General features: G+C 38.9%; 3 protein-coding genes and 1 non-coding gene across 5 annotated transcripts; 1 reads left to right on the top strand and 3 right to left on the bottom strand.

Annotated features, from left to right (window-relative positions):
- Positions 1 to 9,101: 9,101 nt before the first annotated feature.
- Ccdc25 (coiled-coil domain containing 25) lies at positions 9,102 to 47,941 on the bottom strand. Its single transcript, XM_047551262.1, has 9 exons — positions 47,814 to 47,941; positions 43,127 to 43,174; positions 37,901 to 37,940; positions 33,144 to 33,195; positions 27,934 to 28,009; positions 23,523 to 23,626; positions 23,106 to 23,308; positions 15,411 to 15,456; positions 9,102 to 10,740 (listed from the first exon to the last, which is right to left on the bottom strand). Exons 1-9 carry the CDS (start codon positions 47,839 to 47,841, stop codon positions 10,711 to 10,713), a joined length of 627 nt encoding a protein of 208 aa, XP_047407218.1. The 5' UTR covers positions 47,842 to 47,941; the 3' UTR covers positions 9,102 to 10,710.
- Positions 47,942 to 50,098: 2,157 nt separating this feature from the next.
- Esco2 (establishment of sister chromatid cohesion N-acetyltransferase 2) lies at positions 50,099 to 83,472 on the top strand. Of its 2 annotated transcripts, none has more exons than XM_047550310.1 (11): positions 50,099 to 50,217; positions 51,362 to 51,425; positions 52,623 to 53,448; positions 54,513 to 54,591; positions 57,834 to 57,891; positions 60,893 to 61,019; positions 62,040 to 62,171; positions 64,333 to 64,422; positions 65,318 to 65,461; positions 70,898 to 71,073; positions 81,208 to 83,472. In XM_047550310.1, the coding sequence occupies exons 2-11, from the start codon at positions 51,373 to 51,375 to the stop codon at positions 81,338 to 81,340; spliced, it is 1,818 nt and encodes a 605-aa protein (XP_047406266.1). In that variant the 5' UTR covers positions 50,099 to 50,217; positions 51,362 to 51,372; the 3' UTR covers positions 81,341 to 83,472. The 2 variants fall into 2 exon arrangements, with proteins under 2 accessions (XP_047406266.1, XP_047406265.1); XM_047550309.1 differs by having other exon boundaries at positions 54,513 to 54,606.
- A 3,724-nt stretch (positions 83,473 to 87,196) lies between these two features.
- Pbk (PDZ binding kinase) lies at positions 87,197 to 106,685 on the bottom strand. Its single transcript, XM_047550377.1, has 8 exons — positions 106,563 to 106,685; positions 104,850 to 104,927; positions 100,695 to 100,788; positions 95,953 to 96,095; positions 95,163 to 95,332; positions 93,440 to 93,569; positions 88,667 to 88,843; positions 87,197 to 88,073 (listed from the first exon to the last, which is right to left on the bottom strand). The coding sequence occupies exons 2-8, from the start codon at positions 104,905 to 104,907 to the stop codon at positions 87,874 to 87,876; spliced, it is 972 nt and encodes a 323-aa protein (XP_047406333.1). The 5' UTR covers positions 104,908 to 104,927; positions 106,563 to 106,685; the 3' UTR covers positions 87,197 to 87,873.
- Positions 91,320 to 91,393, bottom strand: Trnai-uau (transfer RNA isoleucine (anticodon UAU)). Its single transcript has one exon. It is a non-coding gene; the product is annotated as a tRNA-Ile (tRNA).
- Positions 106,686 to 121,114: the final 14,429 nt, after the last annotated feature.

Here is a 121,114-nt window from a genome sequence, read left to right as displayed (position 1 = left end):
CCCACGTCTAGGCTTGGACATTTAGCTGTCAATCTTAGGCAATATCATGGAGATCAAAGGGTTGCCTCGTGTTGTGTAGAGTCCATATAGGTTCTCTAAGCCTCATTTCCCTTTTTTGACAAGGTTGCTGGACTCGTAGATCACAAAGATGTCACAAATACATTTTATCTGGATTTCAAGTGAAGTATGTTTTGATAAGATAACCATGTGAGCAAGAAGGAAAACTCTGTCCAGATTAAGATGAAACCAGGAGGGCTCAAAACTGGTTAAATGTCTCTCAAGTGTGAAATAACAGGCTGAGTTCAGTCAGAGGGATGTTTGCTGAAGATACTACCCAAGACCTATCCCATTCAATATTTTCCCAAATTTCCATGATGACAATATAGAAAGAATGTTTATAAACACGGAGATAATATTTATATCAGGGGTTATGTCAGAGGAACAGTTAGAATGCCAAGTAATTCCAAGGGCAGTTTCTAATGAGGTATCTTTAATAGGAAAAATTCATCGAAACAAAATATTGAGTGAAGAAGTCACAGAAAAAAAAATTATAGTAGGATTCCATATAGATAAAGTTCAAAATAGGTAGACCCAAACAGTATGTTTGGGAGGTTATGAAAAAGCAAGGACATGATTCACAAAAATCAGCAGAGGTGAGGATGTGATAAGGGAAAGGTACAAAAGGGGCTTTGAGGGGGTGGCTGTCATTCTTTTTCTTGACCTGGATAATAGAAAACAGGAATTTAATATTATCATCCTTTAAGTGAACTGTTTTCATACAGTCTTTTATGTGTTGGCTACAAAAAAAATTTAAAGAAATAAATTTTAAGTCCTATACACAGTCCAGGAAACACTGAAATAATCTAATCAGTGTGAAGTGCAGTAAAGACAGGAGATTTAATCAACAATATAAATCAAAGAGTCAGGTGGTCCAGGCTACATTTGTAGAATATTCTCTACTCTGCTCCTGTGCTACTGCTGGGGTTCTGGCTGGAGACTGCACAGCTCTGGGGGCTGTTCTCTCCCTGGAAGGAAGGCAAAGAGGAGGGTTGTGGGGTCTCACTATATATGACATGAGGAGCCTGCTCTTCCTATTGGGTCACAATGGATCATAGCGAATGGGGTGTTCAGAAACAGCCACAAGCAGCAGCTGCCACCATCTTCACACCTTGCAAGCCGTTAATTGAGAGCACTGTGTGGCTCCAGTGGACATAAGCCACTGTGAGGCTCAATAAAGTAACTTCCTCACAAGCAAACAGCTGTAGGGAGTCATGAGTATCTGCCTCTGGACATGTTCATGCCACACTGAGGCCTCCTGGTTAGGGTGTTGTAAAGGGTATAGGGAAGTAAGATGGGTTCTAAGGTTCCTTCCAACCTCTATCTATAAACCTGTACATTATGTATGCGAAGGAAAGACAGAAGCTGATTCCAAAACAAGAGATGCATTTTTAAAAACATGAGCATTGTTTTGATAGTAATTTTGTTTTTAATCCAATACATGGTATTGGTTCAGACACCTTCCATCCCAAACTTCTATAATTTCAATGGCAAAGAACTTTGAGACACTACTCCCCATTTCTAAGAGCAGAGCTTTTCCATTACAAGGTCCTGTGTCCTAGTCTAAGCCATCTGCAGCATGAGACAATTGGGATGCATGAGACCTGGGTTTACTCTCTCCTGCCACCTACTGGCCCTTCCCTCCATCTCTAGTTTCTCCATGACTGGTGTTCAGAAAGCCTGTTCAACTGAATTCCATTTAGCAGCTTTTACTAGGTCCCAGAAAATCATAAATTCCCAGATGACAAGGGCTGGAAGCGACCTCAGAGCTCAGTCTAACCAGAGCCCTCAAACACTGAGATCGTGGACAGCTACAGCCCAGACAGGACTTGTTTAGCTCATGGGGAAGTTTTGAGCCAACATATACAATTTGGAAATTTTACCTAAAATTCCAGATGTGAAATGTCACATTATTGAACATACAAACAAGAAGTGGCGAGTACACCCATATTCTGGTTGCAAGACACCCCAATGCTTTTCTTGCCCAGGGATAGCAAAACCAGTCACCAGGTACTGTACAAGGAATTTCAACTCAAAAGGGCTACATGGAAGTGAATCCACAGGCCTGCAGGGAGAGCTTCAATTCTTCCCTTCCTGGGCCCAAAGCCTCATGAGAGGTCTTCCCTGGGGCGTGTGAGGGGTACAAGTCAGGAGGAGAAACAGGTATCTCACACCCCTGCTGAAAGTGTACTGGGCCAGTGGCCCATTTTGGTCTTCCCATAGAGACTGATCCTGCTTCTCACCTGGGGAAGTCTAAACCCAGGAAGTTAGCTACAGCTGTCCATGACAGCAGGATGAAGTGACAATGTTAGCAGTCTACCAAAGTGGACTGGTTTCATTTGGCAAGTGGTGTTTCTCTCTGGTCAAATGAGAGCAGAGGGAGAAAGTTGGGTTCCAGGTGACAGCCTAATTGACACTTTGTTGAAAAGCCAGCCCACCAAGGTGCGGACTCCAGTCTGAGAGGCTTGGGCTGGGCAAGGTTGCAAGGACCTGGCTAGGAAGCATATTCCGTCAGGGAACTGTGGCACTGGTGACCCTCGTAAGTAAGCCAGAGGAACCCATGAAAGGACCCTGGGAAGAACCAGCATGTGGATTGGGGTGTGGCTCAGTGCTAGAGTACTTCTAGTGTGTCTGAGACTCTGGGTTCCATCCCCAGGGCAACATGACTAACTAGCATTGTGGTACCTGCTGTGGAGCCACCAGAGCCACATCACGACAGTGCCTGTCACTTAGACTTGGCCCCTTTTCTCTAACCCCTATCTTCTACCCCTGTCCTGGAACATGCAGCAGCCCACCCTCCTTAAATTTACCTTCTCTAGCCCCTTTTTAAATCCAAGAGGAGCTGGCTCCTGAGGAACAGAGTAAAGATGCAAAGCTGAACTAGGAGGCAAGGTGAAGTTTTGATTTGAACAAGATGAGTTTTTCTAATCTACAAGGAAGACACTATTTTTAAATGGAACTGTTTGGGGATCAGAAAGTAAGAGAATCTGACTGGTTTCTCCAAGATATTATCAGAGGGTAGGGAAAACAAATCAGAGCCTAGTTGAAGAATGGGATTGGGGGAAAAGCCATTTCCCTCTCCTGTCCCATCAAGCTCAGCTTCTTCAATGTACCACTTATCCATCGGCTTCTCTTGTGAAACTACTTCCCTGTGGTGATGCCTGGCTCAGCCGTGCAGCTGCCTCTTTAGGAGAGCTCTGTTTTGCCCTGTTCGTCACTGGGATTCACAGTGGGATTCTCTCTCTCTCTCTCTCTCTCTCTCTCTCTCTCTCTCTCTCTCTCCTTTCAAACTCTCAAACACAAAATAAATAAGGAGATTTCTTACTCTCTGGTTCATTTTCCACTGAGCTCAGATTTCAATGGACGCAGCCTAATAAGAGAAAGTCCTTCCCGTAACTGGGTGTCCAAGCAGAGGCTGGTTCATAGGTAGGGATGCCAAAGGACGCCTAATCCTCTTGTTCTGTCTCTTTCTGAACTCATCATCTGCCCTTACAGCCCAGCAGCCAAGTGTGCAGCCTGGGAAGGCTCAGGGCATTTTCTCCTGGATTAGAAGCAGGAGGTAGGGGAGGGAGAACCCCACCAAGGCAAGACTGCTCCAGGCAAGAAGCAGGCAGGATTCCTGGGCTCAGCTAGTCCAGATCAAGGACCTTCTGCATCTTTAAAAAGAAGAAAAAGAAGAAAATGAAAAAAAAAAAAAAAAAAAAAAAAAAAAAAAAAAAAACGGGCAGCACCTGTCATCCCAAGAAGGGGAACTGTTCACCATTTATCCTTTATACCTTCTGAGTACTGACTCAGGTAAATTGGGTAAGTTTAGCAATTCTTCCTGACCCTGAGCCCCAGGAGGCCCTCTGTAGGGTTAACAGAGGCTCTGAGGGGAGTAGGCAGCTGAAATCAGGGGACACTAGGCTGCCTCTGCCCTTCAGTCCAGATAGGGGAGCTCCAGCCTCAGTAGCTGTCTTGTTTTGATGCAAGTAAGGGAGAAAAATGGTCTGGGTAACTAAGGTTTTGCAGTTTCACAAAGCACCAATCATGGGCAGCACAAAACTTCTATTCTAAAAGGAACAAAACAGGGAGCAACTTACCTTGGGCTAGGAACAAGAGCTTGGACCTCTTTTTTCTTCTTGCTCAAAACAGGGTATATTTTCTATGTCAAAGAAAACTCCTTTGGGGATCAAATTTCAGTATTGTCTATTTCCGACTGTTTTAGTCAGTATTATGTTGATGTAACAAAATACCCAAGACTGGTTCCTTTAGAGAGAAAATAGGTCACTTAGCTCACAGTTCTGAAGGTCCAAGATCATGGCACCAGCTCCAGCTCAGCTCAGCTCTGGTGAGGAACTTCTGGCTAAATCACAAGGTGATGGCATCATGGCAGGGTGTATGGAAGAGGGAGAGATTACAAGGTGAGACTGGAAGCCAGAGAGACTCAGGGGCCAGAACCACTCTTAAAGAACTAACCAGGGCCCAAGAGAACTGCACCAATCCTTTCTGAGGCACCACGCCAACAATCTAACCAGCTTCCACTGGGCCACACCTCTTAAAAGTTCTGCCACCTCTTCACATGGCCACATTGGGGACCAAGCTTCCAGCACAAAAGGTTTTTGGGGAAAAACTCAAACCACATCTAACCACAGCACAGGCCTTCCATTCTTTTCCAGACTATTCTAAAAGCAATTCTACCACACAGGAGAAATAGGTTCCAGCACCCCACAGCACAGCAGGGTAACCACAGTTTACAATCACCTATTACATTTTTATGAGGAACTGGAAAAGAGGAACTCAAAGACTCTAAACATACAGAAAAGACAAGGAAATGGAAATGCTAATTACCCTAATTTGATCAGTACACATTTATAATACACTGCATCCTTAGAAGTATGAAATACTAATGTGTTAATTTTTAAAAATTAAGTTAAGAGAATAAGAGCAATTTTGGCTTTGAAATAAGTTATGTGAGCCTCACTGAGTACATTAACCATAAAATAAAATTTTCAGAGTTTTGATGGATGTCACAGTATGAAAGCTAAGGACTTCACAACTGAAGGCAGCCTGGCAGGACTGGGCTGGTGAAGGGGCACTGCACAGCTCCCCAAGAGCACTTTATCTTAAAGTCTGTAGCTGCGACCTGTTGACCCTGGGCTGTCTTCACCAAGGGCTAAGAAGGTTCTGTCTCTACCACCTAGCAGATCCCAGTCCTCTTAACTCATAAGCTAATGCTAACCTTCTCCATGTGAAGCAAATTGCTAAAGCAGAAACCAAAACACCATCAGGAGCCTGGCAGTGAGGCCTCTGGGCAGGATGTGAAATGTCAGGCCATTCATCTGTTTTTACTAGCTGGGGCTGATGTGAGGAGGAAACACAATACTGACTTTGGAGAATTTCTTTTTTCCAGCCTAAAATATTGACACCCACACACCTGGTTTGAAAACTAGAGAAAGCTACATGGATTTCTAAAATGAGCACTCACATGCCCTAGCTGCCACTTCCTGGCTGTCCACAAATGCAGAAAATGCTGAGTCAGTGCCAATCAGGGCATGCCAGTACAGGGACCAGTTTCTTCTTTCATGTGGCTACAGTGCAGACCTACAGTCACCACCACTAAGGTGGAGAGCCTGGAGTTCCTCCACAGCCACGAAATCAGAGACTAAAGTAAGCAACCAATGTGAGATGGGTAGGGATAACCATAATAGCTGGGCTACATGGCATCAGATAGGTACTGTATCTGTAATATACTGGCAAGTCCACCCAGTACGTACCTGGATCTTTACTGTTCTGTATGAAAAATTCTGATTTCAACCTACATTTGCCTTATATTTTACTCATTCAAGTCCCTGAAATTCTAGTAGCTAATGCAGCTAAAACAAAAGGGTGTTACCTGCCTAGAAAGAAAAATAACGCTCAAGTCCTTTATAAACATTTAAATATGGGGCTGGGGGTGCAGCTGAGTGGTAGAGCACTTGCCTAGCAAGCTCAGGGTCATGGGTTCAAATACGCCTTTATTGTTGGGAAAAACCCCAATACCTCCCAACAAACACCTCAGGAGTAACATTAGGGAAGCCTGGCAACGAGAGGGGGACAATTAACGAACAGAACGCTAGTCCAGAGCCCTGTTCCAGTAAGCCTTCACACCTGCAGTCTTACCCCAGCTGCCATGGTTTGGATGTAGTTTGCCCCCTAAAGGTTCATGTGCTAGAAGCTTGGTTTTGCTGATGAGGTGGTGGGACCTTTACGAGGTGGGGCCTAATGGAAGGCAATTAGGTCACAGGGCTCCGCCCTCAGGGATGGATTAGTGGGCCTCAAAGGAGCTGGTTCTGAGAGCAGGCTGTTGTAAAGCGAGCCCACTCACATACCTGGCCTCTCCAGCACCCACTTCTCCCATGTTGTGGTGCAGCTGAGGAGGCCCTCACCAAGACACCAGCACCATGCTGTTGGGACTCTACAGGACCAGAATTGTGAACCAAATAAACCTCTTTACATATAAAATACCCAGCCTCAAGTGTTTTGCTACAGTAACAGGAAATGAACTGCTATGCCAGCCAAAATTTCAGGCAGAACCCTAAAAATTTGGGGAGGGCAGTCAAACTGTAAACTCCAAAATTATATATTTTATACAAATACCATGGCCTTTTAGCTCCTGGTTCTTCAGTCTTCTTCCTGAAATTCATGGGTGCTCTTCCCTTATCTCTGCTTTGCTCCTCTTCTCCTGCTAAGGAACAAGCCACTGTCTGAAAGGCATCCTTCATCTTATGTAGCACACAAACCTCCTTCCCCCTACATGCCTAAAATCAGCATGCACATCCCACTAGAAGAGTCCTGGAGGACAAACACAAAGTATCCCAAACACACATGGTTCTATAAGCTTTTATTTTAGACATCACTCATCCAGGTCAGTGTCTGTGGTTGGCATCATATCATTTTTTAAATGAAAGAATGCACATAAAAATCTCTTGTCCATGCTGGCCTCACTTATGCCTGGCAGAGAACTCTATGTGGAGCTGGAATTGGAACTTACTGGGGCCACAGTCACACTGTTCTAGTTCCTAAGCAACTCCACACTCACCAGAGCAATGTGGGTCCAGACTGACATTTAGCCTGAAATTTAAGTTTCTAATTTTATACTTTTGATTACAGTTGGATCTTTGATAGACTACTTTAAAATGAAAAATTCACCCCCTCACTCTAATATGATCATACTGACATAGGAACTTGTTATTCACATGCTGTACTTCAAACAAAGAAAAAGAGGGCTTCGATATGATGACTCAGAGAAACTTGAAGAGTATTCCATTTCTCTGCCTTGCTACCTACCCTGTTCAGTTTTCCCCATACATTAATTGCTCCAGTTCAGAAAACAAGAGCCTCCCCACTCAGACAGACATAAAGTGGGATAGCTTCAGTCTTAAACTGGAGGCAGGAACTGAGTTCTTCCGTTCTGATCTTACTTATGTGCGTCTCAAGTCATCTTTCCTAAAAGGAGGAAAAAATTGGCACTGAAAATTACAAGGCTCACTAGACTCTTGTTTCCAGCAAGAGTTAAATTACAACAACATGCAAAAAGATACCGAGCCTACTCCCCTGTTCTTCCAATGTCAAAATCCTTGATATTTTCATAAACTTTCCAGTATCTGTTCCAACACAAGCACTGTGACCAACTTCGCTTGCCCGAGGATCATGACCCTAGACAAAGGCGGGTAAGAAACATCAAGTCTAAAGCTATCCAAATATAACAACAGAGCAGTTTGTGAAGTTAATTAAACCATAATTCAACCTTCACCTGCAAGAAGATCAGAGCGGTGAAACTGGAGACGGAGTTGGCCAAGGGATTCACAGAGAAGCTCTAAGGATGTACGGATTTCATCAAGGGCACAGTTCATAAAATCAGTAACAATTTGGAATTTTCCTATCAAATGTTTAGGAAATATGCCAATAGCAAGAAATGAGATGACTTCAATGCCAACAGTCTGACCTGTCAGCAGCAAACTTGTATGTCCTCAAAGGAAAGGTCCTTAGCCAGGCAAAGCAGTGTAAGCCTGTAATCCTAGCTACTTGGGAAGCTGAGGCAGGAGGATCACAAGTTTGAGTTCAGTCTGTACAATTTTGGAAGGGGCTGGGGATAGAGCTCAGTGTATAGTGCCCCTGCATTCAATCCCCATTACCTGCTCCCCACCACACCCAACACATACACACAAAGCCAGATGCAGTGGCACAAGTTTGTAATTCCAGCAACTAGGGAAGCTGAGGCAGGAAGACTGCAAGTTTGAGGTTAGCCCCACCAGCTTAGGGAGGCCCTAAGCAACTTGGTGAGATTGTCTCAAAATAAAAAGGGCTGGGGATGTGACACAGTGGTTGAGTCCCTTGGTTCAATCACTGGAGGAAGAAAAGGAAAGAAAAGAATCCTTGTTTTTTTCCTGGGACCAAGGGAATGGGAAGAAAAATGATATGGGCGGAGAGAGAGGCAAAGGGGAATCAGCAGAGCACAGCTGGAGGTGAGGGCCAGGAATTCAACGAAGAATTCAGAAGAGGCCCTATAAGACAAGAGTCCCAAACTGTTGAAATATTGGGACTCTGGACCTCTATTAAAGAGAAGAACTCCTCAGAAGCTCCACCTGCACTTTGCAGTGTGGGGTAGACAGGTACTGCAGAGGCAGAAGGCTGTGGGGACTAGCAATGCTGGAGGATGCTGGAGGCAGCCTTCTCCGAAGAGCCTGATGCCACGTTCGGAGTGCTGTACTGGCCAGCCAGGAGCTCTGAGGATGGCTGCAGCACAGTCACTAGTTCCCTCAAACCAAAGTGTCTGAGAAAGGTCATCTCTTCTGACCCAGTGGCATCTGGGGGACACAGGCATTTACCCATGGACAAGGATACCCTTACAGAACTTGCCAGAATCAGTCTGGGGGGGTCAATGCTGCAGCTCAGCAGTAGAGTTCTTGCCTGGCACACTCAATTAATGCTTTTTTTTTTTTTTTTTTTTTTTTTAACAGCAAATCAACCTCATAATCAGCCTGGGGATGGGGGATGCCCCCTTTATAACAAGCAAGTCCTTCCAGATTTAAAAAAATGATACTTTATTATAATTTTTTTAATTGCAGAATTCCAGTCTAAAACATTAGACACACACTCCCACACACTGACGTCTGGTGCTGTCTTTCATACCCCTCAAAATTTGGCCAATGAGTTATGCCTCAGGATTTTTCAGCTCAACCCCACACACCAACCTAGAACAAAAGGAAATGTCTTCTGGTTTTATCCACACTTCCAGAGTGCTAGACAGCTACAAGGTTTGCCAAGTCACTTTTTGTTAGGTTAGAATAACAGCACCAGGCAGGGTTCTGGGTGTTACAATCTGCAAGCGGGCTATCCTACAGGCTCTTTCACTGTTTTAGTTTGTCTCTTCCTTCAGGAGTTGCCTCACGTGCAGCAATAAAAAGGTTATCTTCCAGCTGGGCGCAGTGGTGCATGCCTGTAATCCCAGTGGCTCGGGAGGCTGAGGAAAGAGGATGGCGAGTTCAAAGCCAGCCTCAGCAACAGCGAGCAGGTGCTAAGCAACTTGGTGAGACCCTGTCTCTAAATAAAATACAAAATAGGGCTGGGGTTGTGGCTCAGTGGTTGAGTGCTGAGTTCAATCCCAAGTACCCAAAAAAAAAGTATCTTCTGGTCAGAATCACAATGGATAGCAAGTGTTTCAGATGAGTAATAATGCTAGCTAAGTTAGTAGCCTATAACTGAGAGATCCAACCTCAGGGGTTACAACTCAAAAATAAATATTATTTCAAGGTAAGGAAACAAATTACTTGGCTGGCTAGGGAAATTCTTGATAATTCAGTGTGCACTTTTGCTTCATGTTGTATTTCAAGACAAAAATCAGATAACCTATATCTCCCATTCCACTCAGAGCAGCCTTCCAGTCTCCCTCAGTATAGCGAAACGGCTCTGGAGCCTAGAAGTTGTCACCCTGTAGCTTGGGTTACTTGGTGCTCAGATAACAACCTCCACAAGGCCCAAATCTTATTAAGACCAACTACTTCTTTCAATATGATGGTACTAAGATAAAGGCCTTTACTCCAAGAAAGGGAGGACAAAGAAGCTGGGACAAGCTGAGGATAACTACACTATTAGACTCCACAACACGAGGGAACAAGAATATTGAAGCAAGCAACCTTTTCAAATATCACTATCATCTTCAAAACCCTGCTTTTGTAATCAGGAAACCAGGGGAATCTTGGCCTGAATTGCCTACCAACACATTCTTCTTAACAGAAGTGAAGATATTTTAGGATATGAAAAGCATTTCAAGACATCTGTTTTCAGGGATGGACCACAGCCACAAAAATACTTTTCAGAGTTGGTTCATTCTAAAGTCTATCTCAAGAACAAGGGCAGTCAGCTTTCATGAGGTACTGAGACGTGTTCTGGCAAAAATATTTTTGTTTTCCTAAAGTTATAAGCTGTCTTTAAGTTCAACTATAATATATATATCTGTTCTTTTTCTGTCAGCAAAAAAAAATGATTTTTTTAAACTCCAAAATGAATAATATCTCTGTAGAATGAAGGCAGAATTTTGGTTGCTTGTTTTTTATAATTTAGAACACAGATGAAATCACAAGGTCCGCAATGGTCTCTGCATTCATGTCTTTCAAAAGTCCTTTTCTCCTCTCACATGAACTCATCTGAATCATTGCCATCCTGTAGGAAACAAAAAAGTGAAACCATAACATTCTCAAAAATAAGTAACTCAACATTTCAAATTCACAAGTATAATCTTAACTGACAAGCCTCCTTCTTATCTCCAATCAATCTCAGGGTACAGAAGTAAAATGTAAAATAACTAAATTCACTCATCACTTCTTGTCCATCTTTATTAGTTCCCTGGAACAGCTGCATTAGCAGGCATACTTGTTAAGGTGTCACTGCATGGACTGATTCACAGCAACAAGTTACCATGATTTCCAAAGTATGAAGTAAGGCCAATCTGACCTAGTACAGGGTGTAATGAATGTGAAGATAAAAAAATGCAATTTTTGTGTAAGAGAAGCTAAAATCTATTCACTTAGCATGAATCCCATATTTTAAAAAATAGGTAACTGAGATGACAGATACATTAATTTGTTTCACCATAGGAACTTTGCCATCTATACATATCCCATAATATCTCATTGTATATCTTAAATACATACAATAAAATTTAAAAAAGAGAACATATCTAATCCTTCAACAAATATACAAATAAACATGCTTTGAAACCTTTACGCCAACAACGCTGCCACTATGCAAAATAATTGTGGCCTAAATTCCAGGTATTTTGAGCCTCAAGATTGTCAGATCTGTGATTTTCCAAAATGGTTTTGATTTTTCCCTTTTTTCACAATAAAAATCCACAGGAAGTCATATATAAGTTAGTTACCAAGTTAGCTGGCTTGCCAAGTTATTAAGAGAACCTTATGTGATGGCATACAGAGTACAGGATCAATTTTCTTGTGTGGTGCAGACAAGCACTCCAGGCCACGCCCAGAGGTGGGCTCTGCTCCTTTACTGCCAGTCTCACTGACAGCCTGTCTTCTGCTTGTGTACCACCTGGGCACCAAGGCTGTTTCATCTCCTGCCCCTTTGTTGCTTGACACCAGGATTGCTAGAGACAAGGACAGGACGGAGGCTTACACATGCCCTTCTCTTCTCTGACATCCTCTGTTAGAGACAGTGGGGATGTAGGACACAGGTGGAAAACAATGGTTTTGGTGCAGTCTGGCTTTATTTTCAGTTTCATTCAGTGGCTCTTTCTGTGCTTTTCTTCCATTAGCATAAGAAACTGAGGCCACAAAGTGTCTCAGATAACTGTACAAAGAGCAGACAACTGTTTGTGTTCTATCTATCCTAAAGAAGTTACTGCAGCAGCAGCAGCAGCAGCTATGTCTGAAAGGGTCATCATACATCTTCAGGCTTCAGCTTTCCAACCCAGCCACTAAGGATGAGCAGCGCAACAAAGGGATCCAGGTCAGTGACAATGAAAGTGCATTAGTCCCTCCTACAGGCTCTGAGTCAGGTCTGCAAGAGTTCCCATGTATCTAAGAGCCCATGTCTGCGATCATAGTAATTTTTAACATATACCTGAGTTCCAAGACTTTATTTGGACAACTTTTCCATTTTAGATTCCTTTTACTTTGAGTCAATATGCTTTTCAATATAACAAATAGGTTTCTTAGATAGACACAGTGGCACAAGCCTATAATTCCCATAACTCAGGAGGCTGAGGCAAGAGGACGGCAAGTTCAAGGCCAGGCTAGGAATTTAGTGAGACCCTATCTCAATATTTTAAAAAAGGTCTGGGGATACAGTTCAGTGGTAGAGTGCCCACCCTGCATTCAGTACCCAGTACAGCAAGGAAACAAACAAACAAACAAAAAAACCCAAAAAAAAACCCAAATACGTTTCTCATCACTAAAATTGATAAACGAAATAATGTTAAAAGTAATTGTTTTTAGTTCCCAATTCCAAATTTATGAAGATTTAAAAGAAATTATAAATTGGTGAGAATTATTCTAAACAGAGACCAAAGATTCAAAATAAAAAACTTCATGGTGAAAGTCTACATTCTTCCTGATGAACAAGCTAAGTTAAAAATCCAGTTCTAGCTTACACAAACACCCAGCTTTAACTCAAAATTAACAGATCATGCTGCCAGAGTTGATCACAAGAGGCCTGTATCCTCCAAGAGGAGACAGTTTTAAGGAGAACCAAAGCCAATCCTTTTGAAGCGTGGGGAAGCTGCAAGAGCCCTCCCCACTAATAGAAAATAAAAATAACAGTGCCAGTTTCCTTGGGCACCTGAACTTAATTAAAACCAGCTCAGACACAGCAGTAGACGATGAGGAGGGCAAAGGGTTAATCTTTTGGTCTACAAATCCAATTTCCTAGCTCTGCTGCTCTTAACATTTGTTGTTAATCAGATGGTATTTGTGTATCAATGTATACAGTTGGCTCTCCATATCTGTGAGTTCCATATCTGTGTATTCAATCAATGCAAATGGAATTTTTTTTTTAATTCAACTATACTGAAATGTTGAACATGTACAGGTATTTTTTTCCCTTATTCCCTCAACAATGTAGTATAACAACTATTTACATAGAATTTACATTGTATTAGATATGAGTAATTAAATCATATGGGAAGATTGCATATGTTATATGAAAATACTTTGCTGTTACACAAGGGACCTACGCAACTCTAGATTCCAGTATCTGCAGAGGTCTTGGAATCACTGTCCCACAGATTCCAAAAGACACCAATGTGTATATGCGTGCGTGTGTGCATGTGTGTGTGTGTGTATTTCTCAACTCCACAACAATATCCAAATTTAAAATCCATGATGATGGGAATAAAAATGTCTAAGATCATAACAATGTGGGGGTCAGATTTCTAGTAGAAAGTGGCCTCTAACTAATAGAAAACTAAGTAGTAGCCTCTAACTAATATTTTAAGTAATAATAACCACAGCAAAGATTAGAGTATTATATTTAACTTAAGGACTAACAATGACTACTTAAGCAGTGATTAAATCCAGAAAGATTTTCACACATATATACTTGTTTAAATTTAGAACAGCCCCATGAGCTAATGTCTCCATTTCACTGATGAGGAAAACTCCTTTAGAGAGGTTAAATAACTTTGTCAGGTTTACCCAACTAGTAAATGGCAGTTTAAATCTTCTGCAGTGTTCTGCTGAATTATAAAATGCTATTCTGGAATTGTTCAGGAATAAACTATAAAGATACATCTCAGATTCAAAGGATACTCATAAATTTAGTTCTTTAAAGAGGTGGGAATAAGGATGTTGCTTTCATACATGCCTGAAAGAAAATTAGATACAAACAAAATCCTATCCATTCCAATTCATGCACTAAATCTGAGGTTGGACTAGTTGGTCTTTAAGGGAAGGAGAGCTGCTTAGCAGAACTTTCTGCAACAATGGAAAAGTTCTGTCTGTGCTGACTTGGTAGCCCCTAGCACAGGTATCTTGTATTACTATGGGCCTCAAGTTTTAATTTAATTTTAATTCATTTAAATTTAAATAGCACATGCATTTAGTGGTTAGTGTATTGGATAACATAGATCTAAAGCATGCTTTTTAAAACTATGTTGTAATACCCAGAATATCTGAAATACATCTGGATGGTTTCATTTTCTGCAAAGACTGTTCAGTAACAGCTAAATTACGCTACCTCTCTGGACACTTCAACATAAATTTTGAGAAAGACAGTCCTCAAGGACAAGATATCTCTGATGCAGTTCCAATAAAATAATTAGATGTGGATGTTAAGAATATTCCTCTAGGCTGGGCGCAGTGGCGAACACCTGTAATCCCAGTGGCTTGGGAGGCTGAGGCAGGAGGATCGAGAGTTCAAAGCCAGCCTCAGCAAAAGCGAGGCACTAAGCAACTCAGTGAGATTGTCTCTAAATAAAATACAAAAAATAGGACTGGGGATGTGGCTCAGTGGTTGAGTTTTCCTGAGTTCATTCCCTGGTACCCTCTCCCTACCAAAAAAGATTTTTTTAGTATTATGCTATGGGTCGACATTTTTTGTCACTTAGGCTACAGTGAAAGATCTGAGGGTCAGTACTTTTTATCTTTAATTGAAGGTGATAATTTTGTTTTAACTCAATTACAATATAGAATCTATAGTCAAATTAACAGAAAAACATTAATAAGTAAAGGCACTTTTGCAGTCCTACAAACAGAAAAGAAGGGGGAAAAAAAAGTCCTGCACTGTAGTAGGCATGTCCCCCAAAAGCCCATGTGTTAAAGGGTTGGTCCCAACCCATTGTGCTACTGAGAGGCAGTGGAACCTTTAAGAGGCAGCACCTCATGAGAAGAAGTTAGGTTATTGAGTGTGCCTTGAAAGGGATACTGGGATCCCAGGCCTCTTTGCTTGTTCTACCACCCACTCCAACCATTAAGTACTTATGCCAACCAATCATGGACTGAAACTTCCAAAAACTGTGAATCAAAATAAACCTTTCCATATTTTAGGTTATCTTAAATATTTTGTTATAGTACTGGAGAGCTGATTAATATATCATATAATACTAGTAGACCTGCACTTCACAGTAGATAAGGTATAACAATCTCTTATCATGAGGTAACTTAACAATCTCTTATCATGAGGTAACTAAACCAAACAAAACATGAGAAGGTCTCCAAGGGAGGAGGGGCAATGCTTAACAGATCCAGCCCAAGTGAGCACACTAGTTGGCAATCACAGTGAACAATCTGCAACACCATAAAAAACTCACTACACCTTATTAAAAGCCTCAGTGAATTATTTCAAGGCACACATTAGTGCAAATAACTTTAACATACCTGATTTGAAGACATATTCTCAACTTTCATTAATGATGAATAGCTCCTAGAAGAAAACATTTAAAATAAGGTTACTGAGATAACAAGCATTTTATTAACATTTACCACATATCAAGCACTGCCAAGGGGCTTCAGAAAGAAACAAAATAGTTTTTAGATATAATCCTTGTCCTCAACAAGATCGCAACATTAAAAGGATGAATGTCTATGAACAATAACTAAGATGGACACAGCATTTCAGTTTACCAAGAGCTTTCTCACTTGACTCATGTCACTTCCACAACTCTGTGAAGTAGATGGTATTATTCCTATTCCTTAGAGGGGGAGATTCACCTATGGTCAAGAACATGTGTGATGCACTGCCAAAATACACAGTCCAAACTGTAAATGCTACAGAAATACAAAGGAGAGAACACACAGAGTGGGCAGGAACTGTCAGGGTAACCTTCACAGTTGAGGCAGAAGCCTGATGAGTAGGCAGGTTGAGTGAGGGGGCATTACAGATCTAGAGACGGGGATAAGCTAAGGCAAAGAGGTGGTATTTATAATGACACGTTGAGGTTCAAACTGACTCCAGTGAAGTCTGGAAACAAAGCAGTGGCAAATCAGGCTAGACATAGGGGCCCAATTATGTTGTCCTAGGAGTGTGAGTAAACATGACGTGATCAGCAAGAAGCCATATACAGGACTGAGCAGAGGAAAGGCATAACAAGATTCAGCAAGTACTTATTAAATATTCACAGTGTGTAAGACCCTGCGCAAAGTCTCACTGGAGAACGGGACAGGGAGAACACACAAAATGATGACTGCAATAAAGTCCAGCCCTGAAGGAACTTACTGGAAGGAGAAATAAGTTACCTCAAAAAGGTCACAAGGAAAAGTGTAACATATAATGCCAGTTTTTAAAAAAGGAATCTTCAGGAAATAGAGTGGATGGAGGAGAAGAGATGTTAAGGCAAGAAGACCAGTTAACAATACAAGTATTTGCCATTTACTAAATATCCTCTTTCTGTTAAGAAATGAATTAAGTGCTTCGTAAGTCAGAACTAAGCCCACAACCATATTATAAGGCAGAGAGTATTACAGGAAGCAGAGGCAAGAAAGATGAAGATGGGTTTTGAGCCCAGGTCTGCCTCCCAAACTCCCACTCATCCCATCCAGCCTACTGTAATACCTCAAATGGATGGAATGATCCACTGTTGTAATAGCTACAAGGGCAAGAAAAGATAAATAGGAGAGAAATGAATGAAGACATCAAGGTTTCTAGTGTGGGTGACTTGAAAAAAGGATCTTGCAAATGAGAGCAATGAGAAGATGTGCGTTGTTTGGGACATGCTGCCCCTCACCTGAAGTGATGGTGACACACAAGTCAACACGAACTGCAGACAGTGAAAACTGGAAACCAGAAAGAAGAACTGGTTACAACATGGTTAAGAGAATGAGCTGGGAGGCATTCAGAGAAAGATTAGCTGAGCCTGTAGAAGTCCATGGTTTCCATATGAATAAACAAAACAGGCAAGATCAACAAGAGCATGAACACAAAGAGAAAGACACAATGATTTAAAGAAAAAGTGGTTAGAGCAGAGAAGCTCAATCCTGGTTGCATTTAAAATCACTGTGAAGATCAGAACATACCCAGGTGCCAGGCTGAAGAACTTCTGGTTACAAATCCCATCTCTCTGAAAGTAACACATACATTCATTTCTCTGAGCTCCATCACATTAATCCAGCTGCCTCTCTGATACCTTTCTGCACGCCTCAAAGGTATCTTCAGATTCCTAAGTCTATATCTAACTCATAATCTGCACACCTACCCAAAACAATTTCTTTCCATTGGTTCGTAGCTCCAAGAATGGCAGTATTTTCTATTCCACTTCAAAACAGAAACCTAGGAATCATTCTGAGTCCCTCCCTTCAACCCAACCTATAATCCAATTCTATCATTTTACCTACTCTCTTACCTCTCATTGCTCCTCTCCACTTCCATATCACCACCACAGTCCAAGATACCAACCTGTGATGCGAACAACTGCCAATCACTTGACGCCTATCCACACCTGTTGGGGGTTATGCCATGCGAACTCGCCGAAGATGGCGCCTGGCAGCTAGCCAGAAGCTGTTTTGATCACACTGAAGGTACGCGTGCACAGGTGTTCTCAAGTGCTCCTGCTTGCGCCTGCTCATGATTGGGCAGCTGGCTCCTCCCCTGATCTCAACTGGCGTGGCTCCGCCCTCCGCCTCTTGGAGGGAATATAAGCGGACAGTAGGTAGTAGAGAAAGAGCAGCAGCAGGCAGAGAAAAGTGACAAGGAGCAGCAGCAGGCAAAGAAAAGTGACAAGGAGTAAGGAGCGACAGTAAGAGGAGCAGCTAGCAGAAAGAAACAGAGAAGCCATTAGCAGAAAGGAAGAAGAAGCGGCAAGCAGAGAGAAACAGCAAGTAGGGGCAGCGGTGGAAGATAGATCGAAGAGCGGAGAGCGGAGAACTGAGAACACATCTTTAGGTTGCAGATCACAGATTGCAGTACGCGGGACACATCCCTAAGGCACCTTAGGTAGACGGACCCTTAGTTCACAGGATGCAGGACGCACCTTTAAGAAGCAGCAGTAAAACTGAGAAGACATGGATTTCTGAAAGTGTAGTCTCTCTCTTAAGCAAAGTCTTTCTCTCATGCAAAACCTCTCTCTCTCTCTCTCTCTCTCTCTCTCTCTCTCTCTCTCTCTCTCTCTCTCTCTTAAAGCAAGCAAACCTCAGTTCCCTCTATGCTCTATACCCGCGCAAAGTGTTGCTGCAGGCAGTGACAAATTGCCTTGGGCGGCGACACACACCCACTCTGGTTCCCTTTACAATCAGATCAGTAAAGTGACCTCACCAATAATCACTGTATTACCTGTCATGGTTTGGATGTAAGGTGTCCCCAAAAGCTCATGTGTGAGCAAGGTTTAGAGAAATAACTGGGTTATGGGAGTCTTGACCCAATCAGTGAATTAACCCCTGGATGGGATTAACTGAGTGGTAACTGAAGGCTGGAGGAGGTGGGAATTGGGTGCGTGCCTTTGGATATTCTGTCTCTGGCATGTGGAGTCTCTCTCTGTTTCCTCTTCCTCCATGATGTTCTGCCTCGCCTCAAGCCCTGAGGAATGGAGCTGGCTGCCTATGAACTGAGACCTCTGAAGCCATGAGCCCCCAAATAAACTTTTCCTCCTCTACAACTCTTCTGGTTAGGACTTTTAGTTACAGTAGCAAAAAGGCTGACTAAAACACTATCCTTGCTTGAAACCTTCCAATGATGTCACATGGCCAAAGAGGCCCTCCATGGAATGGTGCCTTGCTCCACACCCCCTTTCATTACTGCTGCTCTAGATATGGGACTTTGGTCCTGTGTTTTGCTTTGCTGCCTCCCATACAGGGTCTTTGCACTAGATGTGAGTTCCCTGGGTCTAGAGCACTCCTCCCAGTCCTTCTTAACTAGCTAAGAAAGTTCTGATCTCAGCTTTAAGAATCACTGTTTTAGGTATGCTGATCTAGGTTACTTGTTCCTTCACTTTATGTGCAAACCACTGTCCTGCACCAGGGGATGCAGCGATGCACAGCACTTCTCAGATGGAGCTTATGATTCACAGGAAGAGGTAGTGCATACAGTGTTGCTCACAGAAAGCAGCAGCAGTGCATATGAGACAAACAAAAGGAAGCACAAGCAAAGCAGCCACGTCTTCATGAGGCTGAATCATTCTTTTAATCAGCAGCCTCAATGCTTCCTCTTCTGCAAGTTGTTACTGATCTCATTCTATAAGTCTACTACTTCTCCATATCCTAGGAACCTATAAAGGCCCCTTATCACCTACAACATTTTGTATCAAATGAAATCTTTTAAGTTACTCTACTATGTACTTAATTTTTCATTCTTTTACCTGACCCTGACTCTGGCCTCGCCAACCTATTCATCCTTGCCTCAAAGGCAAGTGGTATACAATGGATTTCAGAATTAGACTTGAGTTTGAATTCCTACCTTGTCACTTATTAGCTGTGACGACTCATTGTGGTTTGGACAGGAAATGTTCCCTGAAAAGCTCCTGTAGCAGTGCAGGAATGTTCAGAGTTGTGAAATGATCACATCATAAGAGCTGTAATTTAACTGGGGGGGGGGGGGGTTTGATCCATTTGATGGGATTAATAATCTGAATGAATTACTGGGTTGTTATTGTAGGTAGGGTGGTGGCTGGAGTAAGAAGCAGGTCACTGGGGGTGAGCCCTAGTCCTTGGCTCCTTGTGCATGTTCTTTCTGGTTCTTAGGTGCCATTAGCTAAGCAGTTCTAATACATACACTTCCACCATGAAGTTCTGCTTCTTCTCGAGCCCAAAGCATCAAAGTTGACTGACCTTGATCTGAACCTCCAAAACCATGAGCCCAAAATAATCTTTTTTTTCCCTTAAGTTGTTCTTATCAGGTATTTTAGTCATAGCAACAAAGAGTTGACTAACACACTATTCACACATTAATCTCCTTGCAGAAGTAATCTGCCTGAAAACCAAGTTCAAATCAACGTTCAAACTGATATATTTACCTGTGACTTATTTATATGGGTCCTGTACTTCTCTCACTTCAATCTCTAGAGGTTTGAGTTCAAATCTGATCTCCCAAACTCCCAATTGATAACATCTCTATCTCAGGTGCCTATAGTCCGCACTCTTTGTTGCAACTGCTTCAAAGTCTGATCTGCTATCCATTTTTCATTAATTATGTTTCCCTGTTAGTTCTTTCTTCTGGTCATGATATCTACATGGTGGGCTTGATTTTCAGGTTAAAAAATATTTGGTACAATAACACAAAAAGCCAAATAAGAAAATACAAGATTAAAATAAAACAAGTAACATACAGAATTTGATCTCTTGGTTGGAAGATTCAAAAACAGAAATTCAAGCGCTAGTAGCACTACAAATGTATTAAAAGGCAGAGGCTTAGAGCCTGTTGCTGCAACTTCACCAAAGCTGCAGAGTGAAGTGTGCAGGCTGCAGCTCTGCATGTGCCCAGCACAGGACCCCTGGCTACCGCATCCCACTCCCACATTGCAGCACTCCTCCTCTCCTCCACCCGTGCAGCCCGCTACTGGAAGCTGTTTGTGTGGCATGTTTAACAGAAGTAAGGATGCCAAGTGTTTTTGGTTTTCTGAGGTCCATGATGACTATCAAAAAATACAAGTGACTAGTGACTAAGCAAAAATGGGACTGATGAAACTTTTGAGCAAAAATTTTCTCAATATGACTAAGAATCTACCTCCCCAACTTCATATAAATGTTTTAAATGTTGTTGACACCATGGAAGAGAGCCCAGAAAATACAAGGACTACTTTTAGTAGATAGATTCTTTTAATTTTTTGCAACCACTGAAACTAGTAAAATCACTAAATGCCCTAAATTTTAGTAGCATATACCTTGGGTCAAAGGAAAAAAAAAAAAAAAGAGTGTATTTTTAGGCAAATTATAACATCTATAAATTAAATGATTTATATTGAATAAATATTGCTTTAAAACTGAGTTGGATAGAGAGCAGAAGAATGTAACAATGTATGCAGGTTGGAAAAGAAGACTGAAACCAACTCCCTATGTGACCTTGAGCAAGTTACTTAATTGCTTCTCAGACTGTTTCCTTTTCTATAAAATGCAGATAACAAAAATATCTACCTGATAAATGAGACAATGCAATGAAGCATTCTTAGAACAGCACTGGGCAGAAGGTAAATGTTAAAGAAGGTTAGTGATCCTTTCTTACTGAATGTTAAAAATAAATTGATACTACATTTCTTATAACATCACTGTCTCTAAACAGAATGATGATAGATCTTAAAGGGCACAAAAGCCATGTTTTCGATTTTCCCCATTCCAAACTAAGAATTAACTACTATAAATCCTGCATCACTCAGAATTCAAATTTTTTCTACACTGATGGAGTTAATCATTTTTCTTTTCTCACAACTCAAAGACGGCTCACAATTGCAAGTCATATCATACATTTAAATTTATGCATTAGTTTGCCTCATGTTAGCAAATTATAATTCAGGATAACATTTCCAGAATTCTCCATTTGAAAATTCTATTTTAAATGAAGCTTATCATCCTTTCTTAGCAGAACCCCCAACAGGAACACATGCAACTAATGAGTAATGGTACATGATGACAATACTACATTCTGATGCAATAACCTAAGATTGCATGATATTCCAAGGAACTGGGTGAGGACATGGCAGGACAACTGGTTTCTGATTTATACCATTCCCAAAGGCAACATATGTTCTCAATATCTTTTATTTTTTTATTTTTATTTTTTGGTATACATATCACAAATAATACCTATGGAAAATCTACCAGTTCTATGACTTGATGTCAGAAGACTAATTTCCTTTAACTAAGAAAAATGAGAGGCCTATTCCGGTGTAGAAGCATATATTTATATAGATTCAGGGTGGTAGGCAGGATGACATCCCTCCCAGCAAGGTGCAGTAACACATGCTTAATCCTAGCAACTCTGGGACTGAGGCAGAGGATAGAAAGTTAGAGGCCAGCCTGAGCAACTTAGTGAGATCCTGTATCAAAATAACAAATAAAAAAGACTGGGAATGTAGCTCAGTGGTAGAGCACCCTGTTTAATCCCTAATATAAAAAAAAAAAAAGAGACATTCCTTTCCGGATCCTTATCCCAGAATGTCCACACCCTAATCTCTAAAACCTTGTATGGCAATAGACTTTGCAGGTGTGATTAACAACCCTAAAATAGGGAGATTATCATGGATTATATGGGTGGTCCAATCTAGCTGCATCACGCCTTCAAACCAGAGAAAGCAGTGGTCAGAGAGGAAAAAGTGACATTGGCTTTGAAGATGGAAGAAGGGGCCATAAGCCATGGGAATGAGGGCAGCTTCTAGAAGGTAGAAAAGGAAGGAGATTCTCCCCTAGAGCCTCCAGAAAGAAATATAGCCCTTGACACCTTGACTGGTTCAATGAGAACTTCACTGGACTTCTGACCTATGGGATTATAATGTAGTAAATGGCTTTAAGCAACTAACTGTGTGGCAACTTGTTACAGAAACAACAGAAGACCAATGTAGTAGTATTCTTATGGCCTTGGTACTTCAAGAGCCAAAGTGTATTCTAACTATTGTTTTAAAATGCAGACCACTGGAGCAGTCTCATCACATTAATTAAACTTTAAAAATGTAGAAAAAAATTTTAAAACACAGTTTTCAGAGTTTCTAGTGCTGGCCTTTAGAGCCAAGACAACTGTATTTGAAATGCATAGTCAATATTAAATACTTCTTAAAGGCTGGGGTTGTAGCTCACTGTTAAAGAGTACGTGCTACATGTGTAAAGCCCTGGGCTCAATCCTAGTACCACCACACCCTCCCCCAACCAAAAAAACATTATATCATCTCTTCTTTTTTGAAAAACTTACAAACTAAACTCTAAAGAAAACATATGATTGATTACTTAATAAAATGTTATTCCTTTCATATACTCTCATATCCTACCTCCATAAAATGAAATTCATTTGACCAACATGTAAATATAAATGCTTTCATTCATTTAAGGCTCTGAGTTTGCTATCCTTCTTTCATTCACCAATTTATCATTTTTAACAGTTAATCCATGATCAAAATCAGCAACATCTTTGAGGTCAACATCAATGAGAAAGCTCCAACATACCTAAGTTCATCCATCTCCCTCTTCTTCTTCATTTCTTCTTTCTCTCTCCTTTTCATTTCCTGAATTTGGGCTTTTTTCTCATTCCTCTCTTCCCGGTCTCTGCCTTCCTTCTCCGCAGCTAGGTCTGGAAACCGCTCCAACTTGGTCTTTTCTAATCGGTTCAAGATCTCATTCACTTTTTTCTCCACTGTCATAATTTTTACCTGTGAGAGAGACAGGGGGAAAAGGACTATTTATTTATTTATTTATTTTTTCCTACCAGAAGAGGGGTGGTTTTCCAGGGGTTTGGCAACCCAGTTTAACTCCCTTAGGAAACATACATCATGCTCAGCCCTCAACAACAGTGGAGTCAGACAGAATAGGTGGGTTTCCACTCCGCGCCAGGATGCGCCTTCTGCAGTGGTGCCAAACACTTACATCCTTCTGCCTGTGAAAGCCTATCTGCCCCACATCCATGTCAGCTGTTTTCTTCAGGTTAGACCACGGCGTATATACCACATTAACGTTGTTCATCTTGCAGCCTGCCAAGAGAGACTGTCTTCAACACGCAGGCAGGATGAGACTGAGCAACGCACCCCCTTACCCACTGCAAACTGCCATCATCCAACCCAGGAAATGGCTTAGGATGAATAAGCTTTCCACTGTTCCAAACCACAAAATGCTTTTCAAAAACCACCCACAAAAGGCAAATGGTATTAAACAAAACACAACCGTAAATATTACCATGGAAAACAAGGGTCCATGGATTAGCTTCAAGGACTTGTGAGAACTTCCTGGAATTGACAGCAAAATTTATCATGCGAATTTTTTGAAAGAAAAGGACCCAAGTAAACTTCCTCAGATTCTCAAAGGAGTCCTTGAGTCAGTAAAGGTTAGGAAACAATACATGGACATGGCATGGGATTCCAGAGACCTGGATTCTATCCTGGCAATACTGCAAACTAGTTGTGCCACTTTGAGAAAGTCCCCATGGCTTTCTGAATCTCTTCTGAAAAATCCCACCACCACCTCCACCACAGGTGCCCTCTATCCCAGCAGCTGCCCCAGCAGCTATGAGAATCACCTGTGATTCTCTGGTCTGCTGCTTTCCATCACCCTTCCACATCAGATAGCTGTACACTTTAGTGTTTAAATCCCTGCATTCAACTGGAGAAAGCTGATGAACACCACCTTACGAACTGATCAAAGTTAACATCACCAAAAATGGGGCAAAATGAAATCATGTTCTACTTCACTGGAACATGCAAAACTTTACTTGTGCATTATTCCTGCTCAAAAATACAGACTGTGCCTTGAAGTTCCTTGCTGCCCACCCCCCAAGTGCACACTGTAATTCTAATCAACAGAATGCATCAGACAAACCCAAACTCTGGGATACTACACAACATTCCCACTCATTAAAAGTACTGATAGACAAAGAGATACCTCCAGATTAAGGGAGATCAGAGCTATAACAGCTAAATACACTGTATGATCCTGGATCAGAAATTTTAAAAAATGGCTATATAAAGGAATAATAGTAAAACTGACAAAACTTACATATGGACTATATGTCAGGAAACAGTTGTGTGGTTTTTTTTTTTTGTTTGTTTTGTTTTTTAGTACTGGGGATTGAATCCAGGGCCTTGAGCATGCTAGGCAACTGCTCTACCACTTAGCTATACCCCCAGCCCTTTTTATTTCATTTTGAAGGGTCTCATTAAGTTACCCAATCATGCTATGAACTTGCAATCCTCCTGCCTCAGTCTCTGAGTAACTGGAATTACAGGCATGCAACCCCACACCCTGTATGCTATCCGTGTTAAAATTCCATGAATTTGATCACTGTAATGCAGCTATTTAAGATGATGCCCTTTCGTATATATGCATACATGTATCTATTTATTTATCTATTGGTACCAGGGATTGAATCCAGGAGCACTTAACCACCGAGCCATATCCCCAGCCCTTTTTATATTTTTAGAGACAGAGTCACACCGAATTGCTTAGGGTCTTGCCGAGTTGCTGAGGCTGGGTTTGAACTCATGATCCTCCTGCCTCAGCCTCGAGTTGCTGGAATTACAGGCATGCACCACCATGCCTGGCAATGTCCTTGGTCTTAAAAGATAACATGTTGAAAGGTCATAAAGTCTGTAATTTTCCTTCAGATGGCCCAGCTATAAAGTCAATGATATGCCAGGCACAGTAGTGCACATATGTATCCCTAGCAACTTGAGAGGCCTAGGCAGGAGGATCACAAGTTTGAGGTCAACCTCAGCAACTCAGCAAGACCCTGTCTCAAAATAAAAAATAAAAAGGACTGGGGATATAGGTCGGTGATAGCATATCCCTGGTTCAAACCACAGTACCACCAAAATAAAAAGTTGATGGTAAAATTATATATATATATAGAAAGCAAATAAATATGAAAAATTTAAAAACTGGTGAATCTAGGTGAAGAGCATATGGGAATTGTATTTTTCTTGCAACTTTTCTGTAGGTTTGAAAAAATTGTTTTCAAAACAAAAAGTTAAAAAAAAAAAAAAAAAAGAATTTCCATGTGCCAGGCACATGATACAAACATGAATCAGGCAATGGACCACCTTCTGAGACCCTAAATGCAGGGAGATAAGTACATAAATAACTTCAAGGCTACCAAGAGCTGAAGAGGGGATAGACATCACCACAAAGGTAACCAGAGCTCCGGTCTAAGACAAAAGACTCAAGTCTTTTGAGAGTCTTATTACAGTGCAGAGCTCTGAGATCTTTGACAAATTTCTTATTATTCTTTAAGTTCAGTTCTCTCATCTACAACATAAAAATAATCATCTAATTCAATAAGGTTGATAAATAATCTGTCAAGTTTTCAGGGCAGGATCAGTCCTATAACTAACAGTCCATCAATGCTAGCAATTATACTATTACTACGACTGCTGTATGCCCCTTGAACCTTAGCTGGGATCTGATCGTGTGATGCTGAGAAGGAGGGATGCCTGAGGAGTCAGAAGGAATAGCATAACAAAGGCAGGAGGTGGGAAACAGCAACTATCGTTTCCTGTGACTAGAGTGTGAACCTGTGAAAGGAAGAAGTCTGTGGTCGACCAGAGATGCTCAGCCGCCAGCTGGAGCCTGGACAGAAGGGGCGTCGCAAAGACATTCTAAGCTTTTAGGAAGTTTAACCTGGTAGGATTTGCCAGGTGATATAGAACCAGCTGACCTATATTCTAGAGCTAGGACTCAGAACAGGATGATTCTATGATAACAAAGAAGTTTAATTCCCACTTCCTCCTTGGTGTTGAGCAATGAAGGCAATTAACAAGGGACAAAATACCAGTATCACAAGAGAAATGTCCTCAGCAAATCTTATAGCAAAGACCATTTCATTCCTTAGCAAAATCCTCTGCTACTGACTTATGAAAGCGAGGTCCTGGGGCTTAGGTTCTTTTTCTGCTAGCCGAACTATCACTGTGGAAGACTGAGGAGGAGACAGAAGAGACAGTGTCACGACCTCTTTCTGTTTTCTCTACAACTAGTAAACTATAAAGAGACTAAGAAAAAGATGCTGAGCCAAGAATAAGGAGTCCACAGCCTTTTGAATAAAAGTTCATCTGCTAGCCCAGGATATGAGGAGGGACAAAGATTTGTGAAAAGGTTGGAATACAGAGGAAAGAGGTAATGACTGTTTTTATTCCAGTCCCTGAAGACCTAAGAAAATTCTATTCTACTTATAAAATGGAATGTCCTCAAACTCATTACAATTTGTTGATTTATGGAGTTGAAAATCAGTGGCTCCATAAGGAAAGAATTCTACCTCCTTTGGCTAGGTGGCTAATTGTTATTAAGGCTGCCCAAGTTAAGATTCAAGAAATACAGTCTCAGTGACAGGGAAGGGGGATGGTTGACAGCGCTTGTCCTATAATCGCCAACCCCTGGTACCAGTTACCAGCTATACAACTGCCCCATGTTTATCTTTCACCCAAACTGTATTTCTTTCCACCTGTACAGATCATCCCTCAATTTCAGATCAAACCAAAGTTACCTCTACGCTATCTAGGTCTGTGTCCCACTCCTAAAATCTGATCGACGAGCTTAAACATGCTTAGCAGACCACCACCCTCCCAGTTCACCTTCTTAACTGCCACCCTTGCCAATAATCTTTCTTTTATGGTCTTTACTAACCACTACATTAAATTTTATATAGTAGAAATAAAACAAGTACCAAGCATAGTACTCCAGGCCATCCCTAAAACATTTAAGCTAACTGTCCCCAGCAGGTGCTACAGAAAGTTTTGTAAAAAATGGTGATATTCAGGGATCATTCCAGAACAACTAAGTAAGATTTTCTGGGGAGAAGTGGTAACAAGATCAATTGACTCGACACTTTCACAACTTAGAGAAAGAAAAAAAATATGTCACAGGAGGAAGACAGAAAGAAAAAGTAGGGAAGTATGATTTAGAGATTCTAGTTTCAGAATCTAATGACAAATGAAGGAAACAAACATCCACCTTAAAAATAAAGCCACAAGACACATCACTCTTGCTTAGCTGTCAACAATTCCAAATTTCCAAAAGTCTTTTCACAAATAATCTTTGGGGTAGGCAGATCCAGACATCCTTCTTTCTATCCAAGGCAAGGAAAACAGTAAAAAGAGCTGACTTGGAACAGTGAAAACTTGAGGGGTGAGAGATAGTTTAGTTCTTTGACAGAGAGCAAAACTGTACCCACTATAAAGATATCATCTGCTAGTCCTTTGATGCAAACCAAGTCAACTGCATGTTCTCTGAGGTGTAATCTATTTCAGACACAGAAAGTCAGTGCTGATTCAAAAAACACCTTAGGAAAACTGACCTTGAATGCTATTGGCCTTCACAAGGTGGGCACAGTCCATCAGTACTTCCTTTGGAATGTCTTCTATTTTCTCTCCCTGAAACACAAAAGTAATCAAATGGTCCACTTCCTTGCTGTTGACAAATACTAGCACTTAAAATAGCCTTTCTGCCTTGCTTGCTAGGTGTGAGTTTACTACAAGTAGGGGCTCTTGAGTTATATTACAGAACACGGAAAAGCAAAGTCAATTTATGATGTCCATCAAGGGAATATTTATTTAAATTTGAGAAGATAGTAATATGAAAAAAAATCATATGTCGAAAATAAATCAATAAAATAAAAAAAAGTCAGATGTCGAAATATTAGCTGTAATTATATCTGAGTAATATTTGTTCTCTTCTTATTCTTACTTCTGGCAACTGTGGGAAAATGATGCCTATTTTTGACAACCCAAACTCTTGCTGGCTGAGTGAGGTCTCCACGACGTTCCTCTCAAAGAGAACTCAAGAGTTCTGGGTCTCAAATATCTGGTGGGTTTTCTACCCTCAAACATAATTAGGAACAAAGCTTCTGTGCTACAGCTTAGCCAGTCACTGTGAGGGAGAAGTAACAAAGATAATCTTTCCTTTTTCTCTACCTGTACTGAAGAACAATTCAAGAAAGCAGAAGTATGTCAGAGGTAAGCATAAGTGGATATCAGTTCAGTACTGGTTCCTATTTGGTATGAGATTAAAGAAATACCTGTTTGAGAATGAATGTTCCACCTAACTAAATATGGAGATAAATTAAGCTTATTCCATTATGTTACTCAAATATTCATTTTCTTTCTTGGTCCTAGGGATAGAACCAGAGGTGCTTTACCACAAAGTTACATCCCCAGTCCTTTTTACTTGAGACGAGAACTTGCAATCCTCCTGAGTTGCTAAGATTACAGGTGTGAGCCATCATGCCTGGCAAACTTTTTTCATTTTAATTGTTTTAAATGGAAACTTCTTAAATATATAAATTTTGACCCAAAATAAGTGATCTGATTTTACCACTACTTTCAAGTCATCTCATTCCATTTCAAGACCATTTAAATAGAGGATTCTGAAATAATATCTTAGTGACACAGTGTCTTCATTATGAATATCGATCATTACACTGGGTTATAGTTACTGATTAAATACACAGAAGTTGACTTCATAGTAAATAAAGTCAAGATGATTTTTTAAAAAACGCCAACAGTTTGAGTGTTCACTATGTTCTAGGTAGAGTAAACAGTCCTATGAAATAGATGGAATATCCTCACCCTGCCAAGAAGGTGTGAAGTTAAGTAGCAAGGCCAAGGCCGATCATGTCTGGTAGGTGATGGAGCTGAGAGATGAATCCAGTTTAAAAGCCATGCTCTGAAAATGAACCCCAGGATTGGGTTGCTTATGGAGTTCTAGCTGTACCATATAGTTTCTTGGTACCTGATATCAAACTATGTCCCAATATGTCTTCTTACTATCTATGGTTGTCCACAGATAGTAAAGCCATCTCCTATCTTTATTTTGCTACTTCCAATATAATATGAGCAAACAGAAAAAAGAAAAAATCATCCAGCTTAGCACTCCACATAAAATCAGAGGAAGTGAGCCCAAAGTGTCCGAGGTACTTTCAATATGTGAAGGCCAGAATTTTGATGGTAGGTTCTGTGCCATCAGTTAATGGGATAAGAAACCTTTAAACTTTCTCTATGGGTTTCAAAATCAAAGGAGACGATAAAAGAGCATAGCTGAATATTCCTGATCTTCAAGGTGTGGAATGAATTCAATTAAATTCAACAAAAAAAAACCCAATGAATGCATACAGTGCCATGAAACATTCCAAGTGCCTTAAGAAAGGCTGGGCCATTTAGTCCCCACAGTGATCCAACAGGATAGGTAGTAGGCCTCTCCCACAAAGGAGGAAACAGGAAGTCAAGTAATGTGCTCAGTCACAAGGGTATAAGCTGTACAGCCAGTATTCAAATCCAGTATTTTGGCTGCAGCTGGGTTGCAACCACTTAGTTTTGAGCATCTCCAACACATACTTGGTATCTACTAAGTACCAGGGACTAATATGTTTATGGCAGGAAATAAACTAAGTAAAAGTCCCTCAGGGAACATACATTTTCCAACTGAGCACATTATGTGTTTCTAAAAGAAACTGCAATTGAACCTCGATTCAAACAAGAAAGAACTGGTGGTAATGTGGATTCACCTAATTATTTCCACATGGAAACAGCAGAATCCAAAGGGAAAAAATAATCTGTACCAATAAGAGACACAGTAACACCACCGCACTTGATTCTTTCAAAATTTCATAGTTTCAGATCACAAAGAATTACCTAGGAGAATTCAGAAATTTGCTCCAGCATGAAGTTCACAATCCTCCTCTTTTCCTTTACAATACAGTCCTCAAAAACCTCAACAGTGTGGCTGGGGCTGGGCCTATTGCTCAGTTGGTAGAGGGCTTGCCTTGCATGCACAAGGCCCTAGGTTCAATCCCTAGCACCAAAAAAAAAAAAAAAAAAAAACAAAAACCTCAACAGTGCTAGGCAGAGTGGTGCACACCTATAATCCCAGTGACTTAGGAGGCTAAGGCAAGTAGATTAAGGCCAGCCTCAATAACTCAATAAGACCCTACCTCAAAATAAAAAATAAAAGGAGCTGGGATGTGGTTCAGTGGTTAAGCACCCCTGGATTCAATCTCTGATACCAATAAAAACCAAACCAAAACAAAACAAAAATCAACAGTACAAGTAAGATTGGGCATACAGTTTAACCCTGCTACTAAATTCAGAAGTTAATATTGTAGCCAGCATGTTCTTATTAAAATGGTGTGTGTGTATATATATATATATATATATATATATATATATATATATCTTGTTATTGTTGTTATTAAACCTAAAGTTTTTGGAAAAAAACCTATGGATAGCAATCAGCATTTTAAACTAGTACAATACTCTGAGGACCATCTAGCAAAAAGGGGTTTACGGAAATATATATATCTTTTGACCCAATAATTCCATTTTTAAAAATTACTCTAAGAAAATAATTCAGAAGAATAGAAAGTGGTTCATGTGAAGGCATTTTTTATTAGGAATTCATAATGCTAACAAATTGTAAATAACCAATATTCTGATAAAGGTTTCATATTATAATTGTGGCATATGATCAATACCATGGAGTCAGTCAAAATAATAAATATGAAAATAATACAGAAACATGAAAAAGTTCATAAGCTATCACTTAAAAAGTAATACAATCAGCCAGAAGAAGTCAGGAAAGATGCAGACAGGAAAAAAGAGTAGGATATCACATTACTGGAACGGCAGCAGGAAAAAAGCAGCTTACATGTAACTTAGGAAAGTGATGTTTTGATGAAAACCACAAGAAAAAAAAGACAAAACTACCAGCGCACCAAGTACTCTAGCAGATAGTGCTGCTTCTCATGGGGATACAGGTTAGTAATTCTGAAATGATCTGTGCATACACTGGAATGAGTGAATGAAGTGGAGGCCAGGTGGTGGTGGCCAGGCTTCACTGGTGCAGAGGGAAACGGTGGATGAGCTGGCAGGGAAGGCTAGAATGAGCCTAGGATTAACACATGCGTCACAGGCATCAGTATGAGCTCAGGTTTAGCTTAATATGGACATGATGGAGAGACAGAAAGACAATGACAGCAGATATGTGTACATACATAGGTTCACAGACACACGTTTCCTAGTTTTGTCAGTTGAGAGGGTCTAGAGAGCAGTGACACTCTAGAAGCAACAGGCACACCCAGAGCCCAGATCTTCATTTTGAAATACCATTCACCAAGAAAAGGAACCAGGTTCCTGTAGAAATGGCTGATTCTACAGCTGAGGCAGGAATAATACAAGATGTGCCTGAAGCATCTCAGAGGGACAAAAGATAAGAAAGAACTCAAAAAGGGAACACAGGAGCTAAGCAAGCATATCAAAACCAACAGAGTAATACAGCACTGAACTCTAACCCAAAGTATAAAAGAAACATGAGTCCACACTGATGCAAATAAATGGGGAAAGAGACAAATCTTCCTTTCAGAACTCCAAATAAAATACTCAGATGCTCTGCACTCTACAAAGTGAAACTTAATTCTATCCTCTGGTCCCTTGAGTTGGAGCTGGGTTTAGTGCATTGCTTTCTAATAACCAAGTCTAGAAAGGGAGAGAAAAGCAGCTTCATAGTGGAGCAAGCTGGCAGACACTATCTTGGCAGGTGACCAAGGCTCACAGCATCAGTGATAAGTCCTGTCAGTGAGTGTACCCGGAGATGTGATGTTGAGCAGAGCATTTCCCTCTGTGGTTCTCTTACCCCCAAACCCATAACCTCAGTCTAGTCTTGAGAAAAACATCAGATGAACTCAGATCAAGTGACATTCCACACGATCCCTGATCAAACTGTCAAGGTCATGAAAAACAGGTTAACGAGTGAGAGAATATCACAAACCAGGAGATAGAGCAGATGTGACTACTAAATGCAATGTGGTACCCTAGACTGGATCCTAGAAGATGAAAACAACATTAAGGGAAAAACTGATGATGTTCAAATGAAGTCCAGAGTTTAGTTAATAGTTATGTATCAAGGTTGGCTTCTTAATTTTAACAAATGTACCTTGGTAATGCAAGATGTTAGGTACAAGGAAAACTATATGGGAACTCCCTGCGCTATCTTCACAATTTTTCTATGAATCTAAAATTATACCAAAGTGAAAAGTTTACAAAAACAAGAATATACATACATATGTGATTCAACTATTCAAAATACATGAATAAAGACAGATCGGAAAAATAGTAGTACTGTATTACTAGGGAATATTGAATCTCTTTTCCTTTGTATTATAAGGCAGGAGAATCACATGAACCTGAGAACCACTAGAACAGATAGAAAGTCTGGTGGTGTCCAAATAATGGAAAGACAGAGCATGCAAAGGGGACACTCAACACACCTGAACTATCAGGACAAGGCAGTGCTTCTACCTGGGAAACATGTAGTATGGCCCCTTCAAAGTCTCAGAAATCATTCAGAATTTTCCAGTAATTTTCTGGGTCATGGGGAAGGCCTTCCTTCATTTACTAATGTTTAGACTTTGAAACATATTTATTTTTTCAAGCAACTTAACTGCAGAAAAAGAATAAAGAATAAGATATGATGCTGAACACTGAAGAAAAAGTAATGAATCCACATTTAAGTTACCTTATGTAATCGAAGGTATACATGCGCCGAAGAGAGTTTGTCCACATGAAACCTACAAAGAATGAAAATCACTTTTAGCAAGAGGTGTAAGACAACCATTTACTTGGTCATTTGCATTTAAAGCATTCTATTCCAAAAAAGTATTCACTCAGGGACTATCACATGCTATGGGAGTTATGCCACTGTGTGTGGTTAAGAGCCAACATAAGGAAGATAATAAATATTAAATGCCCTGAGAAAGGTGATTCTTCAAGTGATAAAAAGAGCTTTCTATGATCAAAGTCTTTGCAGAAGAAATAAGATTTGGCTGGCCCCTGACTGAAGCACACACAGGACTAAGAGGAAAAACAGAAAAAGAAATTTCAGATGAGAAGAGAAGGGAATGAAAGAAGCTGGTGAGACTCCAATGTTGCCAGCCTGGGAGATCTGCAGGACCACAGACTGGAGCAGTTTGGAGCCGATAGTAGCTTGGAGCATTCTGAGTTTCAAACAAACAATGGCAAAACAGCTAAAAGTGAATGTCAAGTACATATTCAGGAAAATGAGGTCAAGGTCTAAAGTCAGTAAGCTCAGCCTAACAATTCATCTATCCCTACATTCTGACAATGACACCAACGTGTCTTCAGGATGAACACTATCTTTATGGCATTGTCCTAAAAACACTCAGGATACCTCTAACCACAATGTCATAAATCTACCTTTCATAAGGCTCTATAATCCATCAATTTAGTTAAATTCTTTAAAAAAACTGATGTGACATTTTGGGATATTGTATTTTTCAAGTTTACAAGTCAACAACGTTGATTCTCTCTTTACAACACCCAGAGATGCCTCCGCAGTCCTAATATCAAACAATGAACAAGGTAATGCATGATTGACATTTTGTGATTCTGTTAACTTTAGTCCTTACTTTTCCAGACTAAGTGTTCAATAAAACCTAAGGAGATACCATTAAATCCCATTTTATATTTTGCTAGACATTTTCTTAGCATTGAAGTATTTTTTAAGATGTAAAAATGGTCACATACATTCACACTCAGCACAAGGTGAAGACAACTTAGAGATTACGGTTGTTTCCAATGCTCTCTTCAAAGAGGTTAAACATTTTGTTATTTTTAGATAATGCATAATATTAGGCATTTCTGGCAGTCTACACTGACTCTAGGTTTTATTCTCATCATTACTAATAGCAGAAATGGATATTATATCATATTTGATTCACATTTCTCCAAACTGTTCATTTACTCATTTGTATTCCCATGACAGATTTATATTACTACCTAAAGGGTATTCTCCATCAAAATAAATGTTTTGTTTTGATTTGTTTAGAAATCTAGACATCATATACCTACTTGTCTTCTTTCAGAATCTTAGGAAAATCTGTACTACTAACCAAGTTCAACTGAGAAACACCTTCTCCCATTCCAACAGTCAATAGCTTTTAAGTCAGCTCACTATTTACAATTCCTTCCTACATACTCAGAACAGCTAGATTGTTTTCTGATTTTTCTTCAAGGTCTCTGATGTAAAATTTTCTCAAAAGAAATACCCAAATAATTCAATATACAATTAGTAAGTTCATACATAATAGTCAAAGTACCAAAAAATACAAATATATACCAATTTATATCAATATATACCAATTTTAGGTTTTACACAGGAGGTGCACTGCTACAAAGGGTGGGGGAGTAGACAGAACTTTGGGGCTTTGATGAAATGTTGAAAAAAAATGATTTTGAGCAAGTTTTCTTTAAAAATCCTTCTCAAATGCTCACTTGAAGTTTAAATTATGCCCACTAGTTCCTCTTCTTATCTTCCTGTCCCTGATTAATTCCTGTTACCCTTTACCGAATAGACTAGAAAAATTTCACTGAAAGAGCACCAATAACCCAAGGGAAGCACAGATGCAAAGCCCCACAAGCGGGGATGCTAAATTGCTTACAGCGAGGTCCGTGAAAACCCTACTCAATAGGCAGTCTGAAGGCAGAAATGCACATCATTTCTATTTTCCTCATTTAAAAATTAATCTAGTTCCATTCTTAATCCTAGGAAAATTCTTTGCTTAAAGGAACCTCAGGTAATTTTCTGGGATAGATTTAGATAATGACAGCCCAAATATTTCATCAAAGTGAACCAGTTTTAAAATCTACCCTGGAACGTAGAGCAACACAGAATCATTCTTGGCACTCCCTGGAAGATTGCCAGGCTGACAGCACATGAACCAGAATGAGTCCTGAGGTTGGGCCTATTCCAGCTCACATCAGTTCTCAAATCACTTATGAAAATAAAAGTCAATCATGTCTAACCATAGCCACTAATCTCTAGACTATTAAAGAGGGTCAAAACGGGACTCTAGGTATCTATAGATACCAATTTGACACCCGCACACCTTAATGAAATTAAACACTTAAGTCATAATTTATTGGATGTCAGCTGTAAACTAGAATTTTCTCTTCACTTCATTTTAAAAAATGATAAAAATGTTGTGAAATGACTTTTATGTTGTATATGAATGTATAACCTTTTCTATACTGGTATTTTTGTCTCAGATTGATATGCTAAAAATGTACAGCAGGTAAGCTACTTAACAGGCACAGTCATTCTTATCTACCTTGAGAAAGTCTGGAGAAACTTTGAGCTTTAAGGACAACAGGAACTATTCCAGCTGGGAGTGACAGGTGCTCAGAGTAGAGATAACAAGAAACTGGTTGTAGTGCAGAAATATCTGGGGGGAAATCACTTCTAGAACGGTAGAGGCCTAGTCAATTAGGAAGTCAACAAATATTTATCAAACATCTACTGTGTGTCAGGATCTATGCTCTGTACTGGGAACACAGTAGTTAGCGAAGCAGGTAGATCACTGTCCTCATGGAGCTCACAGTCTAGGGTCCGTGGAAGGCAACACTCAACCTAAAAGTTCTCAGCAGTGTGAACCACCCACTTGAGGTAAGGGGCACTAAGCAGAGTCTAACCTGCTGACGTATCTGAGTTCAGATGACAGGGTATTGTGCTGGGATGGATTTTTCTTTTAAGTTTTTAAAATTTCTCATATTTCATGCACCTCCTGGATTCTTGGTGTGAATTTTATAGAAAGTAGAGATAAAGAAGAACATATCCACCAGGGACATGAACTAGCCTCTTCATGAAATCAGAGAGAAGACCCCTTAGGGAGTCCCTACACACAGGCTGGGGATCTGAGCATAGCCACATCTGGGAGAAGCCCGAGTTAGACTATGCAATATTTCTGCTGTTAAATACTCAAAGCTACATACCTTATTAAAATTTCAGCCAGGCATGGTGGTACTGTAATCCCAGAGGCTTGGGAGGCTGAGGGAGAAGGATTATGGTCTCAGCAATTTAGTGAGGCCTTAAGTAACTTAGCAGGACCCTGTCTCAAAATAAAAAGGGCTGGGGGATGTGGCTCAGTACTTAAATGCCCCTGAGTTTAACCCCCAGTACCAAAAAAAAAAAAAAAAAAAAAAAAAAAAATCAACTCTTCTAAAACACAGCTACTACCTAAACACTATCACTCTAGGGAATTAAATGAAAAGTCTAGCTACATTTACAGAAAAAAGATCTGGAAAGAGCTATAGCAATGGTCTGGGGGAAGAAAGAACCAACCAGAAGCCAAAAGAGTGGCACCCTGAGGGACGAAAGAAGCAATGATTTTGAACTGAGCTGGAGCTAGTCACGACCAGGACAGACCAGTTCAATTCAATCTTAACTCTGATTTCCTCATCTGAAAAATGGGTATAATAGCAATATTTATTTCCAGTATTGCTGAGAAATGAATGTATTAACAGAAGTAAACACTTCACAGTATTTAGCATATAATTATGCTTGAAAAATGTCTATTATTATTATCATATCAAAGTAAAGAGGATCTGAGAACTTATCTTTAGGGTCAACATTTGGTAGCAGGTATTATACACTGGGGATACCTCTCTAAACAGGCACAAGCGGGTTCTAAGAGAGATTATGAGGGTCAAAGTGAGTGGTGGAAGTTGAAGATGCAAAAGAAAAGCAACTGAGTAGAAGAATGTTAGGAGACAGAAGGAGAGAGCACCAGGAGCCCGTGTACTCCATTTGTGTACTACTCAGAAAAAGTACTCATGGGATTCTAACAGAGAAAGAGAAAATTCAGCTAAAATGAAGGGGTCCTTTTGTTCATTTTTATTGTTGTGCTTTTTTTTTTTTGGACTAGGTTTGGAGAGCAGCAAAATGAATGATCTTGGAGAGAAGCTAAGAAAGCACATATTATTTAGACAGTTTCCACAAATTATTTTAGAAAGAAGGGGTAGGGGTAAATCAAAACAGGGCTAAACTCATCGGGGAGTTTAGAGGACAAAGGGAGACCCATCTGTTTCCTCCAAAGCTGGACCAGGTAAGACGCAGCTTGCAGTCCACCCACATGGATGCCTCTTCCCTTCACTGCTTCTTGTGAGGGTTTCATCCCTCTACTTGAGGGGTCTGAACGTGTGTGGTGTCCTCAGTAACTTGCTATGGGGTGACCAACAGGCAGTAAAAGGAAGCCTACGTTCTGTAGGCCTTTGCTCTCAGGCCTGAGATCAAACCCCAGGACATTATAGCCAGTTCACATGGTCATATAAATGAAGGAAACCAGCGATCAGCTCCTTGCCATTGAACACCCATAAACAAAAATACAAAGCACAAATTCTAGTGACAGGAGTCGGGTGGCAGGCTGCACCTAAGAAAATAAATGATGATCCATAAAGCAGAATAAAACTGTTACTTACCAAATATCTTCGGGCCAGCCATACTTTATCAGATCTTCATCTACAATAAGATACAAGAGAACACAGAAAAGGTGAGAAAAATCTGACAAATGAAGATATGCCAGAATTGATAAACTAGAAAGGGGAGAAATGCCAATCACCCCCACAACATTTTTTCTCCCTTAATGGAGAAAAGAGTAATTCAGAAAGGCTTTAAAGCTTGAAAATGCAAAAAATAAAAAACAGTTTTTACAATTGGACAATATAAACTGCATAATTTTTAATACTTCTAATCCAAAATTCAAAGATATTTCTATTAGAAGAAAATGAAACTAACACTAGGAAATCAGAGTAGTTGAGAATTTAGACAGTACTCTGGAAAACTAATTCACTATAATAATACCTATAGCTTTCCTAAAACTTCAAAGAACTGATTGCATTTTAATTAAGAAAAAATAACTTAATCATATAAATATAGAAAATCAGTAATAAAACATAAAAAGTGTAAAAATAAAATAAAAATCACCTGAAGTATGCAACATGTGGAAATAAAAGGAAAAAGGTGGAAAGGTGAAAAGTATTTGTTTTAGGTGAGGGTTGGAACAAGGCTTTTGGACTTACAGGGTGGGGAGCTGACATTTTGCTTTTTGCTTTATGATTAGAAGAATAAATATTTATTTATTCGTTTAGTTCAATTTTTTTCTGCAATGCATAAGAACATAGATAAATGAAGAGAACATGAAAATAAAAAGAAACTGAAACACATGATACAAATAAAGGAATGAGAAGCTGACATTTTTATCACTAACATTCTACTACTATTTTGACTTTTAAAATTAAATATTTGGTAGATAAAAAAATAAGATTCAAAGAACTTCTTGGGAAACAACCACTACAGAAAGGTTGTCAGCATATACTTCTAACAGTCATATTGATAGGAATAACTGTGTTTCATACATAAGTATTTAAATGTTAAATAATTTAAAAATTATAAACAAAAATGATTCATATGTGATGATTTAAAAGATATTCAAGAAGGTAGAGGCCACATAACTTGAGTAGGGTGCAAATCCTGAATGAAGGCACTCTAGCTAGAGACTGCTGACACCGTGGGCAGACAACCTGAGTCTGGGCTTTCTAACAACTTAAGTAGAAAGTTGAACAAACAGGCAATAGAAAAAGGCAGAGACAGGAACCCAGTGCTCCTCAGTAGGCAATGTGTGACTCCCTCATGACACCTGCTGGCTGTGAAAGGAACAACCCGGGAGCTGTTCATGGAAATACATCTTTCATTTAAAGTTTCTTTACACTCACTTCAGTTCTTTGGTCTAAAATCCTCAGGAATATTAGAAGTAAGTGTGATGTACTGGGAGAGCTGACAACAGGAGGCTTTGAAAATGCTGCTCCCTCTCTCACAAGGCAGACTGGGAAAGGCTGACACCTCCAAATGACTCAAAGATTCCTCGGGAGAAAATGTTCTATATATGTATGTATGTAATGATGGCAAAATGCCATTCTAAAGGGCTCTAGATATCATCCAGATTTACATCTGTTGACATAAATTCTACATGTAGCTGTATTTCTTCTACTGCAGTCACTTAAAGGATTCCACAATCTAGCCCCCCAACCCCTCCTCTGCAAAGCTTTCTCAGCTCCCAGGGCCCAGAACTACACTTAACACCTCTGATCTCTCTACTTCTACAGCACATGGTACTAGTATGACTTTTTTTGCCCACATTTCTTTGGGGGTAGTTATTATGAATATTTACTGAGCAGTTATATTATGCTTTAAATTCTATCTATTCTTGCTCTTTATTTTTTTAAGGTACTGGTGATGGTACCTGGGGAACTCTACAACTAAGCTACACTGACAGCCCTCTTATTTTTTTATCTTTATGTATTTACTTACTTTGTCCTCACTTTTAAAAATCAATTTTATTTTTTAGAGGAGTTTTAGGTTAACTGCAAATTGATACATACTTTAAAAAAACCTTTATTTTATTTATTTATTTTTTAATGTGATGCTGACGATCAAAACCAGTGCCTTACACATGCTAGGCAAGCACTCTACCGCTGAGCCAAACCCCAGTCCCAACATACACTTTTTGTGTGTGAGATCACCTGAATACTGTGAAAGTTCAGACCAAATCTTCAGACATCTCACTCAGGGTGGCATGTGGCCCCTCAGAGAGAAGCCCCCAGTGAATAGTAAACCAACACAGAAGGGAAAGAGACTGGGTGGGGATGTCCCTAGTAGAGCTGCCTGAGGTCAGTCCACCTGTGTAAACCAGAAGTAGGGCAGGCCTTCACTGTAAGAAATGTGTAAAGCCACGCCCTCCACAGTTGAACAGTGCAAAAACTGCACAACTGTGTAGCTGCTTGGCTGTGTTTCTCAGTAACCCAAGTCTCAGGTTTCTACCTCTGATGTGGTAGAAAGAAGAGCAGATTTGGTCAATAAAATCTGCATTCTTACCTATTATAGTCAACCGTGACGCTTTCCTGTGTTAACTCTTGTTATGGTGTTAATGTAACACAGGGAAGGTAGCACCCCTCCTGTGCTCCATCAGGAGGACGCTAGGAGAACAAGTCAAAGTTACCTAGGCCAAAGTAAGGGTTGCCACCCTTACATTGTTACAATGTTTCACCATTACATCATGCTCAAAGTCAATGTCTTAAATCCATTACAAGGAAAGATTGTTCCAAAATGTGTTATTTTATTTTGGTTTTGGTTTTCTCTTCTTTAAAATGTGACAGTTTTGCTTGCACCAACTCTGACTTAAGGTAAACCTGGTGGGTCTTGTTTATTTTATTACTGTCAAATGCCTCATCATGAAGAATGGACATGTGCCTCTTTATTTATTTATTGTTTTGGGGGGGGGGAATACCAGGAATTGAACTCAGGGGCACTCAACCACTGAGCCACCTTCCCCAGTTCTATTTTGCATTTTATTTAGAGACAGGGTCTCACTGAGTTGCTTAGCACCTCGCTACTGCTAAGGCTGGCTGAACTTGAGATCCTCCTGACCCAGCCTCCTGAGTCACTGGGATTGCAGGCGTGCATCACCACGCCCAGTCATGTTCCTGTCTTATGGCACATGAAGCATCAAGTTCAAACTTGTCAATTTCAAACTACACCTAGAACAGACATTAGTATAGCTTAAAAAGGGGAAAGGAAAAGAAAATAAGCAATTAGTACGTTTAGATTAAAGGCAGGTAACTGTGAAAGCCAGCTCTTGACTACTGAAGCAGAGTCATCCAGCCCAGGAAGGCAGTATCTGCAGCAGGCTGAAGAAGGACCTGCAGAAGATCCAGTGGTACCAACTGCCAGTTCCCTGAGTGCCTAGTGTGGCCATGACTCAGGACCTCACCCAGTCTTCACACAGTGGCCAGCCTTTGCAACTCTGCAAGCTGGCTACCAGACCATAAGCCTCTTCTTACATCTAAGAAATCTGAAGTTCAAGGAGGTTGAGTAATGACAGCTAGTTTGTTAAAGGGCTGAGATTTTAGCCCAGATTGGCCTGACTTCAAAGCTGTCTTTTCCAAAAATATCACAGCACCCCAGGAGGAAAGAAGCTGTCTTTTCAAGCTTAAAGCACACCTCTGCTCTTTCCTCTAGGTGCTTTGCTGTGGTACCATCTCCCTCACCTTGATGTTCCACACACTGAGGACCAGCGCTATAAACTCACTGCTCTCCTGATCATCAAGAAAGCTTAACTCAGCTGAGTGCAGTGACGCACACCTGTAATCCCAGAAGGTCGGATGGCTGAGGCAGGAGAATAGCAAGTTCAAAGCCAGACTCAGCAATTTAGCAAGGCCCTATGCAACTCAGTGAGTTCTTGTCTCTAAAAAAAAATAAAAAAGGCCTGGGGATGTGGCTCACTGGGGATGTGGCTCAGTGGTTAAGAGCCCCTGGGTTCAATTCTTGGTACTCAAAAAAAAAAAAGGAAAGCTCAACTTAGTGTTGGGGGCTTAGCTCAGGGCAGCGGGTACTTGTGTGCTCAGCACGCATGAGGCTCTGGGTTCCACACCCAGCACAACCAAAAAACAAACAAACAAAAACACCAAAACCAAAGCTCAACTTCTCTTTGGTCTCTCCCCTCTCTTGTGAAGACAAAAACGCTATCTCCTAAAGAAAGGTTTTTCTTTCAAACTTAGGTTTAGATTCATTAGTGAGCCAAAAAATGAATTTACTAGGTTGAGACCAGCTTTTTAAAAATGAAATAAAATAAATAAAAAATAGAGGGCTGGACTTGGTCTGCAGATCAGTGGCAGAACACCTGCTAAGCACATGCAAGGAGTTGGGGTCCATCCCCATCACCAACAAAGAAATGAGAAGGAAAGAAAATAGGGGGCACAGCAAATAGTAAAGAGTACAAGTAATTCCTAGTTAAAGGAATGTGTACCTCAACTTAAAATGTACTTCATACTGAGGAAAGTGGTCAACAAAGTTTGAAAAGACTTAACATTTCATGACTGAGAAAGAACATCTTCAATCAACAGATAAGTTTCCATGAATCTTAAAGCTGTTTAAAAAAAAAAAAAAAAAAAAGGCAGAAAATGCTCCCTTCAAACTCCAAATCACAAGTTTTTCATTTGCTCTTAGTACACGTTAACCTGATTCAGATTACTTTAAGCCAAATGACACCATAAGACTGTAAGTTTCTAATCAGCACTACGGTCTAATTAATTTAAATATTATGTTATATAATTAAATTCTAGGAGGAGTTCCTTATAATGAGTGTGATTAGTTCTCAAAAGCTTACTTATCAAAGTAGTTGAAAACTCATACCCTGTGCAACCTAAAGAAAGTTCATCTCATAGTAGCAGAGGTCACCACAGACTGGGTAAAATAGGAGAGGTCGGTCAACAGGTACAAAGTGACAGGAAAAATAAGTCCTGTTGATCTACTGCACAGTAGTTTGAATACAGTTCACCTACTGAAGCAATGCCTACTTCAAAATAACTAGAAAAGGGAATTTTGAATGTTCTCATTTACTGCCAAGAAATGACAAATGTTTGAAGTGCTGGATGTGAGGTGATGGATATGCTATGTATCCCTATTTGAACATTATACAATGTATACGTGTATTAAAACATAACACTGTGCCCCATAAATATGCACATTATCTGTCAATTAAAATTTTTTTAAATTAATTAAAATTAAAAAAGGAAACTTATCCAATAAATGGGGGAGGGACAACACTTACCTGCTGGAAATTTCAAAATCAAATGCTTTTGAAAACTTACTTTCATATTTATCCTTTCCCATGTAAATAGTGTAAGCAGATGAATTAACTACAACAAAACAAAAATTATAAAAAATTAGATAATTTTATCATTAAAAACCTGTTTCATGGGAAAAAGAAGTGACAAATGCCTATATTAGGGGTTGGCAAACCACGGTCCATGAGTCAAATCTAGCCCACCACCCATTTTTGCATAGCCCTCCAGCTAAGAAAGACATTTTTAAAGGACTGATAAAAAGGAAAACAAAGATTAAGTTCTAGAAACTGTATATGGCTCACAGAACCTAAAATATTTATTATCTGACCCCAAAAGAAAAAGGTTATCAAGTATTATTAAATGGTTACTTTCCTACCTTCTAAGGGACATAGTTCAATGGTAATGTCCTGTTCAGTCCCCCATCTTCCTTTGCCTTCCTCAAGAGTTAAAAAAATAAAAACAAACTACACCACAATCCTTTTAAGACAGCTTCCTATACCTGGTCAACTTTTATTTAGCATAATATTATTTAGCAAATATTGGTTATATTTCAAGTGTGCTGCAAATTCTAATGGGTTCCCTATGCAGGAGAACCATGGCTTCTTTAAAACCAGTCACTCCATTTAACTGTATGTTAGAATCACCCAAATATGCCCCAACTATGCCTCAGCCAAATCAAATCCCAGCACCAGGGCAGGATGGTGGGTGATTTTTTTTTTTTTAAAAGACTTCCAAGTGGATCCTAATATGAAGACAGGTCAAAAACCATTATCCTAAATCAAACAGAATATTCTGGGTAAGTTTAGGAATGACATTTTCCTTACTGAAGTAATGTGATTTCATATGAAGTTTCCTATTGAAATTGTAACTGGATGCTGGGTTTCTAAACTTGTTTGACCCCATTGGATCTAAACCTATAAAGTAGTATTTAGTCTACAAAGCTTGAGAGACAGCTGCAGGTTTGGGCTGGATAATTCAGAGAACAGAACACAAACATAAGGGATTGTTTGTACTTTGGGTAATGAGAAGCTTCTTAAATTATCAATTCTAGTTGCCTTTCTTGGGGAGGGAAAACTCTGAGTTCCACTGGTTAGCATTTGTAAAGACTACAGTCCATAGTAGCTGAAAGACAACTTAAAAGAGGACAGTTTGCATTGACTAGTTGTCAGGAATACCGACCTGTCTGATGAAGGATTATATAGTGTAATAGCATATCTTGTAACAAATGCCTGAAGACTAGGAATAAAACTAAACTGTTGCAGGTTCTCTCTACACAGCATGGCATAATTTGATGTGTACACTCTTAATTCCACAATGTCAGTGCTAGGAGTACATTCTACTGAATACTCCACCAGACAATGATGTTCATGTTACAACCTAAGACCATTAGCAGAGACTGCTTAAATAGACAACAGAATGCCCATTAAAATGCCCAGTAAAGAAGAAATGAAGTGGCAGAATAATACTTCTGTGACACTAGATATAAGATTTAATTTACAAAAAATAAAGGAATACATCATGGTGTCCACAAATACATGTTCACAAATATATTTTTATACACATTTTGCTTATATATATGAATATACATCAGTTAATAATAGTTACCTTGGGTAGCTTGCTTATAAAGTATACAGATGGCTTTTGTAATTGGAACAATTACAGACAAAATAAAAGTTGCAACTTAGGCCAAGCTAAGTAAGAAACAACAGAATGACAGAGGAATGTCTTCATGGTTCATCTATTAAATGAGGTGATTAGGAATATGACTGCAACAAATTCATACTACACAGCATTCTACAAAATAATTCTTCAATTCAAAATTCAAGACTATCTGATTAATGGGCCCACAGACTACCTACACTTGGCAGGACCATGGAAATACAGTAAGAAAAATGTTCCATCATTCCATTATAAAAGAACATATAAAGAATAAAAATCACATAGACTCTAACCAAAGACACAACTGTTAGAAAAAATTTTAAAAATCTTTCTATAGAGACCTCCCATTTTTATGCAATTAACCTTTAGTTGGTTGAAATATTTGCTTTATCATACCAATTCATTTCTGACTATTCTGTATGTTCAAGTATTTTTCTATATTGCCAATATGTAAAGTTTCACTACAATTTTCCTGGAAAAGTTACTTTCACATTAACTTGTCAATTTTTAAAGGTCTGCTACACAGTTACAATTTTATTTAAAATTAGGCCAAATATTTTTCCAACAGGAAGCAATTCTGACCTTAAAATGGAAGTTGCTGACAAAATAGGATCCACAAATATGCCAAAGTATGCTGTTCTACTAAGGGAACTTGTGAATGCATGATTCGCACTTAAAGAATTAAGAATATTTTTAAGAAAATAAAGTAGCTAGCATGAAACATATTTACCAACCTTTATTCACTGACTATATTGTTTATTGCACTGTGGGTCTAGAATGGATGTCTACTGTGTTGTGGAGTCTCATGAGTGAAAAAACTAAGAGTATGAACTTATGAAACGTCAAGCAGAAGGATGAAAATGCCTAGCAACCTATAATACTAGCAAGGGGTATATGATTTTTCACACCAGCTTTTTTTTTTTTAAAGGGTTTAAAATAATAATAAGGTTCAAAAGACCAAATCTAGGGAGGCAGAGAAATAACTTATGGTAAGCATACCATGGAAGTCTGAACTGTGAGAAAAGTAACAATGTGACAATATGATGGAATGGGAAGAGCAGAGGTCTGGAAGCTATAACTTACCTAGGCTTCAATTTTTCTCATCTCTTAAAACAAAGTACCACCCTATCAAAACCCACACGAAAAAGGTAGTGCTAATTTAAAGCTCACTTTTTAATTCAGGTGGGAGAGAAGCCTTTATATGTAAGCAACATGGGAAAGCTTCTGGTTGTTCCACTTACTATCAAAGACATTCATGATGGCTGGGGTTGTGGCTCAGTGGTAAGAGTGCTTGCCTAGCATATGTGAAGCACTGGGTTGAATTCTCAACATCACATAGAAATAAATGAACAAAATAAAGGTCCATCAACAACTAAAAAAAAGAAAGACATGCATGAACTCATACTGGAGAATGTAAGTAATGTGGGAAAGTCTTCACTCAATCCAGTCCTTTCACATGCTCAAAAGAATTCACACTGGAGAGGAAGCCTGAACATAGAATGTGGGATGCTTCACTATCACAAGACTTTTCCAGCACTCCTGAGAATGCCAAGGGGAGAGAACTTATGTTAACAGGAAGCATGTGGGAAGCCTCTAATCATATCTATTCAATTCACAGATATAAAGGAACACACTATGGTGAGAAACCTTCAACAGAAGAGAGAGAGATGCAAGTCTTCAGTCGGAACACATGTAAAAATGCACACTATATGGAAAACTCAGAATGTGAACAATACAAGAAAGTTGTCAGTTGTAACAAGTAGTTTCAGTATCTCCTGAAACTTCCTAATGTAAGGAAATCATATTGAATGTAAGTGGTAGGAAGAGCCTGATACAAAGTAATTCGTGTAGAATTCAGAAAATACCCATCTTGAAAGAAGTGTTTTGCAAGTTATAAACATATATACTGTGTTTAGCAGTGGCTCATTCTTGAAGTGCATTGAGAATGCATTTCCTCATTTTCACTCATGAAAAGAACCTTGCAACTGGCTTAATTTAAACAAGAGTGGTATTATTTAAACAAGAGTGTATGACTTTTATAGGTCATCTTTATTTTACTCAAGGCAGGTAATAAAATTGGGATTAACCCAGAAAATAAAAAGCTCACCTTTTAGAAGTAAGCATGGGGGGTAGCAATAGAGTGCTATAAGTAAGTCACAAAATGTCATTAGTTTACTCAACAAACATTTATTGAGAACAATTATGAGTCAGACCTATGCTAAGTCGGGCCCCTGTCTTCAAGGGGCTTACACTCTAGCTCAAACGGATTACATTTAATACAGTTTAACAAACGAGGTGCTAAAGGTACGCCTGGGACGATAAGGGGTCCCAGAAGAATTAAACAATTCTGGTGTGGAAGCTACGTTAGGAAAGGCATCTTGGAAAAGGTTATCTTAATGGAATAAGAGTTAATGGGGGGGTTCGCTCTAGACAAAAGGAACAATATGTGAAGAGAAACTAAATGAAGATAAAATATTTTAGCAAGCACCCTTTCCTGACATGCCCAAAACGAATCAGAAGTACTGTGTCACCTTTCAAGAAGGGGAACGTCACCTCTTGCCCAGCGAGGGGCCGTGTCGACATTCCAAGTCGGACTATGGCTCCGCGTCGCGTCCCAGGACCTTCCTGGAAGGTCAGGTGCAACTCCTCTAATAGTTACTGACCCATGTCTCCTTCCTCAATGTGAGTAACTGCCGGACTGCGGCCAGGACAGAGGCCGCAGGAGCACGGAGGGGCTCGGGGTGCGGAGGGCGTGCGGGTGCCTCCGAACTCTGCCCAATTCCGGGGCGCACGGGAGGTCTCGGACTGAGGGAGGAGAACGATTTCGGGACGCAAAGATGGCCAGGGCACACCCTCTCCGCGCCCTCCAGGCCCTGACCAGGCGACGCCCGGGGACTGCAGGGCAGCCGGAGGGACCGACGCTCAGGGGAACCTAAGGGGCGCGGGAAGAGGCGCCGTCGCCGAGCAGGCGCCACAGAACCAGGTCCAAGCAAGCGGCGACCTCCACAGCCAGCTGCCCGCAGGGACCCGCGAAGGCGCGGCGCCCACTCACCGCTGCTGCTGGTAAAGTAGAACACCATGATCCCGACGCCTGTGCGACCACCCCAGTGCCCTGCAGCAGGACTCAAAGCCCGAAGCTCAGGACACCAGAAGCGCGGCGCCCGCCTGCTCCCCGGAACTCCTGCGCGCACTTCCGGCGGACGTAAGGTCGCGTCACAACGCCGTCCTGTCGGCGCCATCTTTAATCCTGGCGCGGCGTCGCCGTATCAACGGGGTGCCAGTCACCGAAGAGTAGAGGAAGAGAGGAGGGAGCCAGAAAAACTTGTGCTTGGAAAACTCTGTCGTCCTTAAAGTCGTAAAGGAAAAAGGCTATTGACAGAGCTTATTTTCAGAGCTTACATCCGGTGCGCAGGCGTGTCTAGAGGAATAGTTATGGATTTTATCTGCCGCCCTGGACTCCACGAAAGCAGAAACTGCCTTTTTTTCACAGCAAGGGGTCACTATGCTGATCACACAGCTTGGTGCCTAATAGGAGTTCATTGCATTTTAAATGAACCCACATTCCTTCGCCAAACTTTAAATTTCTGAATCCTGGTAGCCCATCTGTGCACTTCCTTACAAAATCCAGATTTAGAAAAGACCTCTTTTTAAGTCAGTTTATTCGGAACTTCCTGGCCCCCATTCCCAAAGTTGGATCGGGTTCCTCATCCTCCACCATCTCCCAGATGATCTCTGATCACCCAGGCCTGTCTAGAGCAAGAATCCTATTAGGGCAGTTTGGCCACAATCCTCCCTACCTCTGATGTGCCCTGTTAGTAATTTTCTGTCCGCTGACCTCCACCCTGCGTATTGGCTATAAACTCTCACTTGCCCATAATGGATACAGCTCATGCTATATTTGGAATTGAGCTCAATCTCTCTGCCACAGAGCATAACCTCTCACAACTGTCCTGAATAAATTCCTCTAGGCTTTGAAAAAGATAATTTAACAACTTAACTTCAAATCTCTTTCTAGCTCGACTACTTGTAAGGTGCATGTTGGGCATGTTAAACTCTGTGCTTCACTTTCATCTTCCAAATAAATGTGATTATAACAGAGTAATTAACTAGGGATATTTTGCTAGGGTTTAAATAAGTTAATAGGGATCAAGAGTTTAGAATGTGGTGATCACTCAAATGAATTGTTATTGATACTCATATTGCCTCCTGAGGTTTGGACTTAGATTATTCTGCATTTAAATCTAAAGTCTGTCATCTGTTACCTATGAGATTGGGCAAATTCCAAACCTCTGAACCTCAGAAGTCCTCTTACTTTAAGTGGGGATAATCATTTATGTAAAGCACCCATAGAATTCAGTTTTGATTTGATTAAATTTATTCTCATATAAGCAAAAATTCTGAAAGGCCATTGTTTTGGGCTAAGCTTCTTCACTAGGCCCCAAAAGACGGTATCAAGCCAAAATGAAGTTACACGTGCTAAATGCCACCGGAACTGAAGCTTTAAGGAAGCAGATCTCAAAACACAGGAGTCTTTCCTGAAAACAGGAGAGCCCTTCTACCTGATTCTGCATAAAGAATGTTCCCTCTACTTTAACCCTTACAAAAAAGAACTTGAGGTAACCTGGTGTTCACCAGTATTTTCCTCTTGTTCTATATCCTTGTTTTTACCTTTCAAAACCCATTATTCTGCTACTACCCAATGATAGTCTTCATTCTATTTTGTAGGATGGAGGCTGCCCAATTCATGAATCATGAATAAAAGTCAGTAAAATTCATAATTAAATTTCTTGTAATTTTGCTTTTTGACAATTCTTCACATTACTTAACTAAGTTTACGAACTAATGACACAAACATTTAAGAATGCCTGGGAAGTAGATATTCATACCTTGATCGGATTTTGTAAATTTAACTTGAATAAAAAAGTGAAATAGGAACCTCGACTTTTACTAATTTTAAAAAAGGTAAAACTAATGCTCAAACTTCAAGTGCGAAAAATATGTGCCTCAAATCTTGGAGCGATTACAAAAGCTACTTCCACTAAGTAACCCCAGGATTTTTTTTTTTAACATCGCGCTCAACGGGTCTAAAACTACAACTCCCACAATGCATCTCGCTGAGGCCCGAAAATGGAACGCCCCGTTGCCTCAAGGGATTGAGGGAGGCGTGGTTTCCCTGAGAGGAGAGCGCTTTGCTTCCCAAGGGCGGGAGAATCCCGGAGACAGCCTCCTTGGCGGGCGGGGCGAGGGCTAGAGAGCGACCAATCATCGAGCCGGTCCTGGCGGCGCTGAGCGGCGACGAATCGGAACGCAGCAGCGGCTGCTGCACGGGCGCGCGTTAATTTGAATGCGCTCCTGGGACCACTGCCGGGCTGAGGAGAGGTCTCCGGGCTTGGGCGCGGGTCCCCGCTGCGAGGGTAGCGGCTGAAGGAGAGCCGGGAGCTCTACGGAACACCGGGGTGAATGTCGAAGAGCCTTCGCTCTGGGCCGGGCGGGTCGGCGGGCTGGAGGCCGGAGGCCCCGGCGTTCTCCGCGCCGGCGGGCGCCGGCCTCCCTCTTGCGACGCCTGCGTTTTCGGTGGCGTTGCGGGGCAGGACGCGGAGAGGGCTTGCTTACCTTTCCGCGCTCGGCCCCGGAGCGGCGCTTCTTGGAGCGCACCGGGCGTGCGTCCGCGGACTCGGTTCTTCTGTCTTCCGGCTCTCGCGTCTCGCAGGTGTAATTGGGGGGGTGGCTCTGCCTGGTGCAGAGGAAGGGGAGGCAGGGAGCCTCACGCAACCCCGAGACCTCCGCTGCAGAGGTCGCACGCAGCACTCGCGGGGTCGGGGCCTGGAAGCCGGGGCGCGTGGCTTGCCCGGGTTCTCGGCCCGCAGACGCGGGAGGACCGCGCTTCGCCCCACCCCGCCCTCGGCTGTGGGGCTTGGCCGCGGGGCGCTTTACCTCCGAGCCTCACCTCCAGTCCTCTAAATTTTAACAGGAATTTGAGACAGGGTCTAAATGAGCGGAGAACCTCGCTCATTTGCCCAGTCTGGCCTCCAACTTGAGATCCTCTTGCTTCAGCCTCCCGAGTCGGTGGGCCAGCTTCACTCAGTTCCTTACCGGGCTCTGATGAAAAATGACGGTCGGTCTCTGCCCTGAGCGAACGCATAGGCTGTTGGGATGGTTAACAGGAAATGGGATAAATGGATTATTAAAGGAGTATACGGTGCAATGGAAGCAGAGAACTAAACAGTGGGAAGGGTGGAAAGAGCACTGTCAGGGAAGGCCTAGGGTGTTTAAATTTTATGAATTAATCAGATGACTTAAGGGAGAAAGTGCCATGAATTAGAGTAAAAACTTTTCTACTTGGTAGGTTCCAGCTTGAAACATGATCTCTATTTCCTACCGTGGTGTAATATTCTCTCTTTAAAATTCATGGTTTAAACCTTTATTAAAGTAATTTGCCTTTTAAAATTCATGATTTAAAAAAAAAAAATCTTTTTGTTGGATTTTTCTAGATCATTGCTTACCTGAAAACTTTTTCAGACTTTTGAAGTTTAATTTTGACAGTGATTGATATGCTCATTTGATGAATTTGTTTACTAGAATTGACTTCATTGCTTTTAGGTTCAATTAAGATGGCAACTTTTACTCCAAGGAAGAGGAAGCGGCATTCTTTGAACTGTGACAGGTGAGTCTCATCCTATGGGTAGAAATTCTTAAAAAAGAAAAATCCACTCTGTATTGTTCTCCTATTCCCCAAAATTTCCATCCTTCTATTAATCTGCCCTTTTTCATTATAATAATATTTTCTATCCTAATTCTGGTTTGGAAATACAGTGAACTTTTAAAACGAATTATTTAGTTCTTTTGGAGGGACTAGGATTGTTTTGTTTTTTTTTTTTTTTTTTTTTGAGGGGGTGGGGTGCTGGGGATTGAACCCAGGGCCTTGTGCTTGCGAGGCAGGCACTCTACCAACTGAGCTATATCCCCAGCCTGAGAGAGTATTGTTTTCCGTGGCTAAAACGTATGATAAATCTTCTATTATTGTTCCCTTCCATTCACTTCTAACTAATGTTTTGCTCAAAGTAGAGGCTCATCTGTAAACTGTGCCAGAAAATCTGTGTACAGTGATTCTTCCCCCCTTGTCTGTGGCTTTGCTTTCCAAGATTTTAGTTACCTACAGTCAAGTGTTGTCTGAAAATATTAAATGGAAAAGGTGAGCACAGTATAGTAAGATGTTTTGAGGGAAGGTCCATATTCACATAAGTTTTATTATAGTATATTGTTATAAAATTGTTCTGTTTTATTGTTAATCTCTTATTGTGCCTAATTTATACAATAAATTTTTTACAGATATGTGTGTATACAAAAAACATGGTATATACAGAATTTAGTACTACCAGCAGTCTCAGGCATCTACTGGGCATCTCCCTGTGTGTAGGGGGCGATACTGTTCTTGGTACTTATTTAAATGCCATATCAGAGATACAAATTATTCCCCACAGAAAATGCAAGGGATTGCTTATTAAGAGAAATAGTTATTTGGGGTGGAGGGGGACTCATAGCAATTTCAGTAAAATATATGGGCTATAATTTGTATATGACCTAAACATAGAAAACAATTTTGAAACACACACATATGTACATATATATCAAGGCTTCTTTAGAAACAAATTTATTTTCATGAACATTTGGGAAGCTACTTCAATAGTGTAATAATTTGAGAATCCTACTGTTAATCTAATAAATACTCTGTATGAGTGGCTTAGAGGGATTTATTTTTTTTTAATATGACCTGTAGGTACAAGTTTATTACTTAGCAGTATTTATGTAAGTTTTGAAGCAAAATAATGAACTTATCAATGAACTTTGTTTCTTTTCATAGCTTATCTTCCTCAAAGAAATTAATTATGGACTTTACTGAACATCTGTTTCCATCACCAAATAAAAAGCACACTTGTCAAAACAGTGATAAAAATGAAGAAAAGCTATGTTTTGCTCAACATGGCCATTTCATTTCAAGTCCACGCAAGACAACTAAAAAAAGTAGATTGCCATCTGCAAATCACAGCTCACCATTTAAATCTGCTGTATCCACTGTATCTTTTTACAATAAAGATAAGTGGTACCTTAATCCACTGGAGAGAAAGCTGATAAGAGAGAGTAGATCCACTTATCTAAAATCTAATGATGAAGATAAATCTTTTCCCAGAATAACAGAAAAAATGCAGGGAAAACCAGTCTGCACCAAGAAGAGAAACAAAAAAACACAGAAGAGTCTAACTGCTAAGTATCAACCAAGTTATAAGCACGTCAAGCCTATATCAAGAAATTCTAAACATTCCAAGCAAAATCGGATATCCTATAAGCCAGTTGTGGAAAAAGAGAATAATTGTTTTTTAGCTGAAAATAACCCAAATGCTCCTCGGGTTCTAAGCCAAAAAATAAAGCCTCAAGTTACACTTCAGGGTGGAGCAGCATTTTTTGTTAGTAGAAAAAAACTTTCTCTTAGAAAATTGCCTCTGGAAAATAAGCCATCGTTGGAACTTACCCCAAAAAATAAACCAGAAGTGGTTAAAGAGTCTGAGATTGAGACTGTATGTGAAAGAAACACTTCTGTGAAAAGTCAAGAGCCAGAGTGCTTGTTACTAGAACAGAAGTTGAATATGGAGCTGAGTGCAAAAAGTAAAGAGAAGGAGGATTTAATGAAGGTAAAGAAAGCTAAATATATCACTTTTAAAAAGAGCTGGCTTTTAAACAAATTGCATTATAAATAACATGACATCATTAAACAAAATTTGATTTTCTTTATGGTTTGGAAGGCCCCCTGCTGCCCCAGTAGTGGAAAGTGAACCCAGAGGCACTTTACCACTAAGCCATATCTCCAGTCCCCCCACCACCACCCTTTTTTTGGGATCAGAGGCACACTTAGTTGCAAGGCCCTAGCCTTGCTAAGTTGCTGAGATTGACCTCAAACTTGTGATCCTCCTGCCTTGGCCTCCTTAGTTGCTGGTTGGAAGACTGCTTTTATGAAGCCAGATAGGGTAAAGAATTTGGAGGCAGGGTAGAAAGGTGAGCCTTCTTTTTCTGCTTCAGGGAGTATTTTTCTAGAGTATAAGCATGTTAGTTTTGTTCATTCGATCTATCTGGTTATTGATGGAGTTGGTTATTCTAGAAATTTTGGAGTACAGAATGTATATTTTTAAAAAGTAACTCGGTGAGACCCTGTCTCTAAATAAAATATTAAAAAAAGGGCTGGGGATGTGGTTCAGTGGTTAAACATCCCTGGGTTCAATCCCTAGTACCAAAAAAAAAAAAACCAGATATCGTTTTTTTTGTTTGTTTTTTTTGCAGTGCTGGGGATTGAACCCAGGGCCTTATGCTTACGAGGCAAGCACTCTACCAACTGAGCTATCTCCCCAGCCCCCAGACATCTTTTTTGTCTGGGAGAATAATACATTTTTGACAAGGATCACAAATTGTAATATGTGTACTCTGACTTTTAGTTATTTGTTTTTGTGTGTGTGTTGGGCTGTGCATATGTTAGGAAAGGGCTCTACCGCTGAGGGCCCTATACTGTGACCTTTAAAAAGATTATATATATTTAATGAATGAAGAGGAAATTTTCTAAAAATAGACTGAATATCGAGGACTTAAAATCACTTTATGTAGTGCAATTCATAATGAACTAATTTGTTTTAGGAACATTTGTTGGGATCCATTCACTAAATAGGAAACAACTAAGAATTATAGATTTCTTGTTCATTATTTTCAGGATTCATCAGTTGAAGTAGTTTCTTCCAAAGAATATAAAGTTGATGAAAATAAGCATTTTTCTTCAGAAGATTCTCTAGGTGAGAATAAGACAAGTAAGTAAGAGAAAATTTTTCAGATGAGTTTAGCTATTTATAATAATGCTTCATTATATGTGTCATTATGAAATTTATATAAAATATTTTCTGGATTTTTTTTTTTTTCCTAATGTGCCTTTTATTAGTATCTTTGGGTTTTTTGGGGGTTTTTTTTGTTTGTTTTTCTTTGTTTTTGTTTTTTTTAAATCTCTGGCATTATTTTCTGTGGTCAAGTAGTGCAGTATGTTTCAAAAAGCAGGAGACAGGAGATATTAAGTTAAAACTATAGATAAAAAAATTGAATACTTAAATGACTGTGGTCAAATTATGTGAGCTTTATAGGGTGCGGAGTTCTCATACTAAAGTCATACCTTGTCTTCTACCCAAAATAGTAGAAATGAGTAAAACGATGTGTATTATTTGTAACTTGGAATAAACCTCATTGTAAGCAGAACTCTCTAAACCATAGAAATGACACTAAAATTGAACATCACAAATCCTTGGCTTTTGTCTAGGTCTAGTGCTTGTTCACCATTAGATCTGGGAGAGAATCTCTAAAGTAAGGTGTTAATCTTGATTTTTAAATTCCTCTTAGTTCTGAAATTTAGTGTCATTGCTGAACTAAACTATTTACTAAACTATGAGTATATAAAGAAATTAATTTGTGTTTTACCAAACAAAGTTTTGGTAATTTCATTTCATTGGTTATATCTGTAGATTTGAAAGTAAATTAAAATACATGTTGGCTATAAGAAGAAAATAAAAATAAAGTATAATCTGTAACAATATCCCTTAGAGGATTTAATGATATATAGAATAGTTATTCATTATGATACTTCTGAGACATAAAGTTAAAAACTAGTATTTGTTGAGTGCTGAATTTGTACTAGACAATAAGTAGTAGAAATTCAGTGTTTCCCATTAACTGTGCTCCTAGCATTAATAAAACCTATAACAGAAAAATAATGGCTTCTATTTATAATAGTTATTCATTCTTTTAAAATAAATTACTTGCAGTATATTGTCTAAGTCAATTTAAAGAAAAATTTTTAGTGAATAAAAATCATACAGATAGAAAAGGATATGGAAAAAGTCATAAAAATATTATACAAATGCCTAAAATTTATTACTAACTAGAGTGTATTATTGTATTCTCTTAAAATCCTAGGATACAGATTCTGTTATGCTCATTCTATAGATGAAGAAATGACTTGGGTGAAGTAACTTACCAGAACAGATTAGACTCAGCTACCTGGGCTTTATTTATGGAGGATGAGTGAGCACTGAGTATTTTTCAGTGCAAAGTTAGAGTTTGTTTTTTACCAACATAGCAGGGGTGCATGATAGCCACATTACATCACTGGTGCTGTTAGTCTTCATCACTAGGTTCGGGTCCTGTTTGCCAGATTTCTCCACTGTAACATTACTATTTTTCTTTTCCATATTCTAGTCTTTGGAAGTTAGTCACTAAGTCTAACCTCCCGTTTCAGGAGGCAGTGAGGATTAAGCTCCACTTCCTGGAGGGAGAAAATAGAAATATTATTTGAAATTCTACTGTAAGAAGAATTGTCTTTTCTCAGTTTGTATATCCAATCATTTAAATAAACTAATGGATATATATCATTATAGATTCATGAATATTTTACATTTTTGATTTAAATCCACTACATTATTTTGGGGCTCAAATTATTCATCTTTGGCCTTTGGCATCTTTTCTTAGGTTGGTTCTCTTTGGCATGTCTTATATTTTTGTCTTTTAAGCACTTCCTTATTTCCTGACATTAAAAGATGCCGTAGGGTATTCTTGTATTTTCCCTACCGACTGCTGCATTAGAATCAAGTTCTCCACAAAACCTGGTTACTTTGATTGGAGAAGGTATTTAGAAACCAAGATCTGAGGGCTAGGGATGTAGCACAGTGGTAGAAAACAAGATCTGGACTCTGGGTGTGCTCATTGCTACTAAATGTACTAGAATATGTACATACCTACAATGCTTTTTGTTTGTTTATTTTTCATTGTTTTCCATATTTTTCTTTTAATTTTCTTATTTAAATTTTTAAAAATTTTTACAGACTGCATTTTGATTCATTATACACAAGTGGGGTACAACTTTTCATTTCTATGGTTATACACAGTAGATTCACAACATTCATGTCATCATACATACACATAGGGTAATACTGTCTGCCTCATTCTACTATCTTCCCCCACCTGCTCCTGCCCCATTTTCCTCTACACCATCCAAAGTTCCTTCATTCTTCTCCCCACTCCCCCTTGTTATTTATTGTCATCCACTTATCAGAAAACCTTTGGCCTTTAGATTTTGGGACTTGGTCTGTTTCACTTAGCATGATATTTTCCAACTTCATCCATTTACCAGTAAATGCCTTAATTTTATTCTTTTTGGCTGAGTAGTATTCCTTTGTGTATATATACCACGGTTTTCCTTATCCATTCATCAATTGAAGGGCATCTCAGTTGGTTCCACAGTCTATTGTGAATTGAGCTGCTGTGAACATGGATGTGGCTGCATCACTCTAGTATGCTGATTTTAAGTTCTTTGGACATACCCATGATTCTATCAGTATGTCTCCATCTGTACACATTAGCATAAGTTCATATTGCTGTCCCCAACCTCTAATCCAGTGCCACGGGGTTTCATCTCCCCTTTTATATTTTATAAAATAGAGATCTGTGATCTATTTTGAGTTAATTTTCACATAAGGTCTATGTGTAATTTTTTGCACATGGATGTCCAGTTCTAGCACTATTTGTTGAAGACTCTCCTTTTTTTGGGGGAGGGGAGTACCACGGATTGAACTCAGGGGTGTTTAACCACTGAGCCACATCCCCAACCCTTTTTTATATTTTACTTTAGAGACAGGGTCTCGCTGAGTTGCTTAGGGCCTCACTAAGTTGCTGAGGCTGACTTTTGAACTCAGTTCTCCTGCCTCAGAAGATGCTGGGATTATAAGTGTGTACCAATGTACCCGGCTTCCTTTCTCTTTTAAATTACCCTTGCCTCCTTGTCAAAACTCAGTTGACTCTATCTGTGGATATATTTCTGGGCTATTTTGTCCCATCCATTTGTCTTCTTTTGCCAGTATATACTATCTTGATTGTAGTTAAGTTTTGAGGTCAAGTAATATGAATATTTTGGTCTTATTAACCTTTAAAATCTTACAATTTAAAGCTTTGATTTTATTTGGTAATACAAATTATTGCCTTTTCTTTTTCTTGCCAGTTTCTCCAGAGTCCATCGTTTATCCCATCTTCAGTGTATCTTCAATCAATACAAAAAGGTAGGAATTGTTCTTATTTTGATCCAAGTTTTATTAGTTGTATTTTAGTTATATAGGACTTTTTTTCTTATGCTACTTAATTTGGAGAGTACTTTTTTTTCACTGTTTTGGGAATAGGAGAATAATATTAAGAACAGAAAATGAAATCAGCTCCTTAGAAATGTCATAAGATTTTAGAGTTGAGAGAGAGAAAAGGTGTTCATAGATTTGAGTAATAATAATTGTTACCATTATTATATAATATGTGACCCATAACAAGTTGTTTATATCTGTTGTCTTAATATCCACAACAAACTAGTAGGTAAATACTAGTTTGTTGTAGGTTATTAATTCCTTTTTTCGGTCATGGGGCTACTGGGATTGAACTCAGGAGCGCTCGACCCCTGAACCACATCCCCAGCTCTACTTTGTATTTGATTTAGAGACAGGTTCTCACTGAGTTGCTTAGCACCTTGCTTTTCTGAGGCTGGCTTTGAACTCACAATCCTTCTTCCTCAGCCTCCCTAGCCACTGGGATTACAGGCGTGTGCCACTGCCCGGCTTTAATTGCATTTTTTAGCTGAGGAAACTTAGTACTTAGCCACAGTGCACTGCTATTAGGTGCTAGATAGGACTAGAAAACACCTGAATCAAAATTCCACTAGACTATATTGCCTTCCCTAGGTGATAATATATTAATAGTAGTTAAATTTTTAATGTGCATTTATAGCCTCATAATATAGAAACCATTATTATCCCATTTCATAGACGACTGGCCAGAGCTTAATGCTGAAGTTTTCACTTCAGATCTGTTCAGATCTAAACACTGCAGTGAGGAAAGGCATGGACAGGTAGAGGGCATGACAGGTGAAGGACTCTGAATAAAGACATTTCCTGTCTCTGGACATCTCTTCCTAAGCTGCTTTGATTCTTCTCTCCCCATTCGATGATGAATACCTAGATGTTCAGCAAGGAACTTCCTGGCTAAGTCTTCCTACCCTTAGAGCACCTTACCTTAAATTGCCTCCGATTTGTGTAGGTAAGCAACTTTTCCCCATCAAAGGCCATGTTCATAGTTCTTCTCACCTTTTCCTTTTCTCACCTGTGTTGTCTTCTTTCATGATCCATTGAGAATGGAAGGCTTATCATAATCAGCTGATAAAAGTATAAACTCATTTAATCTAGCAGGAGGAGTTACTAGGGCACTATTGGTTGAATCATGTGAAATTACTCTTTTTGTAGGCTCCAGAATGTCAGATATAAGCAATTACTTGTGGTTTAATCTATTACTTCAGGTAGACTATAGATTCTCCAGGTACACAGTCTCACATTTTATCTTTTTATTTTGTTTGATTTGTTTATTTAACAAACAATTAGGAAGTATCTACTATGTGGCATTGAACTTATTCTGGGTTTTGGAGATGTAAAGATAAATATGGTCCTGCTATCAAGGAAACTATAGTTGGAAGAAGACAAGCATTGAAACAAATAAATATAATAAGGACTTTAAGTACACACAATAAGTATAATACAATTGCTAAAACAGAAACAGAGAGATCTCGATCAGCACGGAGGGCCAGGGAGAATTGAGCTACATTGCAAAGGTTGCGTAAGGCGCAAGGGCCGCTGTCCTAGTTGACCTAGCAAATGTTTTTCATACTGTAGGTAGCAACCCATTTAATAGTTTGTCACACCCACTTAAGAGTGGCATATCCAGCATTTTTTTACTGGACTACTGAATCATATAACGCGTGTTTTTAGTGAAACCCTTTTAGCTGTGTGTCTGTACTAATTGTGAAGTAAAATTAGTTTGTTGTCATAGGTTTGTCACAGTCAGTTTGAAAGCCACCTTTTCAAATGATAACAAGACAGCTTGACTTAAATAAACATTAAATAGTTTTTTTCCACTTTCTTATTTTTCAAATTTTCTTGTTTGAACTTTTTTGCTTTGGGCATATTTTTTTTCCCCTTGCCAATTTGCTTTTCCTTCTACTCTTTGACAATTTCTACACGTTTTGGTCCCTGAAAACCAGAATCATTTCATTAAACTCAAACTCAATACCTGTAGACCTAGACAGGTTGGGCAGGAGTAGGGAGCAATTAGAAAGTGCATGCCTCACTTGAAAACCCAAGTGCTGTTTGACTCCAACTAGTAGATTTTTTTTTCTTCTCTTTTAGTTCTGGGAATTGAACATAGGAATGCTTTACCACTGAGATATATCCCCAACCCTTTTTAATGTATTGAATAATTGTACTGAGGGCCTCAATAAATTGCTGAGGTTGACTTTGAAATTGCCATTTCCTGCCTCAGCTTCCTAAGTCCCTGGGATTTTGGGCATGCACCACCACACCCAGCCTAGTAGATTCTTTAGAGGAATAGAGAACTAGTGATCTTTTATTGTCTCTTAAACATTGGAATACACATTTTAAGTGAACTCTCTAGATTTAAAAATATTGGTAGCTAATCCAAAGCTTTGAGTACCACATGAGACAACCAAAATGTATCTAGTTTGTAGAATTTGGTTTGAGGGCTTCCAGTTTACAACCTCATGAACCAAATCCCAACATTCTTCCCTAATGCTTAAAGATAGCTTCAACTACATCTACCTAAAAATAAAGTTTCTTTTTCTTAAAAGTTTCAGAGTACTGGGATGCTGCTCTTAGCATGAGGAAGAGTGCCCAAGTAAAAAGTTGTTGGATTCTAATACACTGGTGATTGTGGTTGCCTGTTGGTCTGTGAAATTCAGTTTTAGGGTCCACTTATTTGCTGTGGAAGCCCAGGGATTTCTTTATTCTTACATGGGTAAATATTACCTTAGGATTTGATGAAGCAAAGTGAAGTCAATTTCTAAAGTGATTCTGCACATGGCATCTGGCATTGGAGAGTAAAGGTCCTTGGACTTGAAGATAGATACTAAGATTAAGTCTTAACATTGCCATTACTAGTTCTGTTCCATGGATTACATTTCTGGGACTCAGGTATCTCATCATTATGTAATGTGTATCACCTTTCCATTTTAAGATCTCTAGCTGAAGAACAGTCTTCTGTGGGATCCATCAGCTGTACTAATTTCTCAAAACAGACCAATACACAGAAAAATCTGAATACCAGAGATACAAATAAAGAAACAAATGACCAGCTTATCATTGTGAGTAAATTTGAAACAAAGCTCCTCATATATGACTTTTGCATGTAGAACCAGAAGTCATACTTTTGTCTTAGCATAGTTATCTTGGGTTATAGATATTCTGGATTTTGTAAATGTCAGTTTTGTTGTGATAACATTTAATACTCGTCAATAAACCTGAACCGATAATGTTGGGCAATGCTAGAATTTAGTGGAAGTCTGATGAATGAGCTGTCTCCAAGTAAGAAAAATTGTTGATCAACAAAAGATTTAATGGGAATAGGTATGTTAAGGAGTATGTGATAAACCATGCGTGTCCTTAAAGATCTAAAATATTTATGTCTGACTTTTTATAGAGAAAGTTTGCCAACCACTGTATTAGACAATTCAGAGCCTGGGATTTTCAGTGGCATTAAACAGTACTTTATTAGAGAATGTGAGTTGCTGATTGTGACATTGACTGTTCCTGACTTCCCTATACTTACATACTTATCTGTGCTTTTCCTGAACTTTTTTATTTATTTATTTACCAACTCCTAGGGAAAATTTTTTTTAGTATTCTTTTAAGTCAGGGGCTGGGGAGATAACTCAACTAGTAGAGTGCTTGCCTCGCAAGCACCAGGCCCTGAGTTCGATCCCCAGTACCGCAAAAAAAGAAAAAAAAAAGAAATTTAGTCAGGCACAGCAGTGCACGCCTGTAGTCCCTGCAACGTGGGGGAAGCTGAGACAGGATTGCAAGTTCCAAGCTAGCCTCAGCAACTTAGCAAGACCCTGTCTCAAAATGAAAAGTAGAAAGGGCTGGGAGTGTGTATCAGTGAGAGTGCTCCTATGTTCAATCCCCAGGATCAAAAAAAAGAAAAAAATTCCATCCTTCATTTTAACTGTTTTGTAATTTAATCTTATTCCTTAGAAATATGAGTCTAGTAAAGAATTGTGGTTTTACACTGTTCACTCAAAGAGAAAATTCTATTTCTTGATCAGTTCATTGCATTTTTAGGTATCTTCATTCTGCTTTGGTTTCTTCTCTCCCTTCAATTGCAGGATGCAGGTCAGAAACATTTTGGTGCTACTATTTGTAAATCTTGTGGCATGATCTATACTGCTTCCAACCCTGAAGATGAAATGCAGCATGTCCAGTATCACCACAGATTTCTGGAGGGAATCAAATATACAGTGAGTCAAAGATAACCTTGCAATTTGTTCTGAAAATAAACTGCTTTGAAAGAGACATTTCTGTCCATTTAATATTGAAAAGTCTACATATCAAAAAATATTTCATTGTCTACAGTTTTCTTCTCTGTAAAATTTGAGAGACTGACACTATTAAAAAGTTAACTTTTTGTTTTTTTTCCTCCATTGCTAGAAATTGAACCCAGGGCCTTATGTATGGTGGACAGGTGTACTATCACTGAGCTACACCCCACCCGCAGTTAACTTTTAATAGTACAGTTTCAAACATACAATCCCGTTTAAGGTGAACATTGTTCTGGGTTGAAGAAATACTTTACATCCTCATCCCTGACTGTTGAGCAGAGTTCCACAGTCAAGATATAAAACTCAGACTAAAGGAGATCACTCTCTCCCTCTTCATGTAACAGTTTCTTCTTTACAGAACACCTTAGCAAAACAACCTTTCCACAGCTTCTCCAGGCTTTTTTTCCTCCTGAGAGGACAGCTTTCACCTCTCAGTCAAGCACCTTTGTAGTTCAAACACATTCTATCTTTGGCTTCATCTTTATGCATCCCTTTTTCTTTTCTCCCACCCCACCCCATATTTCATGCTTAAAAATATTTTTAGCCTATTTGTTGTCATTAATTTTTTTTTAGTTAATTTGTGACCTGAGTTTGAGTCAGAAATGTCATTCTCAGTTCCAAGATTCATAGTTTTTCCTATATTTTCTTAAAATAGTTATATAGCTATAAATCCTATGTGCAGATCTTTACTGCATTGGGAATATTTAAGACGTAGTATTAAAGATGGATCCTAACTTAACTTTGTTTTTCCCTAAAGGATTGCTAAGTTTCCCAGCATTATTAGGCTAGTTCATGCTTCCACTGATTAGCAGTGCCACCTTTAATGTATACTGAATTCCCACATATAAATGGCCTGCTAGTGAGTAGTGTTCTTTGCCAGTCCTATACTTGTTCAAATGTAACCTCATACACTGGATATCTGGCCAGGTAAGTCTTTTTTTATTCTTTTCTTTAAAAATGCCAACTTTTCCTACACATTTACTCTTCCAAATTATAAAATGGGCCTATCATCAAGTTTTCCCCAAATAAAAAACCTGTTGGAATTTTGATTGAAATTGTTATGCTGTTCTTTTGTGATGAGTCCTCCAGTTCAGTAACTTGGTATACCTCTGTTAATTCACGTCTTTTATATCTTTCAGAAAGGTTTGGTAGTTTTCTGCATGTGGATCCTTTATTAAATATATCCTAAATATTCTACTCTCGGTCAGTCACAACACACTGCTGTTTTCTGCACCTTTGTTTATTTGGTTAGTGACTTTACCTTGAAATGGCCACCCTCCCCATTATGCTTACTGAAATCTTAGTAAGGTTTTTTAAAAAACCATGTCAAGTGCCACATAGCTTTAACATTGTTGAGTTAAGCACTGGGTCCACCTGCTGAAGCACAGTGCTGGAGATTGAGACTGAAGTGGTAAACCTGTGGTCTGTCAAGCAAAGGGGCAGAAAAGGAAATTACCAGTGCACACATGTGAAAGTAAGATAGGGTTCACTGAGGGAATATGTGTAAGACAAATAACTGAGCACTACACCCTGTAATGTTCTACACACTTACAGGGATGGGGGCAGGACCACTTAGGTGGAAACGTGAGGATGAAAAATTCCTTATCCAAGAAGTAGCCTCTGAGCTCAGTGCTTAGTCCTTCTACAGAGCTAAATAAGGTTCATTGGATCTGATCTGTTGTGAGCTGCTGAAAGGAGAAAGCACTTGAGACTTGAGCCTCTATTGTCTAGATTTGTCTTTCCTCAGTCCAGTAGACTCTTATTAAGCCTTTGTTTGGAAGTCAGCTTAGCCTACTGCCCATCTACCCACCCTGAATAATTTGGCATTTCTTTCTCTGTGATCCTATCAAAAGCCTTATTTGGCTTTGCTTTTGGTTATAACAAATAATATTCATGTCTCCCAACAGAGGGTCAGCCCATTGAGGCACTTGTAAGAATCTTTCATTTGTGATTGTTACTTTTAATTAGATTTTTCCCTTTTTTATATCACTTGTTATTTGACCTTTTGTTTCTGTTCTCAGATCAAATTATTTAATATTTTTTGTTTTCATAAATTAAATCTTTGTTCCCCCTTTTCCAGGGCTGGAAAAAAGAACGGGTAGTAGCAGAGTTTTGGGATGGAAAGATTGTCTTGGTCCTACCACGTGATCCAGCTTATGCTCTCAGAAAGGTGTGGAACATTCCCTTTTTAATCCTTATTCTTCCCTCACTGCCTGCAGACTTAGCCTGTGTTGAAGTATGAACTACTCTGCTAATGTGTGAGCCACTTTGGTGCATGCTTCATCCACTATGTTATGTTCTGCTGTCCCATTTGTGGAACTCCTAAAACTATACAACCTTTGGTAACTTTGAAATAAATACTTATGTTTTGGGAGTTCTATTCTTTTGAAAAAACTAATAGGTGAATAATTACTGATAATTAGTATTAATAATATTAATATTATAGTTTATAAGTTATATAATAAGCTCTAGATTATAATTTCAATCTATTTTGATGCTTCTGTGTCATTTTCATTGAGATATTCACAGAATTGAAAATTTGGGACTTGATAGGTTAAAGACAACTTTAGTAGAGGTTTATATAAGACAATGAAGGAGTGTCAGTTGGAGCTTAAAGAAACCACATATGGCTCTACAGCTGTCTCTTCATCTTCACTGGAAAAATTAAGCTTTTCAGTATTGAGGAATTAATGACCCAAGTCTGTTTCTTATGTTGTTATTACCATTTTTTCCTGGGTTGGGTGGTAAGCCAGCACAAACAATGAATAAAGCTAAAACAAATCTGTTTGGGTGCTTCCTATTCCTTATCTACTCCAGAATTCTGAATTTCTGTTGAAAGTGATCTATAAATAGATTCTTAAACGCCTATTTCTGAAGTATCAGACATATGAATCAATAGTAAAGTTTTGAGAGGGTATAAATTTAGGAAATAGAGATAAAATTTAGGAAATACAGATAAAAAAGGCTAAAATGATAGTAAATATACATTTTGTATAGATAAACATATGTAGTTTTCTACTGTACTTTTTAAAACAAATTCACCTTTTGGTTTTTAATATCATTAGGTAGAAGATGTCCAAGAACTTGTTGATCATGAGTTGGGCTTCCAGCAAGTTGTTCCCAAATGTCCAAACAAAACCAAAACTTTTCTCTTTATATCTGATGAAAAGAAAGTAGTTGGGTGTTTAATTGCAGAGCCCATCAAACAGGTATGGTATATGTCTTAAATTATTGGCATAATTTTTGAACAAAATAAAGTAGTTAGGAGAAGTCTGTAAGCATTTCAACTGCTACCTGATTCTTCCTATTAAAATTTCCTTGACCATGTGGATAAATGAAGTTATTTATTTACATTATATTTGGCATTTTGTCTTGTACAAGGGTAAGTATGTACATGTAGTCATTTTCACACTTTAAAATATAGTAGTTTTAGATAAGCAAATCTATAGACCCAAGTTACTAAACCCTGGCCTAGTGAAGACTAATGTATTTGACAAAATAGTTACTACTTGTCCCTCAATTAGAATCTCTCTTTTTTTTTTTTTTTTTTTTTTGCGGTGCTGGGGATTGAACCCAGGGCCTTGTGCTTGCAAGGCAAGCACTCTGCCAACTGAGCTATATCCCCAGCCCTAGAATCTCTTTTTTTAATAACTTTATTATTTTTTTTATGTGGTGCTAAGGCTCGAACCCAGTGTCTTACACATGCTAGGCAAGCGCTCTACCACTGAGCCACAATCCCAACCCCTTAATTAGAATCTTTAGATACTAATTAGCAGTGTTCTAGAAAACAGTCTCTTTTTGTACTAATTAGCAGTGTTCTAGAAAACAGTCTCTTTTTGTGTTAGATATTTTTAGAAACATGGCTGATTTATATTATTCTTTCTTTCCGTCCACCAGCTTTATTAAGATATAACTGACAAATGAAAATTGTATATATTTACAATGCGCAATTTGATATTTTGAGATATGAACACTTTGAGAATTTACAAAATCAAGCCAGTTAACATTCATCACCTCACTTTGATGAGAGCATTCAGTATCTGCTCATTTGCAATTTTCAGGTGTACATTAACTATGATCAACATGCTGTACCATAGATCTTCAGAACTTACTCTTCTTGTCTAAATCATAAATCAAACTTTGTGCCCTTTGACAGCATTTCCCCCAATACTTCCCTCCCCCACCTCCTAGCCCCTGGCAACCACATTCTACTCTCTGCTTTTGTGAATTTAACTTTTTAGATTCTACATTTAAATTAGATCATACCATATCAGTCTTTCTCGGCTTGACTGATTTTGTTCAGCATAATATCCTGTGGATTCATCCATGTTACCACAAAAGAGAGGATTTCATCTTGTCTTTTAGCAGAATAGTGTTCCATTGTGTATGTGTCCCACCTTTTCTTTATTCATTGATAGACACTTAGGGTGATAACATATCTTGGCCTGTTGCACACTGAAAATTGCAAAGTATGCATGGAATCTGGATACTTTTGGTAATACAGATATTTTAACAATATTCTTCAAATTCATGAACATGAGATATCTTTCCATTTATGTTTGTCCTCTCTAATTTCTTTCATTAGTGTTTTATAGTTTTTGGTATATGGTTCTTTTACTCCCTTATTTAAATTTGTTTCTAAGTATTTTAGTTTTATTGATGTTATTGTATATGGAGTTGTTTTCTTTATTTCTTTTTCAAACAGTTAATTCTTGTTGTATAGAGGTGCTGCTGATTTTAGCATGTTGATTTTTGTGTCCAGTAACTTCTCACTGAAATTATTTATTCTGTCAGTGTTTTGGAGAAGTCTTTAGGGTCTTTCTATATATAAGATCATGTTTTGTGCACACAGAAATAACTTCTTTTGATTTGGATGTCTTTATTTCTTTTTTCTGCCTAATTGTTCTGGCTAGAACTTCCAGTACTTTGTAGAAAAGAAGTGGCAAAATTGGACATCCTAGCCAGGCACGGGTGGCACACACCTGTAATCCCAGCCGCTTGGGAGGCTAAGGCAGGAGAATCACCAGTTCAAAACCAGTGTCAGCAACTTAGCAAGGCACTTAGCAACTCAGTGAGACCCTTTCTCTAGTAAAATATAGAAAAAGGGCTGGGGATGTGGCTCAGTGATTGAGCACCTCTGGGTTCAACACTTAGTATCCAAAAACAAATAAAAGATCGGACATCCTAGCCAATGGGCTAGGATGGGAGGATTGCTTGAGCCCATGGGTTTAAGACCATCCTGGGCAACATAGTGAGATTCCATCTCAAAAAAATTAGAAGAAAAAAAAAAAAACGGACATTTTGTTTTGTTCCAGACCTGAGAGAGGAAACATTGGATATGATGTTAGCTCTGGGCTTGTGAAATACATATTGAAGTACATTTCTTCTCTGCCGAATTTGTTGAGAAATTTTATCATGAAACAACACTGAATTTTCTCATTCTTTTTCTGTATCTGTTGATATGTTATTTTGTCAATCATTCTGCTAACATGGTGTCTAATGTTTATTAGTTAAACATTCTTGGATCCCAGGGATGATCATGGTGTATGATTCTTTTAATATGCTGTTGAATTTGGTTTGTTAGTGTTTTGTTGAGCATTTTTGCATATGTGTTCATCAGAGATATTGGCCTTCAGTTTTCTTTTGCTGTAGTGGTCTTATCTGGCCTTGTATCAGGGTGATGCTGGCCTCCTAAAATGACTTGGAAGTAGGTAGTGTATAGTGGGGCCTTGTTTTTTTGTTTTTTTGTTTTTTTTTTCAAATTCACTCAACCAATCTGTCTTTTGATAGACAGATTTAGACCACTTACATATAATACAATTATTGATAGGTTAGGACATTTTGTGAATGGTTTTCTGGTTGTTTTATGTATCCTTTGTTCCTTTCTTCCTCCTTTGTGATTTGATGTTTTTCTATGGTAGTGTGCTTTGGTTTCTTTATCTTTTGGGTATCTATTATAGAGTTTTGCTCTGTGGTTAGCATGAAGCGTACAAAACATCTTATATTTATTCTAATCTACTTTAAGCTGTTAACTTTAGGTGGCAAATAAAAGCTCTTTACTTTTACTCCCCCCATACATTTTGTGGTTTAGAGATCACTGTTTATATCTATTTATATTGTCTATCCATTATCAAGGCCCTTTCCTTGTTGATCTTAAAGAAGTAGACTGTTTATGTAGGATTAGTAGACAAACGTAGCCAAACTAACTCATAAATCTTCTCTCTACCAAAATCATTCATTCAAAAGCAGTTTTCTTGATGGTAGTTAAAATTCAATTAAATGCATACCTATAAGGGTAAGTTTAATAAAAAAAAAAAAACAGTGACAGTACCAAGGGTTAGCAAGGATACAGGAAAACTAGATCTCTCACATATTCTTAGTAGGAATGTAAAATGCTACGGCCACTCTGGGAAAAGTTTAGCAGTTCATAAAGTCTAACATATATTTATCCTTATCACCCACCAGTCATATTCCTGGGCTTTTTTTATCTCAGAGAAATGAAAACTTGTGTCCATACAAATCTGTACGTGGATGTTTGTATTAGCTGAAACCTGGAAGTGAAGTGACATTCAGCAGGGGAATAGTTTTTAAAAAACTATGGCATTTCTATAAAATGGAATGTTCCTTAGCAATAAAAAGGAGTACACTACTGACATGTGTAACCATGTGGATGAGTCTCAACAGTATTATGTTGAGTTAAAAAAGCCAATCTCAAAAGGTCACATGCTGTATGATTCAATTTATATGACCTTCTCAAAATAACGGTTATGGAGATGGAGAACAGATTAGTGGTTGCTAGGAATGAGTGGGGTGTGTGGAAGGGAAAAGTGGATTTGATTCTACAGAGCTACAAAGAGGAAGACTTGTGGAGATGCAGTAATTCTTTGTATTGATTGTGGTGGTAGCTAGATGAATATAATATCATTGAAACAGAATAGATATACACACATTGCGTCAAGTTGATTTCTTGGTTATGGAAGATGTAACCATTGGGGGAAATGGGGTGAAGGACACATATATCCTCTTCATTACTACTGTTGCATCTTTTTGTGAATATCTATTTTTATTTTTTTATTTTTTACTTATTTATTTTTTGCTAGCAGACCAGAGACCCCTCACCCAGAAGATCCTTACCATGATTAAGAAGAACCCTCCCCCATATTTGTATCATAAGTTTCTCTCTTTTTTTTTTTTTTTTTTTTTTTTTTTTTTTAGGAGAAATGAGATTTTAATAAAACAATATTTCCTAGTTTCCAGTGATTCTTTTTTCTTTTTTTTTTATTAAAATTTTTTTTATTTTTATGGACACATTTTGATTCATTGTACACAAATGGGGTACAACTTTTCATTTCTATGGTTGTACACAATGTATATTTGTGCCATGCATGTAATCATACATATATATAGGATAATACTGTTTCATTCTACTGTTTTTCCATCCCCACCTCCTCCCACCCCTTTTTCCTCTACACCATCCAAAGTTCCTTCATTCTTCTCTTCCCCCCACTACCCCCCATCGTAATATATTCTCATGTACTTATCAGAGAAAACATTCAGCCTTTGGTTTTTTGGGCTTGGCCTATTTCACTTAGCATGATATTTTCCAGCTTCATCCATTTACCAGCAAATGCCATAATTTTATTCTTCTTTATGGCTGAGTAATATTCCATTGTGTATATATACCACAGTTTCTTTATCCATTCGTCAATTGAAGGGCATCTATGTTGGTTCCATAATCTAGCTATTGTGAATTGAGCTGCTATGAACATTGATGTGGCTGCATCACTCTAGTATGCTGATTTTAAGTCCTTTGGGTATAAACCAAGGAGTGGGATAGCTTGGTCAAATGGTGGGTCGATTCTTCTACACTATCCAAAGTCTGCGGTCAGTTTGCTGACTGTGGTCGGACGATTGGGAGGTGAAACTTGGGCAGTGGGTGATAGATAGGTGAAAGACAGGCGATGGACAGGCAAGAGGCAGGCAAATGGTGGATGATAGTCACCTGACAGTGAGCAATCTGCACTCAAAAAGGTGTCTATATGCTGACTGACTGCAGGTGATCACAGTAGACAAATGGGGTAAACAGCAAGGGATCGATAAGCAGCAAAAACTGCCTCACCAAGAAACATATCCTCTGCTTAAAACCTCAGTTACGGAGCGACAAGGAACGCAGCGACAAGGAACACAGCCTCCCTCTAGTCCGCCATCTTGGATCCTCTGTGAATCTCTATTTTTAAATAAACTTTTTAAAATTTAAATATCAACCAAATTTCCTAGGTAACATGTGAAAATCTTCCATTCTTTAGGCTATCATATATACATATTAGCATGGAAAGGATCAGGAAAGTTTATGTGCTTCATGAGTTTGGTTTTTACAGAGCTTTTAATCAAAAAGAGGAAATTTTCCTGCTGGTATGGAATGAATTAGAATGGGGGAATATCTCAACACCACTAGTTTTTGTAAGTGTTGTGACTTAAATGGACAAGAATTCCGCACATATCAAAGAATTTTAATATATTTTGGTGGAGATATGATTAACTTCATATCATAGGTTTGTTATCCTTAGTATTTTTTTTTTTTTTTTTTTTTAAGAAATGTAAACTCATCTGTTTTCACCTGTAGGTGCTTTTGTATATCATTGTAGGCCTTCCGTCTCTTGTCTGAATCAAGTGGCCCAGAATCCTCAAGCTCTAAAGAATGTCCCAGAGCTTGGCAATGTTCAAATGTGCCTGAACCTGCAGTTTGTGGGATAAGTAGAATCTGGGTTTTCAGACTGCAGAGAAGAAAGCGCATTGCAAGACGACTGGTGGATACTGTCAGGTAAGAAAACATAAATTGGATCCTGACTTTGAACCTTGGATTCTTAGCTTTCCCAGAGCTGGGAAATACTGGCTATTGAACCAAAGGAAGAATGTTGGCAAAATACTTACATTAATACTGTCAAAATCAGGCTAAGTCAAGTGTTGGCATGGGAAAAAATACTAGATACTCAACATTCTAGACCAGCATTTTTTAAGCTATCTATGGTAAAGGAGTAGTTTAATATATCACAGACCAATACTATATAAAATAAAATGAAAATGGATTGCTAGAAAAATGAAATGGAAAATCAAAATTGGGAAATAAGGGTTGGGGTGTAGTTCAGTGTTAAAGAGTACTTGCCTGGCATGCACAGGCCCTGGGTTCAATTCCTGCTACTGACTAAATAAAATAACATACAAGATCAAATTTTTATTAGATTCAACTAATACAAAATCATATTTCAATGAATATGGTTGATATAAACAAAATATAAGTTTTAAAAAGGTACAGAAATTGTATATGGTCATTGACCACATGCGTGTAGGTAGTTAATACTTGGCATAACTGATAAGTATAACTAAAAAGGGAATTACCAAGACAGCCCACAAAATGAGAGAAAAATTTTGCAATTCTTTTCTCTACTAAGGGTCTAGTATCCAGTGTATAAAAAGAATTCTTACAACAGTAAAAAGAGTTTAAAAATGGGCCTAAGATTCCAGAAGACATTTCTTCAGAAAAGAAATATAAATAGTTGATAAGAATGTAAAAAGATGCTCACCATTTAGTTATCAGAGAAGGTGCAAACCAAAAGCACTGTGAAATGTCACTGCACACACACTAGGAAGACTGTCTTAAAAAGGAAAATAAGTGTTGTCGACAATGTGGAGGAAGTTGGAACCCTGGCGCATTTGTGGTAGGAATGTAAACTGATGCAGCTGCTGTGGAATACAGTGGCAGTTTCTCAAAAAGCTGAATTATTATCCTGTGACCCAGCGATTATCCTGGGTATATACCCAAGAGAAATGAAAGCATATGTCCACACAAAACTGTGTATGGGAAGGTTTATAATAGCATTGCTCCTAATAGCCAAGTAAGTATAAACATGTTATCAGCGAGGGGTGAATGAAGCATATCCGTATGATAACGATGCAGTATTCATCACTCAACCAAGGAAAGGAATGAAGTACTAATACATGCCGTAGCACAGGAGACCTTGAAAACATCATGCTGATTGAACTAAGCCAGTCTCAAAACACCTCGAGTTGTTCATACACGAAAGGACCAGAATAGGCAAATCTACAGAGACCAAGTAGATTCTTGGTTTACAGGGAGTGAGGAAGAAGAAATTGAGAATGTATACAAATGGATACAGGGTGATGAAAATGTTCTGGAATTACGTAATGGTGGTGAACAATTTTGGTGTGTATACAAAAAAACCAGAGTTGTATGATTTTAAAGAGTGAGAGTGATATATGAATTATACCTCAACAAAAAATTAGTGATTCTCCATTTTGAATTATGTAAACACTTTAACCCTACATATTGATTTTTAAAGTTTTAACAAGACAGGCTAGATTTATTTAGTTATTTTTTTATTGTAAACAAATGGGATACATGTTGTTAGGTTTATTGTTAATATACCTAATCTGGATTAGAAAGATGAATTTCATAACATTTTCTTCTGTATATAACTCATGAATAGACAGCAGATTAAACACCAGTAACCACACTTTGAATAGTTCTATTCAAATCTTTTGAGTTCTATGCCACTTTTGAAATTTAAAGTTTTTTTTTTTGTTGTTTGTTTGTTTTTGGTTTTTTTTTTTTTTGGTACCAGGGATTGAACCCAGGGCCACTTTACCACCAAGCTACTTCCCTAGTTCTTTTTATTTTGAGACAGGATCTCACTAAGATGCTTAGGGCCTCACAGAGTTGCTGAGGCTTCTCTCAAACTTGCAATCCTCCTGCCTTAGTATCACAAATTGCTCAAATTACAGATGTGTGCTACTGTGCCTGACCCAAGTACTATGCCACCTCTAGAGAATGAACAGCAAACTATGGGGATTCAGTCATGGGCCATAATCCTAGTCAATCACACATATTTACAAAGGGATCAGTTAGAAAATTTGCTGACTAATAATTTTGATAGTAGTGAACCAACTATTTTCCTATATAGGTTAAGCAAACCTAATCTAAAATCTGAAATACTCCAAAATCTGAAACTTTTTACAGTAAACAGTAATATCTGAAAAATTTTAGATTTTAGAGCATTTGATTTTAGATTTTTAGATTAGGGATGCTCAACAAGTAGAGTCTATACAAATATTCCAGAATTCAAAAGAATATGAAATCTGAAATACTTCTGGTCCCAAGCACTTCAGATAAGGGATATTCAGCCTATATTTTATATGAAATGATAGATAAATTGGATATGAGGAATGCCAAAATCAAACCTGCTTCCACCACACAGTAGTCTAATGTTTTTTAAACATCCATATGAATGTTAAAATGCAGACTGTGATTCAGTAGGTATAGAGTGGGACCTGAGATTCTGCATTCTTAGTAAGCCCTTGGGTGATGCTGAATGTTGGTGATCTGCAGATCATACTCTCAGTAACAAGGCAATATTATCTGTAAGCAATAATGAATAAAAGTAAAGTACCCTCAATGAAGATAGAAAACATTCATTTGACAAAATGCCTTTTCTGACACATCTGAATTGGTATAAGTAACGTAACTGGTAGTTTTGTATATGAGAAGCCTTAGATTGAATTCTCTTTTATACAGTTGACATATGTGTGAGTCCTCATTAGAAGATTAGCGATAAATTTTGCGTTCATTATAGTCAGTATACTAAATGCTACATATTCTAATTGAATCCAATTCTTTATTTTTTTAAATTTATTTTTATTGTAAACAAATGGGGTACATGTCGTTTCTGTTTGTACATGGAGTAACAGCATACCATTTGCGTAATCATATATTTACATAGGGTAATGTTTGATTCATTCTGTTATTTTTTCCTTCCCCCCCACCCCTCCCACCCTTCTTTTCCCTCTATACAGTCCCTCCTTCCTCCATTCTTACCCCCCTCCCACTCCCCATTATGTGTCATCATCTGCTTATGAGCGAGATCATTCGTCCTTTGGTTTTTTGAGATTGGCTTATCTCACTTAGCATGATATTCTCCAATTTCATCCATTTGCCTGCAAATGCCATAATTTTATTATTCTTTATGGCTGAGTAATATTCCATTGTATATATATATCACAGTTTCTTTATCCATTCATCAATTGAAGGACATCTAGGTTGGTTCCACAATCTGCCTATTGTGAATTGAGCAGCTATGAACATTGATGTGGCTGTATCTCTGTGGTATGCTGATTTTAAGTCCTTTGGGTATAGGCCGAGGAGTGGGATAGCTGGGTCAAATGGTGGTTCCATTCCAAGTTTTCTAAGGAATCTCCACACTGCTTTCCAGAGTGGCTGCACTAATTTGCAGCCCCACCAGAAATGTGTGAGTGTACCTTTTTCCCCACATCCTCTCCGACTCCTATTGTTGCTTGTAGTCTTGATAATCGCCATTCTAATTGGGGTGAGATGGAATCTTAGGGTAGTTTTGATTTGCATTTCTCTTCTTACTAGAGATGTTGAACATTTTTTCCTATGTTTGTTGATTGCTTATAGATCTTCTGTGAAGCGTCTGTTCATATCCTTAGCCCATTTGTGGATTGGGTTATTTGTATTCTTGGTGTAGAGTTTTTTGAGTTCTTTATATATTCTGGAAATTAGTGCTCTATCTGAAATATGAGTGGCAAAGATATTCTCTCACTCTGTAGGCTCTCTCTTCACATTGCTGATAGTTTCCTTTGCTGAGACAAAGCTATTTAGTTTGAATCTATCCCAGTTATTGATTCTTGCTTTTCTTTCTTGTGCTATGGGAGTCCTGTTAAGGAAGTCTGATCCTAAGCCAACAAGTTGAAGATTTGGACCTACTTTTTCTTCTATAAGATGAAGGATCTCTGGTCTGATTTCAAGGTCCTTGATCCATTGTGAGTTGAGTTTTGTGCAGGGTGAGAGATAGGGGTTTAGGTTCCTTCTGTTGCATATGGATGTCCAGTTTTCCCAGCACCATTTGTTGAAGAGGCTATCTTTTCTCCATTGCATATTTTTGGCACCTTTGTCTCGTATGAGAAAATTGTATTTATTTGGGTTTGTGTCTGTGTCCTCTATTCTGTATCATTGATCTACCTGTCTATTTTGGTACCAATACCATGCTGTTTTTGTTACTGTTGCTTTGTAGTATAGTTGAAATTCTGGTAATGCAATACCCCCTGTTTCATTCTTCCTGCTAAGAATTGCTTTAGCTATTCTGGGTTTCTTATTCTTCCAGATGAATTTCATGATTGCTTGCTCTATTTCTGTAAGGTACGTCATTGGGATTTTAATTGGAATTGCATTGAATCTGTATAGCACTTTTGGTAGTACGGCCATTTTGACAATATTAATTCTGCCTATCCAAGAACATGGGAGAGCTTTCCATCTTCTAAGGTCCTCCTCAATTTCTTTCTTCAATGTTTTGTAGTTTTCATTGTAGAGATCTTTTGCCTGTTTGGTTAGATTGATTCCCAAGTATTTTATTTTTTTTGAGGCTATTGCAAATGGAGTTGTTTTCCTCATTTCCCTTTCAGCTGTTTCGTCGCTTGTGTATAAAAATGCTTTAGATTTATGCGTGTTGATTTTATAGCCTGCTATTTTGCTGAATTCATTGATGAGGTCTAGAAGTTTTCTGGAGGAGGTTTTTGGATCCTCTAAATATAGAATCATGTCATCCGCAAATAGTGACAGCTTAAGTTCCTCTTTTCCTATTCGTATCCCTTTAATTTCTTTGGTCTGCCTAATTGCTCTGGCTAGAGTTTCCAGAACAATGTTGAATAGAAGTGGTGAAAGAGGACATCCCTGTCTTGTTCCCGTTTTTAAAGGGAATGGTTTCAGTTTTTCTCCATTAAGAATGATGTTGGCCATGGGCTTAGCATAAATAACCTTTACAATGTTCAGGTATGTTCCTACTATCCCTATTTTTTCTAGTGTTTTGAGCATGAAGGGGTGCTGTATTTTGTCGAACACTTTTTCTGCGTCAATTGGAATAACCATATGATTCTTATCCTTAAGTCTATTGATATGATAGATTATGTTTATTGATTTATGGATGTTAAACCATCCTTGCATTCCAGGGATGAACCACACTTGATCATGATGCACAATTTTCTTAATATGTTTTTGGATACGGTTTGCCAATATTTTGTTAAGGATCTTTGCATCTATATTCATCAAGGATATTGGTCTAAAATGTTCTTTCCTTGATGTGTCTTTTCCTGGTTTGGGTATGAGGGTGATATTAGCTTCATAGAATGAGTTTGGTAGGGTACTCTCCTTTTCTATTTCCTGGAATACTTTGAGAAGTATTGGAATGAGTTCTTCTTTGAAGGTCTTGTAGAACTTGGCTGAGTCTGTCTGGTTCTGGGCTTTTCTTGGATGGTAGGTTTTTAATGGCTTCTTCTGTTTCATTGCTTGATATTGATCTGTTTAAACTGTGTATGTCCTCCTGGTTCAGTTTGGGAGGAGCATATGTCTCTAGAAATTTGTCAATGTCTTCGGTAATTTCTATTTTGTTGGAATACAGATTTTCGAAGTATCTTCTCATTATGTTCTGTATCTCGGTGGTGTCTGTCGTGATATTTCCTTTTTCATCATGAATTTTAGTAATTTGAGTTTTCTCTCTCCTTCTCTTTGTTAGTATGGCTAAGGGTTTGTCTATTTTGTTTACTTTTTCAAAGAACCAACTTTTTGTTTTGTCAATTTTTTGAATTGTTTCTTTTATTTCAATTTCATTGATTTCAGCTCTGATTTTAATTATTCTCTGTCTTCTACTTTTGCTGTTATTCTGTTCTTCTTTTTCTAGGGCTTTGAGCTGTAATGTTAGGTCATTTAGTTGTTGACTTTTCATTCTTTTCTGGAATGCGCTCCATGCAGTGAATTTTCCTCTTAGTACCGCTTTCAGAGTGTCCCAGAGATTTTGATATGTTGTATCGTCGTTCTCATTGACCTTGAAGAATTTTTTTATCTCCTCCCTGATGTTTTTTTTTATCCATGTTTCATTCAATAGCATATTATTTAGTCTCCATGTGTAATTTGTTTTTTATTTTGTCATTGATTTCTAGTCTCAGTCCATTATGATGTGATAGAACACAAGGCAGTATCTATTTTTTTGCATTTCCTAAGGGCTGCTTTGTGGCATAACATATGGTCTGTTTTCGAGAAGGTTCATGTGCTGCTGAGAAGAAAGTGAATCCGCTCATTGATGGATGGAATAGTCTATATATGTCTATTAAGTCTAGGTTATTGATTGTGTTATTGAGTTCTATGGTTTCTTTGGTTGGTTTTTGTTTGGAAGATCTGTCTAGTAGTGACAGCAGTGCATTAAAGTCACCCAGAATTATTGTGGTCTATTTGATTCCTGAAATTGAGGATTTGTTTGATGTACGGGGATGCACCATTGTTTGGGGCATAAATATTTACTATTGTTATGTCTTCCTGATTTATGGTTCCCTTAAGCGGTATGAAATGTCCTTCTTTATCCCTTCTGATTAACTTTGGCTTGAAGTCCACTTTATCTGATATAAGGATGGAAATCCCTGCTTTTTTACTGAGTCCATGTGCATGGTAGGTTTTTTCTTATCCTTTCACCTTTAGTCTGTGGATGTCTTTTTCTATGAGATGAGTCTCTTGCAGGCAGCATATTGTTGGGTCTTTCTTTTTAATCCATTCTGCCAGTCTATGTCTTTTGATTGATGAGTTTAGGCCATTAACGTTCAGGGTTATTATTGAGATATGATTTGTATTCCCAGTCATTTGGGCTTATTTTTGGTTTTTAATTTGGCTTGGTTTCTCCTTTGAGTGGTTTTTCTCTAAGGTAGTTCCTCCCTTTGCTGATCTCCATTGTTGTCTTTCATTTCCTCCTCATGGAATATTTTGTTGAGAACATTCTGTAGTGCAGGCTTTCTATTTGTAAATTCTTTTAACTTTTGTTTATCATGGAAGGATTTGATTTCATCTTCAAATCTGAAGGTTAGTTTTGCTGGGTATGGTATTCTTGGTTGGCAACCATGTTCTTTCAGAGCTTGAAATATGTTGTTCCAGGCCCTTCTAGCTTTTAGAGTCTAGGTTGAGAAGTCTGCTGCTATTTGTATTGGTCTCCCCCTATATGTAATCTGATGCTTTTCTCTCACGGCCCTCAAAATCCTATCTTTATTTTGAATGTTAGGCATTTTCATTATAATGTGCCTTGGTGTGGGTCTGTTGTGATTTTGTGCATTTGGTGTTCTGTAAGCCTCTTGTATCTGGTTTTCCATTTCATTCTTCAAATTTCTTGGGAAATTTTCTGATATTATTTCATCGAATAGGTTGTTCATTCCTTTGGTTTGTATCTCTGTGCCTTCCTCAATCCCAATAATTCTTAAATTTGGTCTTTTCATGATGTCCCATAGTTCTTGGAGATTCGGTTCATGATTTCTTACCATCTTCTCTGTTTGGGCAACTTTATTTTCAAGACTAAATATTTTGTCTTCATTGTCTGACGTTCTGTCTTCCAAGTGGTCTAGTCTTTTGGTGATGCTTTCCATTGAGTTTTTTATTTGGTTTATTGTTTCCTTCATTTCAAGGATTTCCGTTTGGTTTTTTTTGAGAATCTCTATCTCTTTGTTGAAATGATCTTTTGCTTTCTGCATGTGCTCTTTCAACTTATTGGTATTATCATTCATTGCCTGCATTTGCTCTCTTATCTCATCCTTTGCTTCGCGAATCATCTTAATCATGTATAATCTGAAGTCCTTTTCTGACATTTCTTCTAACATACTGTCATTGGATTCTATTAATATAGAATCTAGATTTGTTTGGATCATTTTCTTCCCTTGTTTTTTCATGTTGTTCATGTGTCTTCCCCTCTAGCAGTGCAGATCTGGGGTATTGCAGATTTCCCCCTATAGGCTTTGGCCCTATAGGTTTCCAAAACCTTTTCTGATAATGAGCTTCAAGTCTCCAGCAGGCGTCTCAGGATGGGATTTGCCCCACCTAAAGATCGGAGCTGCGGCTTCCAGGATTATCCAAGATGGCCACTCTGGCTTCCAAATATGTTGGCAAATGGGGAGCTGCAGCTCAGGGTGTGGACGTGGTCAGCTGGAGGTCCTGGAGGCGGGGTGCGGTTGGTCAGGCAGGGGGTCCTAGAGGTCCCGTGTGTTTGGTGTGGTTGCGGGATCCTGGAGGCCGGGTACAATCAATTGGTCTGGGGTCCCGGTGATAGGGCTCAGTCAGTTGGTCTGGGGGTCCTAGCGGTAGGGAGCAGTCAGTTGATATGAGGGCCCCAGAAGCAGGGAGTGATGGGTGGGGCTGAGGGATCCTGGAGACGGGGCTCAGTCAGTCTGGCCAGGGTCCTATGGGGCCTGGCTGTTGTCTCAAAATGGCGGCAGCCAGTTGTAATCAAACCTGCAGGTACTGTAACAGTGAACTTCCAGGCAACAGTAGGCAGGTGGTGCTCCACTGCCGGTCGGCGATCAGTTTGCTGACTGTTGTCTGATGATCAGGAGATGAACCTCATGGGTTGGGCGATGGATATGTGTAAGGCAGGCGATGGACAGGCAAGAGGCAGGCAAATGGCAGATGATAGGCGCCTGACAGTAAGCAATTTGCACTCAAAAAAGGCATCAATATGCTGGCAGACTGCAGGTGATCACAGTACACAAATGGGGTAAACAGCAGTGGATTGATAAGCAGCAAAAACTGCCTCACTGAGAAACAGATATCCTCTGCTTGAAACCCGAATTACAGAGCAACAAGGAACACAGCCTCCCTCTAGTCCGCCATCTTGGATCTCCCCCAATTCTTTATTTTTATCCAATTTTTTTATTCTGAAATAAAACTATCAAGAATAGTAAAAAGAATCCTCATATACCTTTTTTTCATTTTGGTACTGGAGTTTGAACCCAGAAGCACTTAACCACTGAGCTATGCCCCCAACCCTTTTTAATTTTTTAGTTTTGAGACAGGGTCTCCCTAAATTGCTAAGACTGGTCTGGAACTTGGAATCCCCTGGCCTCAACCTCCTGAGTTGCTGGTAGAGGCATGTACCACCATGCCTGGCCCCCATCCTATGTAATTGTCCAGATTCATCAAGTTAGCGTTTTACCACATTTGTTTATCCAAATGTATCTTTGGTTGTTTTGGTTTGGAGCTGGGAATCAAACCCAGAGCCTTACATGTGCTTGGCAAGCATTCGACCACTGAGCTACTTTCTCAGCTCTTTTTATTTTTGAAACAAGGTCTTGCTAAGTACCTTGCCATCCTCCTGCCTCAGCCTGCCAAGCAGCTGGAATTATAGGTTTCATCACTGTACCTGGCTAGGAGATGTAATGTTGATATTATGCTTTTATCTAGTTGATAGTCCATATTTCAGTTCGATTGGTTGTTTTAAATGACCTTCACAGCAGCATATACTTTGCCTTGTATAGGATCACACTGCATTTTGTTATATCTCTTTCATCATCATCTTTCTTATCTGCACATTTCTCAGCCCTCCTTTGTCTTTTAGGATATTGAAAAATTTGAAGAGTATAAGCCAGTTATTTTGTAGAACATTTCTCAGTGTGGTTGAACTCTTTTAATCATTTTTACTTTTAATCTTAGTTGAGCAGGATCAAAGAGAATTGTACTCAATATGCATATTTGTTTTTGCCTTCTCAAAGCTCTCAATTATATGTTTTAGTTGAGAAAAATAGTTACTGTTAAAATTTTATTTTTTTATGTTAATTAAATGTGGCTTCTAATTAGCACTAACATCTCACATTGGTCGTTTATTTCTAGGGACAGCCTAGAGTCAGCTGTTATGTGGTTCCCTTTGCTTCTCAGATTTTTTTTTTTTTGGGGGGGGGGCACACCTATTTTCTCATCTGTGAAATACTGTCTCTAAAATCTAAGGCATTTTCTCAGTTAGCAAAATGTAAGGTTGATTTGATCAAGAGTATTTACTTAAATTGTAATAGTGTTTAATCAGAATATTAAGTTGATTCCATTGTTAAATTATCTTTTCTTCTTTTTTAGGAATTGCTTCATGTTTGGCTGTTTTCTCAGCACCAATGAAATAGCATTTTCTGACCCAACACCAGATGGAAAGTTATTTGCAACTAAGTACTGCAACACTCCAAATTTCCTTGTGTACAATTTTAACAGCTAAGGCCAACTGTAAAAGCAGTTACACATGGATAAGTTCACATAACTCCTTATCATACAATATAAACTAATATTGAAATAAGAAATGCCAAGACACACACACACACACACACCCTCTCATAGTCTTGTTCCTTGTTATGTGCTGGAAATCCAGGGATAAATTTGATGAAAATTATCTGGGGATTTAAAGAAAGGAAAAATCTTTGGGTAACATACTTAGAGCACTGTGAGTCCTTAATTATGAAACTTTATAAGTATAACTGGGAAATAACTAGCCTCCTTAAGAACATCGACCACATAAGGTGGTTTTCTACAGATGTCTTTTAGACAGTTATCTTTCAGAGCAGTGTACTTTTAGTCCAGGATTATCTCATACTCCATCAGAAGGAAGGAGGCAAATCTAAATCCAGGCAAGCAATTTCTATACCCAATTTTTAAATAAGGTAGAATTTCTGAGTTCTCCTCAGAGTTCTCACTTTACAAGCATTTATCTGTAACAACTCAGCTGAATATTTTTAGTTTTTAGTAAGAAAAGACAGTAAGGAATGAGTAAGATATCCTATACTCCTTTATGCAGAACATAATTCCATAGCTTAATGTTTTAATCTTGAAAATCAAATGCATATCTTTCATCACATTGAATCAAAATTATACATAGTAACTGCACTATTGTAATTTTTATCGAATGAAAATGCAGGTACTGCGGGGCCTGGTGGTATATGCCTATTATCTGAGCAACTCGGGCGGCTGAGCCAGGAGGATCACAAGTTGGAGGCCAAACTCAGCAATTTAGTGAGGCCCTAAGCGACTTAATGAAACCTTGCCTCAAAATAAAAAAATAAATAAAAAGGGTTGGGGATATGGCTCAATGGTTAATGCCCCTGGATTCAATCGCTGGTACCAAAAGAAAGAAAATGCTGGTACTCTGGTACTCCCACTTAAGGGACCTGGTTCCTGGTGATTGAAGTAATTAACAAAATGAATGCCTAGTTGGATTAGATGATTATTTTGGCTTCATGTTTTAAACATTTTTTGCTTCACTTGTCTTCATTCTGAGATATCTGGCAAAAGTCCAAAATATGTGGTAACAGAACCATGGTTACTAAATATATGTGAGCTGGTGTACCAGAGACATGACATTATGAAAATACCGCACACTTAAATGTGCACACATTTTTCCAGTATTATTCTTGAATATGTAATGGAAAAGCAAAAATTATTCAGATTATTTTGATTCTTTAAAATCATTGAACTACTATCTAACCATAAGAATTTGAAGAAATAGTTTTCCAATTTGTGTAACTCTGTAGAATCTGTTCATCTGCAATCTTTATTTGCCTGTAAGTTAACATGGTTCCAAATTTTAAAGCCTGGATTCCAAAAAGAATGTGAAAGTGTTAAAATGTGTGCAATTATGAAAACAATTTAATGCTATTTTCTGCACTGCTGTTTTTTAAAATTCTTTTAAGAGATTTTATTTAAAAATTTTTATTAACATTATTTCATTTGCTCATTGCTTTTGTGATGAATCAGTTAATTCTTTACATTCCATTTGTTCTCTTATTCATTTGAATGCTCTGATTTATTTTTTATTAAGAATAGTAGATACTCTTGAGGAAAAAAAAGAAAAAATTGGATAATATAGAAATAGAGATTACCCTAAAAAGCTGTTTCTCTATAATTCTTCCAGTATGAGTATACATATTACTTCAAATTAATTAAATACACATCTGATCACTTAGGTATGTCTTTTATATCCATTTCTACTTTAAATGCATGTCATAATTTGCTGTTGATAATTTTGGTGTTTTGATAGTTTTTGTTGTTTTAATCAAAGTACTAACAGTACACTGAAAGGTCCTCATAGCAATGAGACCCTTATAGCAGTGAGCACTTCTAGCATCCAGATCTTGGTTTCTCTACAAAAAAGAACAAGAGGTCCTTGGAGAAATGGTTCAGTCTAGAGCTGGGGCCATGAATGTTCAAGATGAGGTGTGCCTTAAAACTGTCAAAGTGATTATCAACAGTGAGCGTCTGAGAAACTATCAGAGCCAAGGGGTCATGACTCCTAAATGGAAAGGGTTATCCAAAATGGGATGCTGAAATTGAGAAAGTTCATTAAGTGAAAATAAATAAATCTTAATAAAATGTGGACTTTAGTTAATTGTGTACTGATATTGGTTTGTTGATTGTGGTAAAAATACTCTAGTGATATAAAGTGCTAATAGTATGGGAAGTGTGGTATGAGTTATATGGAAACATTTCTTGCAACTTTTCTGCAAATCAGAGTGTTTTTTAAAATTTATTTTGAAGTATACAACTCAGAGTTATCACAAAGGAAATACCTTCATAACTACCAAGGTTAAAAAACAAAACATTGCCAGTACCTTAGAAGTCATTTTTTTACCCTCTTAATTCTTTTAGTTTCCTCAAATTGCAGTTAGTTTTTTATATAAGACACCTTTTGTATATTTTGAATTTTCTATAATTTGATTCATCTATATTGTTGCATGTAACTAACTCATTTTTAGTGCCATATATTTCATCTTGAGAACATAATTTTTCTATATTTTTGGTGTGCAATTTAGGTTATGACTATTCAGGTCTGTTGCCCTTTTATGTTTCATGTCTTTAACTTATTGATGTTTAGTTGTTTACATATTCAAGATATATATTTGTCAGTTTGATGGGTTAGAAATATTTTCTTCCACTTTGTGGCTTTTTTCTTTTGTATTGGAGATTAATCTCAGGGCACTTTACCACTGAGCTACATCCCTTATTTTGAGACAGGGTCTTGCTAAATTGCTGAGGCTGGACTCAAACTTCCGATGCTCCTGCCTCATCCTCCTGAGTTGCTGGGATTACAGGCATGTGCCACCATGCCCAGCTATATTTTTAATTTTCTGTCTTTAATCTTGAAGTTCTTTAGTGTTATTCAGTTTGTCCATCTTTTCTTTGATGATCGATGCTTTCTTAAGAAATCTTTCCCTAAGATCATGAAGTTGTTTGTATTAATTGTCTTTTATTTTCTGTGTTCGGGACCTTACTCAGTAAGATGTTTCCACCCAGGATTAGCAAATTCTCAGAGATAAACAATTCTCCCTTCCCCGCAGTGCTGGTCATCAAATCCAGAGCCCATTCTACCAACCGAATCCTAATTATTGGGCTGTCAAATTCAGGGCCATTAACTACCTGCCTTAATCACCCCAGGGCTCAGTATCAAACAACTAAGAAGAACAGCACCCCAGTCACAGCTTGCTGGAATTTACAAGACTTTGTTGCCCAATCTGGCCTCTTAAGTCATGATTCTCTTGCCACAGCCTTGCAAGTAGCTGGGATTACAAGTGTGTGCCACCACACCCAGGATGTACATTTTCATATTAAATTGGTTATAATCCAAAAAAAGATGAATTTTTAAAAATCTTTTGCCTGCAAACATATCTCCATTTTAGTTCACAATCATTTATAGTTTTGTCTTACATCAGAGTTGATACTTTTAAGTAGTATATTTTTAAAGCTTCATACTTGATGATATGACTGACATCTCTACATTGCCTACATTGACCTTGCAATCTTCAAACTATTTTTTTGTGTATACAACTCAAAATCATCTATGAATGATTTCTTTCTTTTAGAATCTTTTGTTCTTGCAATGTTGTCTAAGACCTCCAGTCCATTATAAGGTTGAGTGAGAGAAGTGGGCATCTTTGTTTCATCCAGATCTCACAGGAAAAGCTTTCAACGTTTCTATTATTTTTACTATAGCATTTTTGTAAATAGGGAAACCCTTTCTTATAAGTTCCCACCACCTGTATGTTCCCAAGAACATCTTCAAGAGATTACTGGGACTTTATATAAGTCTTTGGGATAATTGATTTTTCTTCATCATGTATGACTGCTTTTTTTTTTTTTTTTTTTTTTAATTTTGATACAGGGTCTCACAAAGCTGCTTAGGGCCTTGCTAAATTGCTGAGGCTGGCTTTGAACTTGTCATCCTCCAAATCACTGAGATTACAGGCATACAATGGCACTGTTTTTGAATGTTAAGTGAATGATACATTCGACTTGGTCTTGATGTTTTTGTTTCTGGATTTGAGGAGTATTTTGTTTAGGATTTTCATTTGTTCATGAATGAGAATCTTTTTAGGGTCTGTAGTTTCCTTTTTCTCTTTCATTATATGTCTTTTTTTTTCCTTTCCAGATAATCAATTTATTAGTATTTTTAAAGACCCAACTTTGGCTATTTGTTTCTGTCAGGTTTGTTTTCTATGCATGATAGATTGTTTTATACATTTTTGCTCATTTCTTTTCCTACTGGAAGGGAGGGTACTATGTGCTGAATGTGTCCTCCCAAAATTCATGTTGAAATCCTAATCCCCAATGTGATATTAAGAGGTGGGACCTTTGTGGGTGATTAAGTCATTAGGATGAAGACCTCAGTGGGATTAGTGCCTTTATAAAAGCCCCCCGAGGGAGCTGCCTTAGCCCTTTCAGCCATGTGTGGTGCCATCTGAGGGAATGGACCCTCACTAAGACACCACCTTGATCTTGGGACTTCCCAGTTTCCAGAACTGAAATTTGTTTTGCAGCATCAGGAATCATCAGAGATTCTCAAGCACACTAAACAAGTGCTCTACTAGTGAGCTATATTCAAAGCCCGAGAAAAATATTTAGTTGTAAGCTACCCAGCTTATGATAGTTACAGCAATCTAAAACAGGAGGCTTATTTTGTTTATCTTAAGTACTTGGCTCACTGAATTTCTAGCCTTTCAAATAGCATTTAAGGCTAGAAGCACATTTTTTTTGCTGAACCCAAGTTTTTATATGTAGTATATCATTTAAAGATTCTAATTTTTATTCTGATCAACAAATTATAGGTCAAATAGGAACCAAGAGACATTAAAGAATAATTAACATTTTTTAGGCAGCTGCTAATTCTAGTTTATAGATGCAAACAGGTTTCTAGAGGCCTCATACTGGTAGTAAAGGCAAAGGTTTTGTGGGAGGTGAGAAAGCCACCTGTTTTAATTTGCTAAGTGATTCAGCAAAAAGCCCTGCTATGTAAACACAGGTTGCGCTTGAGAATGAGGGCCCATAAACAAAATAAGTTTACATCTGAGCCATAGTTCCATAATAAGAATAAAGGCCATTTTCTTGAAGTTGGTAGCACATTGCTGCAATCTTGTTGAGGATTCCCAAGACTTACCCAAACTAAAGGTAGGAAAGCATGCTGTATTATTTTGTTCCCTTTTAGATATTCCAACTACAGGAACTGCAAACATTTCTCAAAAGTATTGGTTTATGTATTTTTTAAAAATCCAATTCATGGTTTATGGCTTATAAACAGGAATTGCTAGTTCTCCTAGGAGAATGGGTACTTTGTTAGTTTAGCAGACCTATTAAGAGTAACATAATATGTAAATCAGAATGAGGATAGTAGATTCTATTGAGTGTCAGGATACAAAATTATACATTAGATTTCTCAACTCAATTTGCTTTCTAGTCATTTTAATTTAAAAAATTGTAGCCAAGTATAACACCTAAATTCACAATTGTAATTCAGTAATTTTGAAAATTCCAAGGCTGTGGCCAATAGAAACTACTAATACAAGTCAACTTTGTTTTACAGATTAACAAAATAAGGTCAAGAAAAGAAGGGCTGGGGTTGTGGCTCGGTGGTAGAGCACTTGCCTAGCACAGTGAGGCACTGGATTCAATCCTCAGCACCACATAAAAGTGTAAAAAAAAAAGTTGTTTAAAAAGAGAAAGGAAAAGAAGCATTCTCACATTCACTCAAGCAGTTTAATGACAACATGAAAATCAATTGAAAGTATAAAGTAAGAAAGATAATGCTGAGACATTTGGTACAAAAACTGTCCTTTATTTTGTATTGTCCTATTTAAGTTCTATTATTTTTAATACCACTACTTTGAAAAGCAATACAGATTAATAAATAAAAATTTAAAAAGGAATCTTAGTACAGAAAACACATTTAGTAAATTAAAGCAAACAACTAAAATTGGGGAGATACAAGATAGCAAGACAAGCCAAAGAGTCATATTACCCAAGGAGCTACTCTATTGAGTCATTTCTTCAAGTTCTAGTGACCATTTAGTAAGTACATCAGCCAAAGAAATAGAAGCAAATGAAGGCTTTTGCACTGTATAAAGTGCTAATTTTAATCCACAAAAAGAGAAAATAAGAAAAATCACTAATAAAAGTAATGGTCACTCAATTCAAATTAAATTAGTTTACAACATTTATAGCTAGTGTTTTAACTCTGTATGAGCAACATCTAAGTGCCTGCATAGCTAGTTTTTTAAACTTCACAGAAAATCCAGTATAATACCGAGTGCTTATCATACAAATATAAAAGAATAGCCTTAAGAAGTTATTCAAATGTTAACAATACTATGGTCCTACAAGAGGCCTCTTCCAGAGTCTAGTAACTAGATTATCGCAGTAACAATGTATCCAAACAAAGAGAACAGTTATATACACAAATCATACATCATTGTGAGATAGTCATGAATATGATCACTGGCCTTCTAGTTCTAAAGCTTCAACAATTTGTGCAGCAGAAGGACGATCTTTAGGATCTTCATTAGTGCACACAGAGAAGAGTTCAATTACTTTCTGGTAGGATTCATCCAGTTCTTCCATATTAATAGGTGGCCTGGTTCCCAATGCTGCATAATATGCCTCGTCATTGAAGTCACTTTCATCAAAAGTTTTATCTACTCGCAAAGGAATTAAGAGATTGAAATAAGCTTAACTATTTAAGGTCATGGAAAAGCTTAATAGCTTACCTTCTTGAAGTACGACCTTATCATCCAGTATGCTTTCCATTATACCACAGGCAATCTCTCAGTCATCTTGCCACTGAGTAGATTACTACTATCTTAGATTTTTAGGATACCAACCCATAACTCTGCCTATGACACATTTTCAATATTTTTTTCTCAAACAAGGGGAGTTTTTAAGGTAACTGTTTCTCTAGACCTAAATTTATTATTTTCCATCAATCTAATTCTCACTTATATAACATTATATCTAACCAAATTAATCACCAGTATTAATGTACTCTGTACCTCACAAACTATCTTCTAAGTCAAACCAACTTGCCTTTTAAAAAAATTTATCTTAATGTAAAGATATAATTGTATAAGCTAATCTTCAATGTGAAGTGAAGAGACTGGGATTTATGTTCTATTCATACCACTAGTCTGGGGATGTAGTTTAGTGGTAGAGCATTTACCTAGCATGTGCAAGGTCCTGGGTTGGATCCCTAGGACTGAAAAAACAACAACAATAATAAAACAAAACTTACCTTCATCATCATCATCATCATAAAAATTAAAGTGTGGAATAGATAAAGTCATCATTTCCCACAGAGTAAGGCCATACGCAAATATGTCTGCCTTATCAGTAATGATGCCATTTTCCTCCAAAGCTTCCTTGGGCTTCCAAGGCTCAGTACCAATGTAACAGGCCTCAGGATCAGTCACTGAAATAAGCAAAATGCAAGTAAAAAAGTTATGAGAGCAAGCATTAGAAATTCCTAAGAAAAGCAACACAAAGAAAAATGGGCAAATAGTTTGGACGGGGAGTTCACAGGATAATCATATACCCAGCAAACATGAAAATACATTCGACTTCATTGATAAGGTACTTTCCCTGTATCAGAATGGCAAATATTCAAAAAGTGATCAGTTGTCAAGGACAGAGGGAAACAATTCTCTTAGAAAGTGGTAGAAATATAAATAGATTGTGGATGACAAGATTTTAGACTCTAGAGCCAGATTGAATTCAAAAGCCAGACTCTAGTGCCTCCTCTGAATTCAGAGACATGCGAGCTGTTGGCCTTCACAGATCCTTAATGGGCCTCCGGTTTTTCGGGTTTTTCATTTTGTGAACATGCTTTCGTGATTGCTAAGTCAGAAAATAGGGAAAGGGTCAAGTCCACGTTGGCTCTTAAAGCTTCTGCTCAGGAATGACATAGGTCCACTCACATTTCTATTTAAATTTTAGAATCAATTCATCAATTTCAAAGAAAAAGACATCCATAATTCTGACTGAGAATAGAATGAATCTCTATGTCAATTTGGGAAGAATTAACATCTCAACAGTATTGAGTTCCAGTCTACAATCGTGATATTTCTCCATTTAGTTAAATATTATTTAATTATCTCACTGATGCTTTATTTACTGATGCTTTACTACTAATACACAGAAATATAATAGCTAACTTCACTTTTTCTAGTCGTTTTATAGATTTCTTGGATGTTTGAAAGAAATCAGCAGAAACACCTACCTCAAGTTTTCTTTGTGGGAATGTCTCTTTAATAGATATAGGGCTATTGGATTCCCCATTTTCTTCCTGTATCAATTTTTTCTAATTATATTTTTTTCAAGGCAATTATTCTTTTAAGTTGTCAAATTTAGTGGCATAAACTTTGTCTTATTATTCTTTGTTTGTAGAATCTGTAGCTGTAATTCTTTTTCATTCCTAACATTGTTTTCTCTTTTTTCTATTATTATCTTTTCCGTGAACCAGCTTTAGGCTTTATTAATATTTTCTAGTGTTTGTTTTTTCTTCTGATTCCTGCTCATATCTTTCTTATTCCCCCCTTCTTTAGCCTACTTTGGATCTGTTTTGCTCTTTTCTGGCTTGCAAGTGAACACAGGTAATTGATTTAGAACTTTTTTTTCTTTTACTGTAGTCACTAACAGCTACAGATTTCCCTTTAGACCCTTCTTTAGTTTTTCCTCACATATTTTAATGTTGTCTTTTCTTATTATGTAATTCAAAATACTCTCCAATTTCTCTCATTGTTTTCTTTGACCTGTAGGTTATTTAAATTTTTGTTGTTAAGCTTCCAAATATTTGAGGTTTTCCTAGATATCTTGGTAGTTTCTAAATTAATTCCATTGTGGCCCACAAACATTATGATTTATTTGTAATGTTGTAAATTTTCCTTTTCATATTGAAAAGCTTTACTTCTACAACTAGAAAAAATTCAAAGTAACAGACAGAATATTCAATAGGTAATATTAAAGTATATTATATTTAAAAAATGGAATTTTTCAATATTTGATTAATATAAACTCCCTTTCTTCACAAATATGGATAGAGTGAAAACAAAATGAGTTAATGTAAAATTCACTTTCAAAAATAGAAAAAAAACACCCCATGGATCCCAGGATTGATTTGGTTAATCTGGCTGGCTAGGTGGTGGCCCCTTCCTCCTTCATACTGGGTACACTCTGTGTGGAAGACGATTGTTCTTCAGTCAAGGGTATACACATGAGCAGCTGGGCTCCCCTACTAGAACCTCCAAACATGCTCTCAAGGTCCAAATTGAAAAATGATGTAACTGAAGTTTCTACTTATCCCACAGTTCCAAGCTTCCGCATTGTTTGTTCAGGGAGAACTTTCCTGACATCCATCTGGAGTAAGTGCCATCTCCCTGAGAGGCATGCAGCTTGAGGGAGTAAACCTTGGTTGTTTTCAGTCACAGAGGTTTTTGAGGTCTACTTTACCACAGCAAAGCCTGCCTGAGCTGAATGATGTACCAGCAGCAACACCTACAGTGCATGAGGACACATTACCCTACACTGCTGATCAGACCAATATTGTTATTCCTTTGACAGGGTATTTACCAGTAAGGCACTATCCTTGGAGTCAAGGACACTACAGCGGAAAAACAAACACAAGGTTCCATGTTCTTAGAGCTTACAAGTCTAACAGAATTAGAGAAACATTAATAGGTAATTTAAATAGGTATGATAAATGCTAACAGTGATTCACTAGGCTCACTGTCATTTAATTTTGCTTTTAAAAAATTACTACCATCAAATATAGTTTCCTAATTGCCATTTTAATTTTTTCATTTCTCAAGTCTATTTATGATAAGACTTCCATCTATTTCTCACTAATTAGCAATAATTCTTAATGCAATAGAAATATTAATCTTTTTTTTTGGGGGGTGTTGGGGATCGAACCCAGGGCCTTGTGCTTATAAGGCAAGCACTCTACCGACTGAGCTATCTCCCCAGCCCCGAAATATTAATCTTTTATACATTATTTTCTGTTTGTAATGTCTTAATCTCTCTGTTATCCCCATATAGCCACATATAGAAACTTTTTTATTTAAATTAGAGGAGTAATCATGGTTTTTCCTTAATAGTTTATTGCTTTGGTATCCTATTTAAATTCCTCCCCAAACCCAACAGCAGTGAAATATTTATCTACAATTTTTCCTACTGTTTTTTTTTTTTTACCCAATCTTCAATTTGTGAGGATTAAAATGTGAAGACAGAAAACAGCTGTATTTTTTCTAAAATGTCCAGATAACATCATTTATTGGTTAAACTACCTCTTCCTAATACAAAAATGGCAACTTTGTCACAAAAATTCTGGAAACTATTTCCTGACTAGATTTCTGCCCATTTTGGATGTATATCACTGCTTTAACTCTACAAAACCAATTTTTCTTTTTTTCTTCTTTTTGGCAGTACTGGGGATCAAACCCCGGAGCACTCCCCCACTGAGCTACATTCCCAGTCCTTTTTAAAATTTTGAGGCAGGATCTGGCTATTGCACAGGTGACCTTGAACTGGGACTCTGCCTACCTCAGCTTCCCCAGGAGCTGCCCCAGGCAAGCACCACTGTGCCCAGCTTTACAAAACTTTTAAACATCTGCTCAGGAAGATTCCTCCTCATTCTTTCATAGTATTTTCCTGGCTATGTCTGAACAGTATCTTAACTAGGTTTTGATTTGTTGTAATTCTTATTTTTTGAGTGTTTTCTAAGTGGAATTTGATTTTTCCTTTCAGCCAAAAATTATTTACACGTGTTTTAAATTCATAAAATAATTAGAGGAGTTTTTATTTCTTATTTTGCTACATATTTCTAGATTTACAGCACTGACATCAATACACGTAACTACTAAACTACTTTTTATAATCTGCAGTTTTCTTTTGTGACCTAATAATACATGGCCAATTTTAATAAATATTAATTTCCCCCCACCGCTGCACTAGGGACTGAACCTAGGGGCTGCTCAACCACCGAGCTCCACCCCAGTCCTTTCTGCTTTTTAAAACAGCCTCTCACCAAGTTGCTGAGGCCGCCCTAGAACTTGCCTCATCCTCCTGAGTCACTGGAATTACAGGCATTGCTAGGACTACAGGTGTGTGCCATCTGGCAATTTTAATAAATACACTAATGCAGAGAGTTCAATCATATTACTTACTCAGATCTTTTACATCTTAGTTTTGTCTGATCTATTCAGTTTTGAGAATATTACACTAAAAAAAATCTCATTTTTATTACATTTGAAGAATTTCTTTTATTTCCCAAAGTTTTGATTTTGTTGTAGTTATTTAGTATAAGGGGTTCAGGACAATTCTATTTTTATCAATTATAGATATCATTATAGTCACTCTATTTATTCTGGCTTTTGCCCTCAATTTGTAAACTTTGACTTCTGTTAGAAATTAATGTTTACATATGATCTAAAAAGCATTCATGGACCATCGTTTTAATTAATATTCATATAAAAGAGGCATTCTCTTAAGTCTGGCTCTTGATTCTCACCAAGAACATATCTTTAAATTTCTGAGAATGATCAGTATTTACAATAATGAGGGAAGAATGGGTTGGGCTGGGCCAAAAAGCAGAAAGCAGAAGACTGGTTTATATTAACATCCTCTTTCCTAGTTCCACTCCAATTTCTTCAAGCAGTTTCCCAAATATCATCACTTTACTGCTGAGAGTTCCCTTCAAAAACCTTATTAAAATTTATTTTTCATTTACAGATGTTTTACATTTTAAAAATCTCAATCCACATTAGAAATCTTTCCCAAACCTATCTTCAGTTAAAACATAAGCTAATAATAAAGTTAATAATTAATGCTGTTTATGTGGTAAGGGAAGGAACTGGAGGCTAAGTCAAAGTGAATTAGAAAAATAGAAAAATTACATATTTTTCAAAAATAGTTTTAAATCTTTGAACCATGTGAACTTACTATATATTTTTACATATAAAAATCAAAAATTTTAAAGTTGTACAAAAAATTTTAAAATAATATTATTTACCAGTCATATTTTCATCCAGTGGTAGAGAGACTCCAACATCACAGATTTTAATTGTTTCAAAATCACCTTTAATTACAACATTTGAAGACTTTATATCTCCATGAAGCAGTTTCTTTTCTTGGTGCAGATACTAAAATGGTAAAAAATTTAACACATATGAGCAGAAGTACAACTTAATCGACATATATAACCTTCATATAACCTTCAGGACTGGAAATGTAGTTTGGTGATACAGCACTTGCCTAGCATTCACAGGTCATGGGTTCAATCCTCAGCACCACAAGAAAATAAATTTTAAAAAATAAATAACCTTTAAATAGAACTAATGACTTGAACTCCCTTCCTAAACTATGAACCTATCTGACCATCATTTCTAATTATTTGGAGCCAGAGAAGGAAACATCCATATTATCTAAAAGATTTCCTAAAGATAGAAGTCTAATTAGATATATGTTAACTGTATTTTCAAACTCATTCTATGAATTTATATATCAGAAGGTGCTACTGCAGTTTTCCAAATATATTTCAATTTTACCTGAGGCTACTATTTTATAAATAATTTTGGAATCTTTCACAATCTTTCCTCAAATTGTTGTTTGTTTTTTCAGTAATGAGAATTAACTTAGGAATGCTTTACCACTAAACTAAATCCCCAACCCTTTTAAAAAATATTTTAGTTTTGAGACAGGGTCTCACTAAGTTGCAGAGGCTATCTTAGTCTCCTGGTTAGCCAGGACTACAGGCATGCACCACTGTGTCCAGCTGAAATTATTGAGTTAATGAAGAAATGACTTAGGACCACATAATTCAGAAGCAGAAGTGGAAGCAGAAATGTAATCTAAGACTACATTTTGTTTTACACATTAACTCCTTTTTGTATTTGGCAAGTAATACATTTTTAAATGTCCTGCAAAATGGTTATTTGTTCATTCTTCAGTATTTGAGCATTTCTCTATGAGCCCAGCTTAGAAATGAGATGGTTCTTGGTGTAGATCTGTTCTTTACACAGGAACATTTACATGCTTAATTTAAATGCAATCCATCACACGATGAATAGACCCAAGTATATTTACTCTGTGATTTATTAATTCCATTGTTTATACACATTAAAAATCATTACTAAATTCAGATTTTAAAATTTATCCTATTTAAAATTAGTTTATAAAGGTATTAGAATATGTATATTTAGAAACATTGCTTTTTTTGTCCTAATCTGTTTCATCAATCAATTTCATTTGAACTTTTAACATGCAACTTTGGCATCACTATCATCATTACCTGATCCAGTTTTCAGTCACCCAATAGTTTTCTGGAGCCAATGTTACTTCTGTGTAAGTGATTTAGTATACAGAAATTTTTATCCAAAAGCACAATAATTTCTTTGCACAAGACTGACAGCTTCCTTCATTGAACCTATAGGTGTATACCCATGATATTCAAAACTTGACACCCCACAAAATAATGGGGGTTTGCTTATATCAGCATGGGGTAAGGGTATGCCCCTAGGAATAATTACTAAATTTATGTTAATGATCCATTTAACTAAGTCTAGCATGATCTCTATTGCAAAACAACCTGGTCTCAAGTTATTTCAGGCATATGTGGGGATCCTAAACAATACTTTCCTGATCAAAATAAGGAAACAGTAAGCTCTGCAATATAAGACTCTATACAGACTTTAACTTAAGGGTTAGGGTTAGATAAAATACAATGGTATAGTTACCTTTAGCCCTCTTGCCATGTTCAAAGCAACTTTTAAAATTATAGGTGCTGGAAAAGCATCTTGGCTGTCTTTATTTCGCTCTTCTATTAAATCATTTAGAGACTTTTCACCTCCATACTCCATAGCAAGGCACAGACTGCCATCATTGGCTTCAGTAAAAGCACGATAACCTCGAGAAAACAGGACATGTCTTTTATACAGCACTGTGACCGAAAGCATGAATGTGGGCTAATACTAACGAGCATAGGATGAAACAGCCATTATTTACAAAACTAATTCAGTAGAAAAAATTTTAAATGCCTCCAGTGTTTGCCACCAGTACCACAAATTAAAATATTTTTATACTCAGTGCCTAAGTAGAATGATTTTGTACTAAGAATGCAAAATGAAAGCAGGAAATTATTTAAAGGAAGATCATTTTACTAGAACAGCACCATAATGACTATATCCTCATGAAGTTTAAATTTATACTTCAATATCTAAAGTATTTTTATGAGATTTTTTTTTCTTTCTTTCAATACAGGGGTTCTATACCACTAAGCTACATCTCCAACCCTTTTTATTTTAAGACAAATTCTCACTAAGTTGCCCAGGCTGACCTCAAACTTGCAATCCTCCTACTTTAGCCTCCAGAGTAGCACAGGTATGTGCCACTGCACTAGGCAAGAACTTTTTTTTAGACTGTCCAATTAATTTGATTCCTAACAATCTCTAGCCAAATCTCTTCATTTTTATTAGTGAAACCAGAACATTATTCTACAATCAGGTAACAAATGAGTTTAAAACTTACCTACAATGTTTGGATGATGAAGGTTTTTCAAAATCTTAGCCTCATCAGTTAGTCTCTTTTGATATATACTCCGATAATCATCACTACATATGGGATTAATCTTTTTCACAGCCCAAGGAGAATGAGACAAACCTCTTGGAGATCTAAAATAAGTAAGTAAATAAATATATACACACATATGTGTATATACTAATAAAAAAAACAGTATGAAAATGAATAAAGACCACAATACACTTTCATATAACAAGAACTTTCAAAGTTTGAAAGAGACCTAACAGTAATTGTTTTTAAAAAATACTTAAAGTATTTTAGACTGTCAATGCCTCTGCTACATGTCTTTTGCAACTGGAACGTAAGATGAGAGAAATCTGATGTCTATATGCAGAGATGGAATAAAAAAAAGGATAAGGATGGACTGTTATAAACTATGTAAAATTATAAATTTTAAGCTAGGTACATGCCTATAATCCCACAACTGGGGAGGATCTCAAGTTCAAAGCCAGCTTCAGCAACTTAGCAAGGCCCAAAGCAACTTAGTGAGACCTTGTCTCAAATAAAAAAGAGAAAGGGCAGAGGATATGGCTCAGTGGTAGAGTGTCCCTGGGTTCAATTCCCAATACCAAAATAATAATAATAATAATAATAATAATAATAATAAAATGTGTATATATATATATATATATACACACACACACACATTTTAAACTTGAAAACTACTATACTATTTTCTATTTTTTCTCTTCTAGCATAACATACAACCAAATACTTATTAAGCATTTATATGAATCAGAGCTGAGTTACAGAATGATAAAATAATAAAACCTTAAAAAATTTAACTTAGAGATAAAAAACACTTGACCCATATATTATCACCCAAAGAATAGAATGCTATTCTTCACCAACAAATATTGTACTTCTACACAGATCAATTCAATTTATATGTCTCATATGCTCAAAGACATACTTTTAAGAAGAGAATAAGAAACATAAAAATGAGAAAAATGTAAACTTTTTATTTTCCTAGAAAGATTCATCCATGTTCAGAGTATTTAAGGTGTAAATAGTTAAGGGCTAAATAAATAGGCAAAACAAAGGAAGAGGCTTACTTGGTAAGTTAGGCATTTATTAGTGAAGAGAATCATGAAAGTGAAAACATGCAGCATAAGGGCACAAAGGCTAATGAAAGAGTTTCAAAGGTTCGAGACAAAAGGTTTCACCATAAGAACATAAAACAACAGACTGGGCTGCAATGGTGGCTCAGTAGTGGAGCACTTGCCTACCATGTGTGAGGACCTGGGCTCCCATCCTCAGCAAAGGGGAAGGGATGTAGCCAGGCATGGGGGTGCACACCTGTAATCCCAGTTCAGAGGCTGAGGAGGTGGCTCCCAAGCTCCAGGCCAGACTGGGCAACTTAGTAAGACCCTGTGTCAAAAAATAAAAAGGGCCTGAGATGTAGCTCAGGAAGAGCAGCCCTGGTTCCATCCCAGTACCAAAAAAGAGAGGAAAAAGAATAGAGACTGAACCAAAGACACAGTTAGCTTTGTATTCTCACAGGCAGAGCACTGCATTGCATAACTTTGCTTAACTGAAAATCCTGTACTCAAAAGAACCATAAGATTTCTTAATTCATAAATATATATTACCTGTAAGTTCATCTAAATTGTTTTTAAACTTCCAGGATTTTTTTTTTTTTTTTTGAGGTACCAGGGATTGAACCCAAGGATGCTTTACCACTGAGCCACATATCCAGCCCTTTTTTTTATATTTTATTTAGAGACAGGGTCTCTCTGAGTTGCTTAGGGTCTTGCTAAGTTACTGAGGCTGGCTTTGAACTTGCAATCCTCCTACCTTGGCCCCCAGAGCCACTGGGACTACCAGCATGCACTGCTGTGCCCAGCTAAACTTCCAGTTTTAAATGACAGCAGCATTTGAGTGGAAACCTCTTCCATATCATTATATGGTTTAAAAAACAAAACAAAACAGCCATTTTTCAAGTTTCAGGGTTACCCTGTAGTTCCTGAATGTTTAGAATCTAGTGAGAAAGTCCATCCTTTCCTTTTCCATACTTACTCTGATCTACAGAATAACAAGAACTGATTTATAAAATCTGAATAAAATACTTGGCTAAGCTAAAAATTGGTTCATAAAAATAATAAAACAAATTTCTGATGAGATTATGCAAGGAAAAATAAATAAAAGGAAGCATAAATAATACTGCAAATAAAAATGGGAACATGACTACAGATATAGAAAAATTTTACTCAATAGTTTAAAATCTTCCTACAAGAAATACAAGGCATAGATGATTCTATAAGTGACTTTACTAAACTCTCAAGAAATCTGCTGTTCAATCTCATACAAACTATTCCTCAGAAAATGGAAAATAAAAGGAACTCTAAGTCTAGTATAACTTTCATTTTTAAAAAAATCAAAAAGGGAGTGCAGAAAAAGGAAAATCACAACCAATTTCACTCATATATACTTACGGAACAAAAATTCCTAGCAAATATTAACAATTTATTTAATAATCAAAATATGTTGGATAGCTTAGGAATTCAAACTTGACTCAACATTAAGAAATATAGACTTCTGGATTAAAATTATAGCTTCAACGTATACATATAGTAGCACATGGCCTGTAATCCCAGTGACTGGAGGATGAGGCAGGAGGATTGTAAGTTTAAGGCCAGCCTCAGCAACTTAGTGAGGCCCTAAGCAACTTAGCAAGACCCTTTCTCAAAATAAAAAATAAAAAAGGCTAGGGATGAGGCTCAGTGGTTCAATCCCCAGTACCAACAAACATATACTTATACTTTTATCCTTTCTAAGTCCCTCTAAAATAATAGCAAAGAGCTGTTTTAAGACATACCCACCTACAAGAATGGAAATAATAGTAGAAGAGACAAGAGCAACACAATTTCAGAAGCTAAAAAGCAGATGAAAGCAATTAACTTAAAAGGCCCAGTGAACTGCTTGAAACATATGTAAAAAGCAGGTGGATTCCTATATACCAGTCCCAAGTCTGTACCACTGGGCAGGCCCCAATCCCGACTTCTAGAGACCTGCTTGGGGAGGAGGTAAAACAGAGGGTCTTCAGTCTTTGGTTTACTAACAGTTGAAAACATGAGAATCATGTAGGAACAGGGTAGTAACTAATAGCCACAGGTATACTAAATGCTCAATGAGTTTTTACATGTGTACACATCTGTTACTGATATATCCAGATCAAGATATACAACACGTGTACAGCCTCAAAAGATTTGGGTGTTATTTTTAAGAAAGGTAATTAAAAACAAGATTTAAAAACTGAAAAACTCAACCAAAACCTTGGAAGACACAGTTTGGGAAATCTACAAGAAAACAGCAAAAAGACAAGATAACCAGACAATAGGTTAGAAATGAGTCCAGTAAGTTCAATATCCAAATAATAGGATTTGAAGTAAAAAATAGAGAAAAAAGGTTGAAAATCATCAACAATTCTTTTTTTAATTCTAAATATTTAAGAACAGGAACTATCAAATGCCAAGAGGCACACACAAAGACATGCCATTGTCATATTTCAGGATAATGGCAACCATCAGATCAAAAAGATCTGGGAGAGTAGGAGAGACAGATAACATAAAATATGAACACAAGAAACATGAAAAGCAATCAGCAATCAGAAAGGTTTCACAATTCTCAGCAGCAACACTATAAACTAAAAAGCAATGTTGGTGACTGATAGTCTCAAAATTCTGGAGGAAAATTATTCCCAAACAAGAAATGCTTCAGGAATACCCACTCGTACGTAATTGCTAGAATATTCTCAATTCATTAGCCTCTTATTAAAGAAAGCATTTCTGTTTGGAAACAATATAAATCTAGATGATGCTAAGATAGCCTAAGAAAGGCTGGACTAATCAGGCTGATTCCAAGAATACATTAAGGAATACATATTAACTGAGTCATCTGCCACTTCAACATGAAACTAGATAAAAAGTAATGACTAAAAGAAACAAGTTGGGGGAAGAAAAAAAAAACTGTTGCTAGGTTCAGTGGCACTCGCCTATAGTCCCAGTAACTGAGGAGGCTAAGGCAGGAGGACCACAAGTTCAATGCCTACCTAGGCAACTTAAAAAAAAAAAAAAGCTGGGGATATAGGTACCTCAGTGGGAAAGCACCTTGTGGGGGTTCAATCCCCAGTAAAACACACACACACACACACACAAACTGTTGACATCTATATTATTAATAATTAGCACCATACTTATTCAATTACTTCATTTTTTTCTAACACAATCTTCCTACTTTAAAATCATATATTTCCTCCTCTTGATAACAATGCCATAAGAAAGAAAATCCTTTTGACTTCTTTTAAAAGGAAAGATCTTGGGAAGGCAACTCACCAGATAGAGGAAGTATCAGTCACTGTCATTTTCAACTAATGGCTTCCTCTTTGAAGTTTACTTATTGAGAATCTTATGTTAATACCACAAAGGAAACTGTTCCTCTGCCACTTCCCCTTCTTATAGAAGCCAAGGAAAAATTATAAGGTAAACTACTTCCTCTTCAATAATTCATCAGGAGGAAGTTACAAGAAAAGTACACCAGGCAAGAGTGCTGGAAGTTATTGCATTCTAGGGACTGGAATACAGCAGTCGGGGAGGACAAGAGGCATACCCAAAGCCACATACTTGAATTTTCATATTCTGTCTTTGTTTCTGAGTTCCATGTGAAAGGCTAACCTGAAATTTTACACTCACCTTTTCATTAGGTAAACATTTACCCCAGTCCCAAAGCCAAGCTTCTGCATAAATGGAGAGGCAGGAATATTTATACATGGAGTTGAACATAACACTAAATGTCAGAAAGAGAAACAAAACAACTATTAGTATTTGAAAATACCTAACAAAAGCATCCTAATATTTCAAAAATACTGTCATTAAGACTACTAATTGGTATAATCCTTTTGGAGAGCAATTATAGTTATCGACCCTACTCTTAAATGGACACCCTTAGACCAAGCCTACTTTTCAAATTCTGTACGACACTAACCCTGAAGCAGATGTCAGTAAATGGCCTGTTTCTGTATGGCCCACAGACTAAGAATGAATTGTTTTCGCATTTTTAAAGTATTGTTAAAAAATAAAGAACATACAACAGAGTTCCTGTGTGGCCTTCTAAGTCGAAACTATGTACCAACTGCCCTTTTACAAATGTTTCCTGAACCCTTGCATCACAACATTTGAATATTTGAATATTGGGCATTTTTTTGTGGGGGGGGCACTGAGGGTTGAACCCAGGGGTGCTCTACCACTGAGCTATAAATCCCAAGCCCTTTTATGTTTGTTTCATTGTGAGATAGGGTCTCCCTGAGTTGTTCAGGCTGGCCTTGAACTTAGCCTCCCTAGTCTCTGGGATTACAGGCATGCATCACCATGCCCAGAATGTGATTTGTTTTTGTGACTGCAAAAAAAAAAAAAAAAAAGACTAAAAAAAAGCATACAACCCTAAGTGATCATCATCAGAAGCCTAATTATAGTGTACATTCCAGAGCATTATAGTCTTTAAAAAAATGTGATAAAGGAGTTCTACTTCTGCTCATGAACAATTAACTGCTTGAAATTACCCTCTCACTATGAACAACTGGAACACCTGGCACAATACAATGGTTTTTTAGACATAACAACAGGCAAAGTAGGTCTGTGTTCTCCAAGAGAAGAGAAACAAAAGAAGTGAGCCCTGTATCATTGCCCTAACTTTCTGCATAAAGGCAGTTTCCAGGCTGCAACATAAAGGAAAACAGGTTGGCAGTCTTGTCAAACTAAGGGGAAAGAGATCAAAGAGGCTAGGTGACTAGAATTTGTAGAGCAGAGAACTAAAGAGGAGGGAGCTGGAAAACGAGTGCTCTGAAGATCTGGAAAGCTCTCCCATTGAGTGCTTGGCTAAGTACTCATCTGTACACACAATGGGTAAGTTCCCCAAAGCCAGGAAAGTAACAGGCTAAATAATTACTGGAAATCACACAAGTCTAGGAATAATTTCACTTTACCATCAGTCAGAATGTGGTAACCCTGGTCACAACTTGGAAGAACAACTAACTTTTAGCCCAACATAAAAAAATCTATCAAAAATCTTAAAAGTCCCAAAAGGAATAGACTAACATGCAGGTAAGTTAACTTTAGACCTTAATGAAATCAACCACTCCGAAAGAATAACAAAGTCCAGCACTTAATGATGTAAAATATAAAAAATTACCAACCATGAAAGAAGCAGGGAAATATGCCCCACACCAGGACAAAAATAAACCAACAGAAACATACCATCAAATGACAGGGATGGTAGAATTAACTGACAAGAAATCTTAAACATATAAATTTTAAAAACGTGCTTAATGATGTAAAGAAAACTTGAAGAATGAAAAATACAACAGATAAGAAAAATCACCTTTGAGTCTAAGAAAGGTGAACAGACTCTCAAAATACAGCAACAAAACTACCAAAAATGAAGCAGAGGGGGGGAAAAAAAAAAAGCCAGTGAGCTATGAGGCAATAACAAAATAGCAAATTTAAATTCCACCATAATTTATTAAGTATAAATGGTCTAAATTGTGTTATCCGATCATCTCTGCCATAAGAAAAATATTCTGTATTTATGGTGTTCATTACAGAAGCCACTACCCAAATGTGGTTACTTAGACTAGAAGTGTGGCTAATACAAATGAGGAACTAAATGGTGATTTTACTTAATTATGATTAATTTGAATCCAAATTTAAATAGCCACATTTGGCTAATGGTGAACTAATCCAAAGGCAGAAGTTGTCAGAATGAATAGAAACAAAACTGCATGATATTTACAGTAAACTCACTTTTAAATATAAAAACAAATAAAAGGTTGGAAAACATATGCCATTCAAACATTAATCAAAATAAAGCTGGATGGCTCTGTTAATATCACATAAAATGGGCTTCAAAACAGAGTACCACTCAGGATAAAGAAAGGCATTTTGTAATAGTTAAGTGGTAAATTCATCAAAAGAAATAACTATCCTAAATGTGTTAAGTACCTAATAACAAAGCTTCAAAATACATGAAGCAAAAAGTAACAGGACTGAAAAAAAAAAAAAAAGTAACAGGACTGAAGGGAAGAAAAACCCACACAAATCCATAATTGTAATTGAAGACTTTAACATTCCTCTCTCAGTAATTAAGAGGAAATACAGAAAAAAATCAGTAGGGATACAAAGGACCTGAATAAAACATAAACAGGTCAAATGGATTAACCTAATTGACATGTATGCAACACTGCACCCAGCAACAGACGAAATATGACCTTTTCACGTACATATAACATTCAAAAGACAGAAGAACCTCAAGTCAAACTGATTAAGGAAAAAAAAAAAAAAGAACACATAAAATACCAGCATCAGACACCAAAAAGGGCAGAAGGGTAAGCAGAGTATAACAAAAATAACTTTATGCCAATAATTTGAATATTTAGAAGTAATGGACAAATTCCTCAAAAGATGCTAATAAAGTTCACAAAGGAAAAAAAAAAAACAGATAACTTGAATAGTACTATATCTATTAACTGTGAAACCAGTTAAAATCTTCCTATGAACTGGGAGTTGTGGCACACACCTGTAATCCCAACTACTTGGGAGGCTGAGGTGAGCATGAATACAGCAAATGTCAGCAAATCAAGTCGTCAATAGATAAAATACATCTTGACCAAAGTGGCTTTACCCCAGGAATAAAATGCTGGTTTGACATTTGGAAATTAAAATAATTTGGTACATTAACAGATTAAAAAAAAAAAAACTGATTCAGTAGAAGTACTTGACAAAATTCAATTTCCATTTATAATAATCGGGAACAGGAGGAATATTTTTCAAACTGATGAGTGTTTGCAAAAGGCCTACATCAAATATAATATACTGAGAGCAAGGCGGATGTGTCCACTAAAACTTTTTTTTTACTTCAGTACAGGAGATTGAATCCAGGGGCACTCTACCACTGAGCTATTAACTCCCTTCCCCCCCCCCCTTATTTTAGTTGTTGATGGACCTTTATTTTATTTACTTATTTATATGCAATGCTGAGAATGGAACCCAATGACTCACACATGCTAGGCAAGTGATCTACCACTGAGTCACAATCCCAGCCCCAGCCCCAGCCCCAGCCCCAGCCCCAATCTTTTTCATATTTTACTTGAGACAGGGTGTTGCTAAGACCAACGCTGTCCTCAAACTTGAAATCTTCCTGCCTCAGCCTCCCAATTACCTAGGATTACAGGCTTGTGCCACTGTGGCTGATTTTAGTCTTATTTATTATTTTTTTAAAAATGTTAGTACTGGGCATTGAACCCAGTGGTGCTTTACCACTGAGCTACTTTACCAGTCCTTTTTATTTTTTATTTTGAGACAGGGGGTCACTCTTAAGTTGCTGAGGCTGGCCTCAAACTAGCACTCCTCCTGCCTCAGCCTCCCAAGTTGCTGGAGTTACAGGTGTGTACCACCATGTGAAGCTGATTTTAACTATTTTTAATATAATGTGAATTAAGAGTCAAGGTTCATTTTTTGGATATAGAGATCCAATTGTTGAAAAGATTTTCCTCTGCCCACTGAATTGCCTTAAAACATATCTTTTCCTCATAAGAGCATGTAAGGAAGGGAGAAATATAAAGCAATTCCTCAATGGTTCAAGCTAAACTGATTCTTCACCAGGCTGTTAAGAGTTAATTAGTCCATAGATAACCAAACTCTGTCCTATTAAATAACTCTTATTAAGATTAACATTATAAAAGAGATTTACACTAGAGCCATGCATGAAAGATAGTAAAAGAACAAACTAAAACACCACTAAGACCTTTCTAGTAGTAACAACAATGAAGAAACATCTCATTACATCTGTCTTACCAGATTTCCTTTTATCAGATAATTTGCTTGGTGTCTTGAAATCATCAGTTCCTTCCATTGTAACAACCACTCTAGGTCCTATGATAAAAATAATGTTACACTGCAGTTATGAAGAATACAACTCTGTTGACACAGAAAAATTCCTGTAACATCACTCATTTTTATAAGAACACAAATTCTGAAAATTGAAAAAGACCTCGACAAATATTTAGTCCAATTTTATTTACAGAGAGAAAAGAGAAAGCCAAAGGTAGTTACTCACCTGTGTTCATACTATTAGTAATTGGGGGGAGGGGTTATTAACCACAAAATAATATATGCACTTGATTAAAGAAAACTCACTTAGTTCAAAAAGGTAAAAAGTATGTCTTCCTCTCACACATCCCAGAAGTTGGAAACAGTTCTCCCATCCAAGAAAATGTCTATGCAAACAACATTCTTCATACTAGTCACATAGATGATAAATGTATAAACAAAATGTGGTATATGTACACAGAAATATTATTGAGTCAAAAAAGGAATGAAGTACTGATATAGACAACATAAATGAACCTTGAAAATATCGTGCTAAGTGAAAGAAAAGAGACACAGAAGGCCACATATATGATGATCCCTTTTGCAGAAAATATCCTGATTTCCTGATGAGCAGACTGGTTAGGAATATGTCAAGAATGGCTCCATTTTCTCGACTGAGCACCTAGAAAAACAGGGGCACTGTTGAGAGTAGAAGCTCACCTTTCCATGCCACATTAAACGTCTAGGTAGAAATGTCAAATATATGGACATATTTGTGTACCTAGGATATAAGTCTGGAATCCAATGGCTGAAGACAAATTTGTGAGATAACAGCACAGAGGTGGCGCTAAGGCCAAGAGAGTAGGTAAGACCACCAGGGCATCCGTGTAAGAAGAGGTTAGCAAAGTCGGATGTTGAAAACCCTGGCAAGTAGAGTGACCTGGCAAGTATCATTGCCAACTAAAACCCACTGAATTCAAATGTAAATCATTTCACATTTCATCATTTTCTTGGGACACAGGAGAACTGCCACACCTTGCATGCTTAAGCTGTGTGCACCTAGATGTACCGCACCCGCGGCACCTCGCAGTTGTCTGAGGGCACTGCTTAATGACAGCACTGGGCTGGGTGTGTTCACGGGTTCTGCAGACGGCAAGTCAGCTCTTAGGAAGACAAGAGCATAAGCCTGTGGGTATTTTGGAGGACGATAGGCCTTAGCAGCGATGCTGCCGTAGCTCGGCGGCATACCACGCTCCGTGGAGGATCGGAGACAGTTTTCGAAGCCAAGAGCTGTGTAAGGAGCGGTACTCAAACGTCAGCAGGACCGGCAGGCTGACCAGCGGACCTGCTGTCCGAAGGTCCAGGCCCCCGGGACTCTGCCGGCCACGCCGGGTGCGGATGGCGGCGGAAAAGGGGGAACCCAAAGAATGGGAGAGAAACTGGCGGTCATGAGAAAAGAGACGCAAAAGGCAAGGACGTGGAAGGCGCAGAGGCAGCGGGCGGCCCGGACGCTGGCGGAGGCCCCAGAGCCGGCAGCCCGGGCCCGGGAGGCAGCGCGTCCCCGCCGCGTCCCCGCCGCCGAGCACTGGGCCTTCCGCTCGGGAACCGCCGCCGCGCCCCGCGCTCGAGCGAGAGGAGGAAGAAAGCGCCCACTCGGAAGCGGAGCGACGCCGCGGAGTAAGGACAGAAGAAACGTACGTGTCGTCCTCAAAAGGCCCCAGCCGGAACCCCGCACCGCACAGGCGGCAGCGGCCGTTGCGTCCCGACCGCTCTTTACTTTCAAAAGGTCGCGCGCCGCCCCCGCGGCGGCCCGGAACTACGGCGGGCGCGAGGGACAGAAGGCGCCGGATTCGCCGTCCCGCTTTGTCCGCCCCTCGGGAGCGCTTCCAAGGCGAGTGGGAGGAAGAGAAACGCAGAAAGGACGAGCTGATTGAAGCCACTGTCAGCAGAGTTTGGAAGGTGGAAGCTGTTGCCCAATTGCAAACGCTCGGATCTGTGTTCAGAACGTGTAATGATCAGTACGTAAATTTTATCAGGTTTCTGTGACCTGGAAACACCACAGCAACTCTTGTCTCAGAGTAACTGCCATTTGGGCTGAGAATAAAAATAAATATTTAGTAGTTTTGCTAACCCTTGTGATTACAAAATTCAGTTCACCATTCACTCATTTAATCAACAAATACTTACCCAGTACTTAACTATGTGCCAAGTGTGCATTGCCTCCCCATAGCATAGATAATTTATGGTTGTCACTAGCAAAGACAGAAAATGGTTAAGTCACAGAATTCTCCCTGCCCTGGAAGGGCTTGATATCTATGAGGGTGAAGGATGGGAAGTGCCCTAGGAACACACACGCAGGCACACACACACACACACACCCCATAATACAAAAGAGACTAGGGTACTTCCCTAAGAGGAGCAGGGTGTGCTAGATGTTTAAAAGAGCATGACCGCTTCAGTTTGGAGGAAATCAACTTACTTCAGGTCTAGAAAGATAGGATTGCTTGTTTCCTAAGATTTTATCACACAGTGACATGACATGTATTTATTCATGTGCTTGTGTACATTTGAACACATGTGCATAGCACACACACACTCAATGAACTCTTTTGGTGAAATCAATTTCATTGATTTCTTTTTTACTGCTAATCTTCTGAAAGTTTCTCCATTTCATTTTAAGGCATGTTTTATAGAGATAGACCATTCTATATGTAAGTCTGTAAGAATCTGTAAGAAAGATGCTCTTGTGTGTACTTTCATATGTAATCATGGATTACAATTTTTGGGCAGGGGAAGTACTGGAGATTGAACCCAGGGACACTCAACCACTAAGCCACATCTCCAGCACCTCCCCCCCCCCTTTTTTTTTTTACAATTTTTTAAATGGGAAGAGAAGCTTACTTTTCTTAATTTATATTTATCTTGTGCCAGATTAATCAAGAATTTATTGGTTATTTTGTGTTCTATGTTGTTAAACAACTGTTGTGGGTGGAGACTGGGAAAAGACAGGCAGCAAAGAGACTAAACAGGAGTCACAGGGCACTCACTGGTACCCCAGTAAGTGAGAGGTGGCTTGTTTCCTCTTCCCACCCACTCCAGCTATTTCAAATAAAATGGAAGTCATTCTAAGGCTCTTGCTCAGCTTCCACCCTTCAAAGTCACATCCACCTGCATCTATTACCTTCCTTAGCCCATCTTCTCAGCCTCAGGAGAAAAAGGTCATTTCTCCTGCCCAAGGTGATGCTTCAGGACACAGCTCTGCCCTTCCCACACTGAATTCAAATCACTCCTCTCTCCTAAGACTTTGCCTTCACCCCCCCCGCCCCCAATGGTCCTTTTTCTTCTAAATCCAGCAGTAGGCAGTGGCACATGCCTGTAATCCCAGCAACTCAGGAGCCTGAGGCAGGAGGATAGCAAGTTCAAAGCCAACCTTAGCAACTTAGGCCCTAAGCAACTTAGTGAGACCCTGTCTCAAAATGAAAAGTGAAACAGGGCTGGAGATGTAGCTCAGTAGGGAAGCACCTCTGAATTCAATCCCCAGTACAAAAAAAGTAAAAAGAAATCAAACAACAGTTACTGTCGTGAGTGTGCTATGCCACTTGACATAGACAAAACACTTTTTTGTCTTTCCGCAATGTCAGAATTTATTGAATAATTTATGGTTTGGATGTGAGGTGTCCCCCAAAATGTCACTGTGAGACAATGCAAGAAGGTTCAGGGAAGAAATGATTGGGTTAACCTAGTCAGTGAATTAATCCCTGATGGAATTAACTGAGTGGTAACTGGAGGCAAGTGGGGTGTGGTTGGAGGAAGTGATTAACTGGGGACTGGCTTTGGGGTATTTATTTGTATCTGGCGAGTGGAGTCTTTAGCTCTGCTTTCTGATCATCTTGTGAGCTGCTTCCCTCTGCCACACTCTTCCACCATGATGTCCTGCCTCACCTCCAGCCCTAAGGAATGGAGCCTGCTGTCAGTGGACTGAGACCTCTGAAACTGTTAGCCCCCAAATAAACTTTTCCTCTTCTACAGTTGTGCTGGTCAAATCATCTAGTCACAGCAGCCAAAAAGCCGACTACAATAACAGTAACAATAAATTCACAGGTTGCACCTCTTTCCTCAGTGACAATTCACCGAGTACTGGTGGCTCACCTGGTCATCATAAGCTGGGCAAACACAAGTGCCTTTACTCCAATCTTAATTTCTAATATCTGTAACACTCCAGTCACACATCCTTCAAGTAATGATATATATAAATAGGCCAGAGAAAGACTAAGAAAGGGTTAAAGGTTTAGAAAGGTTTTCAGGATGCTGTACCAGGAGCCCAGGCAGAGAGAAATGTGAAGGCCAGTCACTGTAGGTGGTCAGATAAGGATTTTAACAAACCAGTTCAACAGAATTGTCAAAGCAGAGAGGGGCTGGGGTTGTGGCTCAGTGGTAGAGCACTTGCCTAGTGTGCATGAGGCCCTGGGTTCAATCCTTGACACCACATAAAAATAAAGATATTGTGTCTACCTAGGGCTAAAACAAAACATTTAAAAAAAAGAGCAGAGTTTCTGTTTCAGAGTATCAGCCTGGAGTGGGCCATGCCTGGTCATTACAGGCAGGAGAACCACAATTTCCTGTCCCCATCGGGAAATTGGAAGTTCATCAGGCCCATCGTGAGGGACCAGATGACAAGTCAGGGAACTGAAATCAGTCTTGAAAATCAGAATCAGGTCCTCATTCCCCTGGTGTTGAAGTTTAAACACCCAAGAAACACTGAGGCAAGAAAACACCTTTTATTTAAAGGATAGAACAGAGTGGGGGTGGGGGGAGGCACTCCTCTGGAGGGGGCAGTCCAGAGCTGGTGCCCAAGGGCGTGGGGTCTCTTGCCTCTTGGTAGATTTCAGGTTTCCTTTCTTCTCATGCCCCCTCCTCCCACCCTGCCTATATGACCAAAAGTGGCCAAAAGGGCAGGAAGAGAGAGCCGAACCGGGGGTGATTGCTTATGTTGGAAAGTGTGTTCCTTCCCCTCCCCTAAAGGCTGTTCGCAGCCCGGTTATGGGGAAGGCTAGCTACCATTTCCTTTTCTTTGATAATCAGCTACTTTGCCCTGGTCTCAGTACCACCATGTTCAGTCTTGGTGGGGAGACTCCTCCCCTTATGGGTCTCCAGTGAGGGCTCTCATCTGGTGAGGCTGATAAGCTCCTGTGTCTGGCATTCTTAGTATGATGTGGGATGTCCACATGTCCAACTACTCCTTGCTTTAGTTGGATAAGTTGGCAATGTAAGTAATATCAGTTTGTGCCCTTGGTGGTGCCAGGCAGATGGTAATTATTTACTTTACAAACAATGTATGGAAGCTTTCTACCCTGGCACCTGTGGTCAGATGGAGTAACTTAGGGCAAACTAATGCTTTACAAAATGGAGTGACTCAGCTTTAGGCCCAGGCTGAGAACTGCTGTTCTATACATCAAAGAGTAATTCAGAGGAGGGCATGGGCTGCTCTCCAGAGTAACAATAACAACAAACAGTACTTCTTATGTGTCAGGCATTGTTCCAAGTGTTGTATATGTATTGATGTATTTAATTCTCACAACTCTTATCATGTAGACTATTATGGTTATTATACCATATTTTCGAAAGAAGAAACCAACTGGGGCACAAAGAAGTGATTTGCCTAAAGCCATGGAACTAACAATTGGTAGACAGGATTCAAACACATGTTGAGCCTAGACTTGGCTTTAACAAATGTGCTCACAATGTCTTCCATCTGATACGTTCATGCACTGCCCCCAGCCTTCCCTTTGTGGGTCACCCTCTTCCAGACAGGGGAAGATAATGTCTCATCTCGCCTTCCCTCTAGTCTCATTCTAATTTTTTATGAAGGTATAATATTGTAGAACTCACCATATTTTCTTTAAATGTCTAAAATGTCCTACATGTTTTAGTAAGTCTTACATCTTTACAAGCCCCGTATGTTCTGTTCTTACTGGCTAGTAAAATCCTGCCTGAAGCCAGAGCCCGAAAGCTTCTTAATTAACCATTGCTTGTGAAACGAAACTCTAGAGAGATGAGATTATTGACACAGGTGTAAGATGAGGCCAGAAGCATGCGTGAGAATAGAGGCCCTTGCACAAGATGCGTGGCCATCCTGTTCTCCATCTTGTGCCTATACGAGGTCTTCCAGAGACAGTGCTAGAAATACCTGGCCTTCCCGAGTTTAATGTTATCGCCTGTGAAATGTAATTGTTAATCTGAAAACCTTGCATACTACCCTGTTGTCATGGGAAACAGCTCCTAACCTGGTTCAGTTGTTTCTTTCAGTATATAAAGGCCTAAGGTAGCAAAAGAGCTGACTGATCTCCCTCCCTCCTTCCCTTCCCTTTCCTTCCCTTCCCTTCCCATTCTCCTTCTCCTTCCCCTTCCTTCCTTCCTTCCTTCCTAGTACTGGGGATTGAACCCAGGGATGCTTTACCCCTAAGCTACAACCCCTTGCCCTTTATGTTTTCTATTTTGAGACAGGGTCTTGCTAAATTGCCCAGGGTGGCCTTGAACTTAAGATCTTCCTGCCTCAGCCTCTGGAGTTGCTAAGATCACAGGCATGTGCCACCAGGCCCAGTATCTAACTCTGTATTTGACTCTTGGCTGATTGGGCCCAAAGGATCATTGGCATCATCACCTTTTTGTGATATAAATTCTAACGTCTGCTCCATTGAGGACCTTGCCTTTTTGATTTTCAAGGGCTTAACTTTTTTTTGCTACTAGGGATTGAACCCAGGGGTACTTTGCCACTGAGCCAACGTCCCCAGCCCTTTTCATTTTTTATTTTGAGACAGGGAAAGGGCCTCATTATGTTGTTGAGGCTGGCCTTGAACTTGCAATCCTCCCTCCTCAACCTTCCAAATCACTAGGATTACAGGTGTGTGCCACCAAGTCCAGCTCAAGGGCTTAATTTTGAAATTGTTGTTGTTGTTGTTGTTTTTTAAAGAGTATTAATATGTTTTTTCTTTACTTATATTTACTTGTATTCTAATCCTCTTTAAGGCAATGTGGATGCTGATTGGCTACAAGAATGGCAAGAATATTTAGAAAAGAAATGAAAAATAAAAATTTAATTTTTTATCTTTTTACATCTGCATATTATCCAACCAGTTAACTTGACATATTCCCTCTGGTGCCACTAGGTCCCTGGGCAAGGGCTCCTGAGCCTCCCCTCATGGTACCCCTCCTCTGGGTGCTGTCCTAGTCTTGGTCCTTTCATCCCAAGCACCTGAGCTAAAGCTCTCCCACCTCCCCCATCCACATTCTGACATCTCTTCCTCCTGCATCCCTCCTTTCCTCTCCATCTGCCTCCCTCTGCCTTGGGCCATAAATCCTCAGGTCTCCCCTTATGGCTCCAACAGCCTCCTCCTGCCACAGCCCCTCCTCCCCTCCAGACCATGTCCACATGCCTTTTGTAAATCTCATCATGTCACCCCCTGCGTGAAACCCTTCAGGCTCCTCATAAACTTCAGGGTAAGATCTACTCCCCTTATGTTCTGACCCTGAGTGTCTCTAGCCCTGGTCCACCCAGCGTGGACTCTGGTCTCTGCCTAGAGGAGTTCACGGTAGTGCCAGAGGGCTCACATGTTCTGACAACTCCAGCACAGGCACATACGCGCCCTCTGCCAGGAAAGCCCTCTGCACCTGCTTCTGCACTGGGTGGCTGTCCTCTCGTCCTTTAGTACTCAGTTCCGGTGCCACCCACTCCTGGATATCCTTGTCCTGCTCCCAATCTAGGCTGCTCCTCACCCCTCTAGAGCACCTTCCAGTTCTCCAGGTCCAGCGCACATCCCAAAGCATTGGAATTATACTTTTGTCTTCCACGACAGTGTCTGTTCGAGGTCCCTCTTCTGCATTTCTAGGTGAGTGCTCAGAAATAAGTGGGAAAATAAACAAGGTGGATACCATGCCAGTTGGGCTGGAAAGAGTTACTGAGCTGAAAATGTAAAATCTTATGGTCCCCAAACCAGTGTTTGCTAACTGCTGTGGACTAAATTATTTCCTCCACCCTCCAAAAGAAATTTTATATTTTCAATCCCTAACCCCTACTGTGATGGTATTTGGAGATGAGAATTTAGAAAAGTAATTAGGTTTGAATGAGGTCATGAGGGTGGAGTCCTGGTCCAATGGGATTAATGTCCTTAAAAGAAGAAACCCCAGCCAATTCTCTGTCATCAGCTGAGCGTCCCACAGTTCAATTCAATCCTGACATGGATCAGAATTAGCACAGACCCTGCAGGTTAAGGGCACAGTCCCCCAGGATTGCCCCTCACATCAGACACCAAACAAAAGTAGTAGGTCCTAATTTACCCATAACTTTTGTCCAACTTGGCCACAAGTCAGAACTTTCTAGGACTATGTCCACAGGTTTGATGACTGACTAGAGAGCTCATTGGACCTGGAGTTAGGGTACATCACCCTCCTGGCTTGTGTATTCACCAATCTGTATGCTTCCCGAACCCCATCTTTTAGGGATTTCTGTGGAAGCTTAATCACTTGGCATGACCAATTATTAACTCAGTAGCCAGCCCTTCTCTCCTCCTCAGAGATGGGGAGTGGGCTGCCGGGTCTATGCTTCTAATCATGACTTGATCTTTCTGGTGACTAGCTGTCATGCAGTAGCTCACCAAAGGTCACCCCATGAGAAAGAAGAACAGACAGTTCCTATCACCTAGGAAGTTCCAAGCTTGGGAGCTCTGCATCAGGAACCAGGCATCTGGGAGAGAGAGGCTGCTGCAGACCTGGAGCAAAGCAGAGAAGGGCCGGGAAGACCTTCACACGGCCGGAGGGCTGGGCTCCAACCACCTTGGCTCATCCTTAGTGGTTAAAGGTTTCCACTCGCAGCCTTCTGACTTTTCCTACCAAAGGGAAATCAGCTGGTTCTGGGACTATGGGACTTGAAAAACAAGAAGTGCTTTGGAAAATGTGCTGGGGTCTGAGATGCCTGTAATTGATGAGTTCCTGCCTCTATTGTGGTCCAGCGAACTGAGAAGACGTGACAGGGAATCCAAACCCTCCCTGAGGGAAGACGCCTGCTTCATGCCTAACGAGTCTGAGTTCCATCCCCTGTGATTGTGTAAGACTCTGGGCTGGCCCTCACATCTGGCCACAGTCTCAGCACCCTGACGTTGTTTTTGCTCCACAGTGTCCTTTGCTTTCTAACTCAGCCAGAAAAAAAAAAAAAAAAAAAGTCTTGATTCTCAACTTTTTAGGGTGAATCAATATTATGATTAATAGGAAAGAATTTATGGTGGTTTGCATTTTAACTAGTTAGTACCCACTTGGCATATATAGGGTGGGCAGGGGCTTATGGGAGGGGGAGTGCTTTCTGTTTACAGAGCACAGTGCCACCCAGGCAACAGCATTCACTGAATATATTGTATGAAGAGAAATAAACAGAATCTTCTGAAGACATATGAAAACCTTTGCTTCAGACCCTATTCCCAAGAAAGACGGTGAAATGGAGAAGCCATTTGGGTTGTACGTACAGGTACTACGTCCAGAGGTGGAGAAGCGACTGTGGAGGGTCCTTGGGCCTTGGGTGTAAGGCCTAAGGTCAAGGCAGTCACCCTTGTGCTGAGATGGAAGTTCAGTGAGGCAATTAGAGCGGGTTTATCTCAAGGCGAGAGGAAGTGAGATCCACCCCCAGAGGGGCGGGCAGACATGCTGGGGACTGAAATGATTAGGCCCAGGGCTTTTATTAGGATGGGGTGGGAATTAGCGCAAGCTTCCCGGTGCCTTTCGGGGCCTGGCTTTTCGTGCAGCTGCTGCCCGCTTTGCAGAAGCCATATGCTGCTCCGTGTGCAAATTGCGGGTATGTGTCTGTGTGCGTGGGTCACTTGGCCTTTTCTGGTCTGGCGCCACAGGCAGAGGTCACATAATGGTCAACTGACCCTTGGAGGAGCTTACAGGTGCATGTGTGACCCTAGGAAGGGTCTGAGTATACTGCTCCCCTTCATGAAATGGGTTTCTTCCACGGCCCTACCCACCCAAGGGGAGGGGGGAGTTTATGTCCTTAGGGTGTGTCCCGATGGGTATTGAGTCCTGGGTGAACTGCTGCTAGCCAGTCACCTGCCTTTTTCAGTACTGGGGGTTGAACCCAGGGACACTTTACCATAAGCTACATCCCCAGCCCTTTTTATTTTCTATTTTGAGACAGGGTCTTACTAAGTTGTTTAGGGTCTTGCTAAATTGCTAAGGCTGACCTTGGACTTGCCATCCTCCTGCCCCAGCCTCCTGTGTCACTGGGATTATGAGCACACGCCATAGCTTCCGGCTCCTCCCCTTCCTGCTCATTTCTAGCTAACGGCCTGTACCAACAGAACCACACACTAGAACCCATGAAGCAGAGCCGTAAATGAAAGCTGGTGCTTATTTCCTCCAGACCTCCCTCGACAAGAGATCACTTTTCCAGTAACAGGTACTCCAGTCCTTTGAAATAACTGTGAAGGACTAAGCTTTGGTTTGAGTATCCTCACCAAAATTCCTGGTGCAATTTAATTCCCACTGTGAGGCATTTAGGGAATGGACACTTAATCCAACCATAGTGTTTAGGGTAGGGCCTTTGGGAGGTGATTAGGGTTAGATAATGTGGGGCTCCCATGACTGGGGGCTGGTAGCTTTATAGAAAAGGGAGAGGGGCTGGGGAGATAGCTCAGTCGGTTGCTTGCCTTGTAAGCACAAGGCCGTGGGTTCGATCCCCAGCACCCGAAAAAAAAAAAAAAAAAAAAAAAAGGGGAGAGACCAGGACATACACACACTCACTGTATCTCACCATGTGATGCCCTGTGCCACCTCCAGACTTTGCCAGGAAGAAGGCCATCTCCAGATGCAGCCCCTCCACTGTGGGCCAGAACCCGGAGCCAAAAGAAGGCTCTTTCCCTTATGACTTACCCAGTCTGTGGTGTTGCATTATCAGCCGTCAGGTGGAGGCTGAGACCCTGGGAAATAGATTCAGGATCCAGGCGAGTGGAAGAATATACAAGATGCACTTGGTGTAGCAGACATTCTTTATTCAGAGCGGCAGCAGCCCCCAGTCTGCAGCTCCAGCTTCCTTTAACCCCCAGTCAAAGCCTTTTAACTCCCCAAGTCCTTCCATAGGTCTATTTATATGCAGGTCAAACAAAGAAGGCACATTACCAACAGGTTACATAAGTGGGTGCATGCTCACAAGCAAATGTTTATGACCTTGAGTATATATGCTGAATCAGGGTGTTCACGACCTGGGCTAGACACTAAAACATAGCCCTCTGGAAGCCTCAGGAAGGAAGCCTAAGTACAGCCACTTTGAATCTGCCCAAATCAGCAATAAAAACTAGACTACTACAGACTAGGTGGGCATCAGAAGGGAGGGAGTCCCCAAATCCTAGTGCTTGTGCTCCTTCAGGTACCTCTAAGATTCTCAGCACTAATCCAGTAAACCTGTGTCAAAGAATAGACCTGAGTTACAGCTACAGCTTATTAAATGCCTTCTAGAGTGAATGGAAGTTCTTTATTTTTTTAAATTGCAAACCCAAACTAGGTGGACTTTGATGAGACTCTTCCCCATGTGAGGGAGGATGGATTGCACCTCAAGAATTGCTCAAGAAAATCCCAAAAGTGGGTGACCTCATTTGCTAGGTCCATATCTTATTCATTCACTATTCATTAAACAAATGATTCCGAGCTAGGTGCAGAAGGTTTGCAGGGGTGGGAAGAAAGATTTCTTAAAAACCCCTGTCTTCAGGGAACATACAGACACATTAGTTAGCAAATAGACACAATACAACATGGTAAGTATGTAATGGAGGACAGTGCTTGGGGATGGAGGAAGATTTCATCAAGTTGGGTCCTGGAGTTGAGAACAAGTTTCATGGCAATCCTGATTGTGGGAGGGGATGGGCTCACTAGGCAGAGGACACAACCTGTAGAGATGTAAGAATGGATGCATAGTCTTAGAACAGTCAAGAGCTGGGAACAGTGATTGGGGAAGTGGGGGGCCACCAACTCATGGACTTCTCCAGTGAGTTTTGTTTTATAGGTCTTAGGAAGCTAAAGGATAAATCAGGAGACTGCCATCATCAGAACCATGTGTTAGATGGGAAAATCTTCTTAGGATTATTGGAGGGAACAGGTGATGGGAAATTGTGATAATCCACGTGAGTGATCAAGGGCTCTTACGCTGGCCAGTGGCATGAGCTGGAAAGGACACAACTTGGCAGAGAAGTATTTACAGGGTAGACATTGCTGCAGGCTTTGTGAGGTGGCTGAAAGCCAGAACAAAAGCAGGTTGATACCAAGAGTTTGGGAACATGGTCAATATAGAAAGACCTGAAGAGACATCGTTCCCTGTAGCAGGGACAGGGAGAGAGCCACCAACTCTTTGCTAGGAAAAGCACGTGCCAAGCTAGAGTAGGTCTTTGAGTTAGCATCGTGGTCCAGACCTGAAAATCTAATGGGGCGTAGTTTAAAATTCAAGGCTAGACCATGGCTCAGGGGATGCATTTTTGCATCTGCTGAAAATTTCCTTTTTTTTAAAGACCATTTTGGAACATAGCCAAAATTCACATGCAATGAAATGCATAAAATTTGTGTGTACCATTGATAAGTTTGACTTACGTGCACAACATACACATATATACACAACCCCTTTGTATGTACAACAAATATATTCTCCTAGTCTGTGACATTTCCTGACATATTTTTATGAACATAAGTTCTAAATTTCCATGAAGTCCAATTTAACAAAGTTTCTTGATTAGTCCTTTTTCAAAGAAACTTCTTCTTAGAGTAGTTTGGGTTCACAGAAAGATTGAACAGAAAGTAGTTTCCATCTATGTTCTGCCCCCACACCTACATAGCCTCCCCCATTATAGACATCCCCCACCAGAGTGATTGTGTTTGTCACAACTGATGAACCTATGTTGACACCTTGTTATCACCCAGAGGCTGTAGTTTACATTAGGGGTCTCTCTGTCTTACGCAGTCCATGGGCTTGAACAAATGTACCCTGACATGCATATACCATTACAGGATCATACAGAGTATTTTCAGTGCCCTAAATGTTCTGTGCTGCACCTAATCATCCCTCCCTCATTCCTAACTCCTGGAAACCACTGATCTTTTCACTGTCTCCATGGTTTTGCCTTTTCTAGAATGTCAGATAGCTGGGATCATGCCAGTATGGACTTTCGTATTGGCTTCTTTCTCACAGTAATATGCTTGTGAGATTCCACCATATCTTTTTCATGGTTTGATAGTGCATTTCTTTTTACTCCTAAATAATATACATTTTCTTGCAAATCAAAACCACCTAATGATTTCATTTCACTCCAATTAGAAAGACTATTATCAAGAATAAAAGCAAAAATAGGTGTTGGTGTGGATGTGGGGAAAAATGTACACTCATACATTGCTGGTGGAGTTGCAAATAGGTGCAGCCACTCTAGAAAGTAGTATGGAGATTCCTCAGAAAACTTGAAATGGACCCACCATTTGACCACCTATCCCACCCCTTGGTTTATACTCAAAGGACTTAAAATCAGCATACTACAGTAATGCAGCCACATCAATGTTTACAGTAGCTCAATTCACAATAGATAGATTGTGGAACAAGCCTAGGTGCCCTTCAATTGATGAATGGATAAAGAAACTGTGATATATATATATACACACACAATGGAATATTATTTGGCCATAAAGAAGAATAAAATTATGGCATTTGCTGGTAAATGGATGGAGTTGGAGAATATCATGCCAAGTGAAATAAGCCAATTCCAAAAAAACAAAGGCCGAATATTTTCTCTGATAAGTGGATGATGATATATAATGGGGGAGGGGTAAGAGAAGAATGGGGAAACTTTGGATTATGTAGAGGGAAATGGGGGGTGGGGGAAGGAAAGATGGTGGACTGAGACAGACATCATGACCCTATGTACATGTATGATTACACGCATGGTGTGAATCTACATCATGCACAACCACAGAAATGAAAAATCGTATCCCATTTGTGTACAATGAATCAAAATGCAGTTTGTAAAAATAAAAATAATAAAAACTTAAAAAAACAATATCCATTTTCTAGATATCCATTTTCTGTGGTTTGTTTGTTCATTCACCCTTTAAAGGGCATCTTGGTTGCTGCCATGTTTTGGCTAGTACGGAGAGAGAAGCTGTAAACATCCGCGCAGGCTTCGATGTGGACATAAGTTTCTGACTTCTCTGTGTAAATATAGGAATCAACAAAGTCATTGCCATGCCCAAGATCATCTGGGTTTTCTCCTGTGTTATCTTCTAGGACTTTTGTAGTTTTGCATTGTGCATTGAGGTCTGTGATCCATTCTGAGTTAATTTTGGTAAAGGGCATAAGATCTATATAGATTGATTTTATTTTTTTTACACATGGATGCCCAGTTGTTCTAGCACTGTCTGTTGAAAAGACCATCTTTCCTCCCTTGTATTATATTTGCTCCTTTGACACAGATCAGTTGACTATAGGTATGTGGGTCTGTTTCTGTGCTTGTTCGACTCCTTTGATCTATTTCTCTGTTTTTCACTAATACCACACTGTCTTAATGACTGTAGTTTTACAGTAAGTCTTGAAGTTGGGTAGTGGCAGCCTTCAAAATTTGTTCTTATCGATCATGTCATCTGTGAACAAAGACAGTTTTATCTTTATTATGTCCTTCCTTCTAGCTGATTGGGTTTTAATTTGCTTTCTTCCCACTAGCTTCCAAAGACAGAGATTTTAGATAATTGATCTTTCTATTTTTGTCATTTTCTTTTTTTTTCTCCCCCTTCAGTACTAGGGATTGAACCCAGGGGTGCTGTACCACTGAGCTCCATCCCCAGTCCTGTTTTTAATTTTGAGACAGTCTCACTAAGTTGCTGAGGCTGACCTTGAATTTGTCATGCTCCTTGCCTCAGTCTCCCAAGTAATGGGAATAGCAGGCATGTCCACTGTACCTAGCTTAAACCACTTTTCTTTTGTAAATTCATACCTATACATTCCCTGTATGTATTACCTAAGCTGCATCACAAATTGCAACATACAGGAGTCGTGTCTTTGTTATTAACCTTGCTGCAGACTGACTGGTCACCAAAACTGTACACAGAACTCTGATTCCCAGGCACTGTTACTGGTCAGCTGTAAGTAGCATCCAAAACCCTCGTACTGAGTAAGCCCAGAATATACTACTTCTATGGCAGGAGGGCCTTCTCAAGCAGGAAGAAAACTTCAGGAAAGGACCATTCTAACCTGTGTATGAAGCATGGAATATCATCAACCTGAATCTCCTTTTGGCTTCATGGAATCTGACCTTGACTCCCCACTCCAAAGCTCAGATGAGGAGACTTTGCCAGAGTTATGATTTATTTCTAAACACTTTACGTTCTAAAGAAAACCCTAAAAAAAAGGACATTATTTGTTTTGGAGATATTTTGCTTTGCCCCATTGATCCTCATATTCCAAATAATTTGCAGGGAAGAGTGAATTTCTTGATTCCTCTTGTAAAGAGGAAAAAAGGAAGGGGGGCGGAAAGCCTCTCAGAATTCTCTGAGCAGCAACATGGAATTAAACACGGGAAGGAGGCACCAGTGATACCTCCTGTTTACCTCAGCAGAGGCTGCGGAGGCAGGGTGGGGGGGAAGCCTCCACCAAGAATCCGCAGTGCCCGCAGTAACTGCCGCCTCTTTTGTCAAATGCGACATACTTTCCACAGAACCTGATTCTGATCTTTGCTGTGGCTGCCTGTGGCCACTCAGTTACTGGAAACCTAATGTACCAGTTCTCTAAGTGGCCCTGGCAGGGCCTCTGCTAGCATTTAATCACAGTAAGAAGGCTCCGGAGACTTTATTAGTCGCATAAGGAATTATAGAGATATTAGCCTGAGTTGGATGAAGGCCAGTGCAGCTGCTCAGTTCTTCAAGTTCAGAATTTCTCAGAGATATATTATGCTAACAGAAAAGTGTCCTGGGATTTCAGCCCTAAATCACATTAATAATGAACATAGGTGTTCCTTAATGTACAAAATAACTGTATTTCTGAAAACTCTTGGATAAATTTCACTTCCCTATTCAATATATTATGATTTCAAAAGTGCTCAATCTCCATTTATGGCTAAATGTCAGTGTGTATATTCTTATCTTTCAGTTCTTCTCCAAATTTCTTTGACAATCACTTAGTACAAGAAATGTAAATATACTAGGAGAGCTGGCTATTTAAAAGAGGGTTTATTAAATATTTTGAT

Source organism: Sciurus carolinensis, chromosome 4, assembly GCF_902686445.1.
Source record: "Sciurus carolinensis chromosome 4, mSciCar1.2, whole genome shotgun sequence".
Taxonomy (NCBI): Eukaryota; Metazoa; Chordata; class Mammalia; order Rodentia; family Sciuridae; genus Sciurus; species Sciurus carolinensis.
The sequence above is the reverse complement of the archived record's forward strand: the minus strand, read 5'-3'. Positions and strand labels throughout refer to the sequence as shown.

What these genes read in the sequence shown, in the direction of transcription:
- Pbk (XM_047550377.1), bottom strand. Translation starts at nt 104,907, where the DNA reads ATGGAAGGAACTGATGATTTCAAGACACCAAGCAAATTATCTGATAAA. An exon ending in ATCTGATAAAAGGAAATCTG is followed by an intron (nt 100,789 to 104,849) that starts GTAAGACAGATG and finishes TCTGACATTTAG; the next exon opens with TGTTATGTTCAACTCCATGT. An exon ending in ACATGGCAAGAGGGCTAAAG is followed by an intron (nt 93,570 to 95,162) that starts GTAACTATACCA and finishes TTACCATTTTAG; the next exon opens with TATCTGCACCAAGAAAAGAA.
- Esco2 (XM_047550309.1), top strand. Translation starts at nt 51,373, where the DNA reads ATGGCAACTTTTACTCCAAGGAAGAGGAAGCGGCATTCTTTGAACTGT. An exon ending in TGGAGGGAATCAAATATACA is followed by an intron (nt 62,172 to 64,332) that starts GTGAGTCAAAGA and finishes CCCCTTTTCCAG; the next exon opens with GGCTGGAAAAAAGAACGGGT. An exon ending in TTGCAGAGCCCATCAAACAG is followed by an intron (nt 65,462 to 70,897) that starts GTATGGTATATG and finishes ATATCATTGTAG; the next exon opens with GCCTTCCGTCTCTTGTCTGA.
- Ccdc25 (XM_047551262.1), bottom strand. Translation starts at nt 47,841, where the DNA reads ATGGTGTTCTACTTTACCAGCAGCAGCG. An exon ending in TATACCTTCGATTACATAAG is followed by an intron (nt 28,010 to 33,143) that starts GTAACTTAAATG and finishes TTTGTGTTTCAG; the next exon opens with GGAGAGAAAATAGAAGACAT. An exon ending in AGAATATGTCTTCAAATCAG is followed by an intron (nt 10,741 to 15,410) that starts GTATGTTAAAGT and finishes TGTTTCCTACAG; the next exon opens with GATGGCAATGATTCAGATGA.